General features: G+C 38.4%; 1 protein-coding gene across 1 annotated transcript; it reads left to right on the plus strand.

Annotated features, from left to right (window-relative positions):
- Positions 1-30,935: 30,935 nt before the first annotated feature.
- On the plus strand, positions 30,936-120,168 carry spock2.S (SPARC (osteonectin), cwcv and kazal like domains proteoglycan 2 S homeolog). The gene is given in 11 exon segments (NM_001092823.1): positions 30,936-31,119; positions 96,110-96,118; positions 105,158-105,203; positions 109,447-109,561; positions 111,508-111,622; positions 112,823-112,940; positions 114,773-114,895; positions 117,141-117,359; positions 118,337-118,399; positions 118,536-118,673; positions 119,295-120,168. Coding segments are annotated over 11 exon segments (1,269 nt in total). The 5' UTR covers positions 30,936-30,942; the 3' UTR covers positions 119,441-120,168.
- Positions 120,169-144,179: the final 24,011 nt, after the last annotated feature.

Consider the following 144,179-nt stretch of genomic DNA (forward strand, 5'->3'; position numbering starts at 1 on the left):
ACTTTGCCCTTTAGTAAATTTGCGCCTTGCTGTTTGTCAAATTGGTTCAGTTTCTGAGATAACATCATAGGTGGAATTCTACTACTAATAACACTTATAATACATTTCCCTGAGGCAAGAGTAGGCAGGACCAGAATTGTGTTAAGTCTACAAGGGTGCAGGCCCAGGCAGCAAAAGTTTAGAGGCAGCTGCCTAGCCGCATCCTATTTTTTTGCAAAATACCGCACAGTAGATTTATTACAGAACTCTTGTATAATGGGTCTTTAAATCATTCGCTATCTAGGGAGAACTCACAGGTGGTCGGGAGGTGTGGTGAACTGTAGATTGTGCAGGCAAGGCATCGGAACTCTTTACAAAATGTATCTGGTCATGGCCATATATATATGGCTGTCACAAACGGCACCCTAAATCCAGAACCCAAGCTAAGCACCCTGGTCTCGGCTCTCACTTCTGCCTATAACCGCTGACTTTCACCTCGGGAGAAGCCCTTTGGCCGCCAGGTCTTATTTGAGAGAGGAGCAAAGCTAATGGTTCTGGAGAAGCAAAGGGGGACGATCGTCTGACCAGGATACTGAATGGAGGAACGCCACTTGGAACAGGCAGGCCGGGCCAGCACAAGCAGAGAATAGTCAGACAGGCCGGAATCAGGATTGGAGAGCGTAGAATAGTCAGCGGACAGGCAAATGGTCAATATAGTAATAACAGGCAGGTCTCACTAAGAATAACACACCCAGGAACGAACTAATAGAACCTAACAACGGGCAATGTGTAAATTACAAAAGCCCCTTTTAATAATTTTGAATTACGCGGCATTGTGCGTGACTTCATCACGCCGGCGTATAAACCCAGAAGTGTGCCATAAGGAAACCGGCACTCTGAGGAGAAGGAACAACGTGGCGGGCATCCACGCCGAAGGAGCGGTGGTGGACCCCGCCACCCACTAGATCACCAGGGTAAGTCCTTACAATGGCATTGCACTTGCAGGAACTCATTCATTCATAAAAACTGTCAGCTAGAACTGATTTTCTTCACCAAAAACATTGCCAAGCAACTGCATGGTGGTAAAGTGACATCACTTGGCAAGGTGACATTTTTACTGTGCTTTGACTGCCACCCTAACACTGCTTAACTTTCAGATCTTTAGCCACATTCAAAATACATTTCTGTTCCATGTCTGCTCAATTGCTGGGATTCAAATATTTCTCCACTGATCCTTTAGGTGCTAGATAGGAAGCGTCAGATGGTGTTTGAGGGGAGATCAAGAGCCACCCATTCTACAAACCCATCAATTGGGTGGTGCTGGAAGAGGAAGGATTACAACCCCCTTTCAGTAAGAACAGTAAGTATATGATTGGGGAATACACACCACAAATGATTCTAGACCTGTGTAAATAGCAATGACTATTGACAAAAGAAAAAGCTTTGAATATTTATACCACAAGGGGTGCTGTAGCATTGGTATCTATGGAATATGCAATATAGCTCTAGTTCTATATTGTCATTGTAATTTTTATTGTTTAGTGATGTGAAATATATGACAACCTGAATCAAATACTATTTTTACAAAATCAAAACCCGTTCATACAGACTTCTAAAAGCAAAAACAACGACCATTCTCTTGTCCATAATAGATATTTTTCATTGTGTTGATTAAAATGTTTTTTCCCTTTTAATGCAGCCATCAGCCGATCTATTCAAGCCATATGAAGGGTGACTGTCATTCCTTGAGTTTCAGGAGGATGAAGCTACATCAGGGGACAATAACATCATTCCCGGCTGTTCATTTCTGAGTTCCACCTGGCTGCCGTAAGTGTATATAAATTTGTAATCCAGCAACTAAAGTGAAAAAACTGCATCACCAATGTAACAAATAGTATAAGCTAGGTATGTTCCGCAAGGTTGTAAACAATAAACAATTAAATGGAAAACAATAGGAGTGGAGTCGTGCCCCCAGCTACTTCAGGAGCATCAGGCCCCGCCCCTCTGCAACCCAGTTCAGAACTCCTGCTCCAGTCATCAGTACTAGTGAAGCTTGCTAAAATTTAACTTTTAATTATACCATTAAAATTGTAAACTCATAACACGTGAATCACGTAACACCCCACAACCACACTGACAAATTCACTGCATGTAATCATGCAGTGCCGGACCATGTCCTTAAAAAACAATCAATTAAAACGTCGCAAAGGTGGATGGATGGTAGGACCTACATCCAATTCCAAAACAGTGGCTGAATTGGCTCCATAGTTAATAATTAAGAGAGTAGCTATTCACAATGGATGCCCCCCTCCCTTCCAGTCCCACACAGAACACCTGCCTGTCTACGTTGGGAGTATTAGGAGCTTGTCTCACCATCCTCCACCTATGCCGCCCAGCCCTACGCGTTTCGCCGCGTGAACGGCTTCCTCAGGGGCATAAGTAAGTTGCGGTCGTGGAGTGACCGTTTAAATACGCTCTCGCCGATATCTCCAATGTGTACTTCCGCCGTATTGGGTCATTTCCGGAAGTTGCGGTTCAGCTTGGCTCCGGTTCAATGCGCATGCGTGTACTTCCGCCATATTGCGTCATTTCCGGAAGTTGCGGTTCAGCTTGGCTCCGGTTCCATTGCGCATGCGTGTACTGCGCGTATCTGTGTGCCTATTAGCTGCGAGATCAACTACGCATACGTGCCTCATAAAGGCATAGAGGGTACACTTATTTTAAAGAGTATTGAAGGACTATTATGACATGGAACCCATGAGTATAATTGTGCTCTAACATATACAATGAACCGTGTTATGTGCTTAACAAAACAAATGAAAATTAATAAATAAACAAGTAAATAATAAAGATAAAAATTAAATCACAAAATCATTTTGGTATATAAATGGAGAAAAAAGATAAGTATGTATATATATATATATAGGAGCCCTACAGTTCACTGCTCCAAAAAGTCATCGAAAGTCATAAAAATGGAGAGAAGGTGAATCCTTCGTTGAGGCCATTTGGGGATTTGCTGTTCATGGCATAAATCCATCTGGCTTCTGCCTGCAATAATTTATTATTTATATCTCCTATTCTCGAGGTCTGTTTTAATTGCTCCACTGCGAAAAACTGCATCACTTTTGTGTTGCCATTATGGTGTTCATTTATATGTACTGCTACTGAGGTGTTACGCCTGTGTTTAACATCACCCAAGTGCTCCAAGATTCTCCTCGGAAACTCACGTAGAGTTTTACCCACATATACTTTTCCGCACGTACATTGCATTATATAAACTACACAAGTACTCTTACAATTAATGTAGTTCTTTATGGTATACTCTATATTATCACGTGATTGATTGACATTTAATGTTTTTACTACTAAAGGGCAGGCTGAGCAGTCCCCACATTTGTAACAGCCCTTTATTTTCGATGTTAGCCATGTTGTTTTAGTGGTTTGAGTATAATGGCTCCTTGTTAGTTTATCTCTCAAATTCTTACTCCGTCTAAAAGTTATGAGCGGAGTTTCCCCAATCACCTCCTTTAACTGTGAATCTTGCTGCAATATATGCCAATGTTTGTTTATTATGTATTTGATTGTATTGTGTTCTGCACTAAAGTCACCAATTAATCTGAAAGGTTTGGTATTATTCTTGTCAATTCGACTTTTAACTCCACTGTGGGTATTTTTGGAGATCAACAGAGATTGTCTGTCTGTTTCCAAGGCCCTTTTGTACGCTTTTTTTTAGAGAATTATGACTATATCCCCTCTCACGAAAGCATTCGTATAGCTGTTTGGCCTCTCTTTTGAAATCCTCTTGATTACTACATATACGTTTAATTCTTAAATATTGTCCCACTGGGATTCCCGTAACCGTTCTATGGGGATGTTGACTACGTGCATGAAGTAAACTGTTAGTTACCGTCTCCTTCCTATATAGAGTAGTTGCTAAGTTACCCTGTTGATCCCGAAAGATTTTAATATCCAGAAAATTAACCATCTCTTTATGTATCTGTGCAGTGACTTTCAAATTAATGTTATTATTGTTGAGCTTGTCAACAAATGTAAAAAATTGCTCTCTGGTACCTGACCATATGATGACTATATCGTCTATATAGCGAAGCCATAGCGATATTAATTGTGCGTATTCAGCTAGTTGTTCATTGAATACATAGTTACTTTCCCACCATCCCAAAAATATATTGGCATAGGTGGGTGCGCATGGACTCCCCATCGCGTTACCTCTGATTTGATGGTAATATTTATTATTGAACGTAAAGTAATTGTGTGTTAGTACAAACTCTAATAGTTCAACAAAGAAGACATTATGTTTAATGTATTGCTGACCTCTCTGTTTAAGGGTTTCCTTCACTGATTCCAATCCAATTGTGTGTAATATACTAGTGTATAAGGACTCTACATCGAGGCAAGCTAAAAATTGATGCTCTTCTAACATGATACCATCTAAATGGCGGATGGCATCTGTTGTATCCTGCACAAAAGAAGGGAGACTATTCACGAATGGTTTCAGGATTTCATCCAGATAAATGCTGGAATTTTCAGTAAGGCTCCCTATACCCGAAACAATTGGGCGGCCTGGGGGGGATTTTGAATTCTTGTGAATTTTGGGAATGGTATAGAAAGTGGGTATTATCGGATGTTTGACTGTCATGAAGTTATATTCCTCATCACTCAACACTTCTGAGTCCCTGCCCTTTTTCAAGATCTTAAATAGATCTGTTTGGAATTTGGTAGTGGGGTCCGCATGTAATTTGTTATAGCAATTGCTATCATTGAGGAGTCTTAGGCACTCTGATACGTATGCTTTCCTGTCCTGGATGACGATATTGCCACCCTTATCACTTGGTTTTATGATAATGTCTTTATTAGACTCCAGATCTTTTAATCCTTTACGTTCTTTCCATGACAGGTTGTTATTTGGCCTGGGTCCATATTTGATGTTATTATGAAGTGTTTTAAGCTCTGATGTGCATGCCTCTATGAAGACTTCTATTTTGGGACACAGAGAGAATGGTGGGGTGAAGGTACTCTTAGGTTTCAATGTGGAGAATGGGCCTTTAATTTCACTTCTGTATTGATCATTGTCCTCTAGGAGATAACATAAATCACCCAAGGCATTTTGTTCTTCCCTAGACCACTCTACATTTTTACCTTGCTTATTGAAATGTTTGTAGAGTAATAATTTTCTCCCAAATAGATGCAGATCTTTGATCCAGTTAAAAGTGTTAAAGGTACTTGTAGGGGCGAAAGACAATCCCTTTTTTAATGCTTTATTTTGTTGTGCGTTTAAGGTGTGTTGTGATAAGTTGAATACTTGTAATGAATCACCACCTTTATCTATCTGTTCAACCGATAGCCCCACCTCTGCCTGTCTCTTAACCTCCTGCTTGGACCCTCCCAGGGTCCCAGGGTGGTCCTAAAAAAGGCTGTACATTTGCAGGAGTGCTCATATTTGGTTTACTGCCCTTATATTGTTTATTACTTTTATTTTCATTTTGCTTCTTCGGACTAAGAGCCCAGCAACTAGTAACAGCATGCTATTCCATCAAGCACAGGTACATAACATCATTGGATAGTGGGACTCTACTGCAAATCTCCCTGTTTGAGGTTTTTTTTTACCTTTTCCTGGAAGTTTAATTTGAGTTAAATGAGCAAAAGGTGGAACTTCATGGACACGTGCAGTTTAAGCCTCTGTTGTCTTTGTTTGTCACGTTTGTCATGTTTTGTGTTAAATGTGAGATAACATTGGTATTACACACGGTGTGAATGGTGTGTGAATTGGCAGTAACAGGGTTGAAGCCTTGATGTGGCGTTACTACTCACATCTATAAACATTGATGGTGTGACTGTGAGTGATGAACTGTTTCACTGGCAGAATTTGTTTCACTTGTTCACTTTGTTGAGGACTAGATTTATTTGTCTTTGAGATTTGTTTTAGTATTCATTAAACACAATATTTATACAAGCAAGTTTGGATACATGACCTGAACTGTTAGGCTTAATCTGTGCTAGTAAACCATTATTACTTCACTTCTACACCTCCCCAACAATTTAAAATCTACCTTCCTTCTAAGTGGTCAAATTATAACTAATAATGTCACATCAGATGTCAAAAGGCAACCTTAAAAACTGCAACTAAAAGTAAAGCACTACTGAAAAATATCAACAAAATTAACTATGGAATGGAAAAATGAAAATGTTATCACTTGTGACTAAATTAGTGGATCGCATTAAAGGAGAAATCAACCCTTTACCAAAAAACCCCTCCCCCCACCCGACATAGACCCCCCTCCCTCCTCCCCCCCAGCCTAGCTGCCCCCCCCGGGGGAAATGCCCCTAACTCTATACTTACCCCTTGGTGCAGATTCAGACATTGGAGTTCACCGCAGCCATCTTCTGGGTCTTTGGTAAGCTGAGACAGAGACTGGCAAAGAGGCGCATGTACCAAAATGGATGGAAATTGAAGAAGACACGAAGACCCGGATGGCTGCCGTGAACTCCGATGCCTGAATCTGCACAGAGGGGTAAGTAAAAAGTTTGGGGCATTTCCCCAGGGGGTAGGAAGGCTGGAGGCGAGGAGGGAGGGGGTCTACGTGGGATGGGGGGGCAGGGTTTTTTTTGGTAAAGGATGGAATTCTCCTTTAAGGAGCAGCAGATCCAGAAATGATAATGGTTCTTATATGGGCTGCTCCTGAAGCGGAACATGACAATTCTATTTAAGGTGAGGTTGGAGTCTCTAATGCATAAGCAGAATAGATGAGGTTACAACGCTCTGATAAACAGACTCCAATCATAAAAGTGTGGGCAGTGTCATGGGAGGCAGTTGTAGGTTAGAAATGTGGGTATTGTCATTAAATCAGGAGACAGTGCAGTTACCAGCACCAACCATTGGGTAAATAAGTGGACAGCCTTACTTTATTTAAATACTGAGCCTTTTCAAAATCTCTTTGGCCAGAACCCAGGCAAAAATCCAAATATTCCAGAAGAGCACACTGGGCTTTCAGAGAGCCTGGGCTTTAAAGGAGAAGAAAAGGCTTTGTGCATTGGGGGTGCCGAGTGATTGTATTGACTTACCTGAAACCCCAGGCCAGTGCTCCTATCAGCAGAAAACTGCACTGGCCCAGGGTTATACCAGTGAGCACCATGGAGGGATCCTCTTCCGGCGTCTTCTTTCTTCAAATTTCCTGGGGCAGTCACATGCGTATTAGAATGAAATAGCTGACTTTTTAGTTAAGAAGATCTCTCAGTGGTGCTCACTGGTATAACCCCGGGCCAGTGCAGTTTTCTGCTGATCGGAGCACCGTATGCATTTCAAACCACATTCCCCATAAACAGAAACATATTTGGATATCCTATAGCTTCATAAACAATATGCTGTATTGCTTCATAAGATATTATGAGGAGGCCTATTTAATAAAAATTCTAATTTGTGAATTTTTAAATTTTTTTAAAAATAAAAAAACAGTCTAACTATGTCACTACATTCTGCTGTTAAGCCACATCTACTGGTATGTATAGTCTATTGCTTCACAAAATCCACAGCATATAGAAATGTGCCATTCACATACATTGGAGCCTCTATACTTGTTCCTACTGCTCTACCACTGCGTGTTCCTTTTTTGCCAGTTAGATCATACAGACAGCCAGCAAGAAACCAAGAGCACAGATCTTTTGAGAACTCTTTGCAGCATTTTTCATAAGAAGCAGCAAATTTCTCCCCATACTGAAACAAAGAAACCAGAATAAGCACCATCTCTTCATTTCTGCTCTGTCATTTGTTAATCAACCTTTTCCATTAGGTGCAGGCCAATAGCTAGGGAGGTGCTTTTTTTTCATGCTTTCGGGAAAACTGTTTCATGGTATAATCAATCTTATTATATCTGGATGCATTACTGTTTTATTTTACTTCTTCATATATGAAGATAAGAGTCATCATTTTGACACACAGATAAATGACTTGCCTTTATGTAATACATATACACGCTCCAGATAGGACAATTTTTTATGTTTTGGCTTTGTGTTTCTATGGACATCTCTTTGGAACTAGAAACCCTGTTTTTTTAAGATGTATGCATTTGCACAAAAGAGTATATGTGAATAGATGAGGCCAGACCTTGGTATATCTAGCAGACTCCACAGCAAAAATCACTTTTTATACAGATATATTGATTATACTTATCCGCCAGTGCCCCACTCTGCCCCCAAACCCTCCATCCCCCCAGCAGTCACAGGGTCTGCTGACTCTACAGCAACTATTATATAAAACTAGATGTGTTGTCCCAACCCATTTTTATCCCTGTACTGAAAGACAGGCTAAATTTCTTTCTAGTGACAGCTATAAAAGCTTTCCTGCTAAAAAGTACTATTAGACTGTTTCAGAAAAGCAGTCCAGCTATCAGACCATTTATTTTAATGCACTCAGTCAAACTATCAGACTATCCTTTTCCCATGCAATTCACCACTAGTGCCATCAAGTTGACCCGCACGTGATGCAGTCCTCTTAGTTTTTGGTCATAATTTACCATAACACTGTTCCAAATATTGCAAGTCGCACTAATTTCTCCTGCTCATGTGCCAAATTCTGTTGCCCATAGTAACACATTTCACGTGCATTCCACCATTAATGCCATGTAAACTTATGTCTACAGATATTGACATATTTAACTGTATAAATTAATCCAATTCCACCACCACCACCACTGGAGCTTGAATAAATGGGCAGAGATGGCCCAACATAGAAGGGCTGCTTGTGCATACCCTCCAATGATTCAGTAAGGTCCCACCCGAGATTCTGTAGCCACACGGCAGCCACCTTTGCTGTCGCGCCACAGAGTCTGTGCATGGCCAGTTCTTTTTTGTTTGCAAGAACCTCTGGTGTCCTATACTTTTATTATTATACAGCAGTAGATATGTGTAATTGGACCTCATATCATATCATAAATATGAATATCATGGTTTCTTGAAATGCATATGGTAAGTGAACATGATCTGTGCTTTCTACTGGCCCTTAAATTGCAAAAATAAATATATAAGGTAGATCAGTCTTTAGACAAGTTTTTGAAATACAGGGCTTTGTATACAGGTAGTGCTATATACAAGTACAGGAATATACATAAACATTTTTCATTACTTTGTTCATTCCAGAATCTATGTAATATTAAAGTAACCGTGCTTCAACACACTAGAGACTTACCAGACATCCAGTGGGGAAATGAAGGTTTAAGCCGGTTCTTAATGTATTCTAATTGTCTTATTCCTTGTAGGCTGACAATGGATTAGGCAACAAATATTTCATCGTCCCCTGTATCATGAAAGCATAAGGATGGATGTTGTGCAATTTTTTTTCTATGTTTAATTTATCACCCTCTGAATTCAATCATGCAAACTTAATTGGGAATATGAGTACAGCATCAGAGCGTCTTTAATGACCTGCACTGCTAACACCAAGGGGTCTGTGTAATTGAAAACAATCCATTTTAACCATGTTTTACTTTTCCATGGACATAATCCAGTTATTCTGTCCAAACAAAGATCAGCTGCCACACCTGACCACAGATTGGGAAATAAATATCTGACATCATAAAAATGCAGTCATTGTACCATTTATATAACCTAGAGTTATATAACTGTGTCAGTACAAGGATTAATTATACATCTGTTTCTTAATCATTTTATAAATGAATGTGTAGGGATTTGGTGAACAAGTCCCTGATCTCTGTTAGAAGACACTGAATGACCTAAACACAGTTTTACCATTAATAAAAAACTCTTCTAAGCACAATGCATATCTGTACCTTTGAACTGTGGATAGAGAGTATTTGAAAGTATTTGGATTTTCCTGTTAATGAACATTAAAGGAATCAATGTAATGTATGCCTACATTTTTTCTTAATGAAATAAGTTCATCGTTTAACAGTTCTCATATGGAGAAACATGATATAGCAGGGACCCTACAATGCCACTAGAGCAGGTGTATAAGCCTTAGCTCATTGCTTAGGTTGAACACCAAATTTTTATGGGAAACAAGCGTAAGGTAGGAATCCTTGTTGGTGCTCTTACTAGACTCACATTAACCCTGCTATACAAATACAACATCTATGCTGATTAGCAGACTTAGCTATAGCATATAAAGAAGATCTATAGAGAAAGTGTTTCTTAAGAGAGGGCCTTTCTGAGATTTGCTTTCTCAGTACAGGTATTGGATCTGTTATCTGGAAACCCGTTATCCAGAAATTTCCAAATTCCGAAAAGGCCATTTCCCATAGACTCCATTTTATCCAAATAATCCAAATTTTTTAAAAAGATTTCCTTTTTTTCTGTAATAATAAAACAGTACCTTGTACTTGATCCAAACTTAGATATAATTAATCCTTATTGGAAGCAAAACCAGCCTATTGGGTTTTATTTAATGTTTACATGATTTTCTAGTAGACTTAAGGTATGACGATCCAAATTACGAAAAGATCCATTATCCTGAAAGCCCCAGGTCCTGAGCATTCTGAATAACAGGTCCCATACCTGTACTACATGTCCCCAATTACAAGAAATAAATGCCCCAGATGGAAAAGAGACCCTATATAATACACTGAAATAAAAGTAGTTCTTGAAAGACTGATCATTCATTAGACATCTTTAGTTAAAGGAAAAGGAAAGGCATTGTACACTTGGGGGTGCCAAATTTTAGGCACCCCCAAGTGATTGCACTGACTTAACTGTAACCCTGGGCCGGTGCTCCTATCAGCAGAAAACTGCACCGGCCCGGGGTTATACCAGTGAGCACCAAGGAGCGATCCACTTCCGTCTTCTTCTCTCTTATAAAATAGCCTACTTTTTCAATAAAGTTCAGACTTTTGTTCTACTGCGCAGCTGTGCGAAGAAGGAGGAAGACAGAAGTGGATTGCTTCGTGGTGCTCACTGGTATAACCCCGATGCAGTTTTCTGCTGATAAAAGCACCGGCCTGGGGTTTCATGTAAGTCAGTACAATCACTTGGGGGTGCCTAACATTTGGCACCCTCAAGTATACAATGCCTTTCTTTCTCCTTTAAAGGCCCTTCCTAACCTTATAGTAGATAACCTAATAGTAGATAATGCCACTGATTCTCTCCTGCTTTAAGTCTACTGCCACTTTGATGGAGGATCCAGTAATATATCAAATTTTCACTTTGGGGCTTATGTTTTTAAAGTAAAATCAAATAGTTATTGAAACTGAAAAAAAGTATAAACCTAAGCTCTGCCCTTCTTTTTATTAGGTTCACTCTGATTCTATCACAGGAAAATATGTTTTTTTAAAGCACAGCAATTAATTAGGTTGCTCCAGCAGAAAAATAAATTTTTCAAACGAGCAAACAGATTTTTTTAAATTTTAGTTTGAATCATAAGGCTAGACATGTTCTTAGCTTTCCAGGTGTCCTCAGTCATGTGACTTGTGCTCTGATAAACCTCAGTCACTTTTTACTGCTGCTATTCCAAGCTCGAGTGATGTCACCCCCTCCTTTTGTCCCTTTGCAGTCTATCAACAGAATAATGGCAAAGTAAACAGATAACAGTTTCCTAAAGCCTGCATTGCTAAAAATGCTCCCGTGCCCCACTCAGTAGTACCCACCATGCGTCATTCAGTTACATTGAGTAGGCGAAACAATAGAATATCTGAAAGTATTGTGAAGTGCTGGCTCTTTCTGAAAGCATAGGATCAGGCACAATGACTTGATAGGGCTGAATACACACCAATATTACATCTAAAAAATACACTTGTTGGTTCAGGAATAAAATTTTACATGGTAGAGTGAATAATTTGTAATAAAATTCACGACAGCTTTAAGGATAAGGTTTAAAATGAACAAAGTACATGATTTCAAGTTACATCTCCCTTTTCAAAAGTTAGATTTGTAAGCGTTTGCATTGGTTCGGACTGCTTCTTGCCTTTGTGTTTTATTATGACGTTTCTCTGCTTCTGAAAAGCTTTTTGCCATTAACCTGCCCTGTGATCATTTGAAGATTCTTCCCAAATGTGTCTGGCACTTCTGTCTATGGGCTAATGTTCAATATAGCACAAATGTGCTGTTTCAGCAAATATAAAGAGCAAATGTTTTCCAGGTCAATTTTATTCCATAATATCACAGAATAAGCACTGAGGATCCTGAGTTATTTTTCGATATCTGCACTCAGGTCCTGTGCTCTTCTCAGCAACTTTCTCCCATTCCCTTGCGTGTCTAATTGCTTTGTCTCACCTGAAATCTTTCACAGTCACATCACAATGAATATCAACTTCTGTCTCTCAGCATTCTCTTTTTATTTTTTTGCAGGGAAGATTGGGAACCTAGATTTTTGTCTATATTTGCATAAAATGACATCACCATCAGTGAACAAAACTTCTTTCACCATAAAACTTTCTATGATTATTAACACTGGTTTGAAGAAAGATTTTATTGGCATGTATGGGGACATATGCCTTGGTTTTACTAACTTCTTCCTGCTTCTAGCCAGGCCTGAATTTGTGGAAAGACCACCAAGGCCCAGATCTAGGGCGTCAGGATTTAGGGAGTGGAATGCTGTCCAACCACACTCACATTGGTTTAGAAACAATGGGGATGCGCAGGAGATACAATTGTTTTTTTAATTTCCCATGCGCCAATACCCATTGCTTTGGTCCTGATGATGACAATTTGCGTGAATAAAAGGGAGGGGATGGGTGCGATGAACGTCAATGCGCCTAGGGGTGCTTGCTATGTAAATCTGGCCCTGCTTCTAGATAGTCCTAAATAACTCACTCTTGTACTGCCCTGTTTATTAATAGTTGCCCCTACTAAATCATATTATTTTGAGGTAAATCCTAGATGATCTCAATCGAGTTTTATTCATGAAGACAAGCATTATGATATGCGTTTTCCCAATTTGCAGTTTTTGTGATTTCTGAATGCAAAATTACAAGAATTATAATTGTGCTACCTCAGATCTACCAAGATTCAATAGAAGTCAGTAGGAAGTGATTTCTATTGAAAATTATTCAATTGTAAAACATTTTATAACAAAAATTAGCTGTGATTAAGCCTTATTTTCTTTCCATGTTTTTATACATCCCTGTTCTATTAGAGGGGAGAGAATGATTAAAGCCTCATTCACTGGGTCCTTGTTCCTAACTTTCCCTTGGGTGTTGAACTACCTTAGGACTCTCTGTCCTCCTTGCATTTAAACACAGAGCTGCACAATACTCATAGAAGGGAATCTAACACCACCAGCTTGGACAAGGCCTTAATGAAGTCTAAATTTAAAATCCAGCATTATTTCAATACACAAATTAGGGAGCAATCCAGGATGAAAGAAGCAGCAGGACCCTGTACTTACTGCCTATACCGCCTATGGCTGTAGTGCAATGCTCAAGTTACAGGCTGCCCTTGAATCCCTGCTACTAGTACTCTTGAAATGAGCACTAAAGGGTGCAATTTGGCAAGCATTGTAGTCTAGCACTTGCAGAAGGGGAAAATAACCCCTCATATGTGCTCAAATGCCACCTAAAAGAAAACAGTACATATATTAAACATATTATAACGTAATGTAAAACCACAACAACAGGCATCTAATTATGTCAAACCTCTAGGGCTCATTTACACACACAAATGCAGTGTGCAAAGTGAAATTGTAAATGTTATTATTGTTCCCCCCACAATTTTAGCAATTATATGCAAATCCAGTGTAATTGCAGAAGTGTGTGAATCACACTTGCACTTGGGTTTTGATGCAGATCCGATGCAATTCCTCTCAAAATGGCCAGGATGGCAAGATTTCCCGCAATCAATCTCAAAAATAGCATTATGAGCATTTTAGTGTTTTTTCCTACATTTATCTTGTCTAATACCATCGGAAACTTCTAGTTATGTATAGAAGCAGTAACAAGAGCTATTTATATCGTACTTATTTTTATTGTTGATACATAAATAAGCAGTTAGCAGTATTAGCAGTTGTCCCAGTTACAAGAGTGCTCATACACAGCATCTTTTCTTTTCTACGTACATCCTAATGCACAGGATGATGCAGGACTATTAATGGTGGCCATATACTCTCAATTATACAAAGGCTCCTTTGTCTTTGCATTTGATATTACAGCTATTATTATATATAAGACAATAATGAAATAAAATAGTGTTCCATTGGCAACTGTTTTCTTTCCAGTTGGCAAACTGAACAACATTCTGCCATGTAGCTTTAATGCAACCTATACTACATATGTATCCATTAGCTGATGTGCACATTCCATTGTTTACTCTTAGGGAAGATAAAATCCTCCCCTTAATCACAATATTGCCTAGCTGCCAGACATTTCTGTTTGCATGTGGGACTAATAATAGACATCTAGTAGTCATTTTATGTAAAATATAACATAATTAACATTAATTAATTAATTGGATGGTAAAAAAAAAAAATGGTGAAAATGCCACATATTCATTTCAAGGTACCCCAAAAAAATAAAAGGTCATCACATGTGTACATTAAATATAATTTGTAATCCTAAATTCCTGTTTTGGCAGGGATATGTTAGAAAAAGATGAAAAATATTAGAGATTAATCTGTACAGGCACAGAAGGAACATCCAGGGACTAAAGATTAGATTATAGTGTTGTACACCACCTCCATGAAAACCTCCATGTTAGAAGCATAAGTGTAGACCTCTCTTGGGGGCGTTGGGCACAGCAGAAGCCCTTCTCCTTGGGTCACTGCATAGTAACATAGTAAGTTAGGTTGAAAAAAGACACACATCCATCAAGTTCAAACTTTGAAGTCTGTATATAACTTGTCTAACTGCTAGTTGATCCAGAGGAAGGCAAAAAAACAAAAACAAAACAGTTTGACGCCTCTCCAATTTGCCTCAGAGGGGGGAATTTTTTTTTCCTGGATTCATTTTTTTAGTCCCTGGATTCATTTATACTATGAGCTACCATCCATCCAACTCCTTCTTAAAGCTATTTAATGTATAAACCATTACAAATGATTTAGTGAGAGAATTCCACATCTTTATGGCTCTTACTATGAAAAATAGGACACACTGGTGCAGGGAAGAGTAAAGCTGGCCGAACATTGAGAGATTCACTTATTTAGCGAGGTGGCCATATAAGAGGATCTTTCAGTGTTATGCCCACTTTGAGGTAGGCAATATCGGGATGATCCAATCGTGGGCCCTAGGCCCGAATGATTGGATCACAACAAGCAGATACAGGTGGTCGAATTGAGAACCGCATCTACAAACAAATGTGGTCCTCGATACGAGTAGATTTTTAAACCTGCCCGATCGACATCTGGTCGGCCAGATTATATCTGCAGAACTCACGGTGGCGATTCAGTAGTCTTAAGTAAGCAGTGTTACAAATATATATATATATATATATATATATATATATATATATATATATATATAGATATATTTATATTGCATATAGAAGGTCCCGCACTCCAAATTCTTGTGTGTCAAAGTTTTATTGATCCATCACTTTGTTCCTTCAACGTTTCGGCCCTCTTTGGAGACTTTATCAAGGAAAGAGGGCCGAAATGTTGGATGCACAAAGTGAGGAATCAATAAAACTTTGAGACACAAGAATTTGGAGTGCGGGTCCTTCTATGTGCAATATACAATTTCCATTGATTGAGCACCCATATATGAATTTTGAAGCAAGAGTGCGGGTACTTTGTGGACATTTATATATATATATGAACAGGAAAGCATACAAGTATATTTTTCTAGTGGCAAGTTAATGGGTTCTGTTTCCCTTTGATCTTGGATATAGTTTCCATGCAATTATGTGTTCTTATGGTTCTGGAATGTTTTACCTAGATTGCGGTTCAGCTATTTTATAAAAATATAATTCAAACCAATTTATGCCTAAAATGTGCCATGTACTGTACAGGTTAATATCATTATTCCTTCCTGAAAAGAGCATCATTATCTCCCAGCCTTTTCAGAAGAGGGGCAATAGTCCTATTAAACCAAATAACCCCAGGGTAATTTTCTCTAAATATATATTTTCTTTGTTCATTTTCTGTTTCATATAGCACGTTTTAATCTTTGGTACCCACTTCATAAGTTTCTTTGCATGAAAAAAGCTCTTTGTAAAGGCTCCTGGTAAAAGGACGACAAAATAGTGTTTTTCAGGGAAAAGATTACAATCTTGGTCTTGTTTACAGGGCCAGCCTTCCTTCATTAGACATACCAGATGCAAAATTCAAAGTGTATTTTGCATTGAGATTCAGTACTAATAGCAAACATGCTGCCTTTCTGAGAGCACACATCCCCGTTACATGAAAAGAAGGCACAAAAAGAGCCTTTTCTAGTCCCAGCCTGCAATAGCCACCCACATATGTAACATAACAACAATGATAAACTGAGAGAGCTTAGAATTTCATTTTCTGTTTGTAATGTATTTCTGTAAAGCAGAATCAGACGTTATAATACTTAAATTCTGTTTAGAGTTATTTTATCAATACATTTCAGGATACATACTTTGTTCAGAAAGGCTTATGTATTACAGTTTATACTTTCAGCTTCTAGAACATCGTAACCTTAAAGAAATCAAAAGGCAGTAAGTAAATAAGAGTGGACAGAGCCAGAATCAATTTTCCAGAGAACAAAAGTGTTCTGAAGAGGAAGACCTTACTGTATATTAAAATGAATTAATCAGCACTTATCTAGAATAATTTTTTATTGTAAAATGTGTTCTTTAGTGCATAATTTGTTTATTTCAGAATAGAGGAAAACAATATCTCAAATGTTCAAATGAAATGCTGTCATTGCTGCCCAACAAGGTTTGGCCGTTAGACATGATATGGAAAGTTGTTCTCTTGTGTAGTACACTGATCACCATATTGTGTAAAAGTCCAGTTTCTTACAGGACAATCCAATATTCCAATGAACAAAGGGATATTGTACAATAATGAGAAGGTGATTAAGGGGAATCGTGGGTTTGACCTTGGCAGATATGAACTCTGAGCAGATCAGGATCCTGATAAAATGTGCATGTTTGAGGGGGTATCCAGTAGAATCCACTAATTTTTGACCTGGACAAAAGCAGATTATCAATTGTATCCATTAATTTATTTGCCATCTGCCATGTGTTTCTCCCCAAGTAAATGATTAAAAGAAAATCTCTACCAGTATTATAAGTAAATAGGGTCAATGGTAAAGTATAGAATAAAAATATTTTTGACAGTAGGAAGGACATAAAAAGGACATCATTGTAATTCTTAAAAGCAAATGTTATGTATCCAGGGATTCTTAAAGGTTAAATCCAATAGTAGAACAACAGTAGAACGAATTTTTTTAATGTTACAACTGCAGAAATGATGGGGAAAGTCTACATCGTGCCAGTACCAGCCAAAGGACAAATAATGTGGGGTAACCAGCAATATAGAAGGATGGGATGGATTCAACAAAGCTAACATGTGTGAAACCAGAATATGTGAGGCCTAGTCCAGGCTAAGAAATTGTTTCTCTTTGGTATACATCTACTAACAAAACCTTTTCCAAATGTTTCGTCCTTTTTATCGAATGGAACGATATTTTTCTAAAATGTTATTTTTCCAATATACTGTATGTGTTTGGTTTAGAAAGCAATTACAAAACCATTATAATCTATGACCACATTGCAGCAAGTTTTCCAGAATCTTGATTTGAAATCTTACCAAAAAAATTTACAACATGAGAAATATTCAGTCTTTTTTGACCCTAAAAGAAAACCTACAAGAAAAGACCTATAGTGTCTAAAGCCCCAAGTAGCTGACATGGAAATTGTAGTAGAATTTCATACAGTTTTTCTCTCTTTTTACATCTACAACCTATTATACTCCTATGATATTTTGTGTTGTCTTTTGTGGTCCTGGAAAACAAAAACAGAGAAAACTGTCTATGGCCTAAGACAGTTAAAGCTCCACAAAAAAAAATTGTTAATCATAAGTTCTGTAAAAGAGTATTTATAGGTTGAAGACAGAGGGTAGAATCAAACACAGATGAAATCCCCCCAATGCAATGAAATTCAGGTCCTGACAATGCTAGCAGAATAAATCAAGGCTGACATCTCAGTGAAAAATGATGAGTATGCCAGAGGCAAGTTAAATTAAGATGACATTGCAAAGACTCTCTGGCTTTTCAGAAAGGGAGTTTATATTCCACTTTACTTCATCAATCATGCCACTTTGGCAGTGTTATTTCTTTTTCTCTCTTTCTTATTCCTTATGTACGTTGTTTAGCTTTGGAGAAGAATAGGGCTGCCCGTATTTTCTAGTGGGGTTGGTGGAAAGTAGTACATGAACTGAGAGCTGGAAGTCTAAAGGCAGAAGAGAAGGAAGCTCTGAAAACTTGTGGCTACCCAGACTGAGCTTTTGTGAAAACAAAATTAAGGGTAAACAAAAACACCAGACCATTAAACAGAGGGGAGGAGCACAGCAGATGAAGTAACATAGTCCACTTATATGTGACTGGAACATTGGAAAAACTTGGAGAAAACCAAGCAACAAACAGAGACAGAAATTGGTACACCCAAAGGAAAGTTAATTTGGTCTATGCCATCCAGTGTGTAGATGAAGAATGCTCTGATCTTTACATTGTGAGACTAAACAACCGCTCAGTAAAGAATAACCCAGCATAGGATGGCAAACTCCTCAGCACAAGACTCAGTAGTCTTTTCTACATCTGAACATATCTTTAAAGACTAAAATGTGCATATTTTGGACCAGAAAACAGATGGTTTGAAAGAGTTGTGAAGGATGAAAATCATCCCTGAATAGAGGAGGAGGCCTTTGACAACTTTTGTCATCAAGATACAATGCTGCTTTGACATCCTTACCCCAGCAGTTTCACAACAATTCACACTTCCACGTCACTCATAAGTCCAGTTGCTTTAGACTTAACTCTACCAGATACTGTCTTACATATAGATATTTGTGGGATTTTGGCTTCAGATGTCACACTGCAGTTTAATATGAAGGGAGGACATACATCTGTTTGGCTGTTCTATAATCAAATAAAGGAATAGAGATCATGAAGCCAGATTTTCATAGATCAGGTGGGATTTGTAATAGATGAGTCTTTGTGATTTAATAGAGCTGCTGGCCCTTAATGTCAGGGATAGGGAGCTGAAGAGACGGAGATAGGAAAAGAGAGTCTTTAAGGCAGGAGCTGATGCTGTGTGGACAGGAACAGGTTGACAAGGGCAGGGCTAGAACAGAACAAGATTGTGTGGGAGTAGAGAGAGAACTAGAACAGGAACAGGGTGACAAGGATGGAGAGACAGGACTAGAACAGGAACAGGATGGGGTAGACATAGAGGCAGAACTAGAACAGGAACTGGACTTTGAAGGTGTACAGACAGAACTAGAACAGGAAAAGGATGTTGTGGATGTAGAGACAAAACTAGAATAGAAACAGGACGGTGCGGCCGTAGAGACAGAACCAGAACAGGAACAGGCCTGTGTGGGCATAGAGACAGAACGTGGACTGGAACAGGATGGTGTGGGCATAGAGACAAAACTAGAACAGGAACAGGAAGGTGCGGGCATAGAGACAGAACTAGGACTGGAACAGACAGAGCTGGAGCAGGAACAGGATATAAACTAGACAAGGCAAAGTAAGGTAAGACAAGGCAAGGAGCAGATAGGGGCAAGATCAGGAAAGAAGTTAGGCCAATGTGCAGGCATTGGTGGTGAGGAGGACTGGCCTTATATAGGACAGGGTCAGTCCTGATTGGCTGACCACAACCCACCAATAAGGATGCTGAGGTGAAATGGCTAAACACTTGTGCCCATTCCATATCTAATTGACTGTTTTTTGAAGGTAATCTCCCCTTACTGATTAAAGAAAGGAGATCCATGGTATACACCCCATATAGGTACCATTGCACTTGAATTTCTTCATTAGATTCACCTTCATTACTATATATATTAACTGTCATAATAACTGTCCTGTTTTCTGCGGGACAGCTCCAATTTTGATTACTGAAATCTCCTGCATTTCTCTTTGACCTCCTGCACTGACACCAGAAAAAGATACACCATTTCTGAAACTTAATTAAAACAATAGGCTTTTTGGCAGAGCCAAGACTACTGAGTAGCTGCACTTCGATACAATTGTAACAATTTAAGATAAGCAGAGATACAATTGTAACTATATAATATAAGTAGGTCTCTGGGGAAACCTGAGACTCTCAGCTTAAAGGTCAATTTCAGCTTCATTAGCAAAACTGTTATAACACATAAACATGGCCCTAAAACTCTCAGAAACGTGTTCAAACTTTCATAACCTGCCAAATTTTGTAAAATGGACATGGTAATTAGGGGGTGTGGCCATATAACTGTTGTGATCAAAAATGTTTTGCAATGCTATGTGCAGATCATATTTTTGTCCCTTTTTCAAATGTTGGAAGGTATGTTAGGTGACTTTATAACCTAAGGTTTCATGCTTGGCAGTAACAGTAGTGATGGACGAATTTGCGCCGTTTCGCTTCGCCGAAAAATGTATGAATTTAGCGCGGAATTCGCGAAACGGCAAAAAATGTTGCCGCGAGTTTTCGCGGGCGTTTCGCGAAGTTATTCGCTGGCGGCGAATCGCGCGAATTCGCGCCTGGCGAATAAATTCGCGCATCACTAAGTAACACATATACATAAGGACAATCCAGGCGGTCATTTGGGGCCTTAATTACAAGGGAGCCCAGCACCAAGGAAAAGGAACATGGGTGAGACAGATCATGGGCAGGGCTGGGGTGGATTGGGGGAGCACTTGCTGATGATTGCCACTTTCTGCTCTCAGAGCACCTTGCATACTGCAGTTATCTTATTTATATATTTATGTTGAATGATTTTGATATTAATAATAATAATAAATTGAATGTAATAATAGCACTGAAATTATTGCATTGCAGGAAAGACCAAATAGATTTCCCCAACATAAAACAACTGCTCTAATTTCTTAACGCATGGAAACATCAATAAAACATTTTTCCAGCTTATCCCTTTCATATATATTTCCTTTGCACTATTTGTAAATTGTGAACATCGCAGAAATATATCATGTGAAATCCATTACTGTTGTCAGTGTAAGCCCAATGGCTGCGTGAGATGGCTTTTCCTAATGAGAATATCATTTTTACTCTTCTCTTTATGCATGTTCACTTTACTAATTATAAATCCATTAAATGACTTGGCTCTGCAATCACGACATGAAAAATGATATACTATGTACATTGCGCCTGTCTGCTGTGTTCTTCTTCCTCAAAATGTATTTTAAACTGGTTTAGTGCTTTAAAAAAACAATTGGTCACTGTCATTTTCGATACACAAAATTTCATTTTGAAATCCAAAAAATGTGGGTAAGTGTTATTGGGTTAATAACTGTATTAGATACTTTACTGTCTGGGCCAAATAGAGATCTGGTTTCAAAGTAGTTTTTAATATAGACAAGATTTATGTTTATTTTTAAGAGGCATTATAAGGAACAAGTACATATTTTATTGGAAATTTAGACTTTAGCCAGGATTCATTATTCGTGTTTTACTGTTTATCAAGTTTATAATATTTCCTGACATGGAGTTTTAGGCCCTTCCTTTAGGGCAGAGACACACGCTCAGATTCGGGGAGATTAGTCGCCCGGCGACAAATATCCTCTTCTTTGGCAACTAATCTACCCGAACTGCCTTCCTGCCGGCTAGAATGTAAATGTCTAGCGGGATGGCATTTGGAACGATTTGTTTTCCGAAGTCAGCCGAAGTTTCCTCGTGAAGCGACTTCGGAAAACGCTCCAAGTGCCATCCCGCCGGCGATTTACATTTTAGCCAGTGGGAACGCAGTTCGGGTAGATTAGTCGCTAGATTCGTCAACGGGCAACTAATCTCCCCGAATCTTAGCGTGTGTCTCTGCCCTTAATTAATGAACTTGAAATCAATCGCTTACAATCCGAGATTTGCATTCATTATTATTCAGAAATAAAAGCCATTGGTTACTGCAACGGGGCACATATGTCCAGTATTATTATATGAGCCCCACTGTTATTTCTGTTAAAGGGCCAGTATCTTAAAATCATGAGTAGAATTTAAATTTTGTGCCACTTTAGGCCACTGTTGTCGTGATGTCATCCTCGCACCTTGTGTCTCCACCCTTTTTATTTTGGGCAGGGCCCTCTTTATCTCTTTTATCCGCAGCATTGTGGAATAGGTTGGTGTGTTATAAATACATGATGACGTTTATATCCGCCCTGTGGTAAGCAATTACAGTGTTATATTATACAGAATGCTGTGTCATTACAGGTAGGTGATCTATACTAAACGCATTATCCAAAAAGCTCTAAAATATAACAATATCATGTCCTATAAAGACCTAGTTAAACAAACTAACCTTCATTTATTTGGCCACCCACTTAGTGACCAACAAACAAGGACCAGATTATTTGGTTCCTGATTTCCTTTTTCAATAAATATGCCTTGTAGACGAAAGCTGGCCACATACAGGCTGATTTAACCTTCCAACTTCACTAAGCTTATTAGACTGTGCATTGGGCAAGTCATACGTCTGCCCAACCAACTGGCCAGATACATTTGGTGAATACTGATTCAGACCATTGATGTGGTTCTCCCCTGACAATTGTTGCCCACATAGTAAGCCCAATTGGGGAAAGACATATTCATTTGGCAAACAAGCAGATATTTTTGCGGATTTCCAACTTTGAAAAGTGTACTCTAATGGGAAGTGAATGGTCTGTGTGTACCTGATTCTCTCAACAGTACTATATAATTAGCAATAATTGCAATATTTAAATGCCAGATAACAGCAAGGTGGCTGATGGTGGTGCATGTAATTAGGTTTTGGGTGCTTATTTTGGAGAGCTAAGGGCACTAATGAGAGAGTTTTTGGAGAGGACTATGTTCCTTTTAAAGGAGAAGTAAAGCCTAACTAAGTAGGTAGAAATGTTGTACATTATGTGCTTCTGTAACAGCCCAACACAACCACAACCCTTTAGCAGTAAAGATCTGTGTCTCCAAAGATGCCCCAGTAGCTCCCCATCTTCTTTTCTGCTGATTCACTGCATATGCTCTGTGCTGCTGTCACTTACTGAGCTTAGGGACCCACTCACAATATACAGTACACATAGAATAGAAATGTCACAATATAAGGCTGATTAGTAATTAATACAGATAATTACTACATGGCAGCACAGAAACCAGTGCAACTTGTATCAGAATTTAATAATCAGCCTTGTAGCACCAGCTTATATTACAGGCCAACCTAATTTTCTGCTTGATCCATTTCGATGACCACTAAGCTTAGCTTGTCAACAGCTGCTCAGAGCCCACTGAACATTTGACTAGCCCCAGACACTTTCCAAGATGGTGACCCTCTGCTTGAAGTCCTGGATCATTGCTGCTATTGAGAAGCTGAAACTTTAGGCTGGTGCAATAAGTTCAGTATATATAATATGGTACTTTTAGCCACATTCACTTTTAGGGTTTAGTTCTCCTTTAAAGGTTTATTACTACCTTGTGGGTGTAACAGCAGTGTCAGACTGGGATGCCAGTGGCCCACCAGAAAACCTTAGTCCGTGGGCCCACTTTCAAAACTACTATTCCTCCTCTCCTCACTCAACATCTTTATTCTCCTAGTCTTTTATATCTACTCACTATACTTTTTTCTTCCATTATTAAGCCTCTTTTTTTTACCACAAAGAAATAGGGAATGCTTGTGAAATAGACCAAATGGTTAGAAGCATGAGGGCTCACGAACACCTGGGCCCACCGGGAGTTTTCCTGGTTTCCTGGTGGGCCAGTTAGACACTGTGTAACAGCTAAGGCTAGTGCTGCATGAGGGTTTTTTTTCGTTCCACTTGTCTGTGCCAGCTCTTTTGCATGCTCTCATAAGCAATGTGTGAGCCTAGATTTCCAGACACATGGAGTGGATTTCAGCATAGAAAAGTGTGAGTATGCATTTTCGCACCAAAATCTTGCAGGCACAGGAGCAGGCAGAGGCCAGACAGTTAGCTTAAAAGCTGAGTCTGCTCATGTGCACTCAAGTATCATGTCTACATATAGTCACATGGAGTACAGTAAGTACAATAAGTACCATCAGCACTAACAGTACGTTTTTACAAGGTTGATTTTGCTCCCTGCACTATAATAATAAAGTCGAACCATTGCAGAAGGTAGATTCTTCTGTCACCATTTTTATTAGAGGTTCAGTTATAATGATCTGCTCTTAGAAGCCCAATCACGGAGATAAAGCACTTTGCATTGCAGATGAGCTAGAGCTTGCTTGCTACAATTTCTGCCCCTAATTAATATGTTTTGCCTGCATCATTAAGAAAACACATCCAGGAGAACAATATCTGCTGTCTCCCAAATTATACCGCACTTTTATGATTTTGAACAATGAATTATTAATACATTTTGCATGCTCCAACAGTTCCAATGTACATTCCCTTCTTGAGCTAACTTGCCTGGGTAAGTTCTGTTATAACTTATTTGCTGATGAAACTAGAAGAAAATCGAAAAGTTATTTTAAAACAGTTTCAAACGAAGGGGATGTAAACCCCAAAATAAAATTGAGCATAATGAAAGAAAAATAATTCCAGGCAACATTCCATCGTACATGCATAAAACATTTTCAGTGCTTTCAAGTGATCTGTAAATGGAATCGCACTTGCAAGCAATACCTGACTGTCCCTTTCTGCACTGCCGGTTCTGTCTCTTGAAACAATGTGGCAAAAATCAGCCTTGCATGCTTCTTCATGGGTCTTTTAATCAGCTGGGTTCTGCTACTTTGTTTTGAAAGTCAGAGTCACCAGTGCAGGGAACGGAAAGGGACAGATACTACTACCACTGTAACTTTGTAAATAACATACTTAAGGGCACCTGTTGGGCAAAAATATTATCCCCAACCCAAGGTGCAGGCTAATTAAAAAATTGCACCTCACCAGAGCTAGGCCATCCACACCGGGTGGGAGCTACTGGTGTGAGCGGCCATGTTGTGCATAGTGCATGCGCTTCTGATGTCACAAGCATGTGCCTAATGATAGTCATGGCATTCGTTCATTATGCGCATTCCCAACATGGCCATTCGTAACGGGAACTCCCTCCCCGTGCAGGTGTCCTAGTGCCGGGGGGGGGCAATTTGAAAAAAAAAAAAAAACTTCTGTTATCCCCCAACTGGAGAGTGGGCTCTAGTAGCCTACACCTTTGGTTGGGGATAATATTTTTGCCCAACATGTGCCCTTTAAAGCGATCTTAGAATGACAATTATTTTCATAAGGCAAAAATTTTATTTATTTTGTTTAATTAGGGAAAGTCAGTGACTACTCATTGCAGATTGATAATCATGCACAAACTGGAAGAGAGAGATATATTTGATCTGCTCTCTAACAATATGGGTTTTAATAAAAAGGAAGGGAGACCTTCATGGAGGATGTGGTATATTATGTCTGCAGCTACCTGCTCTCCTTCAGAAGAAAACAGAATGTTATGTGGCTCTAGGCAGTCCCTCAATGCACAGATCCTTAATAGGCTCGACTTTGTATTCGCAATTGTACCTCTGTATTTTTCCCACATACATTTACCAGAATGAACCAATTAAAGGGACATTGTTTCCCTTACTGCAATTTATTTCTCATACCATGTGTTTCACCTGCTATACAGACTCCCTATAGGATACAGGCTAGTTCTCAGCAGTGAAACCCAAATATCATTTGTATTGTTGACACTTTTACGTCACTCCCTTTGTATTCCTCAGTCCCCAAACGTGCAGTGCAACAGAAAATGTTAGGATTGTATTTTAATTGATTGGTACTATATGAGAAACTTACTGCTTTGCTTGCAGAAATGGTGCAAATGTTATTCTCAGTGTAGTCAATGTTATTTCCTCACATGCCCTTTTATTCTTTACTGTTTCTTGTTCAACATCTTTTATGCAAACTAAAACCCCTATCCCATTACTCATTGAATCCCAGCAGTGATGTAACAAAAGGGGGTTACAGGGGATGCTATTGAAGAGGGGCCCGGGGACCTCATGGGCACAAATAACCCCTTATTTCCCATTAGCAGTTTAAGAAAAGTGGCCAATCTACAACATAGATAGGGAAAATAATATTAAGTGGCCAATCACATAGGAGATAAGGGATATGAGTAGGACTGGTGGTAATATGAGTTGGGGAACCTGGAGATTGCCACCTTTCAGTTGAGAAGTGAACTAGGTGAGCTGGGGGATAAGTGGGCTGGTTGTGAGTGGAAGAATTTCTAAAGGGATACTGTCATTGGGAAAACCTGTTTTTTCCCAAAACGCATCAGTTAATAGTGCTGCTCCAGCAGAATTCTGCACTGAAATCCATTTCTCAAAAGAGCAAACAGATTTTTTTATATTCAATTTAGAAATCTGACATGGGACTAGACATATTGTCAGTTTCCCAGCTGCCCCAGTCATGTGACTTGTGCCTGCACTTTAAGGTGGAACTACTTTCTGGCAGGCTGTTATTTCTCCTACTTAATGTAACTGAATCAGTCTCAGTGGGACTTGGCTTTTACTATTGAGTGTTGTTTTTAGATCTTCCAGGGAGCTGTTATCTTGTGTTAGGGAGCTGCTATCCATTGTTCTGTTGTTAGGCTGCTGGGGGGGTGATATCACTCCAACTTGCAGTACAGCAGTAAAGAGTGACTGAAGTTTATCAGAGCACAAGTCAGATGACTGGGGGCAGCTGGGAAACTGACAATATGTCTAGCCCCATATCAGATTTCAAAATTGAATATAACAAAATCTGTTTGCTCTTTTGAAAAATGGATTTCAGTGCAGAATTCTGCTGGAGCAGCAATATTAACTGATGTGTTTTGAAAAAAAAACATGTTTTCCCATGACAGTATCCCTTTAAGGCTACATTTACTGTGAACTGCATTGTAGATAAATGTGCTATACTGGAAGGGTGGAAACCCCACATTAAAGTGATACTGACACTAAAAACTACTTTTTAAAATATGAATGTACATTAAAGGTTACCTATGGGTAATGCTGTTTTTTGCTGAGAGGTTTGTTTTTGTAAGTTATTGTTAGTTGAAGTTCCTAAACCTGACTGTTTTGCCAACCTGACTGTCCCACCTCAGCCTGTCAGTTAAAAGGGTGGTTCACCTTCAAGTTAACATTTAGTATGTTATAGAATGGCCAATACTAAGCAACTTTTTAATTGGTCTTCATTATTTATTTTTAATAGTTTTTAAATAATTTGCCTTCGTCTTCTGATTCTTGCCAGCTTTCAAATGGGGGTCGCTGACCCCATTTAAAAACAAATGCTCTGTAAGGCTACAAAAGTAATGTTATTGCTACTTTTAACTACTCATCTTTCTATTCAAGCCTCTCCTATTCATAGTCCAGTCTCTTATTCAAATCAATGCATGGTTGCTATGGTAATTTGGACCCTAGCAACCAGACTGCTGAAACTGCAAACTGGAGAGCTGCTGAATAAAAAGCTAAATAACTCAAAAACCACAAATGATAAAAAATGAAAACCAATTGCAAATTGTCTCAGAATATCACTCTTTACATCATACTAACAGTTAATTTAAAGGTGAACAAACTCCTTTATGGTAGTGGATAAGCCGTGGCATGAACAAGAGGGTGACTGCACAAGAGCCTGCCCCCTGATGTGGTTTGCTAACATCATCAGCACTGTCCTGCCTTCTTTAACAAATCACAGAAGAACCCAGCTGCAACATTTATATCATGACCCATAGGTTTCTAATACTGCTTTGTTAGACAAATCTCTGACCAGCACTAGGAATGTAACTATACAATATGATAGGCCACCCCATGCCTTTAAAGTAGAATGTTACTTTAAGGGGCATATTTATCAAGGGTCGAATTTCAATTTGAAAAAACTTCGAAATTCGAATTCAAAAAGACCAAACAAAATTGAGTTGCAGTTTTTTTTGGTTGAATAGGTCAATTTCTGATTGAATAGGTCTGTATTTGTCCGAATGCAAATCATACAAATCAAAGGAATTGACTCCAAATAGGTTTTAGGAGGTCCCCCGTATGCTAAAACAGCAATTCGGCTGGTTTAGATGGTGAATGGTCGAAGTTGAATTTTTAAAGAGACAGTACATGATAAATTTCGATATTCAAATTTTTTTTCAAAATCGAATCGAATTTGGACTATTCTCTAGTCGAAGTACATAAAAAATAAGAAAATTCACCTCGACCTTTGATAAATCTGCCCCTAAGTGTAGTCCTAGCAACACTGCAGAAGGCACCCCTAAGGGCATACTGTACATGTGCCGTGTACTGAATATTTTTAATAACGGGAAGGGCACATCAGAAATAGACTTTGCCAGTTGACTACACCATTCTTGACCATGTTGGTCACCTTGTGGTCCTAGTTTGGAAACACAATCAGCTGATGGCTCAGGGGTCACCTGGCTGCCATGTTCATAATAATTCTGACCCACCAGAATCTTAAAATTCAGCAACAGGACAAGGAGCAGTTACATCCACCTCCAGACAATTCTTTGCATAGTTGGTACAGTCCTACTGTTATAGCCCAGTCCTGCAACCATTAATCTGCTATTCCTCTACTCTATCATTCTACTCTGTAATACATCTACAGGTATTCTATTCTATATTATAATACATCATTCTGTTCCAAGTGTTTCTGTTCCTGTGGGGAAATAAATACACAGAGACATTTTAGAGGAAATATCAGTACATATATCAATCTATAAATTGATTATTGCCAAGGACACCAATCGAAACCCTTTACATGAGGAATGATAAAACTTACATGAGGAATGATAAAACTTCAGCAGTTAAATACTGTATACTATAGCAACTGTTTTGGTTGTTGACAGATTCTGGGAGAGGTGGTTCACCAAAATAATTGGTCTGAGTTTGATGCCCCTTGTTGCCAGGCAGCACTAACAGGGCATTTCTGCTGTTCCTTTTGCATCTTTGATAGTGGAGAGATGTGTGAGGCAAATAACATGGCAGCACAGTATAGCTCATTTAAAAAACCTGTTATCCAGAAAGTACCAAAATATGGTGCCATCGGGTTCTTGATGTTATCTACTTTCTTTGGCTGATGGTGAATTCAAATAAATCTGTACTCATGATAAAAGTAAAATTTCTGGCCTGAGGTTTATGACATAACAGGGGGCAGGAATGAAGATATGAGAAGTGAATTGCCAGCTGGGTGGGTAAGGGTAGTGGGCAACTGGGTGAGTGTGGCTAATCGCTGGGATAGGCATTGGGGCTAATAGGGGAGATAGGCATTGGAGCTAATAGGGGAGATAGGCATTGGGGCTAATAGGGGAGATAGGCATTGGGGCTAATAGGGAGGATAGGCATTGGGGCTAATGGGGGGATAGGCATGCTGGGGCTAATAGGGGGATAGGCATTGGGGCTAATGGGGGGGATAGGCATTGGGGCTAATAGGGGGATAGGCATTGGGGCTAATAGGGGGGATAGGCATTGGGGTTAATAGGGGGATAGGCATCGGGGCGAATAGGGGGGACAGGCATGCTGGGGCTAGTAGGGGGATAGGCATTGGGGCCAATAGGAGGGATATGCATTGGGGCTAATAGGGGAGAGAGGCATGCTGGGGCTAATAGGGGGGATATGCATTGGGGCTAATAGGCGAGAGAGGCATGCTGGGGCTAATAGGGGGGATATGCATTGGGGGGATAGGCATTGGGACTAATAGGGGAGCTAGGCATGCTGGGGCTAATAGGGTGGATAGGCATTGGGGCTAATAGCAGGGGTAGGCATTGGGACTAATTCGGGGATAGGCATGCTGGGGCTAATAGGGGGATAGGCATTGGGGCTAATAGCGGCATTGGGACTAATTTGGGAGATAGGCATTGGGGCTAATAGGGGGGATAGGCATTGGGGCTAATAGCGGGGGTAGGCATTGGGACTAATTGGGGAGATAGGCATGCTGGGGCCAGGGGCGCTCCACCAATGAGGCGAGTTGAGACACTCGCCTCAGGCGGCAGCGCCCCCCTGGTTACCAGGGGCGGCAAAAATGCCGCTCCTGGTAACTAAGAGCCGAATTTCCGGTTTTCAACCCGGAAATTCGGCTCTTCTAGTGCAGAGAGCGCAATTGCGCTCTCTGCACTAGCGTCGTGCAGCGCCCCGACCCCCTCCTGCGCAGAAAATGTGAGCGCCGTGAGGAGGGGTCGGGGCGGCAATGGAAGGCCGCCTCAGGCGGCATAAAGGCGCGGATCGGCGCTGGCTGGGGCTAATAGGGGGTGAGGCATTGGGGCTGATAGGGGGAGAGGCATTGGGGCTTATAGGGGGATAGGCATTAAGGCTAATAGGGGGAGAGGCATTAAGGCTAATAGGGGGATAGGCATTAAGGCTAATAGGGGATAGGCATTAAGGCTAATGGGGGGAAAGGCATGCTGGGGCAGACTGATAAGGAAATACAATTTACAGGCAGAAAACTAATAGCAGATGCCATGGTAAAGCAACCCTATTGGCTTTTTTAAATGCTTTTTATTTTTTTAATCAGCCATAAGGAATGCTGCTCCCAATGACACAAGATCCTGCAGGGAGAAAAGTCCAGGAGCAAAGCATTGTGGATACTAGATGCCATACATGTGTATATGAATGTATTGGTAGAGAGTAATTGCCTATTTGTAGGTTATTAATGCCAGCGCTACCTGTTATGTATGATGTGTGTAAATGGGGGGGATTTATGTAATTAGAAATCAAAGAATAGCAAAGGCATTTCCTGTTGTGTTTCATGTGTCACTAGTCTCTCCCCCTCCCTCCTGCTCTGGCGCAGTCTCCCTGCTCTCCCTGTAGTCCCAGTCAGTGCTGGCAGCTCTCGGGCTCTCTCCAAGGCGGCTCAGCTGCAGCAGGTCTCCTCCTCCCTCTCCTCAGCATCCCTCCATCCATCCGAGTCATTGCTTGCAGCAGGCAGCCCTCTGTCCAACTCCTGCGCTGTATTCGTCGGCAGGATCATGTGGAACCCGGGGGGCACCTGTCTCATCCTCCTGCCCCTTGTGCTCCCCATCGCCTGGGCACAGGGAGACGGCAAAGAGGTGGAAAATACAGGCAATTTTATGGAGGATGAGCAATGGCTGTCCTCTATTAACCAGTACAGCGGCAAGATCAAGCACTGGAACCGCTTCAGAGATGTAAGTGCGGAGGGGCGGGGCAAGGAGGCTCGAGGTTAAACTGAGGCAAGTGCAGGGAGACTAGAGAGGGGCACTGCTGTACGGGTGGGAGAAGGGGACATACCTAGGCATGATAGGATGGCAGCACAGGGGGGATGGAGGGGAGGAGGAGGGGCATTGATACGAGGTACAGGGGGCAAGACTAATAGTTAGAGGGGGGCAGGGATCCACCTGCCTGGGGGCAAGGAGTAAGTGGGGGACATGGCTGGAAGCAAGAATAAAATACAGTGACCCCGCAGATTGGTACAAATGCAGCAGAGATTATATTGTGTGCAACTAAAAGGGGCTGTTTGGCACTGGGGGAAATGGAAGGTTATAAATACAGTATATAAATATATATCATTTGGGTCTCAAGGATGAGGCAGATCAGAGGGAGAAATGGTCAATGTAAAGAAAATACAGACTGTAAAGCTGGCCATAGATGCAAAGATCCGATCGTACGAATCATCGTACGATCGGACTTTCCCATCTCCCGACCCGCCACTAACCATTCAGATCAAAGTCTTACCAGTCAGATAAGTTAAAGAACAGATCAGCAATGTTCTGCCCCTGACAGCAATCGTACGATATCTATGTCCAACCAAAGCTAGTGACAGTCTCCCACTGAAAATCGGCAATACACGCAGAGATATTATCGGCAGCCGACAGAAATTTTCTAACCTTCTCCGATCGACCAAACGACCGATCTCCGCCGGACGAAAAATGTCGAAACTCTCCACACACGGTCCGAAAATCGTACGAATCCTTGATTCGTACGATCAGATCTTTGCGTCTATGGCCAGCTTAAGGCTGGGACAGGAAAGTATGTCTGTGTATTTGTATGTGTATGTATGTGAATAGGAATATTACCTGTACACTACTGCAAGTGTGAATACTGAATAGGAATATTACCTGGGCACTAGTGCAAGTGTGAATATTGAATAGGAATATTACCTGGGCACTAGTGCAAGTGTGAATACTGACTAGGAATAGTACCCAGGCACTAGTACAAGTGTGAATAATGAATAAGAATAGTACCTGGGCACTAGTGCAAGTGTGAATACTGAAAAGGAATAGTACCTGTGCACTAGTGCAAGTGTGAATACCGAATAAGAATAGTACCTGGGCACTAGTGCAAGTGTGAATAATGAATAAGAATAGTACCTGGGCACTAGTGCAAGTGTGAATACTGAATAGGAATAGTACCTGGGCACTAGTGCAAGTGTGAATACTGAATAGGAATAGTACCTGGGCACTAGTGCAAGTGTGAATACTGAATAGGAATAGTACCCGGGCACTAGTACAAGTGTGAATAATGAATAAGAATAGTACCTGGGCACTAGTGCAACTGTGAATACTGAAAAGGAATAGTACCTGTGCACTAGTGCAAGTGTGAATACCGAATAAGAATAGTACCTGGGCACTAGTGCAAGTGTGAATACTGAATAGGAATAGTACCTGGGCACTAGTGCAAGTGAGAATACTGAATAGGAATAGTACCTGGGCACTAGTGCAAGTGTGAATACTGAATAGGAATAGTACCCGGGCACTAGTACAAGTGTGAATAATGAATAAGAATAGTACCTGGGCACTAGTGCAAGTGTGAATACTGAAAAGGAATAGTACCTGTGCACTAGTGCAAGTGTGAATACCGAATAAGAATAGTACCTGGGCACTAGTGCAAGTGTGAATAATGAATAAGAATAGTACCTGGGCACTAGTGCAAGTGTGAATACTGAATAGGAATAGTACCTGGGCGCTAGTGCAAGTGTGAATACTGAATAGGAATAGTACCTGGACACTAGTGCAAGTGTGAATACTGAATAGGAATAGTACCTGGGCACTAGTACAAGTGTGAATAATGAATAAGAATAGTACCTGGGCACTAGTGCAAGTGTGAATACTGAATAGGAATAGTACCTGGGCACTAGTGCAAGTGAGAATACTGAATAGGAATAGTACCTGGGCACTAGTACAAGTGTGAATACTGAATAGGAATAGTACCAGGGCACTAGTGCAAGTGTGAATACTGAATAGGAATAGTACCTGGGCACTAGTGCAAGTGTGAATACTGAATAGGAATAGTACCTGGGCACTAGTGCAAGTGTGAATACTGAATAGGAATAGTACCTGGGCACTAGTGCAAGTGTGAATAATGAATAAGAATAGTACCTGGGCACTAGTACAAGTGTGAATACTGAATAGGAATAGTACCTGGGCACTAGTGCAAGTGTGAATACTGAATAGGAATAGTACCTGGGCACTAGTGCAAGTGTGAATACTGAATAGGAATAGTACCTGGGCACTAGTGCAAGTGTGAATACTGAATAGGAATATTACCTGGGCACTAGTGCCTGTGTGAATACTGAATAGGAATAGTACCTGGGCACTAGTGCAAGTGTGAATACTGAATAAGAATAGTACCTGGGCACTAGTGCAAGTGTGAATACTGAATAGGAATAGTACCTGGGCACTAGTGCAAGTGTGAATAATGAATAAGAATAGTACCTGGGCACTAGTGCAAGTGTGAATACTGAATAGGAATATTACCTGGGCACTAGTGCCTGTGTGAATACTGAATAGGAATAGTACCTGGGCACTAGTGCAAGTGTGAATACTGAATAAGAATAGTACCTGGGCACTAGTGCAAGTGTGAATACTGAATAGGAATAGTACCTGGGCACTAGTGCAAGTGTGAATAATGAATAAGAATAGTACCTGGGCACTAGTGCAAGTGTGAATACTGAATAGGAATATTACCTGGGCACTAGTGCCTGTGTGAATACTGAATAGGAATAGTACCTGGGCACTAGTGCAAGTGTGAAAACTGAGTAGGGATAGTACCTGTGCCCTAGTGCAAGTGTGAATACTGAATAGGCATATTACCTTTGCACTAGTGTAAGGCTATGTATTGTTGAGTGTGAGCAAGTGCAGTGGTAAGGATTTATGCACTAGATGAGAGGGAGAACATACTACCTTAAAATGGAATACAGATTAAAAGCCTTGGATGTGAAAGTGTGTGGGCATAACGATAAATGCACTAGTACAGTGCCGAGTATGAGAGAAAACACATCCTGAACAGATAGCCGGTGGTTTAAGGGTTAGTGTGCAGGGCATACAGTATATACAGTTAGTAGAGCAAGGTGGCATGGCGAGCAGGGGTGGAACTAGGGGTAGGCAAAAGAGGCACATGCGTAGGGTGCGTGAGATGTATGTGCAGACATGTACTACACATGGCAGTTAAGGTCTTGAAATGATAAAGTAAATGGTTAGAAGTGTATGTGTTGGACAGAAGGACTGTTTTTGGTGGTGTTAGAGTGTATATGTAGGCAGAGCTAGTAGTACTACACTGGACAGTAGAAGGCATTGGGCTGATAGTAAGGATACTGGATAGAAGGAATTTGTATATACAGGTATTGTTAATTGCTGTTGGGCGGTATGATTTTGTGCTGGTGGAATAGAGGGCAAAAAGACTGAGCAAGAAATATACTGTATGTGTAGATATTAGCTGTATTAGAACTTGATCGGTGGAGGATGGGAATGGAGGGTGGGTAGACCTCACAAGGCTAGGGTATAAGGTATTGTACTGGCACAACATAGGGATAGAAGACTTGTGTAGAGATGGTGTCATAGGCTGGGGGAAAGAGAAGAGATTGTTCTTATAGACAGCTAAAATAATAGGCTATAGGTGATGCTGGTTTAGATAAGTAAGAGATGATTAGATGAAGGTCATACTTAATGCAGCATCAATTCAAGTGCTGGTGGCTTAGTACACACAGAATATAAAGGTGGGAGGTTGGTATTGTATATACAGAAAGTGTAGTATATAAGAGGGTATTTAGGGAGAATGTAGAAAAGATGTACACAGGCGCATGAGATCTATGGAGAATTGTACAGAGAGTACCCCATAGTACCACATGAGTAATGGCAGTGGAAAAATGGGACTAAAATGTGTAAAACTTTGGGTGATGTTAAAGGAAAACTAAAGAGGTATTTCACTAGAATACAGGGGAGGTGATTGGGATTTAAGTAGTAAGACACTTAGAATTAGAATTAGTGACTCTGGAGAATAACCACTGGAATACATTTCAAGACACGGCTTGGGGGGCTGATTTTCAACTCCCAGCATCCCACTGGTGCTGGCAGTTGCAATTCAGCAGCTGGAGGGCCACAGTTTAAACACTAGTAATATATACTTCTCTATGATGTGCTGTGCAGCCTTGAACCTCTGATTTTCAACTCCCAGCATCCCACTGGTGCTGGCAGTTGCAATTCAGCAGCTGGAGGGCCACAGTTTAAACACTAGAGCCACACCAAAGTCTTACAATTAAAAGAGAAATTTATACTAGTAATATATACATCTCTAGGTGGCCTGGGTAAATAGCCCCTGTATTCTAGACTAGAAAGGTGACATACTGTATATATAGAAGAATTAGTACCATAGATCTGCAATAGCTCGATATTACTACAGAGGTTTTTTTTTTCTATAGAAATGTGCCACCTCTGAATCTATGGAACTGTAGGTTCTACTTACTTGCAGTTATGTTTGTCTGTACCGTTCTGCATTAAGCAGGCACAGCATCCAGGTTTCACTTTGGATCTGGCTGTAACCTACTGCAAGTTTTCCTTTGGGACAAATTAGAATTTGCAAAATGGAATGTAGTGCCTTGTCTTTGTCATTTTGCCTCTAAGTCAACAGAAGAAGCACACATTACTGCTTACACAAGCTGCAGCTAGGACAATTGGCTTCAAATCTGAATAGGCAAATTAAGCTCCTGTTTGCAATGTCAAACACATTTGTATCAGATTGTTTGTGAATGCAAACATTTATGGATTCTGCGCATCCATGGTTTTTATACACACATAAAGTAAACTTGATTTGCTAGTTTGTGATTTGATTTGCATTTCATGAAGAAATTGTGGCAGTGGAAGATTTCATGAAAGCTACTTTAAAAGAAAAGTTTGGAGGCACAATAAGTTTGCAATGATTTGCAAGTCAAAGGACAACTAACCCCCAATAAGAAAAGCCCCATCTACTACCCTAGATAGTCCCCCTCCCTGCTTCTTGCCCCATAGTGCATTATTCCAGAAAGGGTCTCTGGACAGCATGCTCATTTATTTAAAGTGCAACAGAGATCATGGGTGCCGTCTTCCGGGTGTTCAGTCTTCTTCTGTAAGGGAACAAAGTATTTGGAGCAGTCCAGTCAAGAGGATCAGAAGGAGACCCGGAAGATGGCGCCTGTGAGCTCCGCTGCGCTACTCTGCATAAATAAATTAGCATGCTGTCCAGGGACCCTTTCTGGAATAATGCACTATGTGGGTAGGAAGCCGTGTAGTAGATGTGGCTTTTATTATTTGGGAGGGTTAGTTCTCCTTTAAAGGGCAGCTAAAATCCTAGGTGTGTGTTGTTTAATTCCTCTCATGGCAGCCCTATGCCAATTAAGAGAAACCCTATTTACCTTCTAGGTTTCATTAGTGTATACCCTGCATGCAAAATTCACTGTTTAAGGGTATGGGGTACTCTAAGCATGTGTGACTATGAAGATTTTCATTCATCCAGCTCATGGTATATCTCATACAAGTAACTGGAAAAAAAACAACTGGACTTGCCGAGAAATTATTGAAGAATTATTTGAAGTAGTGAAACGTCTTCAATAATTACTCAGCAAGTCCAGTTGTTTTTTTTTTTAAATTACTTATATTAGATCTAAGCATGTTTGTACCAGTACTCTCCTTTCCTGGTGATGCACCCCCATGGGCTACATCCTTGAAATACTTGAAATAGAGCACTGAGCTGGCAGAACCCAAAAGTTACATTAAGTGCCCAGAGGACCCTTTCTGAAAGGAGAACTAAAGCCTAACTAAAGAGGTAGGCTAGACATATCTTACATTGTATTTTGGGCTTCTACCAGCCCAAGGCAACCATAGCCCTTTACCAAGGAAAATCTGTGTCTCCAAATATCCCTGCCTCCATAGCTACCGATCTTCTTTCACTGCACATGTTGTGCGCTGCTATCAGTTACTGGACTTAAGGAACAACTCACAATATATTGTATTTACAGAATAGAAATGTCTTAATATAAGACTGATTCGTACTTAATACAGATAATTACTATATGTCAGCTCAGAAACCAGTGCAATTAATATCAGAATGTAATAATCAGCCTTGTAACTTCAGCTTATATTAAAGACACACCTCATTTTCTGCTTTTAAATTTGTAACAGCCCCTAAGCTTAGCTTTTCAACAGCTGCTCAGAGCCCACTGAACATGTGAGTGTCACAGACACTTTCCAAGATGGTGACCCCCCTGTGACAAGTTTAAAGTCCTGGATCATTGCTGCTAGAGATTCTGAAACTTTAGGTTGTTGCAATAATTTCAGTACATAAAATATGGCATTTTTAGAATTATTCATTTTCAGGGTTTAGTTCTCCTTTAAGTGACATAGAGGTGCTGGTGGTTGGAATTAGCATAGGAACCCGATACCATATAACCTTTGATTCTTTCAGACTGTAGTTGTCCTTTGAATTGCAGATGAATCAATGTAAGAGCAGATCTAGCTATCAGCTCCCTGCAGCACCAGATATCCGACCCCAATTGTATTCTTGCAATCTTGTGGGATCAGATTTTTATAAGGGAATTTTCCGCTTCTATCCAGTTACATATCTGGGAAGTGTGGCTTTCTTAGCACCGTGAAGCCTAACTAAGCAGAAGAGAAGAGGACTTTTCTTCCTTTGATTGTCAAATATTGTGAATATATAATGCTGGCATCTATCCTCAGGAGACATTTGATTTCAGTCTAAACAGCTGGTGCTGCATCATCACATATCATTATAATATTACATTGTTTCTCATCATATGCAGGCTGGATGGAAGCAGGAGTTGAGTGTGGCGCAGCAGATTAAATATTAACAATATGGGTAGGATCTAGTCCCGAGTGGCCAGACCCCCCAGTTTGGCAGTATATTACTTTTACTGTTATACTTTGATTTTCAGTTCTCATCATGATGTAACACATCAGAATGTGTCAAAGAAACAGACAGCAGTGAATTGCACACATATATTATTAGTATTCACAGAGATGTAAATAACAGGTTCATGTGTTTAGCAGTTTGTATAGAGCACAGCTGCGTAACCTGTAAGAAGTTTTGAACGACATTACCCATCATCCCGCTCAGTGGGTGTTGAGAGTTGTAGTTCTCTATAGCCTTACCTTACCCAATACCTATCCACAGATACAGAGCACACTGCTCTTAGTCGGACAGACGGGTTTTCCCTTTAGCAATTTATTGGGATAATTACTGCAGCACTTAGCTTTCTCCTTAACACAATTTCTCTTAATAGCCTCCTGCTTTCTGATCAATACTGTATTATCTGTCTTTGCTTTAACTCATAGCCTGTATTTGGCTTGTTTGTACTTTACAACATGTTGATCAGCCCCTCGGTACAGTGCATGACTGCACAATACACTATATTAAGGGAGATTGGCTCCTGCTTGTATTTACTTAGGAGCACAATTACCCAAGAAGTCAATACACTCAAAGGAGGAACTAATAGGTTGTATTTCTGCTGCAACTTGAAAAAGCACCTCTCCTAGCTCCATACTTGTATCCTTCTATCTTACAGTAATTCACACATTATCAGCCGCTGTGAAAAGCCTTAGTAATATCTAATAACGTACACAATAATTGGTTCCTTATTTGACATACAGCTGTCAAGATTTATTAGCTTGAAAGGGCAATTTAAGCCCACCAAATTGTGTATAAACTCACAAAATTCAAATTTATCAAGTTTTTTTGAGCTTGTAAACTCACAAATTTGAGTTTTCAAGGTTTTTCTCATGATTGTATTCAGTCGAGGTTTTTGTATCGGATTTTTTAATAAAACAGACGTTCAAACCTCAAAAATTACATTTTTGATAAATACGCCCATAAGTTATCAAACTGGATCTGATTGTTTTGATTGATTAGAATAATTCTGCAGAATTCCAAAGGACATTTCATGTGTGGTGCCAGAAAGTGGTAATGAAATGGTTTCCTATATGATATGGGAATTGCCTTGGACCTTTCAGAGGCAGCCAATACATTTCTTATTCTACATTTCTATTTTAAAGTATGTTCAGTCAACCCCAGCCATAGGGTTCCATCTGAGGAAAACAGCGAGTCCTAATTATGGATTAAAAGCACTGCTAGCATTGCAGCTTCTGGAAACATCCCTGCTGAGTACAGATGGATCAATAAAGAGAATTAATAATAACTTTTTCCATTTATTTCTTGAGTCTGGTTATCCATGGTCTCTGACGTTTGGGGAAAAATACATATTCTATATCTATATATCCATAACCAGTTTTTGCCCCAGGGCTGGTATTAGGATGGGACAGCCAGGACTGCTGTATTTCAAGCGTGAATTGCCACAGGTAGCCAAATTATTTTTAATACAGCAATTGCTTGGCCCTAGCCATTAGTTGGATCTGGCTAGTATTTGACACTCCTTACAGGCAAGACGATTACATAGGGTTCACTGCAACAATTTTGCTGCATGGAGCCCCAAGATTTTTATGAGGGGGTTATCCTTGGCCTTGCTTTTCTTTGCTTTGTTGTATTTTTTAGTGGAATACTAAATTTGTATTGTCCTTGTGCATTATGTATTCATTTTGTGGCAGAGGTCTTTGCTCTGCCACAAAACTGATACAGAGATATTCACCATATAAATGAATAGTTCACCTTTATATTTGTTTTGTTTTCGTATCATGGGATGTGTGATTCATTTTCTGTTTTTTGGATTATTTATCTTATTTTCGGCATCACTCCAGTTTGGAATTTTAGTAGCTATCTGGTTACAAGGGTCTAATTTACCCTAGCAGACAGCTAGAGGTGAATAGAAAGATAAGTCATAATAAGTAACAGAAACAATAAAATTGTAGCCTCACAAAACAATTGTTTTTTGGCTCAGTGACCCAGCTTGAAAAGCTGATACCTATTTGCCTCCTCCAGCTTGACCCTACTGAATACAGTGCCGCCAAATTCCAGATGCTCTGTATTCATGCAGAGACCACAAGGGTGTCTAGAGTGAAGCACTCATTCTATTGCAACATCAGCAATGCTACACACATTCTGTTGTGCAGCCATTGACCCCCATATGTAATAAAACAAAAAAGTTTGCCCAAGATCAGTAACCCGTAGCAACCAATAAGATACTTGCTTTTAGACAGATGACCAGTAAATGCTTTTTGATTGCTTGCTATGGGTATTGTCCCATGGCAAACTTACAATAGTGCCTTTTATTACATAACCACCTTAGAGTTGTATTTCCTCTGAAAATGTGTGAATATTCTTATTTTTAAGAATGGACCATGATACCCATACGTAAGACTCTAAAGTGTCCTTAAAGGACATGTCAACCCAAAAGAAATGTTTTTGCCTAATAGAAAACACAATTCTAAGCAACTTTGCAATATGAATTTATTAAACATTGTTTGTTCTTTAACAGTTATTTGTAAATCTAATTGCAGTTGAATGCAGCATTTGCTTAACTGCTGGTTGTTACTTTTTATACGTTGTTGCAAAAGTCAATCTCCTTCGGCAAGACAGGTCTGCCAGTCCGTTGGCTTATGTTACATTGCAGCCATAGAAAATTTGTAATGAATGTATATTGCAAAGTTGCTTAGAATTATGTTTTCTTGTATTAGGCAATATTATTTTTTGGACTGACTTGTCCTTTAAACACCTTTGAAGTCAGTAGAACGAGAAGGAGACCATATTTCCACGTGGAGCTAAAGACAAGTAAACTGCAGGTTTGTCCAAAAAGCAATTACAATTGAATACCTAGGTACTAGATACAGGGCTCCAAATTATTTTCTGACATGTAGCCTGCCCAGATAGGCAGGTATAAAAAAGAAAATAGCCCAACCTTGCATAAGGCAATTGTCTACACCTTATGACCCACATAACTAATATTCTAACTATTTATAAACAGATTAAATAATTATACCCGAAATTGGTTTTATCTGAGTTTATCTCAGTGACACAACACAGGATTTTGGCTACTGGAAGAAACATTCACTCTGTAAAAAAAATTTTTAAAACATGTTATGCACTTTTTCTTTATAAATTGAGCCCCTGCACCTGATCCAGCAATTAAACAAATGGAAGCAGAGAATGTGATGCCCATTGTATTGATTACAGACCCTTATTCGGTTGGCCAGACAACAGATCATTCAGGCGTCTCTCGGCTCCTTTTTGCCTGTTAACATATTGCAGGGAAATGTAGTTTTCATCTAAATATATGGAAGAAATAATTGAACACAAATGAAACATGGGCATTTCATTTGTATTTTGCATTCAGCAAAGCCTACATATTTGGGATTTTACTGTAAGCCTTGCATGTTACTCTCACTCACAATCATGTACAAACTGTACAGATCATACGTTCATCAGCTTCCTAAAAAGCTACTTTCATGTGGAGGTGTGAAGGGGAAGAGAGGAAGGCAGTGTGAACAAAAGGCAACAAAAAATTGCACCTGAATAGGGAGTAGGGAAGTAGGACTTCCCTACTCCGAATGGTGACAAGTCCTATCCTCTACATTAAATATGAAGCTTAGCATGGGAGTCAGTGTCTTTTTATACTAAGAGGAAAATGTTTATTCCATAGCCCTAATCATTCCCAGTTAAAAGCTGCTACTTTTTTTTGTCAAGGAGCGATCCAAATGGACAACAACTTGATCGTCTCCTGTTCCCTGTATCATGGCCTTTATGCACTATTTAAAAATAAAATTTATAATTGGCAATGTATGATTTTTTGTCAGCTTGACTTGTTTAGGTCAGCTTTTCTGCAGACCAACACCTCTGCCCAAATGATACTAAGACCATATGTGGCTTTGAGTTGTGGCTAAACTAATGGATGGAAAGTGATATATGGGATGTTTAATTTGCACGTCAGCCCTTGAAACCAGTGAAATGATTCAGCATTTATCTAATGAAACAGAATGGAATTCTTATTAACTAAAGTGGACAAATATGCATAATTTTGTCAAAAGGCTTTTATATTTTTATAGTTTCAGGTAGTGCTTAGATAATGATTTATGGATGTTAGGGTACTGCCTATTATCAATACAATATACATACAATTTATAGGTTCATTAATATTTTAAATTCTCGTTCCTGACAAATAGTACACAAGTTTGATTTATATATCTTCACATTATCCTAGATTCTGCCTTGTCCTTCACTCCTCATCCAGTCACTTATTAAATCATGTCACGTTCACCTAAGGAACATATCCAAAATACGATCATTTATAACCCAACCTGCCACCAAGATTATTATTCACTCTCTCTCATATCACGTCTACACTACTGTATCTCTCTATTAATTGGCCTTCCCCACCAGAAACTGTCACCTTTCCAGTCCATAATGAACTGTGCCGCCAGGCCTATACACCTCAGCACCGCACCTCCTCCGCCATGTCACTCTGCCAATCCCTTCACTGGCTTCTGCTATCTTCTAGAATTAATGGCCATGACATTCAAAGCACATCATAACTCTGCCCACCCTACATCTGTGAACTCATCTCTTGTCTCTTACTATGCTTCCCAACTGACCTGCTCCTTAACTCTTCTCTCATTACCTCCTAGCTCGCATTCAAGACTTTGCAAGGGCTGCACCCCTCCTCTAGAATTTTCTCCCTCGGTCTGTCCAACTTTCTCACAACCTTTCTGCTTTCCAAAGATTTCCTAAAGCACACTTAATTAGAGAAGCCTACCCTCATTCTGTTTAGCTACCAAATGTAATACCATATGCTACATCTCTCACCTGCTTACTTCTGATCTTGCCCACTCCCACACCTTGGGTCTCGTTCCCTTCCCCTTTACATTGTAAGCTCTTTTGCTGTGGCTTTAATAACAGCCAGTTGCCACTAGCCTCCAATTATAAAGATGGTATAAAATACAGCAAGGCACAACTTTAAAATGGTTAGTTACATGTCCAAAATAAGACTTAACCCACTCCCAATAATAAAAACAAATGCATTTCAAATATCTTCTTTTCTACAGCAGAAATACAGATTGTTCAAAGTTACTTCTGAATTTTACAAAATGGTATTTCAGGTGCAGTAGGACAAGATGTACTTGAAAAGGCACCGTACACTTACACTTTCCTACAGATGTTCCAGCATCAAAGCTGGCATCATTTTAAAGCATCTCGATGTACAAGATGTTAGATAGCCATGAGGTGTTCTTGCTATGGAGTTTTCTATGTTTGGCCTATAATGACCCATAATGGTCTGCCCTGACGATGCTGGCTTATTTTAACCCAATAGTTTGAGTAAAGCTGCCCATAGACTTAAAGATTTTATTCTTCTGTCCGACGAACGCTCATTCATTGCAGTCTTCCGACCTACAATTAACTTTTCAGATTAAATATAGTAGTAAAAAGAGCAAATCAGACAATGGTCTGGCAGACAGCAATCATACAGAAGTTATGTCCGACAAATAGTAGTGACAGAAATCTAACCTGTCCGATTGACTTAATGACCGATGGTACCATGGTACAAAAAATGTCAGGACAATCCACACACAGTCGTACGAAACAAAGGTTTGTACGACTTTTATCTTTTGCCTCTATGGCCAATTTAAGGGAGGTTCTAAGGAGGTAGTGACCACCAGCTTGAAACAGCGGCTGCTTATTGAATAGTAACATTTCAAGTCAGTAGCACCTTTATAGAAACTATGGAAAACAAATGTTTGCGGAGAAAATAATTATACCTTTAGCTTTTTGCAATTAAGTTACAGAAAAACAAAAGCTTCATTAAAAAAAAATGAAAGTATAATGTCCCTTTAAAAACAAAACTTTTTGTTGCTCATTTTACCAACATCCCAGACATGGTCCATGTTTCTGATCCAACTTGGCCATGCCCAGCTATGTTCAGACAATGCCAAATGCATTTAAAATCTCATCCTCATTTGGGTACTTCTATCCCTTTTAGGTATACAGGAAGGGACTGGCCTAAATAAATCTGGACTGTGGGCAGTTTGTCTACTTAAAGTTTTTCAACAAAAACCAACAGGCATGTTACATTTGGTAATTTGGTTTCTGGATACCGCTATTACATACACAAGTATATTATTATTATTATAATTATTATAATACACAATATTTACAATTAAAATGTAAAGGTTATTAAATGAAGGTTATTACAAATTTATGATTAGGATATATATTCCATTTATAGTGTACCAGGAAGTGTATTTTCATGAGGATCTTCAAAACAATTATCAAAAGCAGTTAGAGATCTCTAGTGGTAAAGCAATTAATAGCATTTAAAATGTCTAAAATATGAAGCTATCCTAGTTAACCTTCAAGCTGTCCCAGTTGTTCTGACTTTGATACCCATCATACTTCTATTACTGAAGCTTCTAATAATGTAATCTGCTCGGAGACTGGTTCTTAAATCTCCATTCAAACTCATGACTTTGTACAGAATTGCTTATGACACCCGTCTGAAACTCGCTGTCACTCAGAATGTCCCTCTTGAGCCCTACAAACACAATAACCTCAGCCATCTAAAATGAAAGGCGGGCACTAAAAATGAAATGAAAGTGATGGAATCAAGCTGTTTTTTACAGTTTTATTAAATTTTATGAATATAGTAAATAAAATGAGACTGTAGGACGTTATATACCTATTATAAATTTATATATGACCCTAGCCCATGACTTATAAATATTAATTTGTATTCATTTATTCTACATTCTACCAAATGCCAGGAAAATTGGATTGCTTGATTATATAACTTGTGGGTCACTTGGCAGCTGCAATTATTGCTTAAAGCAATATGTTTGGAGTTAATAACATCAAATTCAGAAAAATGTTCAATTAGTGGAAACACTGGGGGGCAGAAGTATCAAGGGTCGAATATCGAGGGTTAATTAAATTGAACGATTCGAAGGATTTTAATCCATCGATCGAAGGATTATCCTTCGATCATAAAATTGTTAGCAAGCCTATGGGGACCTTCCCCATAGGCTAACATTGGCCTCGGTAGGTTTTAGGTGGCGAACTAGGGGGTCGAAGAAATTTTTAAAGAGACAGTACTTCGACTATCGAATAGTCGAACGATTTTTAGTTCGAATCGTTCGATTCGAAGGTCGTAGTCGAAGGTCGAAGTAGCCAATTCGATGGTCGAAGTAGCCAAAAAAACCATTCGAAATTCAAACTATTTTTCCTCTATTCCTTCACTCGAACTTAGTGAATGGGCCCCTGGGTGTATTTACAAAAGTAGCCTTTGCCTTGAGTTAGTTGGTCTTAACTGAAGTTTCAAAACTTTTTACACTACCTTACACTTTTTTTTTTTAGTTTTTGTCTTTTATTCAGCAACTTTCCAGTTTGCAATTTCAGCAATCTGTTTACTAGTATCCAAATTACCCTAGCAACCAAACATTGATTTGAATGAGAGAATATGTATATATGAAGGATTTTAATCCATCGATCGAAGGATTATCCTTCGATCATAAAATTGTTAGCAAGCCTATGGGGACCTTCCCCATAGGCTAACATTGGCCTCGGTAGGTTTTAGGTGGCGAACTAGGGGGTCGAAGAAATTTTTAAAGAGACAGTACTTCGACTATCGAATAGTCGAATGATTTTTAGTTCGAATCGTTTGATTCGAAGGTCGAAGTAGCCAATTTGATGGTCGAAGTAGCCAAAAAAACCATTCGAAATTCAAACTATTTTTCCTCTATTCCTTCACTCGAACTTAGTGAAGGTTTAGGTAAAGGGGCATTTCATTCAAACTAATTGCCTGTTGTTCGGTTCATCTTGTGAGAGTTCCTGGGTGTTATCCTGAATAATCCTGTATTATGATTCCTGTTTTGACCCTGCCTGCCTGACTTTCCTGATTTCTGTGATCCTGACCTCTGCCTGGTAAACCTACTATTCTGATATCTGTATTCCAACCTGTGCCTGTCTTGACCATTCTGATTGTACTCCCGTCTTTTACCCTTGCCTGTCTGACTTCGCTTGAATTCCATAACACGCATGATGACTCATTTTCACTGTTCTTTCTCAGTATAACCATATACAGTATATTGAAGGTTTTTATAATTGAGACAATTAACCTTTTTAAGGAGGGTGTAATTTTTTCACAATTTGAAGTTTTTTGCATAAAATCTCACATACATAGTTACATAGTTACATAGTTAAATTGGGTTGAAAAAAGACAAAGTCCATCAAGTTCAACCCCTCCAAATGAAAACCCAGCCCCATACACACACCCCTCCCTACTTTTAATTAAAATTCTATATACCCATACCTATATTAACTATAGAGTTTAGTATCACAATAGCCTTTAATATTATGTCTGTCCAAAAAATCATCCAAGCCATTCTTAAAGGCATTAACTGAATCAGCCATCACAACATTACCCGGCAGTGCATTCCACAACCTCACTGTCCTGACTGTGAAGAACCCTCTACGTTGCTTCAAATGAAAGTTCTTTTCTTCTAGTCTAAAGGGGTGGCCTCTGGTACGGTGATCCACTTTATGGGTAAAAAGGTCCCCTGCCATTTGTCTATAATGTCCTCTAATGTACTTGTAAAGTGTAATCATGTCCCCTCGCAAGCGCCTTTTTTCCAGAGAAAACAACCCCAACCTTGACAGTCTACCCTCATAATTTAAGTCTTCCGTCCCTCTAACCAATTTAGTTGCACTTAGTCTCTGCACTCTCTCCAGCTCATTTATATCCCTCTTAAGGACTGGAGTCCAAAACTGAACTGCATACTCCAGATGAGGCCTTACCAGGGACCTATAAAGAGGCATAATTATGTTTTCATCCCTTGAGTTAATGCCCTTTTTTATGCAAGACAGAACTTTATTTGCTTTAGTAGTCACAGAATGACACTGCCCAGAATTAGACAACGTGTTATCTTCAAAGACCCCTAGATCCTTTTCATTTAAGGAAACTCCCAACACATTGCCATTTAGTGTATAACTTGCATTTATATTATTTTTGCCAAAGTGCATAACCTTGCATTTATCAACATTGAACCTCATTTTCCAGTTTGCTGCCCATATATGCTCACATATTCGAATTATAATTTCAAAAACCTGATTGCCTGGTATTTATTAAGCACAAAAAAGTCGAAAAACTTCATATGCAAAACTTTGGCATCTAAAAGCTTGCAAATCCATGTAGAAGTCAATGGGAGTTGTCCTAGGCAAATTTCAAGCTATTTTTTTAATTTGAGATTGTCGAGATTTTTAAGATTATAAACTCACAAAATACGAGTTCTTACAAAACCTCACAATTGATAAATAAGACCCTTAGTGTTATGAATGTAGAAACTTCTTCACTGGCTGTAAAGGGCCATGATGCCAGTGCCAACACATAGCAGATCAAAGATCCTAAAAAGCTTTATGGCTGTGCTTCCTAAGGGCAAAATGTCATTGTGATAAAATTCACCAGCCACAATAAAATTCACCATTTTGTAGTACAGGTTTGGGATCTGTTACCTGGAAACCTGTTATCCAGAAAGCTTCGAATTATGGGAAGGCAATCTCCATTTTAATGAATTAAGTCATGAAATGATTTTTAACTTTTTCCCTGTAAAAAGAAGACAGTATCTTGCAATTAATCCCAACTAAGATATATTTAATCCTTACTGGAGTTAATACAATTCTATTGAGTTTAATTAATGCTTAAATGATTTTTGGAAAGGCCCCTTATCCAGAAAGCTCCAGGTCCTGATCATTCTGGATAATAGATCCCATACCTGTATGGATCCTTTCTCCTTTGTGCTTTCAAGGATTAAGAATTCCGGTGGGTGATAGTCCTCAGCACTCTTGTTGAGCAGAGCTACCACCCCATTGAACAGAATGGAGCTGACATGGGTTTTTTTCTTTGACATATTGCTTAATTATCCTGTTCATCAGTACCTAGTATACAAATGTCTTTTAAGACAAAAGTGACCCAATAACAATTAAACAAAGCTTTTCCTAGGTTGATCTTCTAAGCTCATAAGCTCTAGGCACACTCACTGTTTAGCATAAATCTCGTATTTTGCTTGTCAGGGTGTTCCATACAATAGAGTCATAGATAAATACTTCTTTATTGTCTGCCAATTTAATCATTTTCATCTAAACCACCACTGGGATCATTTAATTCAGATAATAAGTCTCCTCAACCTACATTCTCATCTGCAAATGTATTCTGAACTTCATAATAACTATGAGGAGACTGTAGGACTTTACAAGGATACTAGGACCTAATATCCCAATGTACGCAACCCCCTAAGATGCAAGGCACTGTTTTATTATAACATTATTATAAAAGGATATCATTTTAAAAAAAATTGCATTATTTGGATAAAATGGAGTCTATGGGACACAGCCTTTCTGCAATTCGGACCTTTCTCGATAACGGATCCCAATCCTGTATTTGACATTACAGTACAATAGGTTTAAAGTGTAAGAGCAAGTATTGTCAAACAATAACATGAATACAACAGAAAGGTTGTAATGCTCACCACTTGCAGATATACAAATGTATCTCCTAATTGTGTTTCAGTATGAAAAGTTAACTGAAAACTGCCGGCTAAATCTCAAAAGATCTCAATTTAATGCATTTAGAGAGAGAAAAAAGACGAAATGCAAGTTAAACCCCTACTAAGGGAGCATATTGCAGCATTCCAAATTAAATATGGAAAATGTTCCGTTCTTTCAAAGAACTTAATTTCATTTTCTTTTTCAGTAATTGTAGAAGATCGCTTAGTAAGTGCTCAAGAATTACACAGTTAGGGGTGCAATGGAAAATTGCTTCCTGTAGCTATTTCCATTTTAAAATGTTTGTTAATGCTGCATGGGAGACTACTTATGACTGTAGGCAGGCCCTACGACATGCTATACATCAATTTAAAGTGATGTCAACTACATTGAGTCACTAAAAATCTTAAAGACAAGAACATGGTCTTGTCAGACTTAAATGGGATCATCCATTGGGTGACAGGGAATAATTATATATGGAGGATGACCTAGAGGTTAAATAATTCTAATTCTCTGATAATGGGATCCATGATCTGAATCTCAGTATCAAATGCCTTTGACCATAAACAAGTCCCAACACCAATTTTCACACCATAGTCCGTTCACCCATAAAATATATTTAAAAAATGTCATATAATTTTAAATTAAAAGAGCAAGAAAAGCTAAAAAAAAATTGAATTGTTAGGTGGAATGACCAAATGAATCAGACAAGTCCCAGGGTTGAAAAATGGGCCTCATGGTGCTTAACACAAATGGATGTCGAAGCCATTGGCACCTCACTAGCACATCATCTTGTTATGTCTTTACATTCCCATTGTATGACTTATCTATTGTGATTTAAGATTTCTTTTTTGTGTTCCAGAATATTTTTTTAGACAGGAGATGTGTATCTCAGCATATCTTCCCCCTTGATAAAGCAAATGTCTAGCAGTTTCTGTCAGCGGTCTTTGCTCAAAGAAATCTTGTGGTGCAGCATTTAGGGAAAATGCTTTATAGTAATGCTAAACATACATTTCATGTGCTTTACTTTGTGTAGTCTATTGTGAAAACTTGGCCATTGTCCTTCCCTTGGTTGTGCTTTTAAAATACTGAAACGTCTGCTGTATTCCTGAATACAAAGCTACTTTAAAACTGGACAAATGCAAGTGAATTTCCAGTTAAATCGCTTGACCCATGGGCTGCACTCTTATTACCTATTGTCTGCCATATTATATATCATCCTAGTAGTCTGACCCATTAGGCAAATCAGATAACTATCTGAGTCTATCAGATTGCAGGTAAAGGTTTAGTCACTTCTGACTAAGTGAAAAACCCAACTGAATTGCCAGATTCTGCCATCCCATTTCTGTTTAGCTTAATCTGATTAGCAACAGAACACATTGAAAGCTCACAAGTACTTGTGTAGTAGAAATAGCCATTATTGAGTGTAGGTACAGGTACAGTGTTTCATTAAAGGGATAATGTCATGGGAAAAATTTTTTTTTCAAAATGAATCAGTTAATAGTGCTGCCCCAGCAGAATTCTCCACTGAAATCCATTTTTCAAAAGAGCAAACAGATTTTATTATATTCAATTTTGAAATCTGACATGGGGCTAGACATATTGTCAATTTCCCAGCTGCCCCAAGTCATGTGACTTGTGCTCTGATAAACTTCAATCACTCTTTACTGCTGTACTGCAAGTTGGAGCCAAACAAAAGAACAATGGGAAGGTAACCAGATAGCAGCTCCCTAACACAACATAACAGCTGCCTGGTAGATCTAAGAACAACATTCAATAGTAACAACCCGTGTCCCACTGAGACACATTCAGTTACATTGAGAAGGAAAAACAGCAGCCTGCCAGAAAGCATTTCTCTCCCATGTCAGATTTCAAAATTGAATATAAAAAAAATCTGTTTGCTCTTTTGAGAAATGGATTCATTTTTTCCCATGACAGTATCCCTTTAAGGTGCAGTCCATAGTAGAGGCCTTCAGATATTTAAACATTTGCTGCATTGGGCAAAATGCAAATAAAAAAATTGCAGCCTTTTTTTTTGAACACTGTGCAAGTGCATTGTGACCTCCCTTGTGTGTTCTTTTTTCAGCAAGATACATTTTGCAGACATTTAGCTGCTCTAGTTGCATGACTTTTATCATCCCAAACCTGTTTGTGTGGAATATGCACAGCAACTGGGTACAGGTGGCAGGACTGGAAGGGAGAGAAATATAATATAGAATATATATTTCAGTAAATAGTTAAAAAATTATATATATATTTATGTATCTCATCCTGTCATTGCACAGATACTGAAAACTGTGTCTGGGGACGTCAAGCCAGTTTTATTCTTTTGGCCTTCAGAAGGTTAAATTACATAAACTGCTTACCAAACAAAAGCCCAGAGTGAATTGATTTAAAATGAAACATTCATTTCCTTGCTGTTTTGTGTAACATTCATGCTTATTAAGCACTTATTCCTCCCATTAATATGTGTATGTTTAATGAAGATTTTCATTCTGGAAAATGTAATCATAGTAAATTTGCAAGATAAGGAAAACATAAGTTCTAGCAAAGTATTGATTCAGCATTGTTCAAATTAAGTTATGTCCTTGTGCATGCAGACACACAAACAATAATGGAGTGCATGTAAAATTTGATGTGCCCACACATATTTCCTGAACCCACATGCTTTGCACACAATTTCTTTTTATAAAAATATTTGAAAGCATAAAAAAGTGAGAGGAACACTGCAATTCAAAATTCACTCAGCTCCCAGCACCGTTTTATAGAACAATAGAACTGTTGGTGGTGTGCAAATGAAGAAATACATGAGATCCAGTGACCTGATCCATAAATAACTCATAAATAAATAACATAAATATCATTTTCCCTCCATGTTATTTATTTATATATGAAGTTGCCTTGGGCTAATGCCACAGTGAAGCTGGAGACAATCTGCTTCTCTGTTTGTATGGTCAAAAAGCCAATCTTCCGCATGGTCTTCTCAATACTCTGTTAGTCTTGGAAGAAGAGATTGGCAGCAGCCTTGAAAAACCTTCATAACAAGTAGAAATGGAGAGAAAGCATCTGGTGCATGTATCTGCACAGATTGTATGATTTATACAGTATATGCACAAAAAATAAGAGAATCATTTCAGTTGCTGGCTCCCAAAAAAGATCTTTCAGTCTTTGTTTCAAAAAAGTTATTAAAATGGCAAGATTGTCAACCATTTATTAGGGAACTTGGAGGATAATTATTAGCTGAAAGCATGAGGCTCATTGTAAGTAACTTCACTAGGCAAACACTTGGCAGCTACCCACGGTTTTCTTCAGCTAGACAATATCGCTTGAAATGATTATTTTGTTGATGACAAATCGTAGATTTAAACGATCATTTCAAGATAAGCTTGGTCCTACAGTAACGAAAAGATCTTTTGAAAAACATCTATGGCCATCTTTAGTTTTTTTCCAGCAAGGGCACTGTCTGCATGGAGATTGTATGTTCTTTCAGTGGCTTCATGGGTTTGTTCTGCTTATTTTGGTTTGGTTTGATCCTCCAAAAAAAATACAGGAAGGTTAACTGACTCCTGATAGAACTGACCAGTGTGTATGAATGTGATAGGAACATTAATGTAAGCTCCATTGGGGCAGGAACTAATGTGCATCTAATGTCAGCCACAAACCATTCCAGTCACCGTTTCTGGATATCTGATCTGTTCTTGTGGTTCTCACTCAGTCTTCACACTACAAAAAGATGCTCAGTAAAATGAAGGAAAGGTCATAAATGTTATGGGGCAAGAGAGTATAGAGTTTAACTTTTACAACTTGTCACAACTACAGAAGTCAAAATGCCCACTGGCAAACTTAAAAGCAAAATATAGAAATAGAGAGGGGATGCACACTCAATGAAAAAAATAACACTTGATAAATTAAAAAAAAATTATTTTATAGTAAATAGCGAAAAAAAAATTACATCAGACAGACTGGTATACTATATACAGCAGTATTAGCAGGAATATATATACATACCACCAAGTAACAAGATCATGGCAAAAAGGGACAAACCACAGGGAGCAGATACACTTGCCAAAAATGAGAACACCCCAACGTTTCGGCACTATAGCCTTTGTCAAGGGGATTCCCTTGTATATAGTATACCAGTCTGTCTGATGTAATTATTTTTGCTATGTACTATAAAAGAAACATTTTTTAATACCACCTTTGTTTATCAAGTGTTATTTTTTTCATTGAGTGTGCATCCCCTCTCTATTTCTATATACTATTTTGGGTAACTGACTGTGGGATTACCTGGGGGTATTTGCACTTCATATAACTTAAAGAAGGACTTTTTTTCCCTTGTTATATAATATTGTGAGTGCCCTCCACCTACTTAAAATTTAAAAGCAAAACCCTTTGCATATATTGTATGAGGACCATTAGGCTCCTCAAAGACAACGGGGCAAATTCACGAAAGGGCGAATTTTCACCTGCGAAGGCTTTGCCAAACTTCACTCCACTTCGCCATGCTCAAATTCGCTACCACTACGCAAATTCACTAAAATGTAAAGTTGTGTCTCTTCAGCCGATCACTGGCGAAGTCTTGCTAGCGTAAAATCATCAGCGTGAGCATTTCATAGTGAACTTTCGCTAACGTTCGATTCTGCTAAGCAAAATGTCGTTAATAGACTTACGCTTAAGTCAATTTGAATAGGGCATGTACATATAGGTTGTGTATATGTCTTTATTAGTGATGCTGGGGAAATTGCTTTAAGTGGCCACTTATTATTAAAAATGTTTAAGGAAGCAAAATAGAGGCAAAATAAATCCTCTATTGTCCTAGACACGAGCCCACCCTAAAACAAATGTGGCATGCCCCTCAAAAGGTTAAAAAAATGTTAATATAGTAGTTTGATACATTGAACTAGGTAGATTTATGCATTAGATGCTTTATGCACATTGCACAACGGTAACTGCCAAATAATGGCACATTTACACTTGAAAATGCACACATATATGTTGATTTTTAAAGAAAAAGTGAAGCATTCCAGGGTAATATGTCAGCGATAGTCAATGGGATGGGAGGGGAGTTGCCAAACAAATTGGCACTCTCCAGTGTTTTAATCGTGCATAAAGTGACATAAAAAATATCAAATCTTTTTACTGTTATGATGTAAATTGATACTTTAATCTTTCAGAAAAACTTTTGTTGGAGCATTGCCCTTTTAATACTTAAATGTCAGAGCCCTTTACATTTTACCGACGCTAACGTAATGAATGCAGTAAGTGCATATCTACATTTAAAGAAGGATTAGAAAAATGCCAAGGACTTTAGGGTGACCTGTCCTCTGTGAATCCTAGATATTTATGCTATAAAAAATACCCCCTAGTGTTTATATGGACCCCACATATAGGTGTGTTGGGTTGGTTTAGATGTGTGAAGTGGAAGTAATTATTCTAATGTAATGCTTTACTGCAGTGGTCACTATGCTGACAAATCCAGAACATATTACATCTTACCCATCAAAATCAGTACTTTGAAAGCTCCAAAAAGGGAAACTTGTAAGCAGAAGAGTATGCCATGTAAAAATATGACCCAACTTTACATAAAAAGAAAGACATCGAGTAGAACCTTGTAAAGGTATTACTTGTATAATAACAATCTTATGTAGCGCCAACATATTGTGCAGCAGTTGTTCATCATTCACATTGGCTCATGCCTTAGTGGAACTTGCATTATAAAATCCATATAACATTCACTAGGGTCAGTTTTATAAGGAGCCAATTAACGCACTTTTGTGTTTTTGGAATGTAGAATGAAATCCATGGAGACATGGGGAGAATATACAAACCCCTAACAGATAGTGCCCAGTTTGCAATCAAATTCAGTACCCCAGCACTGCAATGCAGAAGAAATTCCCTTTGGACACCTAACCACTGTACCACTGGTACATACATACATATATATATATATATATATATATATATATATATATATATATATATATATATATATATATATATATATATATATATACATATAAATGTATATGATGTATGTACCGTCCTTCAATATAAAATATTATTGAAGGAGAAGATATATATATATATATCAATTGATCATTGGGGTGAGTGTGCATCCTTAAGGTGAATTTAAAGAAAGATAAACATTAGTTATGAACAGGCTTTTTCTTTAAAAAAATATATTCAAATTGCCAAATAAACCTACAGTGTCCTTTTTGCAGGCAGGCAATATGACCTGATTGCTATTATAGACCGTTGGGACATAGCTACATGATTAATACAAGAAAAGCTTCTCATGGGAAACAAACCTTGGATATAAATAGCAGCTTTTCGTCACAGTATCCCTAAATATAGTCCTCAAGGAAGTTTTGAAATAGGATATATCATCACTTGTCACATTCTAATTGCAGAGCAGAGTTATCGTTAGAGGTGAGGAGCCCCCAACTTTGTAATTGTATGGTTCAAAACAGAACCCTGTAGTAGGCAGAACTGCTGGTACAGCTACAAAAGGTTTGGGCTTCCAGAAGCATGACCAAATCCCAAGAAAATGCAAATTACAGAGTTAGAAAATAAGTTGGTTTTTTTTTAAAATGTGTTCTAGATGTTCCTGGAACCTCAGTCTGAAGGTCAGTTAAAATACGATTTGGGAGTGAACAAGTATATTCTCTACTAGATATTCATGGAACTATATCTCAATGACTAGTGTAACTGTTTTCATGTATCTGTAATCTGCTGAACCTCAAATGGGCTTGAACCTTAAAAGACCAAAAACATATCTATAAACCAAGGTTAAATCTTATGAGATGTTTTATTTTCCCTTTTGAATTGAGTACTGAAAATGATGTCTAAGGAAATTGTATAAAATCGTGGCCCATTAGTTCTGGGCATGTACAGTAGATCTTGCAAAAATCACAAAGTTACAGCGAGCCGACTTGGTTATAGAGGGACTGCTTTGTAGTCACATTGAGCTCTGCTTAATTTGGAAGTTTATAGCTTTCATTTGATAAAAAATAAACTGCTTAGCTAAAAGGCATATTTAAGTTCGGAAGAAGTATGCAAGTTATTCAGTTTCTATTTTAGAGGATATAAAATCTATCCACTTAAATACAGCCATATATATTGTATAAGATACGGGTCTGTGATTCTTTGAAGTGTCACTGTATGCTGAAAATTGTTGTCCTTGCTCCATGTGGCCTAAACTTAAAAGTGACAAAAAAGCATACTATTTTTTTGTTTATGGCCAAGGCAGTTTATAGCGTATAATGCACTTGCTTACCACAGTATATTGGTCATATTCAGTGTATCCTGGGAAACGAGAGATAAGTGAATGAGCAGCTTAATTTGCCTCCAAAATCACCCTTACTGATGTCTCTTATTTTAAGGAACTGCTTTTGTATATTGTGTGCTATCAATATACACTCTGTGTATGTATGTGTGTGTATATATATATATATATATATATATATATATAAACCAAGCATGTAAGTTGGTCTATAGGTATGCTGTCTTCCCTGTACAGTGGAAGTGGCCAATCAGAAGTGAGTATATACATTATGCCAAAGTGGCACCACATTTAGGCCGCCATGTATACTAGACTGCAATTGGCTTCCTACAGAGAGAAGACACTGTGGCAGTTAAAGAAATAGTACACCGAAAAAAATGAAGTTGTTTTAAACAAATTACAGTATAATGTACTGTAGCTCTGCACTGGTATAACTGGTGTGTTTGCTTTAGAAACTCTACTATAGTTTATATAGAAAAGCTACTGTGTAGCAATCGGGGAAGCCATTCAAGCACAAGATACAGTAGAATAGATAATAGATAAGTTCTAAAAAATCTCATTGTATACTACAGAGCTTATCTGCTATCTACTGTGTATCCCTTATCATATCGCCTTTTTCAGCTTTGAATGGCTGTCCCCATGGCTAGAAAGCAGCTTATTTATATAAACTATAGAAGAGTTTCTGAAGCAAATACAACCGTTTTATCAGTGCAAGGCAACAGGACATAATATTTTCTTTACTTTAAAGGGGATGTAAAGGCAAAAAAATAAAATCCTATTTTTACTTTCTTTAATGACAAATAAATCTATCTCCAATATACTTTCATTAAAAAATGTGTATCGTTTTTAGAAGAACCAAACTGTATACAGTGACTTTCCCCCTTCGTTTTACTTGCTCTGACTGCTGAGGATAGGAAACTTCAGACGGTCCCTAACTGCTCTGCAGGGAAACTGATCATACTTTTAAATGGCACCTTACTTCCCAGAACTCAAGCAGCTTTGTTTGTTTCCCTGTAAAGCAGTCTGCAACTGTGTAGAAATTTGTATCCACAGACCCAGTGCAGTCTGTATATTCTGTTTATTAAACAGTATTGCTGTATCAGCTTCTTTGGCAGATATTATTTGACTTGTGCTGTTTTAATAATTTATGACGATCCTTAAGTTTAACCCTTCAGAAGCGCAGACCACACTGAGCATGTACTGTACATAGTCTTGGTCTTGCAAAGATGTTTAACAAAGTTACAAGATGACAGCCCCCTGCGGCCAACTTTGAAAACACAAATCATTTGTTTAATTAGGCTTCTGGTGCAGTAAGCTCATGTTTATATTTAGTATGCAAAATATAGCATTTCTAGCCTTATTCTATTTTAGACTTTAGTTCACCTTTAAAACACTGTCATTTTTCTGGTGTCATTGTTCCTTTTACCATGGTATTTGGGTAGGTCTGTCTGAAGCTAACAGGAGAATATGTTTCTTTTGAAGTATTGTAATAGAATACTTAGGAATTGTTCAGTATGAAAATAAAAACTGGGTGAATAAGCTGTGCAAAATAAAAAATGTTTCTAATATAGTATAAAGGTTTGAGTTACTGGATGTCAAACATAATAGCCAGAACACTACTTCCTGCTTTTCAGCTCTCTTGGTTTCCACTGATTGGTTACCAGGCAATAACCAATCAGGCCACATGGGTCATAACTGTTGCTTTTGAAACTGAGCTGAATGCTGAGGAGCAATTGCAAACTCACTGAACAGTTATGTACCATGTGGCCCCGCTTAAAGTCGCTGACTAACTCAGAGTTAGAGAGCTGAAAAGCAGGAAGTAGTGTTCTGTTCTGTTATGTTAGAAATCCAGTCACTCCAGCCTTTATATGTTACATTTTTGGCTAACTAACTATATTAGAAACATTTTTTATACTCCAGGGCTTGTGAAACCATATTTGCACAGTAGCCTTATTAATATGTATATCATACCTCCCAACTGTCCTGTTTTCAGTGGGACAGTCCCGTTTTTGACAGCTCAACCCACAGTCCCGCATTTGTACTGAAAAGTTCCAACTGTCTCTGCTCTGAACAGTCAGAAAAAGAAACAAAGTTTCAATTGGCTTTTGGCAGAGAGCCCAGAACAGCCACCAGTTGCAACTAAGATACTTTGTAACAATTTAGATAAATAGGTCCCTTGGGAAAAGTTAGACTCAGCTAAAAGGCCAATTCACCTTCATTAGCAAAACTGTAATAACTGAAAAAACACAGAAATATGTTCAAACTTTTATAACCTGCCAAGTTTTGTAAAATAAACATGGTAATTTCGGGGTGTGGCCACAAAAATGGGTGTGATCAAAAATTTCTATCCCTCTATTTATTTCAGAAATGTTGGGAGGTATGTGTATACCGTGTCTGCACACACTAATCAGGAGAGGGTTTCTCTGCCTTCTGCAGTGAATAGAAATGATTAATGGCCTGGACTTCCCTAACACTGTCAAAGGTTTTAGCGAGAAATGGGAAGTGAAGTAGCAATGATTGATGTTTGCGGAAGGAATATCCATATTTCACTAGGCATCATGTTATAAGGAGCTTTGCAATACTACATTATGAAATGCTGTAAATGAGAGGAGAGTTGTAGTATAAAAGCCATTCAAGCTTCCTGTATAGTTCTAAAGTTGTAAAGCTTTATGCGATATGGAGCCTTCTCATGACTTTGATTAACAACTTAAGTGCATGTGAAACTAGCAATCAAAGAATGAGCAGGAGACCAAATGATACAAGTTCAATATTTTTCTTGAGGTTATTGATTTCCTTCTTACTTTCCTAGTGATTCTAAATTGTATTGCTATTAGCCAACCTAATAACAGGATATCTGCTTCTTGCTATAAAATAAGTATCTTTGCTCCAGTTTGTCCGTTGCTGCACAACTTTTTTCCCCCTTATGTCGTTTCATCATCCAAAGCACATGAAAGTGATTCAGTGATGTTGCCAGATTCATCATTTTTGTGATGCTTTTTAATGGTCCAACAATAAATAGGCATTATAGTGTTTAAAGGGCTTTTGAAACCTCACAGTTCATCTTTATGAGGATACATGAAAAAGGGCCTTTTGGGATCTGAATCTGTTCACTCTATTAAATCTATAGGAAAAAACACACACAGTTGTTGGTCTATTAAATGTGCCATAGGCTATACTTCCTTGCAGAATTGTTATTTGAACACACACACATATATATATATATATATATATATATATATATATATATATATATATATATATATATATATATATATATATATATATATATATATATATATATATATAGTTATATATCTTCAGTATCCGCACTCCAATCAAGCAATCTCAGGGGTGCACGGCCAATTCTCAATCATATAATCAAAATTTGGAATAAAGCATTCCTGGGCCAGCACTTCCCTTGGTAAAACAAGTGTCTTTTTATTTCATTTCACACATCACAGTGCTCCAACGTTTCGGTCCCTCTTGGGACCTTTCTCAAGGATGTATATATCAATTATTCACAGACCAGCACTCCCTATTGTAAAAGTTTTAATTATTTATTGTTACATAGAATCTATGTACCAATAAATAATTGAACTTTTACAATAGGGAGTGCTGGTCTGTGAATAATTGGTGTATATAAAATTACCGTGCACACCTCCCTTCGAAGAAGCTATTGGCCTTGGAGTGCGGATACTATATATATATATATATCTATATCATAGTAATAAGGGACACACACAAAAAGAATCCACCAACTGCCTGGGTGCCAGGTGGTAGTTCAGCAAGCACATCCACAGCAATAATTCAGCATACTCACAGGACTTGCTTAAAAAAATGAAAAAAGAAAATAATTGTTAAAAATTTGACTTATTTGATGAAAATAGAGTCTATGGGGCAAATTTACTAAAGGGCGAAGTGACTAATGCTGGCGAAAATTCACCAGCATGACGTCATTTCGGTACTTCGCCGATTTACTAACGGTCGCTAGCGTAATTTCGCTAGCGAAGGAGACAGACTCTAGCGGTACTTCACTCCCTAACGCCTGGCAAATTTGCACTCTGGCGAATGGACGTAACTACACAAATTCACTAAGGTGCGGATTTTACTGAACCTTACCTCTTGCGCCAGACTTGCCTTCGACACCTCAGACCAGACACAGTGCAATAGAGTAGATAGGACTTCCTCAAAATTTAGTTGAAAAATTTTCTAAAAGCGCTGGCGTCTTTTCCTTTTTTCAGGGTGATAGGCTGCAAAAGAGCGCAAATTTTTTTTGGGGTAACCCGCTTCCCCCCTACATTTCCTAACATATGGCACATAAACTATACACTGGGCTCATGTGTAGGGCAATATAACAACTCTATTTTCTTTTATTAAGGTTTCCCGGGCTTGTGTAATGTATTTGCTGCAACATATACGTCCATTGAACTCTAACTTCCCGCCATATGCAAATTAGGCAACGCTAGCGCCCTGGACGCAACTTCGGATTTTAGTGAATTAGGGTTGTCCTGTCGAATCTATGCTTGGCGAAGTGTTGTGCTGTGAGTGAAGTCGTCGCTGGCGAATTTTCGGAGGTTAGTAAATTTGCCCCTATGGGAGATGGCCTTCCTGTAATTTTGATCTATCTGGATAGCAGGTTTCCGGATAACAAATCCCATACCTGTACTAAGCATCTTTGCTTAGGAATCTGTGCTGCTGTCCACGATTACAGCAATGTATAGCAACAAAAGCCACTCTTATAAAAGTGACAAGGGATTAACTCAAAAAACTCTTGTCAATGTGGGCCCATACAAAGCCTATACAGATTTTGGGGTTTGGTTCCCCGTTTACTACTATGGACTGTTAGAAAATATGTTACAATAGGAAATGTTTTTTATGTACTTCTCATGCACAGTGGGATACGAGAATCAAATTAACCATGAAATACCTTAAAAGAAAAGTGATAAACATTTACCATTCATTTTCTAACTATTTGTCAACACCGAGCGACGGTAATCAGTCGACTTGTCTGCGGCTAATGTAAGTGTTTAGACATTTTGGTTTCTGTTTGTGGCCCCAGCTTCCATAATGACATGTTAATTCAGCAGAATATGGTAAGGCTGCCTACTGTAGTTTAGCATCCTTTTATAATGCCCAAGCAGGGATTGTGGGTTTATTGAAAGTGTTTTATGTTGGACATATGGCGCTTACTTTCTGAGCAGACTGAATTACATTTTCAACATTAATACAGAATTAGTCTATCTGAGATTATCACTTCAAAAAAAAAATATAAAGCAAGCTAGATTTTAAATATACCGTAAGTGGAACTGGAAACAAGTATTATATCATTAAGTACATGTACTCTTGCATGGATGAGATTAAGGCAGACAGCTGTTTTGTTGTGGATGTTTTTTGTCTCCTGACATTACACTTGGATGCAGCCGGAGAAGAGAGGCGTTCAGCTTTGAAATTCGATGTGTCATAATTCATGGTTCTCAATAACTCCAGCAGAATAGATCTACTTTGTTTTGGAGAGAGAGAAAATATTTAGCTGCTTTACTTCATTTTTTTTTTTCCCTTCGGTTTGTTTTGAACTTTCTGTTTTCAGCAAACTGTGAAATGCCCTGCCATAGATAACACTGAGAACTGCCTCTGCTAAAACACACAAAGGGGCAGATTTACCAAGGGTCGAATATCGAGGGTTAATTAACCTTCCATGTTCGACTGTCGAATGTAAATCCTTCGACTTCGAATATCGAAGTCGAAGGATTTACCGCAAATCGTTAGTTCGAACGATCGAGCGAAAAATTGTTCGATCGAACGATTTAATCCTTCGAATCGTTCGATTAGAAGGATTTTAATCCATCGAACGAACGATTTTTCTACGACCAAAAAAAGATTGCAAAGCCTATGGGGACCTTCCCCATAGGCTAACATTGACTAGGTTTTAGGTGGCGAACTAGGGGGTCGAAGTTTTTTTTTTTTAAAGAGACAGTACTTCGACTATCGAATGGTCGAATTCGATGGTCAAAGTAGCCAAAAAAATCATTTGAAATTCGAAGTTTTTTTTATTCTATTCCTTCACTCGAGCTAAGTAAATGGGCCCCAAAGTGACTTTGGGGTAATTATGTGAGCAATTCCTTTCCAATACAAGAATATGGGATACCTGCATTACTGATTTTATGGTCAGATAGTTTGTTCTTAGGGACAAGGGTCAAACGATTGGGTCAGCCTAATGTGACCCACCTCAAAGTGGGCATATCAGTGAAAGACCTTTACTGCTACTGAATGAGTGCAAGTGTGCCATCATGTAAACATTACACCACATGCACCATAGTTACTCCAAATCTATAGACCTCTATATCTTTATAGGTGATTTTGAGAATTCCATAACTTTTTATGTTTACGTGGTTTTCTAGTAGGTTTAAGGTATGAAAATCCAAATTACATAAATATCCCTTGGTCTCGAGCATTCTTGATAGCAGGTCCCATACCTGTATGTCTTAGTTGGGATCAACGACAAGGTACTGTTTTATTATTACAGACAAAAAGGAAATAAAAAATGAAATAATATTTGAACTATTTGATTAAAATGGAGTCTATGGGAGATGGCCATCCCATAATTCAGATATTTATGGATAATGGGTTGCTGGATAACAGATCCTTTATACATGGGTGTATGAAGAAAACATTTTCAGGGTGGGGCAAGTAGGTAAATGTACCACAAGTGGTGGAATAGACACCAACCTAAAGATTTGGATTTGTTAATACACTTGAAAGAGATAACTATTCAACAGCTAAAATGGTTATGTGGTTAACTAGCCTGATGGTGATAGAAATGCTGTGACTCATAACTCAATGTAGCCATCTTTATCCACTTTGCCAGCAAATCCATGCCTTGGGCACATAAAAGCAGATGAGCAGTGGTGGAACTACCGGGGGAGCAGGAGGTACAATTGGACCAGAGCCCCCCCCCCCACTAGTTACGTTACTGCAGGTGAGCCAGATGCAATGGTCAGTAACCTTAGTTTGTCCAACTTGCACCGACTCACTTAAGGTGGCCATAGACGAAAAGATCCGCTCGTTTGGCGACATGGCCAAACGAGCCGATCTTTCCCCAATATGCCACTAACGGGCAGGGCTATATCGGGGGTAATCTGAACGTTCGGCCCTATGGCCGAACGATCAGATTACGATGAGATCGCAATGGGCTCCAGCCGGATCGGTCGGGACAAAATCAAACCTGTCCGATCGACCAAACGACGATCTCCGCCGGACGAAAAATGTCAGGACTCTCCACACACGGTCCGAAAATTGTACGAATCCTCGATTCGTACGATAGGATCTTTGCATCTATGGCCAGCTTTAGTCTCAGGCTAGTGAGAAATAGCTTATCTGCTGGAATCCACTCACTTTTGACTCTTCATTGACAGACACAGTGTCAGCCTGGGTATGTACACACAGAGCAGATTTTGAAGTGAAAACATGCATTTGTGCTGAAACTCATTCTGTGTTCCTTTAATGAGGCTGTTCCAGTGCCCTCTCAGTGCAAAGACAAAGGTGGTGCTGGGAGCTCCAGTAGTGGTGCAGGCGCAGGCAGAGGGCATTTGTTTTTTGGTGTGTTACCACCATTAATGTGGACATGGTCTTAAAAATGCGTGTAGTATTATGGGTGTGGTTTAAAGTGGTTGTGGTTTAAAAAACCTCCATGTAGGGTGGAAAAATTCCATCCTTTTGTACCACAGAAATTGGACAGCACTGCTCTGGCCTATCCAATCCATGTTCAGCTGTACCGGGATTTAAACACTGAGATCCTATCTCCAGGCAGCAGGCTTGACACAGCTCTTCAGTTCAGGTCAGAAACGCCATGGGGGGGGGGGGGGGGTTACACTGGGATCAATTGGTCAACTGTGTTTCAATGGCTTTAATGAATGTCTAAAAAATTGTTCCTGTCTGGCTATACATTTTTATAATTACATTAATTCATTTGACAAGTGAGCTTTGAGTGCAATATAGTGTAGCTTTTATGACATGTCTACCATTACTTATAGAATGATCCCATATATACCCCTTCAGCCTGATCACCAATGGATAATTCAAATAGGAGTTTGAAAGAAGGCACTGGCAGTAGAAACAAAGAAGAAAAGGTGTAAGGGAGGGAGAGAAGCAATCACTGTATTGCCACATTTCAGGGTGCTTGCTGTAGTCATTTCATCTCCACTAGAATACCATTCTACCCCATACTACTGGCTGTTCACTTTCAGGTGCACATCTCTATTAATCCATTGGTGACAGTACAGTTGCGCCAATAGCCGGAAGTAGCCAGTGTGGCGTCTTGAGTTCATGTGAGGAGAAGCACAAGCGGCTTTGCCTCTGCATCCAATGCTTTATTTCTGTTTATTATTTTATGAGCTGAACGTGAATGATGCCTTCTTTCTACTTCAATCCCAACGCTTTGTATTCTATCATATCTCTCCCTTTTTTGTAATGCATGCGGGTAAACATTGCAGATGCATTCTCATTTTTCCCCTGTCTGCCTGTCTGTGAGAAACACTGGCCCACTGGGCCTGAATGCTGCAGCATTAGTAACCGTGACATGTGTACGGATGGTTATTGATTGTAATGAAAATGCCACTTCAGACTGAGATAATTCACTGCTGTATTCTTAGCACTGGGACTCTTGCTGCAGCGCATACCTAGAATTTGTCATTCCCCAGATGGATGGACCTAGCAACAAAGATGCAGACAGCCAGTAGGAACGGGCCTGCTGACTAGTGTCTGTGTTCTGAAATGCACAGCAGGCATGACTAGCTATTTTACACTTAGGCTAGGAGCATCATATGCCATTTCATTTGTCATATATGTTATTTATTGGCTGCCAGCTAGCCTATTCCACTTTATCCAGCTGCATTATGCATATATATACATACATATATATATATCTAATGCACCAGGGGTCATTTTGCATCAAATCAGCAGTTTATTGTGTTGCACGTAAAACCAACGTTTCGGTATTGGGACCTTTTTCAATATTTAGAGAGAGAGAGACGTAGAATCGGACAGCGCACTCCTGGGATTTTTTAGAATTCAAATTTTATTCCATGTTTATTAATCAACGTTTCGGCTCCTGTCTAGAGCCTTTGCTCTATAGAAAAGGAGAGGGGTTGCACACTCAATAAGACTTATTAGACAAAAAATTTTCTTTTATAGTAAATGGCAACATTTTGTATTTTTTTTGCCATTTACCCCTCTCCTTTTTTATATACTGTTTTGGGTAACTGACTGTGGGATTACCTGGGGTTATTTGCACCTCCTATACCTTAAAAAAAGTATTTTGTTTTCTATTGTGAATATTGGGAGTGCCCTCCACCAACTTATTTTCGTATAGAGCCTTTGCTCTAGACAGGAGCCGAAACGTTGATTAATAAACATGGAATAAAATTTGAATTCTAAAAAATACCAGGAGTGTGCTGTCCGATTCTACGTCTATGCAATTTTCCTTGGAGCAGCACCCAGGTAATTGAACATTTATACTGACGGTGTCAGTATACATTTTTATAAAGTCTAGTGCATCTATTGATGCAATCTACAGCGGGAGACCTGGAGCTACTGCCAAGTCCAAGGTGGCAGTATCTCCATGGTTTTCCAGTGTCAATAGGTACAATTGCGCATCATTCATCAGCATGGTGGTGACAAATAGGCAGCAATATTGAAGTGCAGGAGTACATTTGGGTATGTATAATTTAATGAATTGCATCAAATGTGTCTCCATTGCATCCATTTTTGATGTGGGTGCATTTGTAAATGACCCATAATTTAGTCTCTTAACAGCAGCTTTATATTTCCCGTTACTTTGCACTGACAGCGTGCGAAATTAGAATCTGGGTTCTTCAGGCTATTTTGAGAGTTAAACATTCAAAAGTGTGGGATCAGATTGGCCTCTAGGCATTTATTATGGCTCATTGTAGCCTATCTGCTGTTAAATGCAATTTATTGGCTACTCAAGCCTAATTAGAACTGTATCATTATTGCTGTTTAACTAGATGCAAGGTCTGTATTGTAACAGTTCCAGGGCTAAAATCTGCGCCTGCCAGTATCAATCAGATGTCTCAGACAGCGGGTAGAGTTTATTAATTCTTTATGCATCTGTTACTCTATTTCAGGACATTTCATGAACAGACTTTATATTGTCAGTGTGTTTTTATAATCGTATTTGATTTTGAGCTAGACAAAACTGTCATGTATTCCTTACAGATTGCCTTGCCAGTTTAACATAAATCTGTCCGAATAAATACATTACATATATTTGGTAAATTCAACAGCTAATTTATAGGATGAATATTGAGGATTGTTTATTCATGTTCATTTGATGGAAATTAGCTCTAAATTTAAACAAATTTGTCTACATTTTGTAAACATTAAACCAGCATATTTTACAAATGTCTTCTCATTATTACAGTTTATACTTAATCGTGTTTTATGGAGATCAGGATCAGAGGTGGCAGTATGGAGACTGCTTGTAATTACAGTTGGCTTATATCCTTGAATTGTTACTTAAGGTCCCCATAGACGCAAAGATTTTTCGTTGGTGAACGATTGATTTCAGTGCAATCTGACCAATCCGTCAAATTATCGTGAGGTTAGTGGGAATCGAACAATCGTGCATCTTGCGATTTTTCGTCCGACATCTGTCAGAAAATTGATCGGCCAGGTCAAAAAAATTTTTATCGGTCCCAGTGCAATCTATCTATGTTTGCAGGGCCAAGCAGACAGCTACCCTCAGTTTTCCTGGCAATATCGCTTATAATAGTCTTTTTAGTTGATGGACAACTAGTACATTTAAACGATTGTTTCAAGATAATCGTGGTCTCACGATAACAAAAAGATCTTTTAAAAATCTTTATATCTATGGCCAGCTTTACTCAAGGTGCTCCTCTGAGCAATTTTGTAATTTACATTGGTTTTACATTGGCAACTAAACTGGTAAAAGCAATGGACCAATTAAACTATAACGAAAGGCTGTCAAGGCTAGGGTTGTTTTCTCTGCAAAAGAGGCACTTGCATACAAGTACATTAGAGGACATTATAGAAAATAGCAGGGGATCTTTTCCTATAGAAAAGATGATAAAACTAGAGGCCACCTATTTAGACTGGAGCTAAAACAGCAAAGGTGGTTCTAAATCAGGGTTCCCTAACCTTTTGAACCCGTGAGCAACATTCGGAAGTAAAAGGAGTTGGGGAGCAACACAAGCATGAAAAATGTTCTTGGGGTGCCAAATAAGTGCTATGATTGGCCATTTGGTAGCCCCTATGTGGATTGTCAACCTATTCTGAGACTCTGTTTGGCAGTACACCTGGTTTTTACACAACCAAAACTTGCCTCCAAGCCTGGAATTCAAAAATAATCACCTGCTTTGAGGCCACTGGGAGCAATATCCAAGGGGTTGGAGAGCAACATGTTGCTCACGATCTACTGGTTGGGGATCACTGTTCTAAATGAACCAGGAAACATCAAAGGAGGCTGGCACAAGCCTGGACCACACCACGTAGAAAAGCTGAAGTCAGATGGTAAAAATTAAAAACGTACATTTTATTTTCCTTAATTAGGAACCAAGGCCTGACGCTTTCTCGTCTACCAGTCATAGGCTAAGTTTTCCTGGTAGACACGAAACGCGCCAGGCCTTGGTTCTTAATTACGGAATTGTACATTTTTAATCTTTACCATCTGACTTCGGCTTTTCTATGTGGTTTGGCCCAGGCTTGTGCCAGTCTCCTTTGATGTTTCCTGGTATTTGTTCCCTTTGCTGAAGGTCTGGGGCGTGTACAACCGGGCCCACCATATACAGTGGTAAGCTTCTTTCAATGTACTTAATGTACTCCATACACTGGTTCCTTTTTTATAATTTGGTTCTTGGTGAAGTTGTGATGGCAGATTTTATTAATTCTCTTGGAAGGCTGATTTTGTTGAACAAGCATAATATCTAAGACTATAGGTTTATATTGTTTATTATGTGAGTCAATGTTCCCTCTAAGGTGTTCGCTTGTGTGTGCACACAAACTTTGAGGCCGCTGCACACAATAAATTGTGGGGTGCACAAAGAATTTGGTGTAAAAACAAAATTATGTATCAATTCTGATCTGAGCATATGGTTTTTGAATTGTGTGCACAAAATAATTTTGCTGAGCACATAGCCAATTCGGAATTGTAGGGAACACTGATGTGAGTGTATAGAAAGGTCTAAATATGTATGTGTACTGGTGTTTGTTTGTGGAGTTTGAACTTGAATATTTTATCAAGTAAAATTAACTATTTGAAGTAAATGCCAATAAAGGGTTTTTTTTTTAAATATGTACGTAATGAACTATTATTATATACAATAGGATTGAAACATAGTGGTGGTAAATAACTGCAATTTTACAGCAGTATTCCAACTAATAAGATATCTAACTGATATTTAGGGTATGGATATGTGTCTCATCCCTATACAAGACATGCACCTCTCTTGCTCACTACAACATGCCCTTAGTATGCGTTTGGGAGTGCAACCCTAACAATCCTATTGTGATAATTATGTTTCTTTCTCCAGAGGACTTATAAAACATGATATTAAAAAGCTGTCGCTGGTTTTAACTATTTTTCAATCTATATTGTGCCTAACTTGACTGACATTGCAATTGATGACTTGTATCGATTGTCTTCCCCTGGGATATATATTCGACCCTTAGGTAAGTTAGGTTATTCTTACTGTGAAAAAAACGGCATGACAATATATCTGACTTGCAATCTTTATTACTTAGCCAACACTGATGCTTTTAAACAGAACAAGAGGTTTAACAGGTGTTGATTTCTTATTTAAAAATGAAATGGTTGTAATGTATGAATTGCCCTTTCTTCTGTAAAGGTTTTTCTAACCCACAATTCTCCTAAATTTTCTTCCAAAGCTCTCCTGTCAGTCATGGGGAAGTAGAATGAGAAATAAAGGAACAGTTATAAGATTAAAACAGGCAATGGATACACCGACAAATTCCCTCTACACAACACAAACTAAGAACATTTTGAGGCTAGAGCACCTTGAGAGCCACGGAAATAGAGATATCTTTGTTGTACCTAAAAGCGTTGCAGGACAGCTTTCACTAGCCTTCAAAGCCACTCAGATTTAATGTAGTGTCATCATCCAGCCATCCAAATAAACATGAATCAAACATGATGAAGCACTCAGAATTCATCGATCTAAAGAGCATGATGAGAAGTAAGAACAAAATGAGAACAAACACAGTTAACCTAGATTTTTCTTTGGCTGACATTTTTATCTGGAACATTGCCCATGTCTAGACATCAAGGTCACAAAAATAGGAGAAAACATTTAATTGTTTGAGAGCACAGGGTAGTGGCACAGAGGATAGCTGTAAAGTACAGAAAACGATCTTACCCTTTACTTCACTTTTTTACATGGCTTAAAACTGAGGCATACCATGAATTTAACTTTAATTTGTGTTATGGATCATTTGTTTATACTTTATCCCGATCTGTTGAATTTGATTAAAAATGTATCCTGGAATCAATTTTTTTATCAAAAGTTGTGAAACATTTATGCACCATTATTATTTGAACAAGGAAAAGCCTGTGTAGTGAAAAAGCTTAAAGGGGTATTATGACGAAAATTTTAATTTGATATGAGGATTCATCTCACTGAAATAAGAAACTTGCTTTAAACAATTCATTAAATTTTCTGTACTCTTTGTGAAATAATCAAGTTACTGTACATTATCCCCCCTCTTCAGTCTGTCTCTCTACATGCGGCTTGGTGTATGAGCTGGTTATTTTGTAAAATCATTTTCTCAAACAGTGCCAGCCCAAGTGGTGTTTATGCCCAAGGCTTGGCACTCAGCCATTCCAACTCTCCCCTGTCACTGTTGCTTGCCAACCTCCACTGCTGGCAAATGCTTGCAATCTCCGTGCTGCCTTCAATTGCAAACCCTGACACCTACCCCACTGTCACAGGCGATCTCTTGCAACCCCCCATCAAAGCAGCTACCTATGATGCTTACCCCTAGTTCCAGCCCTGACCTCTAATAAGTTGTACATAGTTTAGGCAAAGGGAGCACACGCCAATGTATTTGACTTAATGACTATATTTTCTTAGATATTATACATATATTTGAATTCATTATATTTAGAAAATGTCTTATTATTTGAGTTAAAGCTCATATTACATTTTAATTTCTGTCCTTTTGTTTAATACTGTAGTGTTAAAGTTAAAGCGGACCTGTCACCTATGCATAAAAACTGTATAATGAAAGTCCTGTGCAAAGTAAACATGGAAAACAAATTATTTTTTTTCATCATATCATCCATGCTTCTAATAAAAGTGTTTAAATATCTGAACTGTCAATCAAATATAATCTGCCCGCCTCTATGCCTGAGGCATAGAAGTGGGGCAGTCAATTACTTTCACTTTTCATTCAACACTTCCTAGATGTCACTTCACTCCTCACATTTCCCCTTTCCTCCTTAGGCTCTATAATTGTGTAGGGCACTGCACATGGGAATTATTTTTTCCCATTCTAGTGCATACACAAGATTTTGGGGTGCAGAGGACTCTTGTATTTGACAAGATTTTGGGGTGATACACAATTTTAATCTTAATAACAGTGTCCACAAAATGGCTCTTGCCTGCTTTTTGTTATAGTGTAATTCCAAGACTGAAGGAATCAAAAAGTAAACAATTATATATAGAGTAAGTAAAGTTTATTTCGCTCAACAAACATGATAGAAAAAAAAACTGGAATTATTTCTTAGGGTGAGAGATCCCCTTTAACAGCAGTCCTGTTTGTTATGTTTTCATGTTTATTGCTATGCAGCCCTGCTGATATTAAAGGGTACCCTCTGTAGCAGTCCACTTATTATACTAGGCACTATGGTAGAGACAGCCATGTGGAACAGAACTGGCTGTCTTACATCTTGTTAAAATAATCCCTACAACCAAATCCTTTTGTTTTTGTGTGGGTCACTGGTGTAACTATAGAGGAAGCAGACACAGGATCTTGTCCCTCTATAATTGTTAGAAAATGCCCTTCTAGCCGCTCTCCAACAAAGGGGGAACAGGTTTAGTAGCAGGGGTCCTGTGTGCTGCTGGGTCCCTCCGATGATTTTTTTGCTGGCGGGTCCAACATGTGTTAGTTTTGCCACTGGTTTGGGTCAAGACTTTGCAAGTATAATTCAAGTTATTTTTTTATAATTAACTGATTACCCACAGTTTCAGGCACATACCCGCTGTCGCATTAGAGAGATATTTATAAAGGTGTTATAAAGAGGGCACTGACACATTTAAAATCATTGCACGGTGTATATCTTCAAATCCCATATCGTTATAACACTTTTTAATGAATTATTGCATAAGTGTAGCAAGGTGAACATTCTGGCATAAACATGGTGAAAAAAACAGTGTGAACAGCAGCTGTAATAAATGCCACTTTTTATTGTATAAGTAAGTACATGTTAGTATAGATACGATCATACAGGTATATATCTGAGAAAACTAAAAAAGGAAATAAGTGGATATAGGAACAGCACAATTTCAGCTCTATAAATCTTAACTGACACTACTGCCTACTGCCATGTAACTTATATTATCATCTTTCGTACAAGGACTGCTCCAATAAATGTATTGCTGTAATTGATCATACAGTATATACAAGTAAAACTACCCAAATTAAAAACAGCATGGGTAATGACACTAAAGAAAGAATAGAGGATTGAAAGAAATTCATACCCAATCGATTCCACAGTAGGCATTAGAGGAGTTAGAACAGCAGCTAAGTCTGTAGTAACTTTGCTTAATTTTGCTTAATTGTTATAATTTTGTCGAAACATTGTGCATATTAATAGCAGAATTAATAAAGCATTGGTCAAAACATCCAAGTGGCAAGCAATATTAATTATACTTATACTTAGATCATCACTGCATCCCTAATAAATGACCAAACTCATCACCTCTGCAAATCTGGCATATGATAATTATACCATGGCTTCCCTGAGTTCAAAGACAGATTAACTATAGATATACATTAAATATGAGGCTTTCTAATTGAATAAACTGCTAAATGAGCAGCTGGCAGTTTAATACATGGATGCTTAGAAACAATGTACAACAGCAACACTATCTTTTTTGTAAGGAAATGTAATCAGATGAATAAGTCTTCTACTCACATAACGGCAGTCAAAAATCCTGTCTATCCTTTTTGCATAGACTGGTGTCTCTGCATAGACCAGAGTCTATCTGTAATATTACAATATTTGGAAGTTTGTAGGATTTAACTTAGGGGCCCATTTACTAAGGGTCGAATTTCGAAGTGGTAAAACTTCGAAATTCGACCATCAAAGTGTAGAAATTCATTAGTCAAAGTTTTTTTGAGTGAATTTAGCTGTTTTCGATCAAATTCAAATTGTCGATCAATCGTAGAAATCATTTGAATCGAACAATTTAATCGATGGATCGAACGATTTAAGGCGGCGAAGTGTCAAAGTTTTTTAAAGAGACAGTACTTTGATTTTTGAATGGTCGATTATTCAAAGTTTTTTCAATTCAAATTGAATTTTGGTCTTTTCGATGGTTGAAGTACCCAAAAATTACTTTGAAATTAGAAGTTTTTGAATTCGAAAATTCACTTCCTAGTGTACTGATACTTGTATTTCATAAAAGTTAATGAATAGTCAAGATAGTCAACAAGGAAGCACTATTGTTAGGGTATATGTTAAAGCCTAAAAATAAATATGGCAAGATACTGTATACTGTATTTTATATACCGCAACAAACTTATTGTACCAGCAGGAAGGTTCAGCAACCCTAACAATATTGATTAGAGCTTTCACAGGAACTCGCCATCTTGGATCTTGTCTGGTCATCTTTTTATTGAGTCACTTGCTCAGTGTAGTCTTAGTTTTCTCAGTAGAAGCTGAAACTGCAGGGCTGATTATTTAATTTTGATGCATAAGGCACTGGTTTCTGTGTTGTAATTTGAATATGAATTAATTTCTAACTAGCTTTGTTTTGTGCCAAACCTGGGGTTTTCCAGGTAATGATCTTTCTGTAATTTGGATCTTCATACCTTAAGTCTACTAGAAAATCATCTAAACATTAAAAAAAACCCGGTTTTGCTTCCAATAAGGAAATGAGGGAATGTTTTATTATTACAGAGAAAAAGGGAAATCATTTATTTTAAAAAATCTATTGGGAGACGGCCTTTCCATAATTTGGAGCTTTCTGTATAACGCATTTCCAGATAACGGATCTCATACCTGTGTGTGTGTATATACAGGTATATATATATATATATATATATATATATATATATATATATATATATATATAAAATGCAAAGATAGGCAGCACTCACAAATATTATGCAAAAGCTTGTATTAAAGTGAAAAAAGCATATACATTACCATGTACATGGTGATGTAGCAACTGGGTTTTTTTTTGCCTTTTTCTAGGGGTGAATGTGCTGCCCTTCAGACTCTGTGTGTGTGTGTGTGTATATATATATATATATATATATATATATATATATATATATATATATATATATTCCACGAGGCTACCAGCACTCACAACAAAGTTAGTAATTATGCCTGGGTGCAGAAACAACAATATTTCCACAATACTTCCAAAAGAATCCGCACTCCCGCATAACTTATAGATGAATAAAATTTGTCTTTATTTACAGAACTTCAGTCTGACGTTTCGGCCCTAATATAAACACACACACACACACACATATATATATATAACCTTCAGAATGGACCAGCACTCCATACATTTTTCATCAAAATTATTTTTTTATTCAAACATCAATTATGTTTGAATAAAATTATTTTGATTGAAAAATGTATGGAGTGCTGGTCCATTCTGAAGGTTGTATACTACATTTGACCAGAGCACCCACCTCGGATTGTGAAAGGAAGAGTGCACTTTCAGAACAATTATCGAAACATTTGCCTGGGAGTCAACAAAATATCATGATACACATGAAGTCATGAATAACCAGTAAATACATCCTAATGATTGTTGCTTAGTGATGCCATCTGTTATAAATGGAACTGGATACAGTATTTGTTGCACTGAATTCTGTATATTCTGTATTATCTGAAATGATGTAGTCTGTTGTATATAATGAATAACATATCCCCTAGTGCCGGCCCAGACCTGTTCCCTTCCTCATGCCAATGCTGCTGCCCCCGAACTCCCTCCTTGGCCCCCCCGGTCAGTCGCAGCTGTAAAAAGAAGGTACACGCAGGAGGGGCTCCCTGAGGCAGCAGCCACCGGTGGACTCAGGTCTCCAAGTTTGATGCTGCATACCCCCCTGTAAAGGATATTATAAGTCACTGAGGAGTTCTATGACAATATAAAAATTCAAGATTGTTAAAAATGTATTAGAGCTGGTTGAATGGGTGCATTGGTGCTCACCACAAGATTCAAGGAAAACTGACCTCTGTTAATTGATTTAAAGGTTCTATTGCTTTGCTCATTGTATTTGCATTCATAAATAAGCTTTTCTGTCTAATTGGCTGGCTCCCTAATTGGCAAGTTCTCAGCAAGACATAATTCAGTTCCAGTTTTGTTCCCATAGACTTCAGTAGAATTTTCATGCGATAAACCTTGAGCTAAGTTTTTTTTTCTAAATTGATTTGCATCTCAAATTGAATCTCGTCCGTGATTGTTCATGTGATGAACCTTTTTCTCGCTCAATTGAATCTGGCCCAAAGTGTGCAAAATGTCACCACTTCCTGTAGCCAATATAAATTAATCAGCCAATTTAAAGGTCTTCTGACAGCCCACCACTACATTTTACAATCTTACCATACTGTGCTGCCTTTTAACGGCAATAGAGAGGTACAGCACATTCATGGGTGAGTGCAGTGTAGCTTGTGTGAGTGGGCGCTTAATAGAATTTAAAAGCAACTGCAATGTTTGCTCAGCAGATCATTGTTTTCATGGGGAACAGTGTTTCAGGGCATGTATCAACATAAGAATTGCACTGGTGTTAAGTGATTTGTGTGCCATTTTTTTAAGAAAATAATTGGGCTGAAAGTTTAGGAGATCAGGGAATGTGAGTGTGAGACACAGCAATTGCTAGGCGAGAGGAAGCTTGACTTAAGTAATGATTTCTTTGTAGCGCTCTTTTTTTTTCTTTCACATTCAAAGAAATCCAAGCACTCTTTGAACATATTTTATAAGATACAATTTATAACGGAAGTCATCCCCTAATGATACAGTGCCTTTAATTCATGTTTCCATCTCAATCATTTCTATCTCAGCCCTTCAATACAGAAAGCAATTTTGTGGAGGGATAAAATCACGTATTTTTTGCTCCTGTATCTCTCTGTTGCTTTTCCTTGTCCCTTTCATTTCCTGATATCTCTTTTAGTTTGGCTATTTAAGAAGCAGTCAGTGTGTCAGATGTAATAGGTTTCCTGTCCTCTTCAGTTGAGTGTGACAGCGGATCTCACAGAGGTCCTCCACTAAAAATGCCAGCACCAGTCAAACCTGAAATTACATTAGCTACGGGTACCTGGCCTGTTCCCAGCCTGCGCTGCCTTTTCCAATATAAATCCACTGCAGTGTGAACCTTTATGTGGCTGGAAATGTTATAGATCCTGCAGCAGTTTAGATTTGTTTGTTGTGTCATGCTCACCTAAGCATCCTAAATTAAATGTGCTAACTTGAGTGATATGAGCATGCCAAGCTGCTCATTTGTTTAAAAATTACTGATGCTATGAGAGTATTCCTGGGGCTTCTGAGGACTCTCTGGCATGAGCATTTTTTCTGTAAATCCATTTAACCAGCATGTTTTATGGACACCTCTCATAGACTCTATTATAATAAAATAATTTAAAATGTTTAAAAAAGATTTCCTTTTGCTGTGTAATAATAAAACTAGGCATGCACCACTATTTTGGATTCGGCCGAACCCACGAATCCTTTGCAAAAGATTTGGCCAAATACCGAACTGAATCTGAATCCTTATTTGCATATGTCACAAAAAGTCATGCAATTTCCCTCCTCGTCCCTAATTTGCATAATACATTGCATATGCAAATTAGGATTCGGGTTCGGCCGGGCAGAAGGATTCGGCCGAATCCGAATCCTGCTGAAAAAAGCTGAATCCCGAACCGAATCCTGGATGCGGTGCATCCCTAAATAAAACTTTGTACTTGATCCCAACTAATATATCATTAATCTTTATTGAAAGACAATGATCCTGTTGGGTTTAATAAATATTTAAGTTCTTTTTAAGGAGACTTAAGGTATGGTGATATCATACCTTATATATAGTATGGTGATATATGGGATCCCTTATCTAGAAAACTCTAGGTCCCGAGGACTGTTGTGGAATTAGCCTATGTGAAATAGAATATGCCATCCTAATCCTGTATTTCTGTGATCCTTTCATTCTGGGAGAGAGCTGGTGGGATAATTATACAATACAATAAAAATTATTCGTTTGGGTAGAATATTATAAAATTACTTCTTTCTATTAAGTCAGATAATTTTAGCAAAATTAGCAAAAATTTAGCAACATATCAGTATTATGTTAGGCTTGTCCTTATGATTATGCATTTAGCATTGGGAAATATGGAAATCGACATTCCCTTAATGGGATTGTGCATTGCTATAAGGAAACCCATTTGCCAGTCATTGCAAAGCAGAGCAGCTGCTGGTTGTTCTGTCTGAAAGAACTGGGACATCAAAATATGTAGTGTAAGATTGTCCTAGGAATGGGATCCGTTAAAACTTGTCTATTGGGTTTATTTAATGTTTACATGATTTTCTAGTAGACTTAAGGCATGAAGAGCCAAATTACAGAAAGATCCATTATCCAGAAAACCCTATGGGGTATATTTATCAAAGAGTGAAGTTAGAGGTCGCCACAGTCCTCTAGAGTGAAATTCTGCCATTCTAAATTTATTTCTATGGGATTTTGGAATGCAGTATTTATCAAAAGATGAACTTTCACTTTCACCCATTGATAAATACTCTTTTAAAAATCCCATAGAAATGAATGGATGTGGCTGAATTTCACTCTAGAGGACTGTGGCGACCTCTAACTTCACTTTTTGATAAATATACCCCTGTGTCTGGAGCACTATGGATAACAAGTCCCATGCCTTTACTGTCAATAAAAGAAGGATTTATTTATTTATTAGAATGTACAGGTAGGGGATCCATTATCTGAAAACCTGCTATCCAGAAAGTTCTGAATTACAAAAAAGGCTGTCTCCCATAGACTCCTTTATAATCATAATTCAGATATTTAAAATGTATTCCTTTTTCTCTGTAGTAATACAACAGTTCCTTGTACTTGATCCAAACTAAGATACAATTAATCCTTATTGGAAGCAAAACCAGGCAATTGGGTTTATTTAATGTTTCCATGATTTTCTAGTAGACTTAAGGTATGAAGATCCAAATTACGGAAAGATCAATTATTCGAAGCCAGGTCCCAAGCATTCGGAATAACAGGTCCCATACCTGTACAATAACATATTTATATTCTGCCCCCCCACCTAAACAAACAAGGCTAATCAAGATTATATAAAGTATTAAAAATTATTTTTTACAAAATGACACTTTTTTCCTGCTCCACCATTGAGGTTACTGTTCTATGTTTCTCTGATACAAACTGTGGGGCACATTTACTTAGGGTCGAATATCGAGCGTTAATTAACCCTCGATATTCAACCTAGACAACGAAGAAGCACGCACTCCATGGGCCAGTGGTTGTGATTAAAAGCCTTTATTCAAACAGCTAAAACAATAGAACCTTATGCGTTTCGTATCCGAGGATACTTATTCATAGGCATGATTGAAAGCAGCCGTGCACAGAATTTAAACAGATAAAAAGGATATGACGTGTGAGGCCAACAATCCTAATTTTTAACCCTAAAATATATAAATTGTTTCAGGTGAAACGAAATCTTTGCTCTCATACTATTAAATCATTATAAATCATCACAGTACATTTTTAACTAAATTTTAATCATTTGGTATTGTTTTAATATTATTAACAGAATGCCGGAAAACTATAGAATTAGCACAGAATCCATAAGAAAATAAAAGAATCTTTAAATAATTACGACAGTTAGGCAATTCATATATGAAATTAAAAAAGATTATTCTCGATAGAAGATATTCACTACATCAGACTCAATATTCAAGGGTGTCCATTAACATGATAAATTGATGCCACATATGTATTATAATTTATATTCTCATATTAAAGTTTCTCTACAAAACGAACTTCCCAGGTTTTTACACCTGGGTCTGGCTCTGTGCTGGGTGAGCCGTTAAGTTAATCTAATTTAATTTATTTATTAATTTATTTATTTACATTTACTTTGGGGACTGAGCCGGTAATTTTTTTCTCGATATTCAACCGTCTACGTAAAATCCTTCGACTTCGAATATCGAAGTCAAAGGATTTACCGCATTTCCTACGATCGAACGATCAAAGGAAAAATCGTTTGAACGATTTTAATCGATCGAACGATTTTCCTTCGATCAGAAAATTGTTAGGAAACCTATGGGGACCTTCCCCATAGGCTAACATTGATGTTCGGTAGGTTTTAGGTGGCGAAGTACTTGGTCGAAGTTTTTTTTAAAGAGACAGTACTTCGACTATCGAATGGTCGAATAATCGAACGATTTTTAGTTCGAATCGTTCGGTTCGAAGTCGTAGTCGAAGTAGCCAATTCGATGGTCGAAGTAGCCAAAAAAAACATTCGAAATTCAAAGTTTTTTTTCTTCTATTCCTTCACTCGAGCTAAGTAAATGTGCCCTTGTGTGTTTGTAATAAGTCCCAGCTAAAAACAATGACAGTGAGGGCTAGATGCCTAGCAGAGAACTGTGGCTTTTGCTTTCTGATGTTTGCTTCCCATCCATGACATTGAAAAGCGCTGTCCTGTATCATTAAAACATATAAGTATAAATAGAAATGTCTGCAAGTAGGCACAGGCAGTTTTCTTTGACAGGATTGCTGAGATCTAAAATTCTCATGTGCCCTAGGTCTGATGTCAGAATATTTAGAATATAAGCACTATGTTTGTTTAAAAAAATCTTTAAAGTGCCATTATGCCCTCAAACTTTGGTGGCAGAATTGTGAGACTGCCATGGATTTGTTGGGTCTCTCATTAGAGTTAATGGAAGTGCCCTGGTTGGGTGATTATGAACCCAGTGCTGTCGTGCAAGCTTGCAACTAGTACAAATAGAAAAATAAATATACATTCATTTCTTTAAAGGAGAAGGAATGGGTAAAATTAAGTAAGCTTTATCAGAAAGGTCTATATAAATACACCAGTAAACCCTCAAAGTAATGCTGCTCTGAGTCCTCTGTCAAAAGAAACACTGCATTTATTTTCTTCTATTGTGTACATGGGTTTCTGTATCAGACTTCCTGTTTTCAGCTTAAACCTCCAGTGCTAGGGCTTGAGCATGCTCAGTTTGCTCCTCTCTCCCCTCCCCGTGCTGTAATTTGAGCCCAGAGCTATAAATGAGCAGGGAGAGACTCAGGCAGGAAGTGATGTTACGCCAAGCTAATATGGCAGCTGCTATCCTAAACAAACAAAGAAAGCTTCTAGAGCTGTTTACTCATCTATGGTAAAGCATTCTGCAGAATAAATATAGTCGTATAGCTTGCTCTTTTGTGGCTAATCTATAGGCAATTTACTGATTCTGTAGCTTTCCTTCTCCTTTAATATTTCCATTGGTCAAATTAATTGAGGCCTGTATACCAATGATAAGGTTCTGTAGATCTGATATGAAACACTTCCAAAAATAATGTATTTGTAGCTGGCCACGCATTAGAGCAGGATTTTAAAGGAAACTTTAAATAGCAATTACTTTAGCTGCATACAATTTCCAGTCCGGCAAAGCATAGCATGAGCTTCTTTTGTAGATGGAGCCTAGATTTTAATCTGCTTTTTTGTTAAATTCTGGAAGACTGAAGTAATTTGAGTAGAATATATGACTCTGCTCTATTTGTTGTCATGGGGACTCTTGGACTATTTGAAGCACTGTACCGCTGGGCTAATGCCGGCTGAACTGTGGGCTGTGTCAACCCGTACATCTCAGTTAGTAGAAATAGCCGGAGGCAAAGCCTTTGGCTCCCAGCGTTTTTATATATGCAGGGGATAGCAAACGCAGGGAGGCAAGGCAATGCTATTTATTATTGAGTCAAGGTGAGATATATTTAGGATCTCTTTTCATATTACAAAGTAGATATAATAGTCCTGAGTCCTGAGATTGATTTTAGCCTATATGCAGTAGATGTTTATTGACTGTTGTGTTCTGACACTATATACACTGCAGTTATGTGTAAGCCAATGCAGAATATATTATACATAAGTGTATGTCAAAAAGGTCTTATAATGAAAAGGCTATATTACATTGCAGTTCTTTCCTGTACACTAGAAATAAAAGGTGAGAAAAGAAGGATAAGTGCACAGTGCATGGTGACGCAGTACTCAGTACAACAAAAAGGAGGAGAGCCTTGCTGCAAGAATCCTAGTAGGTGAGTGGGAAAGATCAGGGGGCTGGTGCTGACATGGTCTACTGACTTGGTAAGTGGTACAGCTAAACCTGTGCTGGAATGAAAAAAAAGGACACGTATTGTACTTTACTTGCCCTTTAAAGTAAAAGTTCAGTAACAGTGCATGCTGAGAAACCAGTTACCCACTGCTATCACCTAAACATTGAACACAGTAATAAATAACAAAGGCAGCTTTCTGATGTTCGTACAGTTTGTTACGGACCAATAACTTTTAAACAGTGAAGCCTATTTCCAGAATAAATGAAGCAAACAGAGCTAGAGTGAAGTATATAAGTAGGACGGGTGCTCTTCTATCAAACAACCATATGCTGATGTACAGCGGAACATATTAAAGTAAATGAGCTAATCAGTCATTTATTTCATAGATTTATTTCATAGATCTAGTTCAGAGAAAAACCTTCACAAGAAGGTCAAATATCATCTGAAACGAGACATTAAAATGCAGATCTTGGTAGTTTCAATTAAAAACTGAATTATTATGTCTTCCAGTGTAGTTGTGTACATGTGCAAGTGTATATGTCAAGTAGTAGTTTTCATTATTCCAACTAAACTAGACAAGTACAGGTATGGGACCTGTTATCTAGAACCTGGGGTTGTGCAGATAACGGATCTTTCTGTGATTTGGATCTTCATACCTTAAGTCTACTAGAAAATTATGTAAACATTAAATAAACCCAATAGGTTGGTTCTGCTTCCAATAAGGATGAATTATATCTTAGTTTGGATCAAGTACAAGATACTATTTTATTATTACAGAAAAAGTTGCAAAAAAGAAGAACTTACAATCGCACACCCTGGCTGTCCGAAGTCACACGAATTCCAGGTGCTAGGTGTTAGTTGAATTGGACAACCTCAAAAACAGCGTAGATACAAGACACACCAGCACAACATGGATAATTCTAGCAGGATTTAACCTTGCTCGTTTATTTGCGGATGCAACGTTTCGGGGCGTGACCCCTTTCTCAAGCATGTTGTGCTGGTGTGTCTTGTATTATTACAGAAAAAAACGTACAGCATTTTTAAATCTGGATTATTTGATTATAATGGAGTCTATGGGAGATGGCCTTTCTGTATTTTGGAGTTTTCTGGATAACGGGTTTCTGGATAATGGAACCCATACCTGTACAGATTACTTTCCATGGGTACCATTGTTATCGATTTTTCTAAATACTAATATTAATAATGTACATTAATACTATATTCAACCAGAAGACTTCTAAAGCCATAATAGAGCAGATGTTAAAGGGATTCGATCATGCTTTTTATGAAGTAGTTTTTATTTCTGTTTACACTGTTTACACTGAAAATAATTCACTCTACAATATAAAATTTCATTCCTGAAACCGGCAAGTGTATTTTTTTTTTAGTTGTAATATTGGTGTGTAGACAGCCATCTCAGGTCATTTTGCCTGGTCATATGCTTTCAGAAAGAGCCAGCACTCGGAATTGCTTTCTGACAGGTTGTTGTTTCTCCTACTCAATGTAACTGAATGTGCCGCAGTGGGACCTGGATTTTACTATTGAGTGTTGTTGTTATCTTGTGTTAGGGAGCTGTAATTTGATCACCTTCCCATTGTTTTGTTTGTTAGGCTGCTGGGGTGGAAAGGGAGGGGGTAATATCACTCCAACTTGCAGTACAGTAGTTAAGAGTGACTGAAGTTTATCTGAGCAAACGCCACATGTCTAGAGGCACCTGGGAAAGTGGCAATATGTCTAGCCCCATGTCAGATTTCAAAATTAAATATGAATAATCTGTTTGCTCTTTTGAGAAAGTGATTTCAGTGCAGAATTCTGCTGGTGCAGCACTATTAACTCATGCATTTTGGAAACAAAACATTTTTTCTGTGACACTATACCTTTAAACCTGGAACACCTTCAGTAAAATTGAGTGGCAAAACAACCATAACAGGATAATGCAGAATAAAGCTATTTCTTTGTCTCAGCCAAGTCTTCTGTTTTCTGCAAGGTTATTCTCTTTCCTGACTCTTGCACCAGTCGTGTAAAAGCATTTAGTGAGACATTATTCCTGTGAGAATGGAAAAAGCAGAAATCCTGGTATGGAGTCTAATTAGCATAGTTTGCCCATTGGCCCCTTTCTAATCAATCATTACAAAGAACAGCGTGCGGTCCAGCAAGAAAAGGCTTCATGGCTCAGTCAATGGATAGCAAGAGTCAGAGATGGAGCAGAGCAAAAGAGCTGAGTTTCAGGGAGGAGATATGTAGACTAGGCTATAAAACAGATCAATAGCAGAGAACAAATTGGATGCTTTGATGAGCTGACTGCACAATATGGTAGATTTTGTCTCTCTGCCTTGCTTTTTAATTTCATTACTGCCAAAGATTTCATATCCTAACATTCGCTTTGCCCAGCTAACACTGGCTTTGAAATGAAAGATGATAGGAATTTATTCTTGAATATTGAAATAAATAGCACAGCCAGATAAGATATTCTATTTAAAACAATCAGATAGGAATAATCTAACCTTGGGCATTGACTTTGACCCACTGAAAAGGATGACTTCACTCGGAATAAAATGTTTTCTATTATAAGCCATACTAAAACCATATTTATTCTAGAAACCAGAAAAAGAATTCCATTTGCACCATGGGTGCCGCGGGGCCCACTGTTGTTTTTCTGGTGTCTCACCCTGCCCACTATGGAAAACAGAAGACTTCAAGTCCCACAATCCATAACTTATAGAAGGTGGTAAACAAGGTAAGGTAGGACGGCCTAAGAAATGGTTCTTATGAATAACTTGGCTTACTTTCAATTTAAGGAATCGGGGATTCATATTCTGGTTTATATTTCTTTTCGACAGTTCAGATAATGAGCTAATGTGAAAAGGGGATTATATTGTTAAGATATAAGATTGTATCATTAAGAAGTCTACACTAACTTCAGGGTAAACTACTTTGTCCCTTGTTCCTACTAAAATATTAAAAGTGAATAAAATATTGAAAGTAAATAAAAGAATATATTTATGTACATTTTTTATACGGTATATTATGTATTATATTATAATATACATAATGCTGGCACATTTGGCTACTACTTCCCCTAAAAAGGATACCATCAAACAGGCTCAATTTCATGGTATGAGAACTGTGATGTGCAGCAGATCTGGGAAGAACAGTATAAGAGAAACAATGACGAGAACAAAGTTAGAGACGCGAATCCAGTTTAATAGGAAATCTAAATAATTTACAAAAACAGAAATAACATTCGGAATTCATTGATTCTGAAAACACCTTTTGTCTTTTCAACTTGAAAAATGCATTGCAACATGGAAAAGATTGTACAGATCCATTTACATTAACATAAACCTTTTTAACAAAGAAAAATAGAAATCTTTTTGTAGGTAGGGCAATTGTTTTACTTTTTCCTTTAGTTACTGTAATATAACCAAAGCATAGCCTTAACATTACTAAAGCTGGCCAGACAATAAGATCTGCTCATTTGGCAACGTAGTTTGCTGGGCCAAGTCAGGCTGATCCGATTATTTAGCCCCTAGGCCAACGATCAGATGGTAATAAGCACTTATGCAGGCCTGTTGTGAGATGACTGCTTTAACGTGCAATATACCTGTCCCATAGATATCTGGCTGATTTTCGGGCAGATATCTATCGGAGACTCTTGGAGAGGGGCCATACAGAAGCAAATTAGCTTCTGACTCGATCCGAAGGGTCAGAATTGGCAGTTAATCTCTAATATGGTAGAAAACATACACAGGGGGATTGTTTTGTGCCACAAGTTAATATGGTAGAATACATAACGTGTGGCAGCTGGACCTCAGCTTCCTGGAAATGTAAGTGGGTAGTGAAAACTTATACTGGACTTATACTGGAAATTGTTACCAATTTTAACCGCAATCCCTTTACAGGTAAAGTTGATACATATGTGTTCCACGCTAATAGGAATTCATGTCCAATGATGGGTAGATGGTGACCCCCTGTGACAAGTTTGAAGTCCTGGATCATTGCTTCTATTGACAAGCTGAAACTTTAGGCTTTTAGGAACATGTGAGTGTCGCAAGATGGTGACCCCCTGTGACAAGTTTGAAGTCCTGGATCATTGCTTCTATTGACAAGCTGAAACTTTAGGCTGATGCAATAAGTTTAGTATATAAAATATGACATTTTTAGCGACATCCAGTTTTAGGGTTTAGTTCTCCTTTAAGCTCAGTGGTATATTTTCTTTGTTCAGTTTGTCTATGATTAGCTCAGCTTTCCAAGCAGTGTTCTTGTAGTGCTGTCCATTACGTGCTACTTTGAGGTACCCCATTGCTTAGCTACATGTTTTGGTCTCAGTTTTGCTCAGCCAACAGCAGAGTTACATTGCCAGGATCCACAAACATCTGTTTGGCAGCAGTCAAGTGGTGACAGGACATGAATTTATTATTGGTAGAACATAAAACAAAGAGAACAAAGAATAATAACAGGAATGTGTCTGTTTTGCAGTGTTTGCCATTTAGATTACTGACTAGAATTAAAAGGGCAAATGCAGAGGACAAGCTTGCTTTTAAGGGTAGTTCTTATGTCTTAAATAAAGGTGTAAACAGCTTCTGGTTTGCAGATATAAAGTTCAACAATGAAAACTTAGTAGCTTTGTTTGTACACAATCATAGTTTTTATCATTCACTCACAAGAGTAAGGGGAATGGCTGTAATATAAAATTCTTGTCATGCAGGTTATGGCTCACACACATAGGGGGTTATTTATTAAGGTCTGAATTTTCGAACCTTGAATAATTCGTAGTTTTCGGAGGAAAAAATCAAAAAAAAACGCTGAATTTTTCGAGATTTATTAAAGTCCGATGGTCTAATAACTCAGAAAATCTCTTGAGGTCCTGTATAAGTAAATGGGGAAGTTCCCATTGTCTGTGCTGATGTCCGTACCGATATCCGATGATTTCGGGGTTTTGGCGCAAAAAACTCAAAAATCTTCTGGAGTTTTCGGGAAAGCTCAGAAGTTTGCCCTATCCCTATTTTTTTGGGCTTTTTTCTTCATAAATAAGGGCCATTTGGGAATTTCGGAGTTGCTCGAAGTTTGATATTAGAAATAGGGAGATAAATTCGGAACTTGATAAATAACCCACATAATGTGTGATATTTTCACAGGTCCTTATGACTTACAGCTTTAATACTAATAGAGTTATGTACTAAAACTTTTTTTTTCTCATATTTTACTAGAAACAAACTTGACCTAACTGCCATCTACAAATTTGGCTAATTTACTAATAATTGAACTCGAAAAAATTGGATCGGAATAAAAACTCAAGAAATTTGAGTTTTAATCCAGATCGTACGACTTTATGTAATTGCCACCCAAAAAAGAGTTTTCGAGCAAAAATCAGCATCAAACACCCCAAAACTCCCAAAATTTGTAAAGATTAAAAACATCATGAATTCGACAGGTTTTAGAAGGAGTATTTTTGGAGCTTCGGAGCATAATAAATCTTGAAAAATTAGAAGGGGTGCACCGAATTTAGGATTCATTTCCGGATTTGGCCAGTATTCGGCCAAGATTCGGATTCAGCTGAATCCTTCTGCCCGGCGACCGAATCCTAATTGGGCGGGAGGGAGATTGCGTAACTTTTTGTCACAAAACAAGGAAGTAAAAATGTTTTCCCCTTCCCACCCCTAATTTGCATATGCAAATTAGGATTCGGATTCAGTTCGGTATTTGGCTGAATCATCCCTAAAAATTTTAGTTTTTTCTCTTAAAAAAATCAAGTTTTTTTTTATTGTTTTAATAAATAACCCCCTAGATGTTTAAAACATTTAAAAAATGTATGAAATTAGTTAGATGTAAATAAGGAGAGAGAAGGATATAAAATAGAGGCAAAGTGAACTGCATTTATATTCATAGCATTGAACTGTATGGTTGATATATTTGTCACAGCTAAAATACAGAGTTTTAGATATCTGTTTTGCTTTCAGTCTGCTCCATGGTAAAGCTTCTTAGTGTTCCCCAAAATTATGTTATGTAACTATAATTACATAATAACTATGTATACATGTATAAGGGAACCACCAATAAATTCTCCCATGTCTTGTTTAGCAGTAGGATGCAAGGGCATTCCTTGAGATTAGAAAGAAGGTCTACATTTAAGGTGTGTAGGAGTAGATCCATCTAAGGAAATTGTAGACAACTATAGATTGGGTTATTCACCTTTCACTGGATAAACTAGAACATAGGCAGGTTTCACTGATATATCACTGATTGTCTAAGTATAATAACCAGAGAACTGATGTTCTTATACTAGACTAAACAAGATTGTTGAATATGATGCATCTTATAAATGGATTTCATTTCTCGTAGATAACTATATAGAGCCGAGGATAAACAGATTGATAGCTAGATAGAATATAAAATTATACAATTAAAATAATAATAATAATAATAAAAAATCAGAGCCATGTGTGTTGATCCAGACCACTTGGTTCACATCAGAAAACTGCGGCAGTAGGTTTTCTCAGTATAATCAATTCATTCCTGCTGTTACCCTTTGCTGAGTACAGCTATTGATCATTGTGACACTGTTATTTGACATAACGACCAATGTTAGCACATAGACTAGAACTGAGAAAGGGCAAATAAGGCTACAGTATATTTTATTATGGCAGAGTACCAGACCCAGTGATTATTCCATCACGTTTCACTTCACAGTGAATTTGAGTTTTGACTTTGTTATCAGACACACCCCAAGGGAAAGTCTCATTAAATCTTAATCTCCCAACGGCCTCTGCTGAAAGAGAAACTTTTCTAAAGGAATGTATAAGGACGCAATGTTCCTCTGCACAGGGCTGTAAATTATGCTGCAGGCTCGTGATTTAAAGCATACCGTATCATAATATTGTCCCTTTCAATAAATACACTTTGCAGTACATTTCTCTTCCTAATCGATATCTGTATTCATTTACAGCAGTGGTTTGGACATATTTGTTTTTTAAAATTATCACTCATTTACTTCCAAAAAAACCTAGAACAGCAGATTATCTATCATCCTTTTTAGAGAGATACCAACACCACAAATGAAACCTTTTTTTTAACTTCTATCATAACTTTGTCTTTCCATGCTATTTATATTTTTGTCATAAAAGTATTTGTCCAATCTTTTTAGATTACCTATCTGATCCCCTATGTTCCTCTATAAGGGGGCTGCCGTATTTGTGCAGCAGTAGTGCATTAACATTAAAGGAGAAGGAAAGGCTGTATTTACTTGGGGGTGCCAAAAGTTAGGCACCCCTAAGTGATTGTATTTACTTACCTGAAACCCCGGGCCGGTGCTCCTACAAGCAGAAAACTGCACCAGTCCGGGGTTCAGCACCACGGAGCGATCAGCTTCCGGCTTTTTTTTTTCTTCACACGGTGCGCATATGTAGTAGAGCCGAACTTTAACAAAGAAGTTGCAATTTTGCATGCATCTGCCCCAGGAAATTTGAAGCAAGAAGAAAAAGGAAGCCGATCGCTCCATGGTGCTTGCTGGATGAACCCCCGGACCGGTGCAGTTGGGTTTCAGGTAAGTATATATAATCACATGGAGTGCCTAACTTTTGGCACCCCTAAGTATATAGGCCTTTCCTTTTCCTTTTAAAATTCTAACTGACAGGTTGAGAAGGGACAAAAAAGTCAGGTTTAGGACCTTGAAGTAACAAATACTTATAAAAGTAGAAAAATGATCAACATGTCTTGTGGGTAACGTTTAATTTAATATTTTGACAACTTTTTCACTGTCAGTATCACTTTAACCTTCAGACAGATCTTCCAGAAGTATCCAAGTAAGGAAAATAGGCTTCTCCCCATACCTTATCATAACTGCCATTCAGGTTGCCTCCATCATCCACTGCTATGGGTCCTCCATAGTTTTGAAGCAGCCTCTCATGTCCATGTATGTTTCACTAAGATTTTTTAAATACATAAGGGAAGGAACTACCCTTGCTGGGTTAACTTGTAAATAAATAGGAAGGGCTGCCCAAAAATTGTACTAGTTGTCCTTGCTGGACGAGTGATGTCAGATACAAATTAACTACCAACAAAATATAATAATACTCTAACACATCATCACCCCTTGAGTCTCACTTAGCAGAATTTTTTGCTTGTAATTAAGAGCAATAAATTACAGCAAAACTTATTTTTTAGAGTTGAGGTAAATTGTCTCAGTTATGGCTTTTGTCTTGCAGCTTTATACTATATTTATTTTTTGGGTGCCATATGGCTCATCCTCAAATTGCATTCACACATTCACACCTGAACTTTAGGGTCGGAAAATACTACAGTAACTCCTTCACCCAATAGCTTTGCAGGTTTTATGATATGACACCTATAAATGGCATTGTCAGGATGACATTGTCCTTCACCACATTGGCTTTGTGTTACTGGGGGGAGGACTTTGAGTTCTGATTGGCCAGGGCTTGTGACTGTATAATAGCATTGTCATTGACCTGCAATTCTTTGACTAATGGAATGGGACCATTATATTCCATGTTTTAAAAAAAAAAATTATGAAAAAATAGTGTATAGTTCTTAATAAGCATCAATAACAAATTACAGTAAGATGTTTCCTGTTTTTGATCTTGTTTTCACTGACCTGTGAAGTAGGAGATGGTCTGGTTTGTATGAAAAGGGAATTTGCGATCTAACAGAGTCAATAACAGTATTTACGCTATTATCTCACTTTTACACTGAGACTGAAGTGAACTTGAGAAGAAAAGATGTGAGAACCTAATCTGAGGATAGGACAAGCCTTAAAAGAGTTGCTGAGATCAAAGGCTCGTATTTCACAACTCCACCGAGAAGAAGCATTTATAGTTGGAAATTGGCAGTGTGTGTAGGAATATACAGATACTGCTACAGATTAAAATTATTGATCTTAAATATAAATATGCAATATGGTTCAGAAGAACTGCCACTGGATATGTAGATATCTACCTTTAGTTATGACAGAGATGTCAAGCTTCTATGGCAGTTGTTGACTCAGGTGATGGGACACAAGGAAACAAACCTCATGATGTTTTCAGCCATCCCCAAACTCAATCCTCGATTCACAACCTCTTACAGCTTTTACCTGGGCTTCTGTGATTGTCTGGCAACTTCAAGCTTTCTCTGTCCATTTGTGAGCTTTGGAAACCTTGTGCCTTTAAGTTCTGTGGTGTCCAAGGAGTTGAGGGCTTCTCCTGAGATCCAACTTAGCTGTTATAAACAGAGCAGCAAGCCAAAACTAGATTTCCAAAATTCCCAGTGGGTTTGGATTGCCAGGTGACAGTGCCACATTTATAAATTAGCCCCTTGTGCCTTGCCTGTTTCCTTAGTCCCTGTATCTTATAATACCTCATATACAGGGTCATTATTATAACCTGCATCTGTTATATCAAACACAGGCAATTACATAATGCTATGTAGATCATTAAAACAGTAATAATCATCATACAATGAATTTTTGTGTTTGTTATTGTTTGGTCCAATCTTAATACAGGTATGGGACCTGTTATCCAGAATGCTCGGGATCTGTTGTTTTCCGGATAACAGATCTTTCTGAAATTTGGATCTTCATTCCTAAAGTCTACTAGAAATTCCCAATAGGCTTGTTTTGATTTTAACATGGATTAATTCTATCTTTGTTGGGATCATATACATGATACTGTTTTGTTACAACAAAAGGAAATAATTTTTAAAGATTTTGATTATTTGGATAAAATGGAGTCTATGGGAGCAGGCCTTTCAACGGGTTTCCGGATAATAGATCCTATACCTGTATACATGGCAGCTTCTATGTTGCCCCCAAATATTGCAGTACTTATTGCCTAAATGGCTTGTTAAAGGGATAGTTCACCATCAAATTGACTTTTAGTATGTTGTAGACCAGGGATCCCCAACCTTTTGAACCCATGAGCTACATTCAGAAGTAAAAGGAGTCGGGGAGCAACACAAGCATGAAAAATGTTCCTGGGGTGCCAAATAAGGGCTGTGATTGGTCATCTGGTAGCCCCTATGTGGATTTTCAACCTACATTGAGGCTCTCTTTGGCAGTTCACCTGGTTTTTATACAACCAAAACTTGCCTCCAAGCCTGGAATTCAAAAATAAGCTCCTGCTTTGAGGATACCGGGAGCAACATCCAAGGGGTTGGAGAGCAACATGTTACTCACGAGATACTGGTTGGGGATCACTGTTGTAGACATTGATATACTGAGACAGTTTGCAAGTGGTCTTCATTTTTTATTTGTGTTTTTTCAGTTATTAAAATTTTTGTTCAGCAGCTCTCCAGTTTGATATTTCAGAAGCTACCTGGTAGCTAGGGTCTTATTTGTCCTTGCAATGAGGCAGTGGTTTTAATGAGAGATTGGAATATGAATAGAAGAGAGACTTAATAGCAAGATATGAAGTACAAAGAAGCAATAACAATGAAATTGTAGTCTCACAGTAAAATCGTTTTTTGGATGCTAGGGTGGGTGACCCCATTTTAAAACTTGAAAGAGTCAGAAGATGAAGGCAATGAATTAAAAAATAAATTTAAAAAAAAAATAATGGAGACCAATTGCTAAATTGCTAGAAATAGAACCTTCTGTAACACATGACAAGTTAACTTAAAGGCGAACCACCCCTTTAAGACAGGTGGTTACTAGTTTCTTGAACTTGCTTTTCTTATACCACATACTCTAAGCCTCTGTAATTAAACAGAATACACTGTTATTTCACTAATTAAATGCAAAAGAAATGTAGATATTGCATTAGCAAGATGTTTTAAATAAATCAATGTTATGAATGCTAAATTTGCTACTGATGAGTTCAGAATAATGATAGGATTCCTCCATACTGTACATTAAAGTCTGTTTGTGGCATTTAATAGAAAACACCAATAGTTTATATGACATTGTACCTCCCAACATGCATTTCTTCCATGCACTTATCTATATACCATCAGCTATTGAATTTGAAGAGTTCATCTTGAATTTGCCCACACCTATTCAGTGCTAACATGAATATTTGTGTTTTTTTTATAGAGAACTGCTGCTTTTGCAATCTTTGGCAAAAGTCTTTATTTCTCAAAAATAAATGTTTTTTGTATTCAATGGCCCAGTACAATATTTGCTGTACATTTACAAATGTATTCTTCAGGGTAGATAAAATATGCCCTGAAACCCCCTTGATGACTGGCTTTGCTGCACCGCAGAACTCAATTATATTTTTTCTACAATATTTTGCTTTTGTTAAAAACTGAGCAAATAAGCAGAATCCCTGAAGGGATACGGTCACATTTTGTGAGCCATGTTTTCAGCTGCCTCCCGAAGGTCATTAACGTCAATTCATCTCTATCTCCTTCCTCAGTAGGACATGCTTGCTAGAACCCTGTGCTCTCTTGTCAAATATTCTTTGCAGTATTTCCTATTTGTAGTCACAATTGTATCTTCTACATTCCCTTGGCCACCTCCTTCCACATTATGTCTGTCCTCTGTAATATTTGCTTAGCTGTTCAACCCCAGGCTGAAATGGCTTTCATAAACTGTTGTCAATGACATGGAAGATTTGTTTTAGATATTTTTTTTTTTTTACAAAATAAAGGATTTGTGCAGATTTTGAATGAATCTCATTGATGGTTATTTGTTATTGATGATCGTCTAATGACAGAAGGGCAATGATCTTAAACTAAATTAGACATTTATGACATTATAATATTTATAAAACCAATGAAACACATATACAGCATTATGTTATAGCAATGGATGAATAGAGGACACAGCACCTTTGTTTCGTGGGTTTCTCTAATAATTAGAGCCAGACTTTGATTAAGAGAAAAGGAGAAAACAGTAAAAGAAAATAGTAAATCATGCTGGTAGGTAAGGTGAAAAAGGCCCTTAATAGGGAAAAGGGGCCATAATAGGAAATATGGGGTTTGGATTTGGTTTAATCTTCTATGGAGAATTTGATTATATAGTTACATAGTTACATAGTTTAATTGGGTTGAAAAAAGACAAAGTCCATCAAGTTCAACCCCTCCAAATGAAAACCCAGCATCCATACATACACCCCTCCCTACTTTTAATTAAATTCTATATACCCATACCTATACTAACTATAGAGCTTAGTATCACAATAGCCTTTGATATTATGTCTGTCCAAAAAATCATCCAAGCCATTCTTAAAGGCATTAACTGAATCAGCCATCACAACATCACCCGGCAGTGCATTCCACAACCTCACTGTCCTCACTGTGAAGAACCCTCTACGTTGCTTCAAATGAAAGTTATTTTCTTCTAGTCTAAAGGGGTGGCCTCTGGTACGGTGATCCACTTTATGGGTAAAAAGGTCCCCTGCCATTTGTCTATAATGTCCTCTAATGTACTTGTAAAGGGTAATCATGTCCCCTCGCAAGCGCTTTTTTTCCAGAGAAAACAACCCCAACCTTGACAGTCTACCCTCATAATTTAAGTCTTCCATCCCTCTAACCAATTTAGTTGCACTTAGTGTCTGCACTCTCTCCAGCTCATTTATATCCCTCTTAAGGACTGGAGTCCAAAACTGCACTGCATACTCCAGATGAGGCCTTACTCACTGAATCCAAAAATTTTAGATTTGGTGCATCTCTAATTAAGAAACCTGCATTAATGATTGTGATATGCCTGCCTACAGAAGAATTTCTAGAAATACTGTATTTAACCACTGAAACAGCCATTTCCTGTAGCTAGTCTTACTCTTTTATAAAATGCTGTATATATATATATATATATATATATATATATATATATATATATATATATATATATATATATATTTAGGGGCAGATTTATCAAGGGTCGTATTTCGAAGTGGAAAATACTTCAAAATTCGACCATCGTATAGAATCCTCCGACATTCGAAGTCGGAGGATTTTATTCATCGTACGATCATATTACGATCGTAGTACGATCGTACTTCGAATCATACGATTCGAACGATTTTAGCGTACGATTTTCCTTCGAAGCCCAAAAACTTGCTTTGGCTGGTCCCCATAGGCTAACATAACACTTCGGCAGGTTTAAGTTGGCGAAGTATTGAAGTCGAAGTTTTTTTAAAGAGACAGTACTTCGATTATCGAATGGTCGAATTGTCAAGCGATTTTTACTTCAAGTCGAAGTAAATTCGAAGTCATAGTATCCTATTCGATGGTCGAAGTATCCAAAAAATTACATAGAATTTTGAATTTTTTTACTTCGAAAATTCCCTCGAATTCACTTCGACCCTTGATAAATCTGCCCCTTAGTCTAGATAATTTAAGGCAGAGGTTACACACCATGGGGGCCCCAAAGCAGTGGGTGTGATGGTACAGAGTGGAGACAAATTTGTGGTTCATGACCATACTGTATAGATGTATGATAATGCCATTCATAAGGGAACATAGAAATACTGAATTATCTCGTGTTTTTCCACATCGTGTCATTCATTGTTATTTACAATTTAATTTACAATGTTATTACAATTTTACAATAGGAAATGACAGTTAAGCAGAATGTCTGTCATGTTGCTCCGAAACTATAATGACTGCAATTTCTCAGTATAATTTGTCTCTGGGGGCACTGTTTTATTGGAGTCTACAGTATGGAAGGCACTCTGTGCAAAGTAATAGTATATATATGTATATATATATATATATATATATATATATATATATATAAAGTCACTTTGGTGAGCGCACTCTTACCGGATTTTATAAGTAGTGGGTGCGTTGGTCAAATTTTTAGATGCATAATAGTAAATGGACCCGCACTCCAAAATTTTCCTGAAGAAAAGTGATAAGTTTTAATTCACAGTTGCATATCCGACGTTTCGGTCCACACTGGGACCTTTTTCAAGGTCCCAGTGTGGACCGAAAAAGGTCCCAGTGTGGAAAAAAGGTCCCAGTGTGGACCGAAATGTCGGATATGCAACTGTGAAATAAAACTTATCACTTTTCTTCACGAAAATTTTGGAGTGGTCCATTTACTATTATATATATATATATATATATATATATATAATATTATATGAGTGAACTATAGTACCTAAAAGGAGACTATTTTAGAATTTTGTTTTAGAATTTTTCCATGCAAACGCATTAATAAATGAGAACCATTTTCATGCATGGACAGTTTTTAATTACTTTCACCAGAGTGCCAGGGCGCACCTTGATTTTATATCACTAGTGGGAGAATGTAGTAAAAGAGCAAAACAATTTGCACCAATAAGAATACTAATCCACACCTCACTTGTTCCTTAAACTGTTATTACATTGCAAATTTTAATTGCGAATTGCACTTTTCTTGTGCTTGAAGGTGTTGTAATCTTTTGGAGCAAACATAGCGACTTTTTCAGTAAGAAGTTTTATTACATTGACTGCGCATTGTCATTACATTTGCTTATTTCTGTTTCCCATGGAAAGAGGCTACTTGTGAGGCAGCAAATATTAGCAATTGCCTTTCTACTTGCAAGAACCTATAAAATATATACCTAATTTTCATATAGCATCTACTGTAATTGCTCATCAGCTCTGGGAAATCCAGTTATTCCAGAAAAGCATTCAGCTGGGAGATTGTTGTGAAACTGCCACAGTTTTCAGGTGGCATTTAGCATGGGGACCATTTATTTTAGCAGCCTGAACTGTTGCTCACATTGGGAAAGAATAGCATCCAGCTTCTGTAATACTACTGACAATCCTGCTGCCAACTAGGATGAACGCAGCGAGTTGCAGTTACATCCAAAGGTTGGCGTTCTTAGTTTATCCCAGGCAACATACATTCTTCCTACATATACCATGAAACCATTGGAAAAACATATACCTCTCAGAATATTCAACAAACATAAATAATATGCTCTGAATGAGTGTTGTAATATTTGTTGCTGACATTAAAGAACTTTGACCTCTGTAAACCTGCAGTGATATGGCTTCTGGTTTAGGGGCTTGTGTCTATTAGATATACATGCAAGCTAACAAACATAATGGTCCATATTTGTAGAAGCAATTTAGTTACATGAAGTAGAGAAATACAGTAGGAGACATGGATAAAATGGTAAGGAGAAACAATGCTTGTATGTAGAGCAATTATAGGACATATCTGTTCACAATCCTTATTGCCTGAGGGGATAGAGCTCCGTGTATTCATGATGATGGCATTTAGTATAGCATCTCATAATTTGTTATACTGCACTGCAGGGGTCGGCCTATGAAAAATATGACCACAGATAAATGACTTTATGACTATAAAATAATTTAAAGCCCCAGTCCTTTGCTTTGTAAATGTACTGTAGTTTATTTACTTCTAAGATCATTACAACACACCTCTGTTAGAAAGGAATCTATTATTTATAGCACTGCCACTTGGTATATCCTAAATAAAATTATTAGGAGTCAGCATCTTTCTTTGTAAAGGCATCTCTGCCGGCAATATTTGAGGCACTAGTAAAATGTGTATAGTAGCTCAAATGAGAGTATGAACTACATTTGCATGTGTTTGTGTGCTATGAGTATTTAATTCTGTATGCTATATTATAATATGCTGTTATTGAAAGCAATTAACTGAGATGTTTTTCCTTTTCATTTCATGCTTTGCCTTTCAGGAGGTAGAGGTGAGTAGTTTCAATTATGTTCTTTTGAATGCATCATATTTTCTGTTTTTGGCTTCACTTAATTGTTTGATCTGTTGAACATTTTCAGTTTTAATTGTGTTTTGGTTAAATATTGTTGAACCATTACTGTTTTATTGTACCTTGTGTTTAGGATTATTGTCTTGCTGCAGGATGAAATATTAGCCCATTCTAAGCCTTTTGCAGAGCAGAACAGTTTCTCCTGCAGTACGTCCCCGTATTTAGCAGAATTAATTTATTCCTTCTGTTACAAGATGCCCAGTCCCTGCTGATGAATAGGAACACAAGATGATGCTACTACCACCTTACTTCTCTGCATATATAATGTATACATGGGCAGTATTACATTTTTACCCACTTTATCTATACTTTATCTAGCCACAAAATCTTTTCCAACAATACAGCTGAGTCGCTGTCCTAATGATCTCTTTTGTGCTATTCTCCCATAAATGGCAGCGTTATACTGACTGACTTATACTTTTGCTGAGAGGTTTTTCTCATCAGCAGGCCACTGGGATCTTGTTACTAGAAGGAAGACAGTTCCTACTGGCAGAACACACAATGGAGCTGTCCATTCAGCACTACTCATGAACATTCTATTCAAACCTGGACAGTTTTTATTTCTGTGGCTTTGCTTTCCCCGTATTTACTATAGTAATTTCTTGTCTAAAGTGATCCTGTCATCAGAAAACATGTTTTTTTCAAAACGTATCAGTTAATAGTGCTGCTCCAGCAGAATTCTGCACTGAAATCCATTTCTCAAAAGAGCAAACAGATTTTTTTATATTCAATTTTGAAATCTGACATGGGGCTAGACATTTTGTCAATTTCCCAACTGCCCCCAGTCATGTGACTTGTGCCTGCACTTTAGGAGAGAAATGCTTTCTGGCAGGCTGCTGTTTTTCCTTCTCAATGTAACTGAATGTGTCCCAGTGAGACATGGGTTTTTACTATTGAGTGCTGTCCTTAGATCTACGAGGCAGCTGTTATCTTGTGTTAGGGAGCTGCTATCTGGTTACCTTCCCATTGTTCTTTTGTTTGGCTGCTGGGGGGAAAAAGGGAGGGGGTAATATCACAGCAAAGAGTGATTGAAGTTTATCAGAGCACAAGTCACATGACTTGGGGCAGCTGGGAAATTGACAATATGTTTAGCCCTATGTCAGATTTTAAAATTGAATATAAAAAATCTGTTTGCTCTTTTGAGAAATGGATTTCAGTGCAGAATTCTGCTGGAGCAGCACTATTAACTGATTCATTTTGAAAAAAAATTTTTTCCCATGACAGTATCCCTTTAATACAGATTTACTCTACAGTACTAATTTCCAAATCCACATACAAATTTGCATCACCTAAGGGGTGACATAATATTGAAAATCAATACAATTACCCAAGCTTCAAATTAGGTTGTTTCTGGAATATTCTCTCCCTCCTGCTGAGATGCACTGAAGGTGAAAGGCAAAATGATTCATTACCAAGTCACGTGAGGTGTGAATATAAATCCCCTACCCCCATGCTTAAGTCTACCATCTTTAGCAAGACCATAATACATAATTAAATTAAGTTAGGACACAAGCTTTGTGTAATATCAGGATATCTGTGCTGCAGCTTAAGGGTCAGTCCACACGAGCAGATTCGGGGAGATTAGTCGCCCCAGCAACAAATCACCTCTTCTTTGGGGCGACAATATCCCCAAACTGCCTTCCTCCTGCCCTCCCCGGCTAAAATGAAAATCGCTTGCGGCAATTCACATGACATAGTCCGAAGTCGCCCGAAGTTTCCTCGTGTGTCAACTTCAGGCGACTTCGAAAAACGAAGCCGGCGGAGGGCAGGGGGAAGGCAGTTCGTGGAGATTGTCGCCCCGAAGAAGAGGCGATTTGTCGCTGGGCGACTAATCTCCCCGAAACTGCTCGTGTGGACTGACCCTTAAGAATACTTTCAACCTGTGCAACTTTTTGTGCTTGGCTTTATTTCATATAACATTAAACCAAATGCATTATTGTTTCATGCTTACCATGGCAACTGCAAGACATTTGTATTCTTTAAAAGTGACATTTTTTTTTTAGAAGTAAATTACGGTAAAATATTCACACCTATACCCTAGCATTATTAACAACTCTAGTTTATCTGAATGAGTACAGTGATTACAGACAGTGATTACAGACAGGATATTTGAAATCAAAAATTACAGAGTGATGGTGATGTTGGTATTGATGTTTATTTCATATAAAGCAAGCAATATGGCAGCTCTCATCCATGTGCATAACCCCCCCAAATAAAAAAAAACAAATATAGAGCATGATTTTGCATACAATAATCAGTGATCATTTTGTACACAGATAAAGGAACACAAGCAAGAAGTAGGGCAAAGAAAGTCATTTAGCAGGGCAAAATATATGCATATATAATGTATATACAGAAAGAGAGACACAGAGACAGAGAGATAGAGAGAGGTACTATAGAGGGGGCAGTTGCTCGAATCACAAAAAAAGTACGAATTAAATATAAGTGTTATCAGGCAACTGTTCTTTCAGTAATAAACAATCAGTGTGGGAGCAACTGAACAGTAACCTAGAGAGCTTGTTCATAAATAAAATGTTCTCAAACCAAGCTACTAAGGATGGAGATGAACATGTGCTAATATAAATGGAAACAACATATAGCCCAGTGGCAGTATTAGAAATCAACACAGAATGATGCTGATGCAGTATAACTGGCCCTCTAGCTGTTGTTGAACTATAACCCCAGCATCCCTCAGGAGTATTCAGCTGTCAAGTGATACTGGAGTTTTCAACCTGACAACAGCCCAATAGCTGAAAGTTGTATTATGTGATCTATTTTTGGATCGGTTAACTGGCATAACTATCAGTTACTGGGCCATCCCTTTAAGCACTGTGCCTGAAAAAATGGGTAATATGATCTATTTTGTATACATAAGATGCATCTGCATAAGACCCCATTTGGACTTATTTAATGTGTATTCTTCAGCTATTGTAAAAGTACAGGTGTGGCTTCATCTTTAACATAAAGGGGCATATTTACCTAGGGTCGAATATCGAGGGTTAATTAACCCTCGATATTCGACCGTCGAAGTAAAATTCTTCGACTTCGAATATCGAAGTCGAAGGATTTTGCGCTATTCCTACGATCGAACGATCGAAAGTATAATCGTTTGATCGAACGATTAAATCCTTCGAATCGAACGATTCGAAGGATTTTAATCCATCGATCGAAGGATATTCCTTCGATCAGGAAATTGTTAGGAAGCCTATGGGGACCTTCTCCGTAGGCTACCATTGGCCTTGGTAGGTTTTAGGTGGTGAACTAGGGGGTCGAAGAAATTTTTAAAGAAACAGTACTTCGACTATCGAATGGTCGAATAGTCGAAAGATTTTTAGTTCGAATCGTTCGATTCGAAGGTTGTAGTCGAAGTAGCCCATTCGATGGTCGAAGTAGCCATATTCGACCATTCGAAATTCGAACTATTTTTCCTCTATTCCTTCACTCAAACTAAGTAAATGGGCCCCTAAGTAATACAGTTTGCATTTGGATGGGTCTTAGAGATTAGCTTTGCCTCTGAGCACTAACACACCAGAATAGTCAAATCAGTCAACCATATTCTGCTGAAATGACACATTGCAGCAGTTCTCTAAACACTTTTCTGCAGGAAAGTGTTTTGTTACTATACCAAAATTTGTGAATCCTTCACAATTACCCAATTTTAGTAAATTTGCCACGAACAACCAATATTCTCTTGTATATTGGCTTTTCTGTATATTTTAGGATGTAAATGCCTGCTATTAAAATTGTCTTTGGGAGCAACCCTAGACTATTGCTGGCAGATGGAAATTACGGGGTAAATAAAAACCTCTAACAGATGGAAACAGTAAACCACTACATAACACGGTTTTCATAATGTAGAAAAATGAACCCAGAAAACAATAGGCAGACTGATTTAAGTGGGGTTTTATGGTTAGATTTTATTATGGCAGCAATTGTTTTATATGTATATCAATCTGCTAGAGGGTTTTGAGAGCTCTTTGATCATTCCCACTATTACAGTTCTATCATGTCTATAAACCGGGGACAGATAATTTAATAACCTTTTACTCAAGACCTGACATTGAGATATGTTCAGTTTTATGTTACAGCCAATATGAAACATATGATTGGGTTATATCATCTTGAAACAAAGTAAATACGAATTGTGTTTCTTTTTCTCACAATAAAAAAAACATAGATAGTAACACAAGGGGATATAGAGAATCCTATAGATATGATAGAATTTATTTCACCCCTTGGCAAAAACTCAATAATATGCTTTCTTCTCTTTCACTAATAAATCCAACGTGTTCACACGGCTCCCAGGGGAGAGGGAGAGCAATATTTTATGGATGAACAGGTTGACATTGTAACAGCTGTGTTGTGGCCAATCAATAACTTATCTTGCTGTGATCTTACCGGTGTTTAAGTGTGCCGCTACAGCAATAACAAGCTAGGACAAGAGTTCAACAATTAATGGAGTATTTTGGCACAAAAAGTAGTAATCAGGTAGGGTTACATAACCCCAGTATAAGTAGATTATTTGCATGGTACCTTTATCATGTTCAGTGGTAGTGACTGTCCTGCCGCAGTCACTTAGTTTAGCTGATAATGGATCAATATGTAAGAGGGTCCCAGGGTCTTTACTGGTTTCTGATTCCAAGTCTGTACATTTGATTAGAAAATAAAGGTGTAGCTGGATTGTATCTGTAGGTTTCATATGAATTTACACCTGTGCACTTTATTGACTTTATATTAAAAAAGATGATATCCTAAGAACTGAGATGTGTTCTTTTCTGGATATCCATACAACAGCATGTATCTATTCTTCTACCTATCCTCAGCCCATTCTTTCTGTTCTAATTTCCATTTCATTTCTCTGTCTTTGTTGCTCTTTCTGTCCCAATATGCCACATCTTTTTCCTTCATACATACATCCTTCATTTATACATACTTTTCTTCTCACCCCTTTTTCCCCTCCACCTCTTTCGTATAAAACCTCAGTAGATGTGGCTGATACATATAGGCAGCAGGAATACTCAGTAGGGCAGGAAAGTGGCTACAAGCAGAAGCATATTTACCATATAGGCATTCAAAGGCTTGTCCTTAAGGTGGCAGCTTTAAGGGAGAGGCCCTCGAATGCTTATATAAAAAAAAACCTTCCAAAAAAATACTTTCCTGTCAAATCCGGTAGCAGAGATAGGGGGTTCCTCTAGCGGCAGAAATGACATCACACACATTGCACCATGACATCACATCCACTGCAAAGGGATGGTCACAGGCCAGTACCTAGGGCAACACCAGACCTGATACACTTTTGGTTAAAAGTAACACTGTGTCTTTGTTAGAAGACTGGGTGAACCGGGGAACTGTGTAGTTCACAGATTTGTCTGGGCTCTAAAAAGGTCAGCAGAGCTTACACTCATTTCTTGCTAACACACACATTTAAATAACATGTGTATACTAGTACAAAGATATAAATGGTATATAACATGCCTTCTCATACTCAGTAGAAATTAGTTAAAGGAACAGTATAGATAGGCTGTGCAAAATAAAAAATTATGTTCTGGATATTATGTTAGACATCCACCCAGCCTTTATACATTACATTTTTGGCTAACTAACTATATTAGAAACATTTTTGATTTTGCACATCCTATCTATTTACCAATTTTTTTTATTTTTATACTGAACCATTCCTTTAAATCCAGATTCACTCTCAGTAGACCCTACTACCACTCCTTTTTCCTTGCAATCAGAACACTTTCAGCCATTACCTGGTATAGCTATTTCTGCTTGGTATCTAAACTTATATTTAGCACCTTTCATTTCCAGTGTCAGGGGTTTCCTAAATAAAGTTACACAGAGAACCTTTCCATGGTAGACCTACTTGCTCTTTGGGGAAATCAGAAGTGGTGATTTGTAGAAGCAGAAAGGCAAAGGTAAAATGTAAATACTCAGGGATAACTATGGCACATAAGGGTTTAAAAATATTCAACTATATTACACGAGAAAGTGTCTGCGAGATTAGTAGCTCAGAGCTAGCTCTATCTCTTGTCTGCTTTTGTTCTACTGGGAAGGGAAGCCATTTTTTCATGTCACCCATCTTCCTTCTCACATCTTGCAGCTTCCATGTTTCCTGCCCTGAACATCAGGCATCTGAAAAATACGGATGGCCAAAATTCCATGGGGATTTCCTTAGAATTACTAAGATGCTGACATTTTAATATAGTAAATAAAATATTGATGATGCTCATTGCTTACTACTGTACCGGAGCAATATTGTTTTGACAGTAAGTAAGTATTTTCATGTAGATTTCCCCTCATCTACCCCCACTCCCCCCCGCCACCGTTCCAATCTAATTTTTCTGCTCTACTACTTCCCCATGGGTTTAAACTTGTTTTATTGCGCAGTTGACATTTGTTAAAAGTCACCCATCAGCAGAAGAATGTAAAGTAGCTACGGTCTGAATATACAGCCAATCAAACTGAAACTCAGGCAGTAGAACAAATCAAATTTTCATGAGCTAAAACAAATACGCATATCGTACTAATATTATTACCTTTTGTTGTGTGAGAACCATCACATACGTAACACTCTGAGGAACAATATGTTCCTTTCCTTCAAGGATTAAAGTCTAATATGAAAAGCAAAATATGGATTTTTCTGGTCTTATAAGAAGATGGAATGTAAATATCTTTATAGCAGCCACAAAGCCAGTAAAGCCGCCTGTCGGATTCAGAGCTGCAAACCTAGACACGCTACATTGTGTGATTTTCCCACTGTCGAATCATAATGGACACAATCCAGTCTGACCCAGATCGGGGTAATTCTATAAACATTGGGCAACACTGGGCACTTAACAAAGAACTGCTATTCGATTTAATTTGCTGAGTTCCAATCTCCACATATGAAAGGGCAAAACTTTGTGAATGGAATCACATTAAGCCTGCATTATTCCCAGTGAACCGCAGAACAAGACTGTGCCGTGGTTTAATTCAGTTTGAGCTGGGTTCTAAGTTTTGTAATGAAACGGAGATATCCACTCACAGTGATATCAGTTCAGACAATAAAACTGCAGTCTCTTCTGCACCAATTCTATAAAGGAAAGGTAACCAGAATGCCATTTACAGGGGTTACGATTTGTAGCCAAACATAAGCATTTGCCATAAACCTGCAAATGATACCTGTTGGGCTATACATTTATAAGATAGATGCTGGAATAACAAAGCAGGTTGTTATATAAAATGTTACGGTTCATCAGTTTTATTTTGACAGCTTTATAGGTTCTAGACTAGTGGCCGCTGACACGATCGCTCAAAAACTACTCAGTGTTGCAAATTGGTAAGGACAACATTATTAACATGTATTTATATAGCGCCAACATATTGCGTAGCACTGTTGTCTAGAAGATCTCTTTGATAAGCACTGTACAACTTAATCCAGAAGCAGGAGATTTGCTTCATATTTTAATAACCTTTGAACCTTTGGCTTGCATATTTAAGTCTTGATTTTCCCTTCATTGCTTGCCAGCATCCCATGACTGTCAGCTCTGACATTAGAGAAATATTCAGAAGTTGCATAACCATTACTTCTTAGTTACTGTAAAAGTGTTTTTTTTTCTGGTTCTAAAGAAGTATACACTGTGAAAATTACAGGACATGTAAAAGTTACTATAGAATAACAGCTATTGTAGCTGTCTAATCAATCATGCATCTCTTTTTGCACCCATTGGCATAAAATATTATACATTTACCTGGGTACTACTTAAAGGAGAAATAAACTTTAGGAATAGGGTTGATATGGTGCATTTTATGTTTTGGGGTTCTGTGGCAACCCATGGCCACTACAGCCCCTTAAAGGAGAAGGAAAGCTCCAATCCAAGGGGGTGACAAATGTTAGGGCACCTTACAAGAAATGAAATGACTTACCTGATACCCCGGGTCGGTGCTGCTGCTAACAGAATACTGCACTAGGTACTTGCAAGCGAGCGATCCTATTTCTTCCCGTGGGTGCACATGCACAGTGGAGTTAAATGCCAGACTTTAAGCCGTTTTTTTGCTGTACAGCACTGGATTTTGAAGAAAGAAGATGGGAGAATGACTTCGAAACTCGAATGGTATTTCAGAAATAACACGAATGTCTAAAATTCAAACAAATATTACCAAACCAAAATCTCAAATCAAATTTGAATCGAATTTGAATCAAACTTGATTCGAGTTTTTTCTCGGAAAAAAACTTGAATTTCAGGAAGGCTATTAACAATGGGTCAACTGACCTCTGCCATTGACTTGTACGTGAACTCAGCAGGTTTTATGTGGCGACTCGAATTCGAATTCGAGTTTGGATTTTTGGAGTTTTGACCAAAAGTTCAACTCAAAAATTTAAATTCAGTCAAGCTAACCCAATTTAATTCTTATCTAGGTTTACTTTTATTACCAACTTATTACTCATTGTACTAAATTGTTATTTACAGTTATATAATACTTGAAAATGTATGTATTACTTACCTTAATATGACATGGATTTTGTTTGTCATTTTTCATTGTATTTACCTAAATTTAAAATAAAAAAAAAAAAATTAAATTCGACTTTACCATTTGAACCTTAATAAATCTGCCCCCAAATGTTGGTAGGCAATAGAACCTTGATGTAATAGGCCTGACAATAAACAAAACATGTGAAACAGAAGAAGGTCGGCACACAGGCATTAAAGTTGCAGGATTCCCTGCTCGTTTATTGTGCGGAATGCAACGTTTCGGGGCATAACCCCGAAACGTTGCATTCCGCACAATAAACGAGCAGGGAATCCTGCAACTTTAATGCCTGTGTGCCGACCTTCTTCTGTTTCACAGTATATGTGAGGCTGCCGGAGCCTCTAGGATTGTGCATCAGGCTGATCTGTGGAAGGGTGTGCAATTGTTCTATCTACTTTGGTGTGACTAAACAAAACATAACAGTCTGCTTTGTTGTTTTTACAGGACGACTACATCAAAAGTTGGGAGGATAATCAGCCAGGAGATGAAGGTAACACAGCAATTAATATTATACATTCTGTGTTGCTGAATCACTTGAAGTGTTGTGTACAGTCACATACAATACACATATTGCATTATTAACCCATACTTCTTAACTATTCTAAACAGGGTAATATTTTACTTGCTCTAAAGGTCTAGCTCACTTTGTGTAGAATACTAGCTGTCACCTGAGGCAGGTGCAAGCAGACAGGTACAAGCAATTACGGAAAACTTGATTGAGGGTACTTGGTGTCCATGAAAATACAACTGTTGTTTCTAAAGATTTCGAATAGGGAATAGCCAACAGTCAATCTAAAGTCAGCTTGAATCTACTTATTCAGGGACTGGTTGTAGTCCAGAACACATCAAAAGCCTTCTGTAATGTGTAGGGTATTGATTTTTTTTTCAACCTGTAATGTATAGATTTTGCAAAAGTCATGACATGAATGACCATTCCAAATATATATGAATTATTCACAATTAGCAGTTAAACCTACAGTACATACTCGGCAAACATCTATCTGTGCACCTCACTGAAACCTCATCACTAGGAATATTACATATTTAGATTGCGTCCAGGGCACCGAACACTTGCGAAGTTACATAGTTACATAGTTAGTTACATAGTTAAATTGGGTTGAAAAAAGACAAAGTCCATCAAGTTCAACCCCTCCAAATGAAAACCCAGCATCCATACACACACCCCTCCCTACTTTTAATTAAATTCTATATACCCATACTTATACTAACTATAGAGCTTAGTATCACAATAGCCTTTGATATTATGTCTGTTAAGTTGTTCTAGCATTACTGTGGCAAGCAAAGGGAAGTTTCGCTATCATTGGCTAATTTGCATACGGTGGGAAGTCAAAGTTGAATGGACGTATATGCTGCAGCCAATACATTACACTACACAAGCCCAGGGAACCTTAACAAAATAAAATAGAGTTGTTATATTGCCCTACACATGTGCCCAGTGTATAGTTTATGTGCCATATGTTAGGAAATGTAGGGGGGTAGCCAGGTACCCCAAAAAAAATTACGATCTTTTGCAGCCTATCACCCTGTAAATATAAAAGACACCAGCGATTTTTGGGACTTAGAAAAAATTTAAACAAATTTTCGACCAAGTCCTATCAACTCTATTGCACTTCGCCTGGTATAAGCTGGCGAAGGCAAGTCTGGCGCAAGAGGTAACGTTCAGTCAAATCTCAATCTTAGTGAAATAGTAACCTGAATAATAACCTGGCGTTAGGATGCGAAGTACCGCTAGAGTCTATGTCCTTCGCTAGTGAAGTTATGCCAGCGATCGTTAGTAAATCGGCGAAGTTCCGAAATGACGTCACACTGGCGAATTTTTGCCAGCGTTAGTTACTTCGCCCTTTAGTAAATTTCCCCCTATGTCTTATCAGGTATCCATGAAATAGATATGTAGGTTTTATAATTAGTGGCTTACTTACTAGGTTACTTAAGTCTGTGGTTGGCTTAAATCACAGTGTTTATTCAATGGAGCGTGCAGATACTACAATTTATTGTAAAAATGATTTATACAAAAATGAAACCCCCTTCAAAATCATTGGGACAGCAGGGTGCAATTTTCAACCACTTGATGTTGATGTTAGGAGATGAAAAACATGACGGACAGTGTCAAAGAGTATAAAGGCCAAAATGGTTTTGGTTTGTGATCCTACATCCTCTTAAGAAATCATAAAAAGGTTAATGTTGCTGCTTGTGCTCCAGCTATGTTTATGTTTAACAGAGGTTTGACATAGTGTTCAGGACTTTGATAAGAATGAAGGGCTTTAATTTATTCCAGATCATGATCCTTTCAGCAAATATGGATACAATTCCTATGCACAGACTGCCAATTTGTCTCACCGCAATAAAAACTCCAAAGCCATTTCATTCCTGAAGAAGCCGTTCTTACAGCTCCATGCTGGGTCCATATTAAATATCTATTTTAAAGTCAAATGTAACCTCTGTGCTACTTGGGAGACTGCATTGCTGTGCTGGTCTCGTTGCCAATTAAGTCGTTAATTTCTGTCCTTTTCCTGTGCAATCATTAATACATTGTCAGCACACATCTGCTGAATAAAATATTAAGCCTTTCATCCTTGCTTAATTTATTTTGTCAATAGCCATCCTGTGTCCTTTTTTATCACCTTAAATACTCTTCGTGCCTCCATAAAAGTAATCTCTAACCAACAGAGCAGGAGGGAAGATGAAAAATCATTTCCGCTTCAGTTGGCTGGGGCTGAGCACAAAAAAGCAGGCTTTATGCAAAGGGCTAATTAGTGACTCAAAGCACCAGGGATTCAGCCTTGCACAGGACTGGAGGTGGCATAGAACTCAGGGACAATGTGAGCAAATGAACTGCATTTAAATCCATAAGTATATGGACTTCATGAAAACACTCTCCAAGCCCAGATTCTTACATGTAAATAATGAAAAAAAAGAGTGCTATGTTAAAAACAATGCTTCTTGGGGGAGATGTACTGGACAATGAGGGCATTTGCCTTAGCATTCTATTTCCAAGGGGCCAGTGGGTAAATATATTAATGACATACAGTATACACTGTATATTAAATATTTTAAAAATGAAGCTCAGGATGGTCCATCTTCTGGCTTTCAAATAAACCCAGTATACCTCAGGTTTGACAGGGCTAAACGCAAATCTAGTTGAGTAGTCTAGCTATGGAGACTTCAGTTTACATCCCTGTTTGTCTGGCGATGCCCTTTTTTTAGGTTACATAACACCTGTCTTGCTGTTAGGGGATTATAACAGAGACAAGGAAGCCACTGTGTGGGAGAGGGGTCTTCTGGGTCAGCTACCGACACTGACATCAGTGTATTTATTGAGGGTATCTGCTGGAGATAAGGAAGGGCATGGCCAGCCCTTAGGGGTAGATCATAGGGGTAAACTACTGCTAATCTGGACACAAATGCTAGAGCACTAAGGGGTCCAAATAGAGCCCCTAGCCATAAGTCAGGCCTGTGCTTGTCTTCGCTCCATAACTTGTAAATCAAAGTTAGTGGATGGGAACGGGCCAGGAGAGGGGTCGGCTGTTGCTGACCCCATAGTAATGCCCTGCAGGCCTGGACTGGGAGTCAAAATAGGATCTGTCATTCCAAGTACACAGAGGCCCAAACAGCCTCCTACCAGCCCAAACAGCCCCCTACCAGCCCCACTATATGGTAACTTTCTATGGAGCCGAACAGCAGCCCCTCTGGCATTTGCCAGAATCCACAGATTGCCAGTCCGGGCCTGATGCCCTGCTCTTCTGCTGGAAGTGGCATCTTCCAGTGTCAATCACAAGCTAGAGAGGGGAATAGGAGATTCTACCAGCATCGTGATTAGACTGCAGGTCATAAATTGCATTTGTTCGTTTAAAAACCTGCTAAAGAAAAGAAAAGGATGTATCTTATGTATATGGCATGCTCATTTTATGTTAGTATGCAGGCCATAATAGTGTCATAGTCACTTAAAGGGAATCTTTTATTCATTTAAGCATGCATCCAAAGTGTACAGGGAGCTTATTATATTTTTTCAATATTTTTTAACGGTCTTTAATATATTAATATATTAATTATATATTATTAGCAAGCTTTCCCAACCTTTGGGAGTTGCATGTGACATATTGGTGGGTGACGCTGGGATCAGCCAGTAAGAGCAGTAAAATATCAGGTTGATGAACTCAAGAGCCTAAAAAAAATGACAAAGATTATTTGTGAAACAGAATTGCAGGATTTAAATGACACTCAGCTTTCATTTTTTTAGTTAGTAAAGTTCAAAATATACAGTCTGTGACCTGTAGAAGAATGATGTTTTCTTTTTATTCTCTTGGGACAACTTCAGCAGAAATGACATAGACTATTAATTCCAGCCTTATCTACTAGAGATGTATTATTGTATACATGGATTGAGTTCGTACTGAAGTGTAAATGTGATGTTGGAATGGGGATGGCTGAATGGACAACATGATATATTAATTATACCTTGGCATATGTTCTGATACATCTCACAACTGGCATTCTAATAGCATAGGCACGTTATCAAACACCCTAATGCTAGCGTCAGAACTATTCAGTATTTCAGTATTATATATACTATATATTTTATATACTGATATGTATATAAATATCACACCAGTTGTTTCCAGAATAAAACATTGTAGCCCAATAAAACAATCCCAGAATGTGATCAACCCTAAAAACGTATGGTCTTGCGCTTACATTTAAATATTTCTTTCCAGCTCTGGACACTACAAAGGACCCTTGCCAGAAAGTGAAATGCAGCCGTCACAAAGTTTGCATTGCACATGGCTACCAAAAAGCAATGTGCATAAGCCGTAAGAAGTTAGAGCACAGGTGAGAACTAAATGGTCTTCTTGACTCTATAGAGATAGTCTTTTGTGGTGAACAATCACATTCATCCATGGAAAGGCTGGGTAACAATGGCTCAAGTATAGTAGGAGCGGCCATCACTCTATTTGTATATTAGAGACATTACACAGTTATGGAGGGCAATGAACAGAGGGCACTTTAAGGATGTCTTCCTGTTTTATGCAAAAAAACATAATGTATGGGTACTATATTAAAAAAAACACTGGCACAATTTGCTTCTGGTCCTGTAACTAATAGCAACCATTTAAATGTTTAATTTCATTACTCCTAGACATACTAATTTGTAGCACCTATTTACAATACAAATACAAAGTCCACTTTTCAGTTATTCTTATTTTTTTACCCACAATGCAGCTTTTTCCCCTAGAATTCCAATATTGCATGTGCCCACTAAGTAGTATCCATCTCAATTTGTGGCATTGCGTAGTAATATGGAAGAAAACTTTTTTGGCAAACCATGCACAAGTTGCAACAGCTGTTCCAGTCTTGGGGACTGCATCTTTCTTGTGTGCTGTGTTATTAACTGCATTAATGTCTTAAATGGCTGGAGATAAGTCATGGGTACCCTGGAGATATTGCCAGGTCCATGCTGATGGTACTTAAAGGAGAAGGAAAGCTAACGAGGTGATGTATTGTGATTAGCCACAATAGTGCAAGCTAGAATGCTATATTTATTCTGTCGAATGCTTTACCATAACAGCTATAGAGGCTCTCAGTTTGTTTAGGATAGTAGCTGCCATTTTAGCTTCGTGTGACATCACTTCTTGTCTGAGTCTCTCCCTGCTCACTCACAGCTCTAGGCTCAGATTACAGCAGGGAGGGGAGGAGGGAAAAGGGAAGGGGAGAGGGAGAGAGGAGCAAACTGAGCATGCTCAAGCCCTGGAGGTTTAAAGTGGTGGTTCACCTTTAAGGTAGCTTTTAGTATGTTATAGAATGGGCAGTTATAATCAACTTTTCAATAGGTTTTCATTATTTATTTTTTTTAGTTTTTTAAATATTTGCCTTTTTCTTCTTACTCTTTGCAACTTTCAAATGGGTGTTGCTAAAAAGCCAATGCTATGTAAGGCTACATATTACACGTATTATAAATGTTACTTTTTGTTACTCATCTTTCTATTGAGGCCCACTCCTATTCATATTCCAGTCTCTTATTCAAATCAGTGCATGGTTGCTAGGGTAATTTGGACCCTAGCAAACAGCTTGCTTAAAATGCAAATTGAAGAGCTGTTGAATAAAAAGCTAAATAGCTCAAAAACCTGAAATAATAAAAAATGCAAATTGTCTCAGAATATCAATCTCTAGTCTAGATCATACTAAAAGTTATCTCAAAGGCGAACCACCCCTTTAAGCTAAAAACAGGAAGTCTGATACAGAAGTCCATGTGTACACAATAGAAGGACATAAATGCAGTGTTTCTTTTTTCAACAGAAAGCATTGCTTTGAGGGTTTACTGGTGTATTTATATATCTTTCTGATAAAGCTTACTTACTTGTAATCTTTCCTTCTCCTTTAAGGTTTGTTAAGGCATGGTAAATTGGTTCAACGGCACTTGCAGGTTGCCGGGAGCATATATGGGCCAAGTGCCTTATAAATAAATTATTTTTGAGTCCAAATCAGAGGCGTATATTCTAGATGATACAGATCTAAAGGTAAATGAAGCCCCTGGGCTGCTAATAGTTACCAATTATAGTGGCAACTGCATTAAAATGACCAAAGCAACTTGATGAGCGAATTAGTTGCCAAGGTTACGCATTAGTGTGTTTGTGACATTCTCCCCTTTTATTCAAAAGCCTCATTATTTACTTAGTTTGACAGGAGATAAAAATATTCTAGATGCTGGTATTCAATTTTGTCTGTGACGCCTTTATTCTGGTTTTATGATTCCTCCTGCTTCCTTTTTTTCTGGACAGGATTAAACAGCCCAGCATGAAGATTCATGGAAACAAAGACAGTCTTTGCAAGCCCTGCCACGTGACCCAGCCTGCTACAGTCTGTGGTTCTGATGGACACACATACAGCTCTGTGGTAAGGCGTCAGCTGGAATGCATGGTTTGCAGGTTGAATTGAAGCACACTCATATTAATATATAGATACAGTACATATCATTAATATATTAAAAAAAAACATAAATGTATAGTCAATTTTTGTGGAAGGTTTTCATATATTTATTTATCTTTTTGTATATAGTGATACATTCTTTTGCCTATCTCCATTTATTCCCTACTGGTGTCCACTGTGCCACAGCAGAGGCATTTTATCAACAGACTTGACCACTGATAAACGTTAGTGGTGCACCTCCAGGACAGTGTATACATGTTCCTACTTCTCTCCTATGTTAAAAATCAGTCCAGTGGCCCAACCGGCTTGCGAATGCTGTTTGTTAGCTCACATTTGGAATGCAGCTGGCACAATAAGTGACTTATATAGCCTGAGTCATATTTTATGGCAGGGAACTCATAGAATGAATCATACTGTCTTGGCTTAACATATTTCCCATAGAGTCAACCAGATTATGCAAGCTCTTCTGAATAGAATAATAATTAATGCATTTATGCAGTAACTTGGAGAAAAGATTCCTAATAAAGTGCTATCATTCAGTCTGTAATTGGTTTAGTGCAGTTAAAATAATGAGAGCAAATGTTGGATTACTTAACAGTTACTACTGGTCTGGGGCAGATGTCCATGATGGCGGAAAGTCTATCAAGCTGAAAAACCATTAGGAACAAATACAACAAACGAAAAGTATTTTTGTGGAAGCATCTGCAATTTATGAAACATTAGTAATGGCGATCTGAAATTTCCTCTGGAAGCCCCAGTTAGGTACATACGTTTGCTCACTGGGAGAACGCCATTTACCATATGTATCCGCATCATTTTGGTGGGTAGCTTAGGGTCCATCCACTGCGGAATAATACATTTCTTTGGATAATAGAGAATAGTTGAGTGAAATGGCTCTGAAATCTCTCCTTCAGGAATGCCAAGAAAAACAAATGGGAAGGGCCAGGTGGGTGGCATGATAAGATGTAAAAGTTCCCCAATACTGCTGGATTTGAGGTCATTGCCAAGTCGTATGAATTTGTATGCTTATACATACCTACATTCTATTTATTATTCCTAAAATACAAAGGAATGTCATAATTGAGACCTCACTGGTGTAAGATGATATCAGTGCATTGCTTCACATAATTGTTTGCTATCTGACCATATTCTTCTTTCTGACCTCAGTGTAAACTGGAGCAGCAGGCATGTCTCACTAGCAAACAGCTGACTGTTAAGTGCCAAGGCTCTTGCCCCTGTGTAACAGAACACACACCTACCGCTACAACAGAGGCTGGCAAACAAGGTATGTCTTTATTGCTGCAAGGTGTTTGAAGCTCCCTTCTACCACAAGAGTAGTAAAATACAAAGATAACATGTGTGAAGCCACCATACGCTACATAGATTCAGCTTTTCAAGTTCCATCATTGCCATTTTTTCCAAGAGATAGGAAAAAGTAACAAAACTACTGTAAATTGATTGTATCTTTGAAGGTGTATGGGAATTATTTTATCTATTCTACATTAGCAGATCATTGGATCAAATGATAGCTTTTCACTATGGAAAGCAAAACTATGTAACTATGGTAGGATTAGCTCAATGCAACATTAATATAAAAAAACGTTGTTATGGTGCTTGGAAATAATACACATATCCATCTACAGCAGTTCAGAGCTTTAATAATAATTTTCTACCTATAGTTTAAAATAAAATAGTAGTTTGCAAACTACTATTGTGAGTACTATTATAGTAATCGGTAAATTCTGTTTACATTTAGAAGGTTCCTATATGTTTCTTTGCACATCAAATGCTGAGACATTTACAGAAACATAGGCTGCTCCTAGCTCTACTGTACTGTATCTTGAAGTGATTTTGTACCGTGATTAAAAATCCCTCATTAACCAAACAAATAGCAACACACTTTCAGCATAGATATACATACACTAAGCAGAACTGACTTTTATATTCCCTTTGAGTAGTTTGTAATATAAATACTGAAAATTGCCAAGAACAGAAAGCATGGTATAAATCCAGTGAGAAACAGGCAATGGCTCTCATCTGTATTATTGCTTAATCCTGTGCACAGGCATTGTCTTCCTAGCTAAAAGAAAGGCAAGAAGCAACCACAAGTTGTACACAACTGATGCAGTTCTATTTTTTGCTGCTAAATAGAATTTGAATTGCAAATGTTTAGAGTATAAGCCCATTCAGAACAAAATGTTATGGAGTTAAGGCAGGGTAGTTCCATTTTCATCCTTTTAAATCTTGCAGCCACCAGCAGCTCTGCTGATCCAGAGGTCACGGGGAGTTTTTCTATGATAGGGTCAATCAAAAGGTTTAATAAACCTTCCATATTCTTAGTTAACAGTCCAAGCAGTGTTGTTTCAAACACAAATGGTAAGTTCTGTATCTACATATTAAAGCAATATTACTTAATATCTGCTTCAGTTAGTGACAACAACACATGCAGAACTAATATAGAAGATGTGGCCTTTAGTAGCATTTTACAGTCCCCAGTCCACCCAAAGACTTTTTTGCATGACATCACCATTTGAAGTGATACTGACATGTTCCTACATTTTACAGGGGCTAATTATGGAGGAACCCACATTTTTATTTTAAATTGTGCACTGCTGGGGTGGCACAATCCTTCCTCAGACTATAAACAGTACTCCAGCTTGTTAAAGGATCCCCAGCCCAATGTGAGTGACAGATCTGACAGTCCAAACTTTGCAGTTAAGCCACATCAGTGTTTGGTGGCTTGTAAGTTCTACTGTGTAGTCCTCCATTACTAGTGATAGGATAGTGACTAGTTACAGCAATGTGCCGTTATCACACCAGCAAGCAAACGTTGCCTGTCTTGTATCTTGCCCAATAATGGGGAAACATTGGACAGCACTGTCACAGGCATAAAAATGGACGTTGCTGAACTTAGAGATCCAACTTGGAATGCAAAAATGTTGAGTTTCTAGTATTTTGAATTTCTGTGTATCAATATTAAAACATCAATGCTTGGCTTTTAGAGTGAGGGCTTTATAAAGAACACCTTCTGCATCTCTGTCATTACATATATTGGGGATATGTTGCAATATACTGCCCAGTCTTCCAAGTTTTATTTATATATGTTTGATTTCTCAGGAGAGACGTGCACTGGTCAGGATTTAGCTGATCTCGGAGATCGTTTACGGGATTGGTTCCAACTTCTTCATGAGAATTCTAAACAAAATAACACATCAAACCCTGGAAGCATACAAGTAAATGGTATGATACATCTTATGTTCCTTGAAGAACAGCTAAAGAAAATCTGGTGTTATTGTCAACATTCAGCTGAATGATCAGTGATTGGCGTGCATACATTTTAATTGTAGTGATGAATTATGTCTTAATCTTAATTCAGATGTTCTGCTCCTGTGGAGCCCCCATGCTTCAGCACCTTTACAAGTGATGGGATTAATTGTGCCTTTGTGGTTGTTGTGCACAGCATGTACATTTTAGTGTATTATTGAGTGTCTTAAATTTTTGATTGAATATATAAATACCCTGCCCTTCTGGAGTTAAAGGGCCACTATGGTGTAGTTTTATGGAGTTTCTCCGTACAAGCTATGAGTAAAGGTGGCCATACATGGAGAGATCCGCTCGTTTGGTGATGTCGCCAAACGAGCGGGTCTCCCTCAGATATAACCACCTTGAGGTGGGCAATATCGGGCTGATCCGATCGTGGGCCCTAGGGCCCAACGATCGTATCCTAACGATGCCTAACGGGCGGTCGGATCACGGGACCGCATCAACGAATAGATGCGGCCGCGATCCGACGGGATTTTTTGTCCCATCCGATCGAGATCTGGCCGACTTTCGGCCAGATCTCGATTGGTGAAGCCCGTCGGGGGGCCCCATACACGGGCCAATAAGCTGCCGACACGGTCTATCTGCAGCTTTTATCGGCCCGTGTATGGCCACCTCTAAGCTGGGTAGACTAATAATGTCAGACCACACACACACTGCTAGTCATTATCTCTTGTTGGGGATTATAAATAATGGAGGGCTGTGGTAAGGTGATAAGGAAACTTACAGTTAGACAGACAAATCAAAGTCTGTGTATACATGAAAAGATTCCTTGTGGTAGGTAGATCGGGCTGATCCAGTTGTTTGACCCCAGGCCAGAGGACTACATTTCAAGGGTCCTCACCCAACTGGAATTTTAACATGCCCCCATAGATCAGACTCATATTGGTTGGCTAGGAAATTAGTTTGCCTCCTGCATAAATGGAGCAGTAAGCTACAAGCCAGTCAGCAGTTGTGGATGACAAATTTACTCAGCACCTTCATAAGAAAATAAATACACTCTAATCTCCAATATTTTCAATACCCTGAGAATTTTCTTAATCAAGTTCTATCTTAATGTTCCTCATTTAGTTAACAGGGTGCAGACACTTTATCAGCATAAACCTCAGGTCTTTATAAAAAGGCTTTAACAAATGCATCTGGTACTGAATGAAGAATCAGGGAGACTCTGGCTGATTTATTGGAACATTCTGCATTCCACAAAAGCGTGATCTGTGCTTGTGAGAAATGAGTGACTGTTAAATTAGCACCTCATTAGCAAAGCAAAACATTTTAAGTTAATTATCACAATCTCCTAGTGGAAGAGAGGGCAGATCTACAGCTTGGGGTCTTTAATAGAAAGAACATCTTTGGTTTAACCTAAAATAATGTGTAAACAACATGCATGTTAATATTTTAGTCGGAAAAAAAACAGGATAATCCCAAGAAAAATGATAATCTTGTGCCGATTAAGGTCAGAATAAATATAATTACGATGTTGTCAGGTTAATTTAGTGTTTTCACATAGAATTGCTTGATAAATTTATTTCAAACTGGAAAATGCCTGGTTGAAATAAAAAAAAAGAATACAATAATAAAACTAAAAATTAAAACTGCTGTTGGAAACTGACTAGCTTTACTTGTATTTTACAACAGTCACCAAGCTTGTTTTATAAGGTAAGACCAGAAAGGCAGCTGACTTGCAAAAATGAAATTTAGTACAGGGATATATCACACGGTCTTATCCAGCTAAGATCATTTTCCCCGTAGCACTCCTTTGTCACTGGGATAGTGCTTAAAGCTTTAGTTGCATTATACCAGGATTAGTCCTACAGGCCAACCATGAGCTGTAATCAACTTCACTCTAGTAGATCCTTTTGATTGATAAGGCAGCGGCAGGTAGGTTGGGGCAGCATCAATCAAATTTGATCATTGAAGACTATGGACCTTTGTTGACATGAGTGTCATCGGTGACAGACATTAAAGAGGTGCTGCAATTACCACTGACATCTGTTTGGATGTTTAGCTGCTTTTAGAGCATTTTACTAGTTTGATAAGTCTGAGTTTTAGGATTTGGTGGGGTAAAAACTTCAGGGTTACATACTGTATGTTCATAGAGCCAGCACAGTTTATGTATTACCAAGAGATGTGTATGTATGAACCAAGGTCTACCCTCTCTTCCCAGTTTTGGATAAGAGCCTAGTGGCTGGCTGCAAGGACTCCATTGGATGGATGTTTTCAAAGCTGGACTCCAACAACGATCTCTTCCTGGACCAAGCAGAGTTGACAGCTATCAACCTGGACAAATACGAGATCTGCATTCGGCCATTCTTCAATTCCTGTGACACTTATAAGGATGGGCGCGTTTCCACCGCAGAGTGGTGCTTCTGCTTCTGGAGAGAGAGTAAGAGAGGCAAAAAAAACAGTAAAGGCTAGGAGGTGTTAAGATATATAATCTCTGTGGACCAAATTGTAAAGGATATATTTAGAAACAGCATGTTCCTACATTAGAGTGTCATTTATATATTAAAGAGACATGCAAGCTGTCTGACATATCTCTCCTAGCATCTGGTGTCACCTGTCTGCCATTAGTTGGGCAGCACTGTCCTAGGCTATCCGTTATGTAAGCTTGGCAAGCATCTTATGCACATTATATTTTCCTTAACCTGGCCACAGACGCAAAGATCCGATCGTACGAATCAACTTACGATCGGACTTCCCCATCTCCCGACCTGCCACTAACCATTCTGATCAAATAAAGTACAAAAGAACAGATCAGCCGATGTTCTGCCCCTGACAGCAATCGTACGAAAGTTATGTCCGACCAAAACTGGTGACAGTCTCCCACTGAAAATCGTACGATCGGCAATATATGCAGAGATATCGGCAGCCGACAGAAATCTTCTAACCGGTCCGATCGACCAAACAACTGATCTCCGCCAGAAAAAAAATGTCAGGACTCTCCACACACGGTCCGAAAATCCACGATTTGTACGATAGGATCTTTGCGTCTCTGGCCATCTTAACACTTTAGGAGTATAGGCTGTATGATAGGATAAATATACAGTATTAGAGTATATACAGTATATATTTTTTCATATTTGTATCTCTCACCGAACATAGCACACCATTCATTTCAAAGGCAATAAGTAAGTAATATAACTGTATTTTAGTCTGCCTTATCTGTAGAAAAACTTTGCTATATACTGAATTTGAATTTGGAAAGAAAACAACTGAGCATTGTGAATTACATGGTAAAACCTATTGAAGTAAAACAACATTATACCAACAGGCGACTATCATTGTCTCGTGCCTTATAGCTACATTTATTATAGTTATTATGCCTAGACATTAAACATCATTCCATGATTTTTTTTCCAGAGCCACCATGTCTTGTGGAGCTTGAGAAGGTTGAGATACAGGAGGCAGCTAAAAGAAAGCCAGGTTGGTTTTCAGCTTTGGTGTATTATAAAATACAGTTTCACTGAGCAGGTTCTGCCTTCTCCTCGACAATATTCTTTGTGTTTTGGGCAGAATTTATTTTTTAGCCTTGAATTGTAAGTTGCGGATCATATTGCAGGTGTGTTCATTCCCAGCTGTGATGAGGATGGCTACTACAGAAAGATGCAGTGTGATCGGGCCAGTGGAGAATGCTGGTGTGTGGATCAACATGGCTCAGAACTGACAGGAACACGGATTCATGGAAACCCAGACTGTGGTAAGAGTCGCATGAGGCATTTACATTGTAAATAACTGTGAAACATTAAGCAATAAATCTTATTAAAGAGTTGGATAGTCCATGTTACAAACAAAGTGACTTGCCATGTATAAAGAATTATGTCTGCCTTACAATTACTTAAACATTAAAATTCTTTAGGGATTTGCTATGCATCTAGCCACCTATAGTGATAGTTTTGTACAGTCGTATGATGTCACACCTATAGGATTGCAGCAATACCATTTATAACTTTATTACTCTTGGCAAGTGATATAGTTGCGTTTTCATAGTGCCGTGTGATGTCATCAGTTCTAATCAGTGCTTAGTGATGTCACTTGTGCCACATGACTCATTTATACTGGTGTATTATGACAATAATGTACCCTCTGTTAAAATATAAGAATATTAGAATTCATCTCACAGTTCCATGACCTGTATATGATCATGTAATATTTTATATTTTACACCAGAGGGAACATTATTCCCTATATTCATGTACTATATAAAAGTAGAGAGCACGGTAAGGGGATTACAACATTTGTTTTTAAGAACTATATTTTCCTGGAATAATGCACCTTATTAGTGATCTGCTATAGGTAACACTGGTAATCTTGTTTTCAGATGACATGGTTGGATTTTCTGGAGATTTTGGAAGTGGTGTGGGGTGGGAAGATGAAGAAGAAAAAGAGACAGAAGATGCTGGTGAGGAGGCCGAGGAAGAAGAAGGAGAGACAGGCGAGGCAGATGATGGAGGATATATCTGGTAGACACGCAGTAGCAGAGTCCTGTCTAGGCCTTGCAGCAATGTTGGGAGGTTGCAGTAAATAGTGATCTGACGCCAGTGATCAGGAAACACAGCTGAATGTACATTATACTTCAACAGAAATTGTGTGTGTGAGCATGCATGTGTGCCTGTCGATTGATTGCTTTGAGATTCCAGCTCATTTTCCTATGACATAAGTGAGCTGTCTTACCTGAAATTAGGCATTTTATTCCTTTCATTATTATTATGTCATCTTTATTTCTGACTCCAGAATCAAGCACACACCTCTGAGACATGTTTTCTGCCACCCAGCCATGAAAGGGCTTATAGCCAAAGAGATATTGGATACTCTGAAATGAGATTGAAAACCTCAAACAAGGTATTATTAATTCACTAGTGTTCAAAAAGATTCCTGAAGTCATTTAGCTGTCAACATTAATACCCTTAAATATGGTTGTATGAAAAGAGCCTATTCCCACTGCTTGATATAGAATAGAAAGTCACTTCTTTTGTCAGCGGGTGCTTATCTATATTGTGCTAAAGTCAAATTTATTTTTTGTTTAAAAAACAAAAATAGGTGAACATTTGGAATTCATGTAAGTTCGGAGATGTACATTATTCTGCATGTAAAATCTTTCTGGCACAATTTGAGTCACTTTGACCGTAGCTGAAATGCTTATAGGCATCTTGTATTGCTCATGAAAGATTAAAAAGATAGATCTTTCCATTGTATTTTTCTTTATCGTGGTTGAATGTTTTCTACCCGCCAGGAGGTTGATTTTGGCCAGCCATGCAATCGAATCCTTCTTCTGAATCCTACCGTGTTTGCAAAATAACTTTCTACATGCACTCTCTGTGCCGGTGGCATGGTATTCTGCTTTTGTGCAATTAATACTTTAGGACACAGATACAATGTCTATTATATTTTATATTCCATTTATGGGATTCTGGCATCCATTAAAAGGATACAGTCATGACTTGCTGACATGCTATTTTCAAAACTAACATGCTATTTTCAAAACCAATCAATGAAGAGTGTCACTTAGGTGCTAAAAGAGCAAATCATATTTATTATATTTAACTTTAAAATTGAGACATTAGCAAGGAATTCTAGTTCTTACCCAGGATCCCCTCAAGACTGCAAGCTGCAGTCTTTCCTTATTGCTATCCTGCCAAAGAAACCTGATGTGCTATCCCTAAAATGTTAGCTGTTAACTAACGTTGTGCTCAGCTCCATTTATTTCATGAATTTCTGACTATAATTTGCACACTGTAGATAGTAGCACACACACACACATTACTATGGATCTGATCTGGAGATACTTTAAGAGACTTCCTTGCCCATCTATTTCTTAAAAATCTATTCCAGCTGTCTGACACCCCAAAGGTTATTAAACAAGGGCCTAAACCTTGCAAGAATGACACACTGTTGCAGAGATGTCTATGAATGATGGATTTCTATTGATATACATAGCAGTATATTTATTGACTAATTTAAAATATATTGAAATAATATCAATGGCAAGTAGTAAAAAATTTGACCATCCCTGATGGTATAAAAACATGACCCTGTTTCAAGACATTTTGCCCATTTGCTGTGTTCTAAATTAATCCTCATTTTCAAGTGAAATCAGCTATTAATCTAAATTTAATGGGGATTGTTTGTGGCTGCAGAACTTTGATCTATCTTAAGGCACATAACAGGTTGCTGCTAGAGCAAATAATCAATGGCTTTCATTCAAAGACAATGCAAACCGAGCCATGGACGTTCACATTCTACTTTTACTTTACAGCAAGTATGAAAAAGCTGCATCCTCCAGTTGTTAGGAATTGCAACTCCCATCATCATAGTTTAACTACCATGACTTGCTGATATTGTGCTCGTGGGGACTCCCGGCGGCAGTGAGATATTAATGTTTCATCTTTTATGATTGTGCAGTGACGACAATAGCAAATCTCTCGGTGTGAACTTGCAATATCTTTAACAGTTGAATATAAAAGAAGAAAAGAATAGGAAAAAAAGAAAAGAATATGCACAAACTCACCCAGGTACCCATGAAGGGCCAAATGCTCATGCCCCAGACTTTTCATTATATGAATGCAGAAAACAAAATTTTCAAAGAAATAACATCTTACATAAAATGCCGTAGGTGTAAGGCTTTTTATATGAGATGATTCCTTTGAATACATTTTTCCTGCCTTAATTTCCCAAATGGTCCTGCTTTGTGCCTGGCTGTTCTATTTACCAGTTGAAGAAAGCTGCCATGATGCCACTAGAAATTTATTCCAATTATTTGATTGGCTGCTAGAAAGTTACAAATCTTTGATCTCCAAACTTTGGCTCTCCCATTCTAAAGACCTTGACAAACAATGCAACTAGATTACTGAAATTCCCTTTGAAAAAACAATATATAGAATAAAAAGTGTAAGGGAAGTGGCTAAATGTTCACCTCTAACCCCATCTAATTATAAGGGATCAAAAAAACGACAAATACAAACAAACAAACAAAATGTTTTTATAATACCAAGTTAATGGTATTTGCAGTTGTACATTTTTCCTATAGCACTAGAAACCCCTATTAAACCAAATGGGAAAACAGAAGTATTAGAATGACCTGCTTGGTACCTAGAAACATTGATCTTACATATATCGTTTCTTTTTTTTCTACTGTGCTATTTGCTCACCTATAAATATTTAAGCCATAATATATTTATTTAATATATTTGTACTTGCTTTAAACACACAGCGCTCAATTTTTAACATTGCTTCCACTGATCACTGCAGGACAAAAAGGCAAATTATTGAGCAAGTGATCATTTACAGTTGGAGGCTTAATCTTTAGCAAATGTAAAAAAGACAAATATGAGAGTCGGTTTCTTGCTGGTTTCCATTATATCTTTGTATTTCATTTACATATACAAATAACTTACAAATCCAATAGGTCATAACAGTTGTGGCCAAAATCATTAAAGCCTCTTTAATGTTAATATGTTATTAGAACTCAGATATTATCCATGCTAATTCAGGAGTATGCAGTCACGGCAGAAAATACACCAGACAAGAAGCAAAGTGCAAATCAGTTGTGTTGCACAGGTTATTCATCAACAGGAATACTTATACACAGGTACAGGTCTGAGTTCACATTTTCCGTTTATGTTGAGGTTACCCTGCTTTTTAAAACAATATAATACAGTATCATACATACATTTGACTGCCTGTTAGAAATATCCCATCAAGAGCAGGAGTATTTAATGGCATATTATCCTGTGCTAAACACATTTCTTCTGTGCTAAAGGCAAAGTCTAAGTTACAGAGTATTATGCTGTGTATTGTTAGTTGTGCTGTGTTAGCCATTGATCACACAGTAAACTGTAGCATAAGTCATTCCTTTCATTGGCTTTGTAGATTAGAAAATGTTAGCTTTTGAGACTGCTTAGGTCTTTTCTTCATTCATCTGATATTAATGTCCCTGAATGTGAGCACCAAGACCCCCATACACAGACACCCTACTATTAGATCAACAGACATTAGTGATCAATTGTATTATTTAGCAGACTCCAAAGCTTATTATGTTCTCAAATGCACAATGCAGGTAAAAGCAGTCTTTGTATACACCATTATTCGTGATTCCACTGATTCCTTCTTTCCAGGACAGGGCAAAACCCCAACATGATCCAAACCCAGACAGAAAATTATCAGGCCTGTGTGAACCCAAATTTTTGGGGATTTGTAGCATAAGGATTCAGATCAGCCAGGTTTTTGGATTCGGCAGAATGTGAATCCTGCTTAAAAGGCTCCGATTGGGGCAAATCCCAAATTTGATCTCTAGAATATTTTTCCCTTTATCTGAGAATATGTTTTACCAACATGCATTGGTGAATCAGTTTGCATGTGTCCGAATGTATACATAATTTCCGAACTCAGGGCTGGATTTACATAAAGGGCATCCCTAGGCCCACTGCAGTTCATAACCCCAGTCCCCTCCCTTTATTCATGCAAGGACCGGAGCAATGGAGATTGACACACGGGGAATCTAAAAAAACTATTGTATCTTCTGTGCATCCCCAGTGTTTCTGAACCAATATGGGTGTGGCTGGGCAGCATGCCGCCTCCTAAAATCCTGCCACCCTAGGCCCGGGCCTTGGTGGTCTTTGCACAAATCGGGGCCTGTCCAAACTGCAATAGGCCCATTTATCAAAGTCTGAATTTATCTTTTTTTTTTCTGAAAAATACTCCGACCAAATCCTCATGCCTTTTCCCCCTTATTTATCAATACATTTTCCTGAAAATTGCCTGTACAGAAAAAAAACTGAAAAAATGTACAAGAACGAATCGTACACATTTTTTTGATTTTCTACCTGAAAACCACAAAAGCTTCGGATTATGGCACGAAACCAAGCACAGATCAATATATATTTGGTACTTCTCCCATTGACTTATACAGCCTTGTTAGTTCTGAGATGCCGGATTTTTAGATTCAGACTTTTTCCATCCTCTGAGTATAATAAATCTCGAAAAATTCGTATTTTCTTTCCACTAAAAATTCGGATTTTATATTAAAAAAAACACAAATTTTTAGTATTTTAGGCATTCAGAGTTTAATAAATAGCCCCCATAATGTATGGAAGAGGTTATAAATGAATTTGTATATATTAGGCTTTTCTAGGTCCAAGTTGGAGTCATGGAGCTGGAGTTGACAGCCTTTATGTAAAAGCATGGAGTTTGCTGGTTGTAAAAGACACATACACTGATGTAGGATATAGAAGGGGTGTAGATCTGTAGGAAGTGGATCTTGTGACTGCTGGTGGCACTAGTAGGAGTAATGGGGCACTGGCTAAGAAGTTTCAGTATATAGACTACCCTTAGCCAAAGATTTAGGGGGTCCTAAAATGATTTTGCTGTGGGGCCTTATAATTTATCTCTATGCCGCTGTAGTTAGGCATACATGCAGAGACAACAAATTTTTAATTATTTTAAAGACTGGAATGTTCTCCTTTGGAAAGAATGCTGGAAAGAACCTGATTGCTGGTGTGATTGACTCTAATCTGTAACTCACTGTACTCTCCACTTTGGGGCCGATTCACTAACTTCGAGTGAAGGATTCGAAGTAAAAAAAACTTCGAATTTCGAAGTGTTTTTTGGGCTACTTCGACCATCGAATGTGCTACTTTGACCTTCGACTTTGACTACGACTTCGAATCGAAGGAGTCGAACTAAAAATCGTTCGACTATTCGATAGTCGAAGTACTGTCTCTTTAAGTAAAAACTTCGACCCCCTAGTTCGCCATCTAAAACCTACCGAACTCAATGTTAGCCTATGGGGAAGGTCGATCGAAGGATTATTCCTTCGGTCAAACAAACGAACTATTTGCGCCTTCGAAGTCGAAGGATTTTAATTCCCAGTTGAATATCGAGGGTTAATTAACCCTCGATATTCGACCCTTGGTGAATAGGCCCCTTGATGTCATTATATCAGAGACAATAATGGTCATAAAGCTGTTTTTTTCTCCGACACAGACTATACTGTGCTTTTCCTTCAAGGAATGGTAACTGAATAAACGGTTTTACATCTACTTGAAGACAAAATGTAATCGAGTCTTTCAGATGTCTGTGTAAATATATGTTTTGGTCTCTGGAGTCTTTACATTCTTAATTTACATCGTGGTGTAATGATGTTTATTATCCATGTTGTGTTGCACAATAAAAAAAACAAGCACATTCGGCTAAAGAACAAAAGCTTGCCCAACCTAATGTGTTTTTGGAAAGCAAACCTATCCCTCTGCTTGCCAAAACGGCCAGTGAACAAAAGCTGCTGCCCGCTCTTCTGGCAGTGTAGGTGTGAATATCATTCTAGCAGCTGAGCACAGAATTGTATTTTTATGGTATAAAATGAATGTCTGTTATCACATGTGCTTGAACCTCTATTTTAAAGTATATCAACCTACTGACCTATTAGGTATGTCTATGAGGGTTACAACTGAACTGCATGCATGTATTCATGTCAGCCTTTAATATACTTGTGTATCTTGAAGGTATTAAAAAAAAAATCTTTTACGACATTTCTTTAATCCTGTTCTTACAACGAACTAACGTCCACAAAGAACTACTGAGTTGGAAAAGATAAAATGTCTTATGTACAAAAACTTGGGGAGGCCCATTTATCAAAGTCCGAATTTAGCACATTATTTTCTGAAAACTACTCCGACCAAATCTGCAAGAATTTTTCCCCTTATTCATCAATACATTTTCCAATTCGGGAAAAATTGTGAAAATCGTCCGGAAATTTGAATCATATGAATTTTTCGGATTTTCCATCCAAAAATTCATTTTTTTTCTGACTTTTTGCCTGAAAATGACGAAATCTTCAGATTTTTGCACTGAACCACAGATCAGGATATCTTTGGGACTTCTCCCATTGACTTATATACAACATCGGCAGGTTTGAGATGCCAGATTTTTGGATTCTGACTTTTTCCATCCTCGAGGTATAATAAATCATGAAAAATTTGAGGGTTTTTTTTCACTAAAAATTCAGATTTTATAGTAAAAAAAACTTGAGATTTTGGCATGTGGACTTTAATAAATAACCCCCTTAAAGTAAGTTTCACCAACCTATGTGCAAGTGCCAGGACGGTTTGTATATTTATTTAAGTGCTGACATTGTATCTCGGTAATTTTAGATGTAAAAACAATTAATCAAAAAGTGTTAGACTGTCTATGTACAAATAGGGCGCCATGTTTAAAGCTGAATTCTGACCTGCTCGCTAGTATAGTTCACCACAGTTTCAGGCGACCCTGACCGTGTCTATAACTGCCTATTACTTATGATTCAGTGAAACAAGCGCAAAAAGTTCCGATGTATTTTTAAAAAAGATTAAATAAAAAACTCTAAACAAATTCAAGTGTTTCTGCTTTTCTGAGAGGGGGGGGGTTAATTTTTGACAGTTCCCCAAGGTGAGCAAAGAAGGGGAGTTGTGATCATTTATTTTTAGGGAGGTTTATTCCTGATAAACATAGGTTTGTAATTTGAGAATTTGGTTCAATACCTCTTGTATATGCGGCGGGGCTTGTTTCAATGCTCCTGATGCCACAGCGGTTTCATTTAATAAGAAAAAAAAAAAAATGAAAAGCACTTACAGCTCACACTCCACACTGAGTGGTACAAAGAGGAAGGAGATGTGATGGTCAAACATGTCTTTATTCTGCATTGATCTCTCCACTAAACACTTTGGATGCCTTACAGCATGAGGTTGCCACTAGTGATATTCTTTTGCTCTTTTTCTTAATATGGGGTTCTTAATTAAGTCTGGTTGTTCCTTGGCTAGATATCAGCCAGGTAGTCCTATAGTTTCACCACTATAAATGGTCCAATGAGCTACTGCAAACAAGGGAAAGTTGTGCTCACCACTAATATTTAAAAAAACCATTAGGCGGGGGTGCAATGAGGCTGTGACCACAAAATACATATAGACAAATACAAGAGTCCTCTGCACTCAACCTATTATCAATATTTTTAAGATATTGAGACATTTTGTGCATACTGCTACTGAAAAATGCCTTACCCTTTAAACAAAACAGGGATTGTTTGTCCATATATTGCAATAGATTTAAAGCAGCAAGTAAATTGCAGGTAAAACTTAGTCTCTGTTTAAAATGTATAATGAAGCAATAGAATTCTTAATGAATCAGATGAAAGTTGAGTCTAGGACTGGCCAGATATGGGATGACTTTGAAGTAGTTGGCCAGCTTAAATATATTGCAATATATGGACAAACAATCCCTGTTTTGTTTAAAGGGTAAGGTATTTTTCAGTAGCAGTATGCACAAAATGTCTCTATTTCTTAAATATATTGATAATGGGTTGAGTGGACCAATGAGCCACCGACCATCTATTAGGCTATGATCATACAGGCTGAAGTCTCCAGCTACCCTCAGCCTGAGTATATTTGCAGGATGAGAGAAGCTGATCTTCTTCTCAATGGAGCAGGGGCACAGAACAGATCTGCTTCTCTTAGCCTGCAAAAATACTCAGGCTGAGGTTAGCTGGAGCCTTCAGCCTGTGAGCCCACAGCCTTAGCTACAATTTGACTGTGTATGGCTAGCTTTCGTTTACTGCTTCATTTGTACACTGAACTACAGGTGGAGCACATTTATCTGGTAAGATTCACCCCTTTCCCCATTGAAGTGAATGATGTTTGCAACATATGTACCATTATATGGGCCTCCATCTGTATTCCAGTGCAGCTTTGACTAGGCGTACAGTGAAAATGAGGCATTTAATAAGAAATCACCAAAGAGATGTTTGAAGGGAAGTAGCAGTTTATTATACTATGCCTTTCAGTATATTAATAGTAGCTAAAAATTAAAACCTAGGATTAGGAAGTCTGGAATAAAGCATTCAAGCGAATCTAAGTAAAAATTTGCCTTAATGGTCAGCAAATTATAACAAAGAATTCATCCTGACACCCAAACTATATGTACACATGTAAATGGGGGCAATGCATGTAACTCAGGTGCTATTGTGAGTATCACAAGCATTTATATGTTATCTATATTTAGGGCCTTATTTAATCCAAATTTTTCTGATTATTTTAATTAAAAAAGTCAGACCAAACTAGAATCCATGATTGTACCTTATTTATTATTAAAAAAAAATAATTTAATCGGATCGGGACAAACACAAAAAGATCTAGAGAAAATTGTAATATATGATTTTTTCAGATATTTTTTCCGAATCGTTAAATTTTTTCTTTTTTTTTCCTGAAAACCCTGAATTTTTAGGATTTTTGTCTGAAAAGTCTGAAATGGTCAGATTTCCAGGGCTAATTCCAGTGCAGACCACAGAAAGTTTCAAGTAGGATAGGGACCTCTCTCGTTGACTTATATAGAACCTCGGCTGGTGTGAGATGGCGGACTTTTTGCTTTCTCTGGGTATAATATATTTCGAAAAATTCGATTTTTTTTTTCCCACTAAAAATTCGGATTTTATATTTAGAAAATCAAATTTTGAGTTTTTGTCATTCTGACTTTAATAAATAAACCCCTTAATCTGTCCAATAGGATAACATTGCCATGAATCAATTTGAGGCCTGACAATAGACTAAAAGAGAGAGACATTTGAATGTTCTCTGCCTCCAGATCAGTGATCGCCAAACTGTGGGACTTAAAGCAAAGGGTTTTTGGGGGCCTGAAGGCCAGTTGGGGGTAAATACTTGTTTACTGTCTTGAAACCCCTTTAACAGTTTACCTGCTACAAAATGTAAAATGTACAGCAGTGGTCTGACTGCCATGTGCTGTAGATTTTATGGGGTTACTTGATTAAGCCCAGTAATACAATGGCTCTGGGCAAAGCACTTCTGCCTAGAGACCGATATAAGGTACAGAGTTAGGGTTGCCACCGTTTCTGGAAAAAAATACCGGCCCTCCTATATATTTATCTGTTTTCCCTATTAATTACATTGGGATCAACCATCATTTTCACCGGCCAGATGGCAACCCTATGCAGAGTGCATCAGCACGCTCCTGATACCAGACTAGTACCCCTAGTACATTTAAGACCACTCTTTTCCATTACTAAAGGGCAATGATTGCATAATATGGTAAATATGTGCAGTCATTCCCTTGGAAACATTATCTGGCACAAATTGCGTCTGCTTGTAATACCCCCACTAATAATAGGAAGCCATTTGCAACCTTTACCCTGCCTGTGACCATTTTATGTCTAAATAATTTTCACTAGAACTATGTACAATAATCCAATGTATCCTACATTCCCTTCCATGAAGACTGTCATATAATATACAGCAGTTTTAATTAATGGAATGGGATTGTGAGCACAGGCTAGAACAGTGGCGGGCAATGCAGGCTGGGTTACCCAGGCAACCTGGCCAAGTCACGCCATGCTTCCTGCACGTCCATGAGCAAACAAGGACGCGTGTGGGCAAATGAGGAGGCGTGTGCGTGGCAATGCGCAAAAGAGGAGCTTTTTCAGAAATACAGCCTAACCTGAGAATGCAGAACGGCTAATGCTCTCTTAGTGCTAAAAAAACAAAGCAATAATTGCACTTGAAAACACTTAATGCCCTAAAATGCATTTTAAATAGATATTAATGCAATAAAGAGCTTTCTCCCGAAATGTTATTCTATTGGTAATTACTTCTTTACTGCTTATTGGCCTCCTGAGACCGAAACAAGGATTCTTTAACTATTAGTATCATCACAATGAAAAGTACCAGGAGCCCCTGTCGTTAATAAAGTGCAGCTAAATTCTAATTGTTTTCTTAGAGAAATAATAAGAAAGAAAATCACATAAAAACAAAGGAGCGCACTTTAAACCCTAATATTAAAGGGATACTGTCATGGGAAATTTTTTTTTTCAAAATGAATCAGTTAATAGTGCTGCTCCAGCAGAATTCTGCACTGAAATCCATTTCTCAAAAGAGCAAACAAATTTTTTTATATTCAATTTTGAAATCTGACATGGGGCTAGACATATTGTCAATTTCCCAGCTGCCCCAAGTCATGTGACTTGTGCTCTGATAAACTTCAATCACTCTTTACTGCTGTACTGCAAGTTAGAGTGATATCCCCCCCCTCCCTTTTCCCCCAAGCAGCCAAACAAAAGAACAATGGGAAGGTAACCAGATAGCAGCTCCCTAACACAAGATAACAGTTGCCTGGTAGATCTAAGAACAACACTCAATAGTAAAAACCCATGTCCCACTGAGACACATTCAGTTACATTGAGAAGGAAAAACAGCAGCCTGCCAGAAAGCATTTCTCTCCTAAAGTGCAGGCACAAGTCACATGACCAGGGGCAGCTGGGAAATTGACAAAATGTTTGAATATAAAAAAAATCTGTTTGCTCTTTTGAGAAATGGATTTCAGTGCAGAATTCTGCTGGAGTAGCACTATTAACTGATGCGTTTTGAAAAAAACATGTTTTCCGATGACAGGATCCCTTTAAATATGAGTCCCTGTGTCAGTGAAAGAATATTTAAGCTGGAGTGTACTGTAAATAAGTGTCAATACCCAGGAGCCTGTTGTACTATGTTTACATCCAGCCACACACCAAATAAACATATGAAACATATGAAACGGTGCAATCTCTAAATATTGTGGCCCCATTACAGCTTGCATTCTATTACACTATACTAGGGAGACACACACCAGTAAAAAAGTATGACCTCAACTGACTGAGTTATGATTGGTTGGTCCTTGGGTTCTGGTAAAACAATGAAATAAAAAAGCAAACAAGTTACAGAACTCACTAGGGTTTTCTGACATTGTTTTACCTGTACCCAAGGATCAAATGGTCAATATCAGTCCCCATAGGCAGACAAAGTTCTGTTTAAGCTATGCTTGGCACATGAAGTTGTACAGTAACTGCTGGCTTTTATCACCAGTTTGGTAACTGTTGTCTGTAGTGCTACAGCTTGGTAACTACGGATGCCTAGTTACTGTCCAGCACAGACCCCTAAACTCAACCAAAATGAAATTGGTTGAATCAATTGGTACACTAGCTGCCAGCCAGGCCTGATCACCCAACATCCAATCTTATTAATTCTCTTGTGGATGAATGGAAGCAAATCTCACTAACAATGTTCCAACATCTAATGGAAAACCTTCCAAAAACAGTATCAGCTGTTATAGCAGCAAAGGGAGAAGCAACTTACATAGTTACATAGTTTGATCGGGTTGAAAAAAGTCCAAAGTCTATCAAGTTCAACCCCTCCAAATGAAACCCAGCATTCATACACACACCCCTCCATACACTCGCATAAACTATATATACTCATACACTAACTATAGAATTTAGTATCACAATAGCCTTTGATATTATGTCTGTCCAAAAAATCATCCAAGCCATTCTTATAGTCATTAACTGAATCAGCCATCACAACATCACCCGGCAGTGCATTCCACAACCTCACTGTCCTCACTGTGAAGAACCCTCTACGTTGCTTCAAATGAAAGTTCTTTTCTTCTAGTCTGAAGGGGTGGCCTCTGGTATGGTGATCCACTTTATGGGTAAAAAGGTCCTCTGCTATTTGTCTATAATGTCCTCTAATGTACTTGTGAAGTGTAATTATGTCCCCTCGCAAGCGCCTTTTTTTTCCCAGAGAAAACAACCCCAACCTTGACCGTCTCCCCTCATAATTTAAGTCTTCCATCCCTCTAACCAGTTTAGTTGCACTTAGTCTCTGCACTTTCTCCAGTCCTTATCCCTCTTAAGGACTGGAGTTGATGGCCTTTTTTATGCAAGACAATATTTTATTTGGTTTAGTAGCCACAGAATGACACTGCCCAGAATTAGACAACTTACCCCCTACAGCATACTGTATTAATACCCATAGTTTTAGAATGAGGTGTTATATGGTGCATATATTCTGCTACATATCCTAAAACTCCATTCTCATTTCAAGCTAGTAGTGCTCTCCTACTCCTAGGCCTTTGCTTTCGAAAAATATTTAAATGACTCATTGTGCACAGACTTATGATGGAAACATTTAGGGGGTTATTTATCAAAATTTGAAAAGTGCTAACTATCTTCTGAAAACTACTCCGACCAAATCTGCACTGACTTTTCCCCTCTATTTATCTATATATTTTTCCGGATTTGCCGCTGAAAACTGCGACTTTTCAGGAATTGACACAGAAAACCACAAAATCTTCGGATTATTGAACAAAACCCAGCGCAGATCAACTGGACATCTACCATTGACTTTTACATGGACTTGGCAGGTCTGAGTTGGAGTACTTTTTTATTCGGACTTTAAACACCATCGGACTTTAAAAAATATTTTCCCCTTTAAAAGTCCACCAGAGAAAATAACCCCCTAAATCACAGGTTATATTTAAACTGCCAGGAAAAATTAAAAGTATCTTATATTAGGATTTCTTGAAGCATGTGTTTAGGAGGCATGAAACATCTGTAAGTAGCCTCAACTTTCCTTTTGTGAGTGTTAGTCTTCCCCAGGATCAAATTGGGTAGGTTTTAGAAAGGTGCTGTAAAGCCTAATGCTGCCCAGTGCATTGTGTACATTCTCTCCTTGTGGCCACGAATGGTGGTAGGGTGGTGGTCAGGAGACAGGCAGGCAACAGGTCTGGGTCAGGAGGGCCCACCAGTAACCATTAGTAACCATTAGTATTTAATTTGGCAAGTAAAAGTCATCTAGTTTCCATGGAGTGAATCATTTCTACCATTCCTCATTCACTGCAGATCTGCCTCCAAGTCTAAGAAAGCAAAATACAAGTGTAGAAGAAAGAGAAAAAAAAAGCCAATCGGATTATCAGGTATCATTCAGCAAAGGCGTGAAGCATGAGAAGATGGAGATCCACTTGATGTACGTTTCGCTAATACATCTCACAACACTTAACAGACTTGACAGTGAAACTGCAGGGAATTCTCAAATCAAGTTTCATTCAGGTGCATTAGCCAAGCTGGGTGGAGGTTTTAAGCCTAGAATAAAACTACAGGAAGATCTTGGTAGGGAATTAGATGAATTGGAAGAGGTACGTGTGTAAAGCTTTCACACGCGTGTCTGTCAGCATTTAACCACAGGGCTTCTTCCATCAGCAGAGTTTGTTCAAAGATATTTCATACAAAGAAGCAGAGTGGGACTCTGGAAGTAAGAGTTCAGTGGCACATACTGAAATGGTTCTGCTGGAGACTGGGCTATTATATATACAAATATAATGTATGGATATGTAGATGCTTTTGGCATCCCCATGTAAGTGTCAGAAAGAATATAGATACAGATAGAGCAGTTTTCAATGGGGCATTCAGCTCACCACAGTGAAACATAGCAAACACTTTTCTATTGCTGTACAAGGTGTTCCCCAGTAACAGGTTTCTCTGTGTTGATATTAGGGATGCACTGAATCCAGGATTCGGCCTTTTTCAGCAGGATTAGGATTCGGGCGAATCCTTCTGCCCAGCCGAACCAAATCCAAATACTAATTTACATATGCAAATTAGGGACGGGAGGGAAATTGTGTGAATTTTTGTCACCAAAACAAGGAAGAAAAAAATGTTTTCCCCTTCCCACCCCTAAATTGTATATGCAAATTAGGATTTGGATTCGGTTCAGTATTCGGCCGAATCTTTCCCAAAGGATTCGGGGGTTTGGCTGAATCCAAAATAGTGGATTCGGTGCATCCCTAGTTGATATTGAATGTAACATCAGTGACAGTAGGATTCATTTACTATGGCAGGGTTGTTGCTGCTGGGAAACTGATGGGAGTAAAGTTTCACTCCTTATAACTAGTGAAGGGCAAATAAATTAGTCTATCACGAATTTGCGGCGAAGTTCCACATTTCGCCGCCAGCGAATAAATTTGCAAATCTCCTGTGAAAATTCGTCGATGAAAATTAGCGTTAGTGATGGGCGAATTTATTTGCCAGATGTGAATTCGCAGCCAATTCCCGCGATTCTCGCAATTTGCGAAACCGCTGCGAAAATTGAAAATTCGCTGGCGTCCAAAAAAAGGACGTCGGCATCAAAAAATGACGCCGGTGCCGTTTCGCAAATTTTTTGATGTTTTGTGAATTATGTGGGAAATTTGCACATTTTTCGGCGAAGCGAAATGCCACAAATTTGCCGTCAGCGAATAAATTTGCGAAACCGCTGTAAAAATTGAAAATTCACTGGGCAATTTTGCCAAAAACGGACGCCGGCGTCCAGAATTTTCGATGTTTTGTGAATTTTGCAAATTTTTTGGCGAAGTGAAACACCACAAATTCGCCCATCACTATTCACAGTTTTTCAAATTCATTACCGCTTCTGCCTCTTTCCAGCTTTCAGGTGGGGGTCACTAACACTGGCAGCCTTCAAAAAAAATGATTGCTCTAAGGCTACAATTGTGTTACGATTTTATACTTTTCTTTTTATTCAGGTGTCATCTATTCATCCTCCAGTCTCTCCTTCCAACTACTGCCCAGTTGCTGGGGTAAATTGGATGTGGAGTTTGCACAACCAAATGATGCCAGAAGCAGCACAATGTACAACAATGTTTTTGATGGTGAGTTAGCTTAAGTATGATGTAGAGAGTGATATTCTTAGACAATGTCCATTTGTATTTCATTGTTAATTAATTGTAGTTTTTGAGTAATTTAGCTTTTTTTTTAGCAGCTCTCCAGTTTGCAGTTTCAACAATCTGGTTGCTTGGGTCCAAGTTATCATAGCAAGCATGCATTGATTTGAATAAGAGAGTGGGAAATGAATAAGAGAGGGACTGAATAGAACGATGAATAATAAAAAGTAATTATTACAATAAATGTGCAGCCTTAGGGAGCATTGGTTTTTAGAAGGGGTCAGCGATCCATATTCGAAAGATGGAAATAATCAGAATAAGGCAAATCACTCAAAAACAATGAGAAATAAAAAAATTAAAGTGAATTGAAAAGTTGCTTAGAATAAGCCATTCTATTTCAAAAGTTACCTATAAGGGTAAGGCCACACGAGGAGATTTGGGGGAGATTTTGTCGCCTGGTGACTAATCGCGGCCATGCGTTTTCTATGGTCGCCCAAAGTTGCCTCAGTGAAAATGCATCGCCACGTGTGCATTAGCGCAGGCGACTTTGCATTGTAAACTATGGGGAAAAACGCAGAGACAGTTTGGGGAGATAGTCGCTCAAAAGACGAGGCGATTCGTCGCAAGGTGACAAAATCTCCTCGCGTGGACTAGCCCTAAGAGTTATAATCCTAGGGTGAGATGCTGCTGAATTGCAGAGAAATAAGCGTAATGATGCTGAGTAGCAGGAGCAGCAGCGCAGCCAAGCAGTGGCAGCTTCCAGCTGTATGTCAGGAGCTGTAAATGTGCTTAGAGGAAAATAGGAAATCAGCAGGAGAAAATCAGCTGGTCACAGCTTCTGCCTCCCTGCGGCACTGACAGCTTGTCAGGCCCTGAAATCTGTGTATGGATGACATGAGCGCTAACTGTCATTGCTATTTGGCTGCCACTTGCTACTAAACGGCTAAATAGCAACAACCAGTAGAAGAGCGCACACATTATGTCTTCCTTAAGGGTAATGATATAATCCCCCTGCCAAAAGGTTTAGGCTAATGATCATTAAATTGGCAGCAGCAATAATCACCGTAATCTCATCAAAGATACATGAATGTTCTTGGGAAGGGTCTAAGATCTTCCCCTTGCAGTCCTAATGTGATGGGCGAATCACGAAACATATTGGGCATCAAAATTAATTTGACGAGTGACAATTTATATTTATACTCCTTTGTCCAAATGCATTAAAGTCAACGGACGTCCGAATAATTTTGACATGCGTCAATTTTGACGAGCGACCATTTTCCGATGGCGAATTATCGCGGCAGTGTCGCAAAAACATATTACTGGACCCCGCAGCAAATCATTTTTCAGGCCCCCAAAATGTCTAGAGGTTGAACTGTATTTATTGAAGTATTCTGTATATGAATAGGGCCTCATGGGACCCCTACACCTCCTGGGGCCCCCTGCTTCCTCTGTAGATACGCCCATGATAAGAATATGGTCCCATTCGCTTCTCAGCACTGAAATCTAAGGCCTGACAGTTAAGTTTAAGTTCTCTTAATCTTTATAAATAAAACAGAAGTCAATATTGTGCTATTGCTATTACGTTAAATCCAGTGCATATTTTTTTTTTTGAAAGGAGAGAATTATATCAGCAGCCAAATTAATCTGGAGTATCCCCTATTGATTTACAAGCATAATATATACAGTATAGTCGGGAGCTGCATTTTATTTAATAACAGATGCCATAAATCAAGGTAATTATTTAAGTAAATTCAGTTTAGATTTGCTGGGTTAAACTCACCTCCTAACTGGCTGTTTAGTAAAATGATTTTACAATCTACAATTTACCGGAGCTGCTCATAATGGATGATTAAAGGATCTCTCATGAATGCGATTTATTCTGCTAAATCGCATTCATGAGAGATCCTTTAATCATCCTTTAACACTTAATATAACATAATTACTTGTCATAGCCAAAATCTATGCCTCAAAAATGTTATTTCCTTGCCATTAATATATGCCTACAAAAAATGTTTTTACCCTCTTTTCTTTATCTTTTCTGTATTCGTTTATCTTCAATACTTTTGTACTGTTCTCTAATTCTGCCCTTCTTTTTGCCCGTCTTCTTTCTTCAGCTAGTGGTGGAACCAGAAAAACTTTTCAGTTGGGTTTCATTACTTATTTTTTTATAGTTTTATAGGTATTTGCCTTTTTCTTCTGACTCTTTGCAGCTTTCAAATGGGTGTCGCTGACTCCCTTCAAAAAAACAAATGCTCTGTAAGGCTCCACATGTATTGTTATTGTTACTTTTTATTACTGATTCTTCTATTCAGGCCTCTCCTTTCATATTCCAGTCACTTATTCAAATCAGTGTATGGTTTGGACCCTAGTTACCAGATTGGTTAATCTGCAAATTGAAGAGCTGCTGAATAAAAAGCTAAATAACTCAAAAACCTTCAATAATAAAAAATGAAAACAAATTGCAAATTGTCTCAGAATATCACTTTCTACATCATACTAAAAGTTATTTCAAAGGTGAACAACCCCTTTAATAAGGAGGTCCCCTTCCTCCATAAATACTCCCCTACCTTTAGCTTTCTCTTGGCCCCTGTTGTTATATTCATGCACAGATCCATGATCACAAATTCAGCATTAGAGTGGGCTGGGGGGTTTGCTTCACAAGTGCAAAGAAAGCAATTGTAAAGCTACCAAGGGTGGCTGTTTAATGAAGAGTAGAAGAGAGTTTGATTTGGGGGTACTAGTGAAAAAATATAAAAAGGATAATTTCACAACAGCAATTGCAGTGTACAAAGTACAATTTTGGACACATATCTCCATAACACAGTATTTTTGCTTGAGTGCAGGGCTGGAACTAGGGGTATCCAGAAGAGGCACGTGGACCTTGGGCACAATGGTGGACATACCACTTCTTTTGCCTACAATAGTCTGGGCCCAGGGCCAGAACTAGGGTTAGGCAGAACTCCTCTGATGAAACACACAATGGTACGAAACGCATCAGGTGGGAGTGACTAACATGAGGTATGTAGACAGGGGGAAGACACTGCCATGTGGGATGATATGAGTTTATTTTGCACTATTTTGTAATTAACTGCTGTGGTGTTTCTTCACTAATAAATGCTTTAAGTGAGTAACCATGCATATCTATTTGATTATTTACTTATTATTACTTACTTATTTACTTGTTATTGGACCTAAACATGGTGCTCACCCATAAATAGCATACGGCCTTCATATATGTTTTATAATTGTTGGGTAGGCAAAAGGGACACATGTCTAGTGTGCAGCGGCTAACAACCAAGTACCTCACTGCTTGGCTCTTATTCTTGGCACTGCTGCACTCATGAGCGGCGAGTTAGTTGGCAGCATATGCGGGTCAGAGAGCTGGCCAGCTGGGTTGTCTAGAGTGCCTGGCTTTTTGGCACACCCCTGTTTGGGCCCTTGTCTCCACAAAGCTTGAATGTCCTTAAACCCCTTCCTCTTTTTCAGCGTGGCCACATGCACGGTGGGGGTGAGGAGGCTGGCCAGGTTATCTAGGGCGCTGCCTGTGTATAGTAGCAGATCAGATGCAAGATGAAGCCTAATATTTTCAGAGCCAGTAGTGTGTTACTTATTGCAGTCAGAGTTAAAAATTACATTTGTAAATGATTCTCTATGTGAAAAATGTAACTATTGACACAGCCACTGTGGAAACCTTGGAATTATTGCCACATTTGAGTTGAGTTGGAAACCCCAGGATTCCACAGCATCAATAGGAGAAGTTGATGCTAGTGATGGGGTGGATTTATTCGGCAGGTACGAATTTGCAGCGAATTTGGCAATTTCGCCGCCGGCAAATAAAATTCCTGAATTTGCAGCGAAAATTCGCTGGGGAAAATTTGCCGTAGAAAATTTGCCATTGTCAAAGGTTTTCGATGCTAGCCACGGTTCCAAAGACGCAGATGAATTGTCTGTTTCGCAATTTTTTTGTCAGTTTCGCGAAGCAAAACGGTACAAATTCGCCCATCACTGATGTGGAAACCTTGGAGTTATTGCCACATTTGAGTTGAGTTTGAAACCCCAGGATTCTACAGCATCAATATGGGAAGTTGCACACCCTTCAGAAGAAAAGGTGAAGGAAACTGGCGCAATGATACGTAAGTGCAAAAAGTGTGTTCGGACACCAATAACTTTAATGAATGCATTCAGTTTAGTGCAAATAACCATTGATGGCCCAGTGGGGCACTAAATCACATACAGTTCAGGATATGTTCAGTAGAATGTTTTACAAATTTGCATCATTCTACCCAAAAACCATTTCATGATTGTGTATTCTATTAATGGTTCCTTAGCATAATTGATAATTGTCTGCATTTAGCAGAAAAGTGAAACAGACACAGATATTAGCTATGATAGTAAGTTTGGTTGAAAAAGACATAAAAAGATGGATTTCTCCAGCTCAGTCTCAGGCACACAGCAAGAATCCTTTTAGAATAACATTAGCCGTTTTACTTGTCGACCGCTAAATAAGAAGCTAACAGATGATTCCCCATAAAACAACAAATAAAGAATATTCCACTGAGGGAAATTGTTTGCAAGAATAAAAAGCCCCCCTAGCACAGATTCATACAAGAGGCCTGGTGTTCTCTTTAGACTGTAACAGAGCAATAAATCAAGATGCCTTTTTTTTTGTCATTAGCAATTTCAATATAACTTCCCACAAACTTGCGAAATCGACCCGTCGCCTTTAAATCATTTTTATCTTTGACCAGTGGGAGCGAATTTCATGCGGAAAGGACAGATACGGCCTCCTTTTACTTTCTCATTACTACTGTAATCCACAGTCCCAGCAGCTTTTCCGCAGGCATATTCACAAGCAGGAGAGGCCAGAAAAGGAACTGCTGGATTATTTCTCATCTGTATTATTAACACACACACACCATACACACTATGGTATAAAACACAATGGGGCTCATTTATCAACACTGGGCAAATTTGCCCACGGGAAGTTACCTATAGCAACCAATCAGTGATTAGCTTTTTGAAACCAGCTGCAAGTAGAACAATGAATGCAGCTGATTGGTTACCATGGGTTACTGCCCATGGGCAAATTTGCCCAGTGTTGAGCCCCAATGTCTGTGTACTGGAACCACAACCACAGAATTAACCCTATACTACTATCTCCTTGTTGGAGTGCAAAAGTTCTTTAAATGGCTCATGCTGTCTTCCTCCCATCCCTGGAGTATGTTATAACAGGAGCTACCTGGCATTAGTTGTAAGACATAATTCACAGGGTCTCTTTCCCCAAATTCCTTGAAAGTGTCCAGTCTACATTAGAGACCTGAATTCTCCTCGCTGAGGCCTACCTGCCTGGGGCCCTTCAGCATATCCACCCCTCCTAGTGCAAAAAGGCTATACCTTGCGATCCCTTCCTTCCAATAGGGACCAGGGATCCCAAATTCTTTTTAACCCACGAATAACATTCAAATGTAAAAAAAAATTGGAGAGTAACACAAGCATCAAAAGAGTTCCTAGGGATGCCAATTATGGGCCTGTGATTAACAATTGGTAGCCCCTATATAGATTGGCAGCATACGGGAGTCTCTGTTTGGCAAAACACATGGTTATTATCCAACTAAAACCTACCCCCAAGGCAGGAATTCAAAAATAAGCACCTGCTTTGAAGCCTCTGGGAGCAACATCCAAGGGTTGGAGAGCCACTGGTTGGGGAACACTGTAATAGATCATGGATCTCCTATAATCCCCTGGCCCAATGGAAATATATCCTTGCCCACTGAGAAATGGTTACATATTACAGAGTTGGCAAACTACTTCTTCCTGTTACCTCCTATAGCCTAAACTGCCTCAATATGTGAAATTTCAGTGGCCAAAAAAATCTTCTGCAGGAGGGCTACAAACTCTTCTTTCTACCTCTAGTTCCGGCCCTGGGTATTTAACATAGGTTTCTTTTTTGACCATAAAAGTTGCAGTCACTAAATGACACAGTTCAGCTATTGTATAGGAAAATACATTTTAGAACATTTTTGATGAATACAGATTGCCACATCCAGTAATTTCTAGGAAGGAAAAAAATGTCTTTCCCATTGGCCTCTTCGTACATACCATTAAAGTCACGATCACATTTACTAGATAACATGCACCATCTGCTTGGGGCTGATTGATCAGTCCGTGAATCTCAAGGAAAGGAACAAAAAGATCATTCTGAGGAAGTCAAAGATAAATTGAAACTGACAATTAGATCTTGAAATTTACGGCGATGTGAAAAAACGGAAAGTACATGTCATCACCAGATAATTCTTATCTCATGTGAATGATAAGAAATAAATTGCCAGGAATCCCAGTCGGAACTATCATAAATATTAACTGGGCAGAACGGTCATTTAACTGTTTCTATGGCATCATCATGATGACATCAGAGTTCTGTACAGAAGTACTGTATATGAGCATTTAGAAATATATATGAATGTGTATTATTGTCAGCTTCAGAAAACACAAATACAAGAGTTCCTTTTAGGGCAGGTTTTTATGAGAAGGAAGGCAGCATGATATATGCAAGCCAAGATAATGGCAGGTAGGTTTGTGAGAATTAGCTTATAAATATTGGCACTAAATCATTTTATTTTGCTGCTCATTTAGCCAGACGACAAGGCTGACTTAATGCACCCGTACAACACAGCAATTTTTTTTCTGTTCTTGCATTCTGTGTTTGTGTTGCCATAGAAACAAGATCACATCTTAACCCTTTAGTTGATCAATAGACCACCGGGAGTCCTCCACTAGGATCTCCATAAATTGTTTTTTATTCTGCAGATGTATTTTATATTACTATATTCAAATCCACGTGATGATCAGAAGAAAGTTGATCGCTGAGACAGGCGTCTATGAATACCTTATAAATAATTGTTTAGAAAGAGGAATTAGTGAATATTAAGAATAAGACTGATTTCATGAGAGAGAAACAATTGTCTGCTTCATGATCCCCAGTGGTTGCAGTCTCCCTCTCTCTGTCTCCCTCTGTCTCTCTCTCTGTCTCTGTCTCTCTCTCTCGTTTGCTTTCTTTTCAATTGACATATAAATATTCTGTGCGTTTTTTTTAATTTACTATGAAATTATTTTACACAGACAATTTATTTCATTTTCTAGTGTGTTACCTTTTCATATATATATTATCCAAGATTAGAGTAATTCAAGTGTGCCCCCTGCTGGCAGCTCTTGCAAGTCAACAGAAGCAACGCCATCATACTGATATCTTGTTTCCTAGCAGAGCAGCACTTTGCATATCGGTTCACATAAATACAATGGGTAAATAGGGACATTTTGGGTTGGGCGTTATATTAAAACTGCCCATACCCAAAGGTATGTAGTGGAAATAAACCATATCCTGTAAAATTCTACTTATATCCTCTATTTAGCGATAAGTTTCCCTTTTGTGTCTAATACATACTCTAGGTCTAGAACTGCTGGTGGGCTGGGGTTTCCTATCCATGGTGTAGAATTTACAAAGAGGACTGATGATCAGGCTTGAATATCCATCTGAATAAATCATTCTGATGTACAGCACTGCTGAATAAGTTGGTGCATGATAATATTAACTGATGCTCCATATCTGCCCTGATCAGTTTTAGGTAAAAGCAAGAGGCTGACCAGAAATTTGCAGGTTTATCCTTAGTTCAGGTTGTTGACAACAGGAATTTAAGTGCAGATTGTATGCAGATCAGACAAATCTTCCAAATAACACCCTGAATAAATTGCTGCACCACAGCCTGCTATACATGGTTATCTCCAAAAAAGGAGACCCAAGAGACAAGATTAAGCAGTGAGCATCTTCATAATGTGCTTCACATCTGCCAAAGTAGGTCTGTCTCTTGACTAGGTGGGGCAGCCCCTCACCACAATAAAAGACAAGGAGGCGAACGGTATGTCTGAACTGCTTCACTTGTTGTAAAGGTGCTGTGTAACTTGTATTCTTGCTTCCAGATTACAGAGAGGAGAGTAGTCACTGGCAACAGAATTGCGGGATCGCAGTAATTCTTCTTATTGTCCGTGAGCTGTGTAGCAGCCATTCACTTCACTTTCACTACATTCTTCCTTAGCTTTTCTGCCCACAGCATCACCCATGGCTTTAAGCTGTGCCTGTTGTTTATTAAAGGGGTTGTCCACCTTTAAATTAACTTTTAGTATGATGTAGAGCAGGGATCCCCAACCTTTCCAACCGGTGAGCAACATTCAGCAGTAGAAGGAGTTGGGGAGCAACACTAGCATGAAAAATGTTCTTGGGGTGCCAAATAAGGGCTGTGATTGGTCATTTGGTAGTTCTATGTGGATTGTCAACCTACACTGAGGCTCTGTTTGGCAGTGCACCTGGTTCTTAAACTTGCCTCCAAGCCAGGAATTAAAAAATAAGCAACTGCTTTAGGGCACTGGTAGTAACATCCAAGGGGTTGGAGAGCAACATGTTGCTCACAAGCTATTGGTTGGGGACCACTGATGTAGAGAGTGATATTCTGAGACAATTTGCAATTGGTTTTCATTTTTTATTATTTGTGGTTTTTGAGTCATTTAGCTTTTTTTTCAGCAGCTCTCCAGTTTGCAGTTTAAGGTCCAGTTTTAGGGTCCAAATTACAAAAAGGAAAGGTTGTGGGAGCACTCCATGGCTTAATAAAAATGTACTAAAATACAATGGAAGTGCCACTGATCTGGCCAAATTAACTACATAAAAAAAAGAAGAAAAATTGATCAATGCACTTTCCCTGGTCCCCTGACATATCAGTAATCTATGCAGATGCATGTATTAACAAAGACAGGGGTTTTTTAGTTACAAAATTATGATCTGGGCAGTTTCTCTCTCTTAAAAGCCGTAAGCGGGGGAGGATTAATCTCATGGAACCAATGCTAGGGTCTAGGTTATCTCTCCCCTTTGAAAGCTAATGGCGGGGAAGGACTAAGCCCTATGATGAAAACCAATGCCCAGGTCGGGAGACCTTTTATTTCAGGTAATGCTCTTATGCCAAGAGGCTTTAGCATTTGAAATTATGACCAGAGGTAAATAGTTAGGGACCGCCATAGGGTTTTACCTTGACGTGGTATGGTGGCTTATCAATCTTATGATCATAATTTTGTAACTAAAAAACCCCTGTCTTTGTAAATACATGCATCTGCATAGATTACTGATATGACAGGGGACCAGGGAATGTGCATTGATCAATTTTTCTTCTTTTTTCTATGTCTTAGGGTCCAAATTACCCTAGCAACCATGCATTGATTTGAATACGTCTGAAATACAGTGTCGGACTGGCCTGGCGGGACACCGGGAAAATACCCGGTGGGCCCCGACCCTAGTGGGCCCCCGCTGGGCCAGACCCCCTCCCCCAAACAGTTTTTAAAAAACCTAGTGCCGTTTGCGCATGTGCGCCTAGTGATCTTTGCGCAATGCGCCCGACTGGGCAAGTATGCCGAGCGGCGCTTCGCCTCACAGTAGGTAGCGGGGGGCCAGATGGGGGCCCTGGACAGCAGTCCCGACCCTGCTGAAATATGAATAGGAGAGGTCCTGAACAGGAATATGTTAATAAAAATTAGTAATAGCAGTACAATTGTAGCCTTAAAGAGTATTTGTTTTTTAGATGTGGGTCAGAAATGGGGTCCATTTCAAAGCTGAAAAGAGTCACAGCAAATAATTCAGAAACTATAAAAAATATGAAAAATGAAGGTC

This window comes from Xenopus laevis, chromosome 7S (genome assembly GCF_017654675.1).
Source record: "Xenopus laevis strain J_2021 chromosome 7S, Xenopus_laevis_v10.1, whole genome shotgun sequence".
Classification (NCBI taxonomy): domain Eukaryota; kingdom Metazoa; phylum Chordata; class Amphibia; order Anura; family Pipidae; genus Xenopus; species Xenopus laevis.